Source organism: Nannobrachium achirus, assembly GCF_963921795.1.
Source record: "Nannobrachium achirus genome assembly, chromosome: 13".
In the NCBI taxonomy this organism is placed as follows: Eukaryota; Metazoa; Chordata; class Actinopteri; order Myctophiformes; family Myctophidae; genus Nannobrachium; species Nannobrachium achirus.
Genome location: NC_137833.1, coordinates 5,009,394 through 5,153,572, shown reverse-complemented (window position 1 = coordinate 5,153,572; position 144,179 = coordinate 5,009,394). Strand labels below are relative to the sequence as shown.

General features: G+C 42.7%; 4 protein-coding genes and 1 long non-coding RNA gene across 7 annotated transcripts; 4 read left to right on the top strand and 1 right to left on the bottom strand.

Moving 5' to 3' along the window:
- Positions 1–23,005: 23,005 nt before the first annotated feature.
- Positions 23,006–26,193, bottom strand: LOC308297019. Its single transcript, XR_013962653.1, has 4 exons — positions 25,998–26,193; positions 24,223–24,353; positions 23,988–24,050; positions 23,006–23,850 (listed from the first exon to the last, which is right to left on the bottom strand). It is a non-coding gene; the product is annotated as an uncharacterized lncRNA (long non-coding RNA).
- Positions 26,194–41,704: 15,511 nt separating this feature from the next.
- On the top strand, positions 41,705–72,154 carry ncoa4 (nuclear receptor coactivator 4). 3 transcript variants are annotated; one of them, XM_080739702.1, is made up of 12 exons: positions 41,705–41,842; positions 50,614–50,737; positions 54,839–54,979; positions 55,897–55,985; positions 56,224–56,332; positions 59,409–59,501; positions 60,375–60,497; positions 61,745–62,122; positions 63,691–64,173; positions 66,967–67,314; positions 68,735–68,827; positions 69,315–72,154. In XM_080739702.1, the coding sequence occupies exons 1-12, from the start codon at positions 41,805–41,807 to the stop codon at positions 69,318–69,320; spliced, it is 2,025 nt and encodes a 674-aa protein (XP_080595828.1). In that variant the 5' UTR covers positions 41,705–41,804; the 3' UTR covers positions 69,321–72,154. The 3 variants fall into 3 exon arrangements, with proteins under 3 accessions (XP_080595828.1, XP_080595827.1, XP_080595829.1); XM_080739701.1 differs by having other exon boundaries at positions 61,742–62,122; XM_080739703.1 differs by lacking the exon at positions 41,705–41,842 and adding an exon at positions 42,474–42,610 and having other exon boundaries at positions 61,742–62,122.
- Positions 72,155–79,062: 6,908 nt separating this feature from the next.
- Positions 79,063–91,473, top strand: yipf3 (Yip1 domain family, member 3). Its single transcript, XM_080740386.1, has 10 exons — positions 79,063–79,331; positions 80,532–80,624; positions 80,809–80,934; positions 81,800–81,906; positions 82,180–82,225; positions 82,499–82,591; positions 84,266–84,397; positions 86,460–86,573; positions 86,855–86,978; positions 89,072–91,473. The coding sequence occupies exons 1-10, from the start codon at positions 79,260–79,262 to the stop codon at positions 89,203–89,205; spliced, it is 1,041 nt and encodes a 346-aa protein (XP_080596512.1). The 5' UTR covers positions 79,063–79,259; the 3' UTR covers positions 89,206–91,473.
- Positions 91,474–92,529: 1,056 nt separating this feature from the next.
- On the top strand, positions 92,530–110,743 carry LOC308296758 (uncharacterized protein; the record flags this gene model as incomplete). The annotated part of the gene is made up of 13 exons (XM_080740085.1): positions 92,530–92,628; positions 95,053–95,212; positions 96,606–96,772; positions 97,556–97,753; positions 98,265–99,519; positions 100,479–100,618; positions 102,168–102,369; positions 102,828–102,932; positions 104,549–104,733; positions 105,298–105,442; positions 106,887–107,447; positions 110,425–110,537; positions 110,627–110,743. The coding sequence occupies exons 1-13, from the start codon at positions 92,623–92,625 to the stop codon at positions 110,741–110,743; spliced, it is 3,354 nt and encodes a 1,117-aa protein (XP_080596211.1). The 5' UTR covers positions 92,530–92,622.
- Positions 110,744–111,440: 697 nt separating this feature from the next.
- On the top strand, positions 111,441–125,265 carry lrrc73 (leucine rich repeat containing 73; the record flags this gene model as incomplete). Its single annotated transcript, XM_080740084.1, has 7 exons — positions 111,441–111,532; positions 112,928–113,107; positions 113,937–114,097; positions 114,685–114,807; positions 115,317–115,417; positions 122,695–123,046; positions 125,195–125,265. 7 exons carry the CDS (start codon positions 111,441–111,443, stop codon positions 125,263–125,265), a joined length of 1,080 nt encoding a protein of 359 aa, XP_080596210.1.
- Between the last annotated feature and the right edge of the window lie 18,914 nt (positions 125,266–144,179).

Sequence of the window (144,179 nt, the reverse complement as noted above, 5' to 3'; positions counted from 1 at the left end):
GATCACATTTGTGCCGATGATAAGATCATCTCGCTGGCCTGGCACCACAAGGACTGGAACGATGCAGCTCTCCCCATACACCTTCATCTCAACCTCGTACATGCATTTAGGTTTAGTGAGCTTTCCTCCACACCCCACTAAAACCACTTCCTGAGTCATCGGTCTCGGTTCCGACAATACTTTCTGACTCAGCATCCTTTCCTCTGCTTCTTCGCTGAAGGTACAGGCCATAGAACCTGAATCAAGCATTCCCTTCATCTGGAACACATTATTCACAATTACTGGAGCGTAGAATAGCTCATCATATGGCTCAACTCTTTGTGTATTCTGCGCTATTATCTTCACACCGGCTGGTGCTGCACTGCACAGTTTCACATAACTTTGTTCAAATTCACTGTCACTTCTGAGGGTTTGTTTATCCTCACCCACACGTCCCCTCTCCAAATGCGGGCCAGTCAGTTTAAAGGCTGCCGCTCTTGAGGTGGATGTGCGGCCTGGTCCTCCCGTCCGGGAGTGTAACTAGGACAGTCCTTCTTGATATGGCCAGGCTTAAAGCAAGACAAACACAGACGGTCCCGTCTGCAATGTGCCAGAGTGGAGTGCTCCACAGACTTGCATACCTTGCAGGGTCTATTCTGTGACTGGTCAGATGGGCGTTGTCTGTACATCGGCTGGTTATTCTGAGCCATAGCCTGGCTGTTCTGAGCAAGTGTGCGGTCGAGTAAGGCAATCAAAGTCCTTAGACAATTATCATCAAACTGAGGAGCAGATGTGACACTTGCTTCGGCCTGAACCGGGGGCAACACCGGATGACTGGCAACAGGCACCTCCTCAGACACAGGTGTTTGAACATGAGCCGCCACAGGCCTTGCTGGGCCGGGACGGTTTGGTCTAGTGTTCAACCGTTCCCTCATGTCGATCTGATAACGGTCAACATGCTCCTGTATTTCACCAGCTGTCCATTTATCAGGGGCTTTTAACCGCAACACTGCAGCAAGGGAGGGATCTGGACAATATTTGACAAACATCATGGTCACCTCTCGACTGGGATCATCAATGTGTCGCCCCTGCCTGCTCAAGCCCTCCTCTGCTGCATCAACAGCCTTGTTAAGGCGGATCCAGTATTCAACTGGGTTCTCTCCTGCTACAGGCACAGTGTTATAGAAGTCTGCAAGGGGCATGCTCGAACATGTCACACCACTGAAATGTTGTTTCAATATGTCAGTTATAACTTTCGGGTTCTCATGAGGCTTCAGTGATGGGTTGCTACGAAGCGTTATCTTCACAATGTCTCTAGCTTTGCCCATTAACCTAGTCAACATCTCCTGATGCTGCTCTCTCAGCTGTATGTTCCTCTTCCTCAAGTAGGTTTCCATAAGCTCCTCCCACTCATGTACTGAGAGCTTGTCGGACCCATCACCCCTGTACACAGGAGGCTCCCTCACATCGGACTGCATGACTAACTTTACACCAGTCAGGTTAAGTGTGGTGTCAACGAGTGCCTGGCCTGCACCTGAGTTCTGAACTCGTGCTTGACTGCCATCATCCGCTGGACGCTCCGCCTTTAACTGAGCTGATATAGACTGTCCCACTTGCTGTGCGATGTGCGTGATGAGATCACTTAAAGCTGGGTCACTCCTGTCTGGAATGGTCGAAAGTGAAAATGTGGGACCGGGGGTAAGGGGTGAGCGGCTAGGTAGACGGGTGGAGGTGAGCACTGGGGAACCCACATTGCCTGGAACATTAACTGGGTGGGTGGAGCTAGGCACCGGTGACCTCACGTCGCCTGGACTTGTAACTGGAGTATCAAACAGCCGTACCCCCCTCCCAAGAGAGCGAATTAGCTGTGTATCCCTCCCCGAACCAGCAACTGGAGAGTTAAAAAATCGTGCCCCCCTCCCAAAACCAGAAAGTGGAGAGGCAATAGGCTGTGCCCCCTCACAGAACCAAAATCAACAGTATGAACAGGTTTCACATTTACATTAGAATCCATCTTTTCTTTCCAAATGACTTGAAGTGTACAAAAAAAATATCAGAAAACACTGTGTCAAAATAAGTAACAGTGGAAAGTACTTTTTTTTTTGTCTTTCCCTTTTTTTTCTTGACACTTTACAAAGTTTTTTTTTCTCAAACCTTGACCCTTCCTTTTCAAGGAAAAATAAAAGAAATAAAACAACCAATTCCCCAATGTCCTTGTAACTGTGACAAAGTCACTCCAACACAACCTCTTAAAAGGGAACCTTGTTTAGTTGTTGTGACGCTCGACAACCTCCGGTGACCAAGCTGGCGCTGATCCACGATGTCGGACGGGTCACACGGCACCAATGTAGCCGGTCTGGGCCTACATGCTAGCAGACCCTCGCTACTGCTCTGCGTTGTGTTAACTTGTGTAGATGATGAGGAGACTGTAGTCACGTTAGCCGAAACTGTGGCATGATTTATTTCTGGACAGAAATAAATAAGAGAATGCAGCAGCATTAGCATCACATCACAAAACGTCTGCAGCACACACTGTCTGAAATGGAGGGAAAACAACAATGAAGCAGGCTGCTACGCTATGTGTGTGAGTCCTCATAAACACTGCTAAACACTGCTAAACAGTTTACCATCAAAAAGTTCGCTAAAACACTCAAACTGTTGCCCAGCAAACACCCAGTAACACATAAGTACAGTATACACTCGTTTTTGACAGATTACATTGGTTATATCATCTTAAATGAACTTTAGAACCGAAATCATAAGAGAGACAAAAACACAGAAGCTCACCTCCTCACTGACAGGTTAGAAGTGAGGAAGGAGAGGGAACACACACACAGGTAAGGTGACGCTGGACAGGAAGTGAGGACTTCAAAATAAAAGAAAAGCTCCCAAAACGGTCTATTGTAGAAACTATTTACAGAATAAGAGTGGAAATAAATAATAAAGGAAAAATACAATAAAACGTGAGGGATTCTTGGTGGAATGCATTAACACTGTATATCTTATATACCTGCTACATATGGATGTTGTCAGGCCATATTCAGATGTTGGTGGGGTTTTTTTTTTTCGTAAATGAATGCCTTCTTCATCATATTACAGCGTCGCTGTAATATGTAGTAGTACTTTTGGATTTGCTACTTTTGAATTTTAATCCTGAAATGTTGCATTGCGTTGCTGATTCAATGTTTGGGGGGACGCGATTTCCAAAGGTCTGTATAGTTAACGATAACTAACGAACAACTGAAATTGAAAACAACTTTTTCGCTTACTGAACTAAATGAAAACTGTAACAATAAATAAAATAAAAAAGATATAACTAACTGTATTAATAAAACTGTATTGTGTATTTACAAAACTAACTAAAACAAACTGAAATTATAAAAAAAAAACTCGATTCAACTTTTCTCGTTGATTGTCCAAGAATAAGTGAATATACTGTACATATTTTAAATGGTATAATTTGTTGAGTTTTTACTACACAATACTTTCACCTGACAAATAATCCAAAATACGAAAAAAGCTAAAACACTAACATTAAAACTAATACAAACTAAACTAACTGTATTTAAAAAAAGTCAAAACGAACTCAAACTGAACCAAAAAGATGCAATTCTGGGGAAACTGCGCGTGTGGCTGCGGTGACGTGAGTCAAGAGGAATCAGCAGGGAAGTTAATTCCATTTTACCATTTACCGTATAGGTATTAGATATTGTGATGTCAAGTGAAGCATGACCAAAAGATTCACTTTTCTGTTGTGCAGGGTTAGGCCCACGTCCAGCCCGAATAACTTTACTCAAACAGTCTACAAAACACATGGTTCACTTGGCTGGCAAAAGATTCTCTGACCGAATACAATAGTGTGACAATAATGACAAATCACAAACTATTATAACCTTGGCTCTGTCTCTTAGTGTGGGGCCTTAAGGGGAGCAAATGCTAATTTCGTGCAAATGTGTCTTAAAGCGCCGAATTTTGCACAGATGTAGCCCAGGGGAGGGCATGCTCTAATAATTTAGCTAGGGCGCCTGAGTTTGCGACCTTCGGGGTCGCCACAGCGGTCAAATCAAGTTGGGCTCCCATCGACTTTCTATACAGGAGGAAAATACCCAGGGGGGTTGTCATGATGCTGAATCCATTGCAAGCATTTGTTTTGCACAAAAAACATTCCTTGGGCTACAAATGGCCCCAGAAAACGCCCACAAAACTGTGATTAGTGATGAAAAGTGTAGAGTCATCACTTTTCATCACTAAACCATCGTTTTCTGATCATGACAATGGGCTACATCTGTGCAAAATTTGACGCTTTAAGACAAATTTGCACGAAATTTGCATTTGCTCCCCATAAGGCCCCACACTATCTCTATTTTCATCATCATCATCCATCATCAACCTCATCTTCACCTTTCACTGCTGGTGATGTCACTGATGATCCCACAGCCTCCTCCGGTCTTTGAAGAAGCCCCACCCCCTGTGATGTCACCGAGGTTTGGAGAGCGGTTTTCTGAGGTTCCTTCTCAGCTGTCTCCTCAAACTTCAGTCTCTCCAGGTCTCTCTCGAATTCCTCCTCGAGATTTATCTTCTGCATTTCCCTTTCCACGATGTCATCAAGCTCCTCCTGAAAGGTCTTCTGACATCAAATGTAACATTTATTTATTTATTTATAGGCATTTTTCATGTTTCCTAACGTCAAGTTTGCTGTTACTTTCCACTGTGTTTGTATCATTCCAATGCACCAAATCTTCCATTTACCACTTTGGTGGTTGCGTTCCAAAAGAGGCAACGATTAACAGGAAAGTTCCTGAATTACGACACCTACAGGAATCTATAGGTATATTAAAGCTATACTGTGTAAGTTGCTCAACTAGTGGTCAGTAGCTCTATAGCAAACCTTGGTCGCGTCCGCGTCTTTTGGCCGTTTTTCGCCGCGGACACCCCCGCGTCTGCCTCCACCTCGCCGAGATCTATCTTTAGAGGGGTCCCTGGTTCCTGTGCGTTCAGGCATTCCGGAGAAAAAGACTCCTTCACCCATGCTTCACCGTTCACCCGAGTATAGAGACACACGGGAGACTACAAATATGGCCGCCCTAGCGACCCCACTTCAAGATGCGCTGTGATTGGCCGGCAGTGTATAACCCTCGCTGTGATTGGCCGGTAGTGTATGATGACGTCATTTTGCCGCAAAATTCTCCCCCCCTCACGGCTCATAGAAAACATATAAAGAGAAGGCTTTTGAAGCTGAAAATAACAGAGTGGGTGTTCTAAAACCTTAGCGATTTAACAGTTAGGACAATTTTAAGATTTGTTTTATAAAAAAAGTTACATGGTATAACTTTAACTCTGCAAGTCAAAAGGCCACTGGAGTGGAGTTTTCAGTTAAAACATTTTAACCCATTTAGGCCTAGAATTATTACATGTTTTAACCAGTGAAAAATAGCAGATATACAAGCTCCGAGCTTGTAGATCTTTGTAGAACGTTTGTAACTCAAATTTTGCTTCTGGGTGGTCCCTGGAACTAAATATTTTGAGATGGGGGGTCCGTGGCCAAATAAATATAATTTTGGGGGTCCTTCACATGAAAAGGTTTGAGAGCCACTGACATAGTATAGTCTCTCAAGAACAGACTATCTGAGCTCCACTTAAGTGAAAAGGACCTTTTCTTTGACGATGGCTGGCCAGATTGCTGACATAGAAACACAGGGTTTTTCAAAAAACCTTAAAGGATTCAAAAGAAATCGGGTCAAAATTCAAATTTTCACGCTTAAAAAAAAAAAAAATAGCAGATCTACAAGCTCACAGCGCGGCACTCGGTGCCGCGCTGTGAGCTTGTATATCTGCTATTTTTCAATAGTTAAAGCATAAAATAATGATACACAATAATGTGTACCCGTTCTTAATGTACATTTTAAGGACCAGGACAAAGACTTCTATGTTTGGTAAAAACATTATTGCTTGAACCTTCACTCTCTGTGGTTCACCGTCAGTCTCCTCCCGAACCTCCAGTCTCTGTGATTCCTTCTCCTCCATCACGTCTTGAACTGCTGTAAGAAGGCTAAGCGCTTTTATTTGAAACCCCCCCAGGACCACGCTATCTCTGCGTGTTCTTTGAATGGTGAAGTTAAGAGAGCAGACAGGAATATTAGCTTTAGAATGTATTCATCAATCAATAATTAGTATAAGTTAACAAAGATGACAGTAATAATCCTGTCCCTGGCCAGCAACATCAGCAGCTGCGCGAGGGCATGAAGTCTCTTCACAATCTGTCCCTGGAGCCAGGGGTGTCACAAGGGGGGGAAAGTGGGACTGAGTTACCAGGGCCCAAGGTGGAGGGGTCTTAATTATTTTATACTTTAGCTATTGAGAAATAGCAGATATAAAAGCGCACTCGGTGCCGCGCTGCGAGCTTGTAGATCTGCTATTTTTGAAAAGTCTTGAAAATGTGTGCAAATTTTTTAATATATGTATTTTTGAAGCGAACATTTGTAACTAAAATCTTGCTTCTGGGGGGGTCCCTAGAACAAAATATTTTGAGATGGGGGTCCGTGGCCAAATACGTATCATTTTGGGGGTCCTTCACGTGAAAAGGTTTGAGCACCACTGACAAAGAAACATGGGTTTTTCAAAAAAACCTTAGAAGGATTTGAAATATTCAAAGACTTGCACAAATTTTCACGATTTATCAATAGTTAAAGCACAAAGTAACGCGTAATAATGCGTTCCCAGTCTAAATGGGTTAAACCCCCATCCCCCTATGAAGAACATTCATGGGGGGCCCGCAGTGAATCCTTGTACCCAGGCCAGGGCCCAGAATTTGGTGCGACACCCCTGCCTGGAGCCCTGAATATACTTCCTATACAATGCATGGTTATTTCCAAGAGATGACTAATGATGCCTCCGAGTCTGAGTGACTTCTCCATTCTTGGGGTCAAGTGACGGTCAGTCAGCAAATCCTTAAATCGAAGTGCTGGGTGACGCTGGAACCTATAGGAAATAGAGGAAGCTTAGGAACGCTTATAGTCATTGCATGAACTCAGGGCCGCCCCTACTATGACGCGCATGACGCAGTGAGCGTCAGGCATCACGTTGCCAAAAGGCACCAAAAAGGCACCAAGCTGATCCATTTGATCTGGGGGCGGGGCCGCAGCACAGTCCGCTACACTCTGAGTCTGCACTCACTCACAGACAGACAGACAGACACTCACCCAGTGGAGCAGTGGAGATCCAACGGTCATAGACTGATCTGATCTGATGCATTGCAAGTAAGAATCAAACATTTTTCCACCTCATGTGAATTAACTTATCCCTGCCCTGCTCAACAACTATGGAATATCAACTTGGCAGAGCAGTTAACCCCATAATTCGCGGACATTTTGCGCGCGCGCGCGCGCGGGGGGGGGGGGGGGGGGGGGGGACTGGGGTGCACCCAACAGCCAGTTGCGAGTCAGGCACCAAAAGGCCTTGTGGCGGCCCTGCATGAACTGTTGAAGTCTTTAACCATCTGTGTGTTTGCCACTCCACAGTTTCCTCAAAACATATTTATGTCTGACATTAAGTGCCGTCTGTCCCAACAAGAGGCTGTTTATCATGAGTAGGGAAAGCACGCAGATGCAGTAAGTTATACAATGAGCACAGTGTTTGCCGTATGGCCGTCTGGTATGTGTTGTATGTGACATCCTCGAAGACCGGCATACTCGGGAACGATGTAAATAGGGAATGAATGCCCCATACAAACCCCATTATACCTGTTTTCATAGGACCCGTTTTGACCATCTGGATGTGATATCCAAGGTGCTTTACAATGTGCATTACATTCACCCATTCACACGCACGCACGCACGCACGCACGCACGCACGCACGCACGCACACGCGCACACACACACACACACACACACACACACACACACACACACACACACACACACACACATTCATACACCGATGGCGGTGGAAACCATCCAAGGCACCAACCTGCTCACCGGGAGCAACTAGGGTTCAGTGTCTTGCCCAAGGACAATTCGACATGTAGACAGGAGGAGCTGGGATTTGAACTGCCGAAGCAGCAAAGAAGCATAATCATCATATCATATCATAATCATAATAAGAATCATAGTATACTCATAATATGCAAATGTAGCAGGACGGGCGTGAGTCCCCACGGCCCCTCCTCCACCTTGTCAGTGAACTAATCGGTATCAGTATTAAAGCAGTGCATTTCCGGCCCGCGTGAGATGTCTGTCTCCCCGTCTGCTGTGGGTGCCATGCCACGCTGGCCTCGGTGTTTGTACAAAAGTTTGGCTTTCCGTGTTCGATTCGCTTCAGCGCAGCTACTAACAGCTACAAACGCTCGTGTTGAGCTTCTGCTTTGGTGTGCGGGAACAACTCGCTACACACTCTAGTTATCCTTCCTACCTTCTCCGCCGAGGTGAGCTTGTAATCGTCACAACGTGGGCCAGCGACATATATCTGCTGCTTTGGAGGGAGTTATACTCCAGACCTGAACGCACACCTGATAGGCTACACTCCTCCTCCTCCTCTTTTCAACCACTGCCGCGGTGGAACTTAAAGTGGTCAAATACACGGCAACTGGTTATTATTGCTACTCGCTTACCGGAGTTGATGGACAATTCAATGTCACCAGCAAACCTTTGGTTTATTTAGTTCATTTTCATTTGTTTATTTGTATTTAGTTGTTATGATTTCCTTTGTTAGTTATTATTTACAACTTAAGGTACTGTACTGGCTGACACCTCCTATATTGGAGTGGAAAACATGCTGTACTGTACTGGACACTGTTTTATGACACCTCACTGAAGTACTTTACCTCCTTTTCTTACAGTACCGGTACTCAGTGGAGGAGTAACGCTGGGCTCTGGTGACGGTGATTAATTAAATTATACTTAAACTCATTTACTGCCTATGACTAGTATGACGAGTTATATTAATGGGTCCACTCTGCCTATGACGAGTTTGACGAGTTTGACCTAATTTGCATTAAAAAATATATATATATATATTTTTGGACCCCATTCTATCTAGTAAACATGATTTCAATCGCGATTTTGCATGTTTCACCCCCATAAAACCCCATCTTTCAAACAGGGCAGCCATCTTTGTTTACATAACATGTAAAACATAATGGCTGCTATCTCATGAATGCCTGAACGGATTTCCAATCAGATTTTTTTTTTATTTGAAAGCTGTGAACATCGTGCACACACGTGGTGCATGATCTGTGCATGGGCATGCATGATCCGTGCACTATAAATTACATGGAAGTCTATGGAGACTTCTGGCAGGGAAACCTGAAAGACGGCTTATTCAAATTGGCAGTGGGTGAGTGTTGTTAAGATCACGTTTCTGCCTAACTTTATATTTTGTGAAACGAACCTGGGTGTGGAGTAATCATTGTACAGGTGTTATCTCCATAGCCTATATAACTATTTCCTGGAGCGTAATTCCCCAGGTGGCGTTGTCCGGCAATTTATTAGATACCACCCTGTTACAAGTAAGTATATGTACTACACTGGGCTACAACTAAGATTAAAGGATATGACTTAGAGAGGAAAGAAGCAAAGAAGGATACATCTCATCACACTGCAGGAAGAAAATGCTACCCCGCAGTCATCAAGGCAGTTATACTGTACAAACATAATCGTTGAGAGAAATCTTGTAAATATATTTTCATAAATGAATGCCTATAGGCCTACTTGATTAATCATAGTACAGTGAGTGACACACAAAACACAAAAAATAGCCAAGCTCAGAACGGCTGTTTTTACGCATTATTATTATATTACATATGTAGTGCAGCTCGTTGCTTGGAGTGATAAATGTACAAATAATCCTTATTGTTGAATAACCAGTAGATTAGGATTAGGAACTACACACCAAACACAGGATTTATTCAATTTTTGTGATAAAACAAAAAAAGAAAATGCAATGTAGTCTATTACTTTAACTGCAGATTTATTGATGGAAATGTGCAATACGGCGAAATAGCAATACAATCGTGTAACAGAGATTAATGAAATGATGATGAGTAGTATGAAATAATAAACAATCACTTTGATGATAATAAAAATGTAATGTAATCATCATGAAAATAAAGTCCAAAAAATAAAGCAAATGTAACATCAAAACTATAATAATAATATATATAACTAGTAAGACACCTGAGGGTGGAATGCGACCTCAGGGTGACATGCGACCTCGCCCTAAAAGGGCGTCTAAATCATCTTAAATATTTATATAAGCTACCATGAGAGACAGAAAGACCCTATCGCCAACCCTGTTCGTCTAAATCATCTTAAATATTTATATAAGCTACCATGAGAGACAGAAAGACCCTATCGCCAACCCCACCTAGGGTGTGAGCGATAGGGCCTAAACATGGAGATGTGGAGAACACTATATATGGAGATAGTCCAGTCCATCATGTCATATGGGACTACCGTCATAGACAGTAGCATTGTTAGGCCGGAGTCAATGGCTGTCTGTCTGACTGTCTGTACAGGAAGTGATGTCACATGACATACTTTTTATGCCCATATATGAGTCATTCTGTACCACATCTCCATGTTTAGGCCAAACAGGTTCGCTCCATTTCTCCATGTATAGGTGCAAATGCTCAACGTCGAGCTTGACAAGGAGGATACCGCACATTGTACCTCATCCACCCTTTCTTCTCTCTCCTTTTGGTATCTTTATCCTCCTCCTCCTTTTTTTCTTTTTTATTCTTCTCTTTTTTTCACAGCCGCCCCCATATTTACTTTAGAAAATATATTAAATTCTAAGAACGTTTCGAGTACCAGTTTGATACAAGAGCGAATAAGCGCTACACTTCTGGAATCCTGTGCGTCGACTTAAAGTCGGATCCAGGCCTAATAACTTTATCTAGCCGCCCCGTTGCCACCTCCTTGTTACATTTTCTTTTCTGAGACACATTGTACCTCATCCACCCTTTCTTCTCTCTCCTTTTGGTATCTTTATCCTCCTCCTCCTTTTTTTGTCTTTCTTAGTCTTGTGTATCCTTCTCTTTTGGCTACTGTCTATGATGGTAGTCCGGCTAGTCCCATATGACATGATGGACTGGACTATCTCCATATATAGTGTTATCCACATTTCGTGTAGCCGCCCCGTACAGGAAGTGATGTCACAACTCGCTGACATCACACTGACATCACTCCCGTACAGAAGGAAGGTTACGGAAGGAAGGAAGGAAGGAAGGAAGGTCACTCAAGCGACACGGTTTTTCAGAGTATATGCGACCTTCGGTCGCAAAAAAAAGGGATTTGTCTACACATTATCTTATATGTTGGATTCATGTTCAGACATTTAACCTCTTAAAACACCAATCCTTAGTAAAAAAGGCAGGCTCTGTTATCTCAATGTTAAAAACAAACAAGAAATAATATTCAACACTAATCAGCCAAATCCAGCTTAGAAGAGGAAAGTTACATTAGATAGTGCTGCTTATTTCAAAGCCCTACTTGTTTGAATATTTACAAAAAGATAATATAAGAAAACCTATATCTATATTTTTTGTAGTAAAGGTAAAAAATAAACATATATTGTAACAACCTATAAACAGTGGTGTACTCACAGATGCTTTTGCTGAATGAAATAAGCTGTTACAATAACATGTAGGTCTATTAATTATATTAACCCACAATATAAGCCAGTCACGTTTCATTCTCTATATTCAGTAGGGCTAATAACACACAATTATTGTTATTAATATCATTATTAATATTAATATTAATATTAATATTAATATTATAACAATAGGCCTATAGTTGTGTATCACATTCAGCAGTCAAGAACTAGTCTGATGCACTCATTCATTATGAAATGCATTTATCCCACTCAGTGATGTTAATAGGTTTTCAAAGTAATGGGTCCCGGGACCCACAGGTGGTCATTCGAATGAGTCCCAGAAAAAAATTATGGGTCCCCAATTTGGGTCCCCATTTTATTTATTTTTTGCATTGTGAGCTTTTAGATCGGCTATTTATATTTGCCTCTATCTTATATTATTTTACAATTAGGCTAATGTTTGGACATTTTTGATAGTATAGTTTTAGCTTGTTGATTACTTTGGTGCAATAATGGTCTTTTTTTTTCTTTTCTTGGGGTAATAAAAAGGTAACTTATAAGTACAATTTAATGTACTTTTACTTTACTGGAGTATTTCCAATTTTCATTACTTTTACTTCTACTCCACTACATCTCAGAGGCAAATATTGTACTTATTCCACTACAATTATTTGAAAACTTTACTAGTTACTTTGAAAAGTATAGCCTACATAACCACTTCAGCCATGGCTATTTTCAAAGGATATTATTTGGTAACATGTGATACAGAATAATTGTGCATAATGAGTACTTTTACTTTTAGTCCTAAAGTGTAGCCTATACTTTTACTCAAGTACATTTTGAATTCCGGACTTTAACTTGCAGTAGAAGATACTTTTACTTAAGTAAAACATTTGAGTATACTTCTGTGTATGGAGAGACCCCTCGACGTAATACTATGAGAAAGTGGAGCGCTCCGGAGAACGGCTGTTGTAAATCACAGATAATTAGTTTCTCCGCTTTGAAAATCAGACGTCTTTTTATGACTTAATGAGTTTATGACCCTCTGCCAGCCTCACTGACTGTGCCTCAGAAGAGCAGCCACGGCAGTAGCTTTAGCATGTAGCTAAACGTAGCAGCATCACATCAGAGTGACAGAGAGAGCACGTTCATGCTGCTGCAGTGCAGAGTGCGGTGGCTCCGCTGCATGCAGAAAGAGACAGACAGACGGCAGGCAGTTTCTGGCGAGGATATTAATGAAACGAAATGCTGTTTGCGACACGTTCATTCCGCGGGGACCCTGACCGCGACGCTGTTGTTTTGCCAGTGTAGAGACGTCACGTTTCTGCGCCGTCAGTTGCACACGTTCTGTGGGGGAACCCCTTTTGGTGTATCACCTAACATGCTGTGCCACTATGGTCAGAGAGCGGCCCGGTGCTACGCTAAAACTCAGGCACCCATTGAATTCTGTGACCATCTACGGGCACACAGAATGGCGTCGGTGGACGATAGAACGCACTGTTGTTAGTTCTATCGTCTGTTTTAAGACTTTCTACGCGGATTTCATTTGTGTTAAAGTAGGGTTAAGTAGCATGCCTTCACCCATGAATAATGGTGGCGTCTGTGGACTTTTTAAAATATTTTTTTTTTCGCGACGTGGTAAATTATTTTAACGTGGACTCCAATGGAGGCGATGCGTCCGTGGGACCCCAGGGCAATGACGTGAATGCGTCTCTAGGCAACGTGAATGCGTCAGAGACGCGGGACGCGCACGTAATGACGTCACTGCCCACTAAAACAAAGTAAAAACTGCAGTTCACGTGGTTGAGAGATGAATTCGATTGTTCAAATAGCCGATCTACAAGCTCACAACATGTCGATGTAGACCGGCTGTTTGAACTATTTTAAAATCTGTTTCAAAATGGTTGCAAAAAAAGGCAAATAAATGTAGGGATAAGGGCAGAGGCATCAATTGGGTATGGCAAAGTATGGAAGCTGCCATACCTTGGCTCCAGGCCAGGGGGGGGGGGGGGGGGATACTTTAAACTAACTACAATGCAAATTAGAACAAAATAATTGCTTTCACAAGGTATTATATTCTCCACAAGACGTGTATCCCCCCTCATCTTGACAAATGGTTTATTCCCCGGTTCAGTAGGTCAGCACAGGTGCATGTATTATTGTTAATTAGCAAACAGCGGCACAGTGTTTCAAGTGTGGCTGTAAGTTGTTTACTTGTGCCTGTGGTAAGATAATACTATCCACTGATAGTCATCATCATCATCATGGCTGTTGCTAAGGTATGGCAACATGACTGGGTGGGGTGTCATGACACCAGTCATGTTGCCTGAGGAGGCTCTGCGGGTCTCTGAATCAGTTGATATTTTTGAAAGAAACCTTAGGACACACCTTTTTAGTACTGTTTCTGCATTGCTCTAATTTGTATTATTTGTAATGTTATTGTTTTTAGTTCTTACTCTCTGTATTAACAATGCAACAGTATTCTTTTTATAAGGCTCCCTCATTGTATCACGATATATACTATATCTCGGAAAAAGGTCTATCGGTGAGACCTTGTATCATCTCAATGATATCATGTATCACCATATCACCCACCCCTACTTCAACCCCATATGGTTGAGCGGAGTACCTCAGGGCTCTATACTGTAGTGTCTTTTCTGTTTTCTGTTGTTGTGAGGTTAAGCTTTTGCTGAAAACAACTATAACCGGAAAGTTAACAAAGCAACGTGTTGCACTGCTATGTGAGCTTGTCGATCGCCTATTTTCAGCAAAAGCGGATGCTGGGCTTTAAGTGGTTAATTCTCAGACTGTTTACAATGTTTTTCCCTTGGCATGGATAAGCTGGTGTGTCTTCAGCCTATCTAACCTGTTGAACTTCTTGTTACACTGATTACAGGTGTAAGGTTTTTCTCCAGTGTGGTGACGCAGGTGTGTCTTCAGGGTACTTGACTGACTGAAGCTTTTGCCACATGTACTACAGGTGTAAGGTTTTTCTCCAGTGTGGATATGCTGGTGTTTCTTCAGGGTACCTGAGTTACTGAAGCTTTTGCCACATGTATCACAAGTGTAAGGTTTTTCTCCACTGTGGATACGCTGGTGTGTCTTCAGGGTACTTAACTGACTGAAGCTTTTGCCACATGTATCACAGGTGTAAGGTTTTTCTCCAGTGTGGCGACGCTGGTGTGTCTTCAGGTCACCTGACCGACTGAAGCTTTTGCCACATGTATCACAGGTGTAAGGTTTTTCTCCAGTGTGGCGACGCTGGTGTGACTTCAGGTCACCTGACCGACTGAAGCTTTTGCCACATGTATCACAGGTGTAAGGTTTTTCTCCAGTGTGGCGACGCTGGTGTGTCTTCAGGTCACCTGACCGACTGAAGCTTTTGCCACATGTATCACAGGTGTAAGGTTTTTCTCCAGTGTGGCGACGCTGGTGTGACTTCAGGTTACATGAGAAATTGAAGCTCTTGCCACATGTACTGCAGGTGTAAGGTTTTTCTGCAGTGTGGATACGCTGGTGTGTCTTCAGGGTACCTGACTGACTGAAGCTTTTGCCACATGTATCACAGGTGTAAGGCTTTTCTCCAGTGTGGATACGCTGGTGTGTCTTCAGGTCACCTAACCCATTGAAACTCTTGCCACAGTCTTTACAGCTGTGACTTGTCTTCCCTGCGTAAGTTTGCTGACGTGTTTTTACTTCCCCTGGTTGAGTTCCAGTCTCGGTAAGCTGCTGCTCTGAGCTCTGAGATGTTGCTGGGTGTGCGTCTACTTGTGTCTGGCTGTTAGCTCCAGAGCTGGTGGTCTGCTGGCCGACTGCGAGAGAGAGAGAGAGAGAGAGAGAGAGAGAGAGAGAGAGAGATCTATAAGGTGTACACATACATTTGGTTCATGTATGTATCATTGCTGTCAGGCCATGTTCAGATGTTGGTGTTTCGTAAATTCATCATAAGCATCAAAAGTACTTCAAACTTTTGGATCTGTAATTTTTCATGCTTTTGAATTTGAATCCTGAAAAGTAACAGTTTTGGACACGAGGAAATAATGAGACAACCAATCAGTTTCTGTCGAATGTTTCGGCCATGTTGTCAGATTGTACAGTTAATATTGGATTGGATTCCATCATGGATTACAGTGAATGATAATAATACGTCTCGTATGAGATGTAGGGCCGCGACGGTGCCATGGCATTGGTCCGACATCTCATTGTTCTTACATCCCATTAGTCCGAATCTAGTGAATGTTAACCTGGTAAAAATACTATGCCTAAACCTAACCCAAACCCTAACCGCAGTAAAACTATGCCTAAACCTAACCCTAACCCTAACCGCAGTAAAACTATGCCTAAACCTAACCCTAGCCCTAACCGCAGTAAAACTATGCCTAAACCTAACCCTAACCAAAGTAGGACTTATGGGCAGATTGTTTTTACATCCCATTAGTCAGAATCTGGTGAATGTTAACTTGGTAAAAATACTATGCCTAAAACTAAGCCTAAACCTAACCCTAACCAACGTAGGACTTATGGGCAGTCCCCGGCTGCGACAACCACGGAAAAGCATGTCTTTGTTCAGAATAACTATTCGGTGAATGCACCTGTTGACAATTAAGAGTTGTACAAAAATGGAACCGACTCTCAGAGTTACAGACCTGTTTATGTGTTTCTGGTAATATTATTGTCCGCTCATTGTGTGTAAAAAAATGTAATTCTGACAAAGAATGTCCACCACAAGCCAACGATGACCCCTGCTTGTGTGATTTCAGTACGTTCACTAAGATGTCTCACCTTCGGTGGTCTCCTCTCGGTCATCGCTGTCTTCAGAGTGGGACTCAGAAGAGGGTAAAAACCAGTCATCACTGTCTTCAGAGTCGAACTCAGAAGAGGGTAAAGAGCTGTCATCGCTGTCGCTAGTGACCTCAGAGTCAGAGGAGTTTATTGGAGGGATGTCTCTCGTGGCTCCTGAAGCTCCGCCATCCTTTAGGACATGAGTTGAGGTGCTGGCTACTGGCTCTGTCCAAAGGTCTGTATAGTTAACGATAACCAAAGAAGTAACAAACAACTGAAATTGAAAACAACATTAACTGAACAAAATGAAAACTCTAACAATAAAAAGGCCCTTTTAGAAATGTCAGCCCCTGCCTCTCTAACATTCTCTGCACGTCCCTGGCTGACTGTGATAAGGCAAGGCACTTGTACACTTGTGCACAGCTAAGTATCTGTAATGGGCTATAACTAACTCTAAACTTAGTTTGTTACCTTTATTTAGACTCGGACATACAATTGAGAGCAAGCACTCATTTTCAACGCAACCGAGATTGTACAACAATGAACAACAACATATATACATGTATACATTTACAGACATCATTTGAAAAATCAAAAAGAGAATACTTGAAAACTGTAGAAAGTTCAAGAAACTAAAAGCTAAATTAATTAAACATATACAGTTTAGAACAAAGGTGTTAGAAACCAGCATCCTAAAATGGCCTAAGGCCGGCAGATATTTTATTTTTAATGATTTTTGGAGCACTGATAGAAAATGCTGCCTTGCCAAGCTCTGTATGAGCAAATGGAACCTTGAGCGTTCTCAAACTCCTGACCCCAGTTTATTTCCATTCATTCATCAAACATTAGTACCACTTTTTAGTACCAAGTTTACAAAACACATGGTTCACTTTGCTGGCAATAATGAAAATCAAACTATTATAACCTTATTTGGCTCTGTCTCTCTATTTTCATCATCATTGTCATCTTCACCTTTCACTGCTGGTGATGTCACCGATGATCCCGCAGCCTCCTCTGCTCTTTGAAGAAGCTCCTCCCCCTGTGATGTCACCGATGATCCTACAGCCTCCTCTGCTCTTTGAAGAAGCTCCTCCCCCTGTGATGTCACCGATGTTCCCGCAGCCTCCTCTGCTCTTTGAAGAAGCTCCTCCCCCTCCTGTGGAGGTATCAGTTTCACCTGGACATCTGGAGAGGAGGAGGAGGAGACATCAGCAGCAGTGGTGGAAAGAATTACATACAAGTAAATGTCCGGAATTCAAACTTTTCAAATAGCCTATATGTTAAAAAAAGTGCTAAAGTCGTTAATGTATGTTTTATGATATTAATAATGTATATGTGCAAAGTAACTAGCACTCTGAGGCAACGCAGACACTTTCTGTATGTAAATGGGCGGACCCGGAGAATCTCTGCGGGAGTCTCCGGCCAATACATGTGTTCTCCTCCCCCCACCCTCCTCTGCTCCTCTGCTCAGCGCAGAGAACGCTGCTGCGTCATGACGTCAACGAACTCGGTGCGACGCGCCTCTGCGTTCTGATTGGTTATCGCCCAGGCTTATTTTTCTTCCGATCGCCAAAATAAGCCTGGGTTTCCGAGGCTAAGTAACTAGTAAGTAACTAGTAACTAAAGTTTTCAAATAAAGTAGTAGAGTAAAGTGCCCTTCAAACGAGGCACGGTTGCCGTGCGGACTGCTGCTAGGATCAGCGGTGGCCGCGCTGCGGTGAGACACAAACACACTCGCTCAGCGAGTAAAGGCAGCACGGTATTTCACAAAGATGAACACAATCCATCTCTCACCACCCGCTTTGACTCTAGGCTCTTCTGCAGCTGTTGATAAACATGATTGACTGGTTGCGTGTGTGCATGCGTGCGTGCGACCGTGCGTGTGTGCGTGCGTACGTGCGTGCGCGTGCATTTGTGTGTGAGCTCTCATTCACTCCAATTGTAAACCTTTAAAACTGCATTCATTCAATTCTTCAAATCTCACTTTGCATGTGTGTGGGAATGTCAAAACCTGATTTTTTTCCTGATTTCATGGCATCCATGGGCATGTTGGAGACCATCAATCTAAATCTCTTTTTATTAATTTTTTCATGGTCAAATTTCAAGATCGACTCTGGCATTGTGGGCCTTTGGAGGTTAACAAACCTGGCTTCACCCCCAAAATGACTTTTGTTCTATTGATTGATATTGTCTTATAGGAATGCAACGAATACAAGAAAAATATTATTGAACTCAAGTCTCCATGGTGTGACTAATCAATAGAAAAAAAATCATTTTGGGGGTGAACTACTCCTTTAAGTACTGGAGCACTTCCAGTTTAAACTTGTACTTTTACTTCTACTCCACTACATCTCAGAGGCAAATATTGTATACTTTTACTCCACTACAATTATTTGGAAACTTTAATGACTAGTTACAGTACTTTGTCGTTTTGGACTATTATCACAAAACCTCAAAAGATCTTTCTGATAAGATAAGAATGTTCCTCCCAGAATACTGTTTCCGCCAGGGACATGCTGGGCCCCTGATTCAGCCCGGGAAAAAGAGTTGGAGAGGCCCTCATTGCACGCTATCTCTCTCTATAGCGCTGCTGCTACTCAAAGATTTGCCATTTCAGATCATGACAAGTGACAAGCCAGTGGGCCAATTACTGTACATGAGTTATATTTCGTTGTTGTCGGGTTGAAACCTTGTATGTCCCACTCGGGAGTTATCCCGCTTTTCCCAATGGCCAGCACGTCCCTGGTTTCCGTACTTCGATATCACACCAAGTAGCCTACCGATAACTGCACCTTGTTGTAATATCTGTGTCCTTGTTTCTCTTATAGATGAATTAAAGGAGTAGTTCACCCCCATCAATAATATTGTTTTTGTATTAATGGGTTGCATTTGTAGTCCTATACACCAGCCATGTTGAGGCCCAACACAGGTGTTCTGATTGGCGTAGAACATTAGTTCTGTGCCAATCAGACAAATAGAAACACCTGTGTTGGTCCTCAACATGGCCGTTTAGGACTACAAATGCAACCCATGAAAAACTAAGAAGGGAAGACAATCTTTTTGAGGTGAACTATACTCCTTTAAGTGTGCAAGCATGCATGCGTGTGACTGACATTCCACATCTGTGATGGGGCCGTTCAGTTGGAACATGGGAACTGTCCACCAGGGGGCATCAGAGCTCAGGTGTTGACTCAGGACTGCTGGGTCGCAGGGATGGGCGTGGAGGTGAGGAAATATGCTGTCAGCGCACAGACTGCAATCACTGCTGGATACCTGACACACACACACACACACACACACACACACGCACGCACACACACGCACGCACGCACGCACGCACGCACACACACACACACACACACACACACGCACACGCACACGCGCACGCACGCACGCACGCACACACACACACACACACTTGTGAAACAGTGCTCAACAGGCATGTGCACACACATAAGACATCAAAGGGGGCTTGAGCCCCTGCCCTTTTATCCGTCTGTGAAAAGTGCCCTTCTCCACACCATGAATGCAGTTTTTACTATGGTGAAAGAAATGCAAATGCCCCCACTTTCCATGCCATACCTGAAGGCAGCATTCAAGAGAATTGCCTTGTCCAAACTCTCCTGAACTTGAACGCAGCATCTTATGTTGGAAGAATTGCCCTGTGTAATCCATGCTCTATACCACATCTCCAGTATTGACTTGATTGCGCTTAGTTCAGTGTGGTAAATAGCTCGGAGGTCTGCTATTTTCAATATTTTCACCAAAATGCCCTTTTAGAAACGTCAGCCCCTGCCCCTCTAACATTCTCTGCATGTCCCTGGCTAACTGTGATAAGGCAAGGCACTTGTATTACACTTTCATAAACAAGGTGTCTTTCTCAAAATTTTTATCCCACGATTATTGTAACCCATGTTTTTTCACACAGTGCCAATTGTCGAATGCAACCCTGGGCGCTACACTCCCTCTGCCAACCTGGGGAGGCAACGGACTGACCTCATGCTTATCCTTCAATGCATGAGGAGTCCAAGCCACTTCTTAAAACCTGACAGGGGTGAGTTTCCCCTGTTGGACATAGCACGTGGAAGGAACACGCTATTCCAACCAGTTCCTTTCCCCTCCATCAGTCGCCCCGGCTGGCCAGGGGGAGGCAGTATAGAGACCAGGATTAATGCATGTTTTCTGTGTATACACAAGTGTAAAGGCCCTTTAGCCAACCCCACCTAGGATATGGGCACTGATGACGCGGAGGAGCACCCCCAGCGGGAATCGAACTCAGGACCTTCTGTTCTAGCTGTGTGGCGAAAGCACTACCGACTGTGCCACCGTGCCCCCTGGTTAGTGTCTTTCCCAGAACAACAATGGAAACTAGAAGCAGTGCTCTTCCGAGCATAGGTCTCCACCAGGTCAGGTAGGTCCTGGTGGCGCTAAATTTGAAAAGGGTGCCATGTCTTCTTTGGCCTTTAACGGCAATGTGACGCTGCATGCATGACTTGAGGCATTTTGTTCCAAAAATGAGTTTGGAAAAAGTTGACCTGCTGGTGGCGCTATAACAGGCCAATGTGAAAAGTGTGGCAATTGTTCCTTGACCTAGTGGACTGGTAATGTGCATGCTGAATTTCTCTGTAATCAAAGCTGCGTTCATGATTTAAGTGATTTTGTTCAAAATAGACCAATTCTGCAAACTTTGGAAGCCAATGTTTGCCAATTAGGATGGAATATGAAATATCGGACAGATCTGTCTTGATCACATGACTATAGACCAGAGAAGTCATGTCGTCATTTCCACTAGATGGCGCCATTTCACCTGAAAAAAATGGTTCGTTCCGTTTTCATTGCATTGACATCGCTATTGTGGAATCTTAGATCGCCTAATATAAGACCTGTGTTCAACATATAAACACAAAACTCTTGCTTTTCTGTCAAGGGGGTGGTTCTGCATAGTTTATGATATTCATTCATATTTGATATAGCCTGTTGTTAGAGAAAATCGAATCTACAGTGTCTTAAAAGTTGGAAACTACACAGGGTTTGAGACAGACTGTCAGACTGTCGCTGCTAAAATACGTCACGCAGCCCCGGCTCCTTCAAAACATTCCGGAGATTCTTTCACTACGCTGTCAGTGACACAACACAGTGAATCATCATTATTAATTATAGATTTCAAACGTTATTACAAAAGTATAAATAAAATTGCAGTTTCTGTTTTTGATATGTAATTTTTTTAAAGAATAGAAAAGCGTGAAGAGAGGGGAGAATCACTTCAAATCTGACTATGTAGAACAGTGTATGCAAATGGTCATTTTAACTTGGCTGGTCAGAGCCAGCATGCGTGATAGATTATATTGTTTCATTATCATGAAACTGTACTTTTTTTTTCTATTGCAAACTTCTAATAAATTCTTCAATAAATCAATCAATCAATCAGTATGAAAAACTAAAAAAGATAAAATAAAATAAACATTCATAGATCCCCAGTGGTAAATTTACCTGCAAAAGCATCTCTCCTCAAAAGCCAAGATGTTTAATTGATGTTATGCTATGCAAAGTAGGCCTACTCTGTTCTGTCAGTCTTTCAATGTTATATGAGACACAAAGAGGCAAAGTGTAAATAAGCTGTAATGCTTAATAGGGTCTCCTTTTAGTTGACCTTGTACCAGTGATTTGTGCTGTCATGAAACAGTACTTTTTCCTATTGCAAACTTCGAATTATATTAGTGGGACCAATAACTTAGCCTATCTATGGCAAACATGGCTGCATTTTAAGAATTATATAAAACATTAAGGGAAAGTCATAATTAAACCCTTCATCATGGCACAGACACTTCAAATATTCCCAAGCATCTTTAATAACAGATCAAACAAGTCAATTATACAAAATAAATTTTAATCAACAGTCTGAAAAGTTGGAAACTACAGACACTTCTGTGTCTGAAACAGATGCATTCCCCATGGAGACCTGCCAAGTGACAAGATGTTCAGTGAATCATACCAAAGCTGTTGTGTGTAGTTGGAAATAAAGGAAATAAATATTGCCAAGATTAAAAAATAGGCTAATATAAAATAAATTGCATCAGCTGTCAGTGATACCGGTAAAACAGCCTCAAGGTCGTATTCCCCACGTAGCCTTTTCAGTGATGCGTTTGGCTTTGAGTACACATCCAAAATTGCTGGCTGTAAGACGTCCTTGTCTGTGAGCATGCCACTCCTACTTGTCCCGCTGGCCAACAGTCATCGGCTGGATGATCTGCTGCTGTTCCTCTGGAGAGGATGGCAGCCGGTCCTAGATGTCCACACTGAGCCACATATAATATAAACTTTATACAACAGTATACAACTAGGTAAGACACCTCAGGGTACGTGACAATTCTTGGCCATCTGGCCAGTGATGTATATCGGACCAGTTACCCATACAGTAGTATATGGAGGCCACATCGGCCACGTACCACACTAACAGAATCCATATATGGCCAAGACAGCCCATATCTGTGTGGCTGGTTCTACAGAAAGGGATCTCCATAAGAGGTTATGATGTCAGATGTCATACAGGTCATAGGACTTTCACATAATGAATAACTGAGTAAGGATGTTTGAGTTCTCAAAGCATGTCTCCATATCCAGTAAATGGATCTCCCTATATGGGTACCAGGGGTCATCATAGGACATCATTCCCAAGTCCTGTTAGATGAGAATAGGGAACTCCATATATGAGCATAAAAAGGATTCTGTTAGTGTGACATCACAGTGAATTCAGAGTGTGATGTCAGAGCAGCAAACCCCTTCTGCTAGAGTGGTTCCCCTGAAATCACAGTGACATCAGAACATGATGTCAGAGCGACAAACCCATAGAACCAGTGTAAGGCGTGACAGAGATACATACAGTACACTACATACATACGGACAAGCTGTGGCCGTTTATAGACTAACAATATCAGTTTCTGTTTTTGACTTCATGTAATCTTTTTAAAAAGAGAAAATTGTGAAGAGAGGGGATAATCACTTCAAATCTGGCCATGTAGAACAGTGCATGTATGCAGATGGTCAATTAACTGGGCTGGGCTGGGCAGCACGCACGATCGCATTTCGGTAAACAAGTCAATTACATACCAGAGAATCCTTCATTTGATCTATCAAAGGATCCTGCATGTTCACCAAAACACAACAGACCTGAACTAACACATCAGCATAGCATCGAAGATGGTGTGGAATTAAGCTGAGGAGCTGTGGCTAACCCTTGAACTGTAGTCCCACATAAAAAACATCTAGGAATATTGCTCTGTCTGGCAGACCCGTCTCCATGCGCAGGACATCATCCGGAAGTTCAGAGGCAGAGTACCTAACCCTACAGTACTCTTTTTTCTTATCCCTTAAAGTTTGCAGCTCCCTCATGCACTCTTCATGATGAGCATCGTCAATGATGTTCTGGATTCTTGGCCAATCTGCAGAGGTGCATGCAACAGGAGGTGCCATGGCAGAGGCAGAGGTGCATGGACTTGCTGGTGGTTGCATGCAAGGACAGGGACAGGGACAGAAAAAGACAGAAATGGACGGTGTTAGCCATTAAAATATTATGGTGGGAGTATATTTACAGGCAGATGATGGTGGATGACGCTCAACATTAAAAACAACATACATGAAATGCATGGAACTGGTATTTCCAATGTGCCTGGATCGGTTGCAGAGGTGCTTGGATTTGCTGGGGGTGGAGAGAGAGAGAGAGAGAGAGAGAGAGAGAGAGAGAGAGAGAAACTTGGTCATGAAAAGATTGAGGTAGAAGCATATTTATGAGCAGATGTAGAAGTGGATAAGGGTGAACATTAAACACATAGATGTATGGAAGTGGAGGTGACTTGGTTGAGGTTGCATACCTGCAGAACAGGGCATAACCCTAACCCTAGGGCCTTTTCTACCCTCGAACCATATAGGCCCTTTGGAGATGCCGGCAGGAAAATGACAGCTGCAGACTCTCGAATCTTTACTGGGCCTCCGGTCTTTCCGTCTAAAAAAGAAAATGATAACAGAAGAGGTTAGACATTGTTATTTAGAGAGTAGGGCAGTCACACGCATGACATTTTAATTTACAATTAAGTGTCACATTACAATTAAATAAAATAATACCCAAGAATGTGTCTGCAATAATTGAGATGTTCAGACAAATCAGTAGGGAAAGAACATTTCTTGCAGGCAGGGCTGGCACTTTCACTCACTCACTCAGCCATTTTATCATGCCCTTACATGGGACACTTAAAGGCTGGCTGGCTATGAAAAAATCTCTCCCCTTGCTTTCACTGGGTGAGCCAATTAGATACACTTTATAACCTCCAACTGTAACAGGGGGAGGCCGTAGGATATGAGCCAGCTTGCCAACAGGTGCCCTGATAACCCAGCTAGAACAGACACATACGTAGACCTGCTTCACCCTAAAGCACACCCTACCACAGGACAGCATCCAGTGGTGGAAAAAGTACTCAAATGGTTTACTGAAGTAAAATCAACAAAACAGCAATATAACACTCTGTTACATGTAAAAGTCCAGAATTCCAATGTACTTAAATAAAAGTACAAAAGTAAAAGTACTTTTTATGCAGAATGTCCCATTTCAAGTTCTCAAAATTTTGACATTTTGAAAATAGATCTACAAGCTCGCAATGTGTCTGTTGCCCTTATGGGGTTTATTCTAGGAATTAGGAATAAAACACCAGACATACTGTAGAATCAGGGCTTGCCTTGTTTATAGTTCAGTAGCTTGGTACTGTACATTGTAATAACAATGTTTGCTGTAATTAAATAACTCAGCATTTATAACAACACACAGATTTCAAATCCCAAATGCACTTCTGCTGTAATAAAATAAATCGGCCTACTGTATATTTCAAGTGTACAGATGTAAGTGCACAGATCTACCAAACCTCTACTTTAGTTAGCATTAAATCCAAACAGTATCCTATAACACCAGATGCCTGCTGAGCTAACCACTAACTAAACTGGATGTCAGCAATTTCGCTAGCATCATGCTAACGTTAGCATTCTTTGTTTGAGTTTAACAAATGATTCATTAAATGAAATGCACAAGCAAGCAAAATAAGTTTCCTCAGTAACAAAACGGACAGCATTGTTCAGCACTCATTAACCAGTGTTCTATGTGTGTGTTTTACCTACCTAGGAATTGGGAATAAAACACCAGACATAGAACCAGGGCTTGTTTATAGTTCAGTAGCTTGGTAGCCTACTGTATGAACTAGTCAAGACCCCAGCATGCAGTAACAACACAACCATGCTGCCCCTAGCAGATGTCACAAATGAAATAAACAAATGGGGCTAAATGGGGGGTATAAAATGTACCCATATTATTACGATAACATGCTCTAGTGTACCACATGTCTCAAGCGTGTAGATAGACTATTTTCAAATGACCAAAATGTCGAGGCATTTAATGTATGTTTTGTAATAATAATAAATCCACAAAGTAACTAGTAACTTATGTTTTCAAATACATTTAGTGGAGTAAAAGTACAATGTTAGGGCTTGAGATGTAGTGGAGTAGAAGTAAAATAAATAGGACATACTCAAGTAAAGTACAGATTTGTACAAAGGTATAGTACTTTTAACATTTTAGCTCAAAGTTTCCATGAATAGAACTTACCGTATCCTTTCAATCCAAGAGCGTCTTGTCCTCTCATGGGTTGGAAAACGGTGAAAAGAACAGCCATGGCCACTTACTTGGTCCGCTATAATGATTGCAATCTGGCACAAAACACAGTACCATTTCTGCAATTTTGTAAAGGTTTTCTTTTGAGTTTGTTGAAACGTTCAACCTCCAACAACTGTATCGCGGTCCAGAAACAATATTAGTCTTCTCTATGGTACTAGTCTAGAGCTGTGTTGTTTTGGCTCCAGCCGCTCCACGTTGCTGAAAACAGCTGAAAACACACTGCGCGTGACGTATGTTGTGTGCGCCAGGCAGCAGCGGCGTTCATGGGAAATGTAGTTGTTGTGTTTTGTTAAAATCGTTTCTAGCGGTTTATTGTGTTAATCGGTGGGTAGATATGTACATTTCCACCTCAGTCAATGCTTTATATCCATTTGAGTCAAAAAGCAAGAGTTTTGTGTTTATATTTTGAACACAGGTCTTATATTAGGCGATCTAAGATTCCACAATAGCGATGTCAATGCAATGAAAACGGAACGAACCATTTTTTTCAGGCGAAATAGCGCCATCTAGTGGAAATGACGTCACACTTCACTGGACTATAGAGATACTGTGTAGTGATTTGCATGATGTTTGGATAAAATCTCAAGGAATAATAGGAAAAAAATAGTTTTACGTCGGCCTCCTGGTGGCGCTATAAACGGCAGATACGAAAAATGCAGGGCAAAGGTTTTTCCTTGGCCTCTAGGGAGTGCACATACAAAGTTGTACACTGATCAGTGGAGCGATAGGTAAAAACATGAATCGGCCTGTTATAGCGCCACCATGAGACTGATTTGAAAATATTTAAGTGGCATTTATTCCTCTGCGTTTTGGGAATGTGCATGCACAATTTCACCAAAATCGCACACTGCGATCATGATTTCAGGCATTTTAGCCAATCAGGATGGAATATGGAAAATCGGACAGATCCATGTCGATCACATGACTGTAGAGACACTGTCTACCGATTTTCATGATTTTGGGACAAAATCTGTAGGAGTACTGGCAATAGTTAGTTTAGCAAAAAACGGCCTCCTGGTGGCGCTAGAACAGGCCCATGTGAAAAATGTGGGGCAGAGGTTCTGAATTGGTATCCAGGGAGTGTGTGTGCACAGTTTGGCAGCGACCGGGCCAACGGCGCCGGAGTTTAGCTGGTAACGGACGCATGGACGGACAGACGGACGCACGCACGGACGCACGCACGGACGGACGGACAGGGGCGAAAACATACTCTCCCCCATGCCTTCGGCTGGTGGAGACAATGCAATCAGATCCACTGACCTCTGTTGTGCAGTGCTCTGCCGGGCCAGTGGGGGGCGATGTGACATTGTCTCCTCCTCCTCCTCTGCTGCTGCCACTGCAGTGAGCCTCTGCGTTGCTCTCCACCTCACTATAATGGAATGGAGGAATAATAATTATTATTAACCCATTTAGACCTGAATGCAAATCTGTGTCACTTTAGAATTTGAACCACTTTAACCATTATTTTATGCTTTAACTATTAAAAAATAGCAGCTATACAAGCTCACAGCGCTGCACCGAGCTTGTAGTAGATCTGCTATTTTTGAAAAAATCACACCCGTGTGAACTGAGCGGTGGTCGTGGAGGCTGCGCAACAGCAAAACAAATATATATATATTGTGTGTGTGTGTGTGTGTGTGTGTGTGTGTGTGTGTGTGTGTGTGTGGGTGGGTGGGTGTCTGGCCTGGCCTGGCCTGGCCTGAACAACAGCGCCCCTCCCTTAACATGTGTGGTCACAAAAGGTACTACATACAGGCTACATACAGACAGACACGCATACAGACAGACAGACAGACAGACAGACAGACAGACCCACACACACGGCCACGTATAGGAGCGTTGTGACCACCGCTCAAAAACGTGAACATTTGTGCAAGTCTTTGAATATTTTTGACCTGATTCTATAAAATGTCTTCTAAATTCTTCTTCTAAATCAGTGGTTCTGAAACTTTTTCATGTCAAGGACCCCCAAAATTACATTTGGCCACGGACCAGCGGACCCCCATCTCAAAATATGTGGTTCCAGGGACCCCCCAAGAAGCAAATATTTGTTTCGCTTTTAAAAAAAGATATATTCAAAGACTATTCAAAAATTTTCGAAAATAGCAGATCTACAAGCTCGCAGTGCAGCACTCGGTGCCACGCTGTGAGCTTGTATATCTGCTGTTTTTCAATAGTTCCAGCACTTCTCTCTGCACCTCGCCATCAGCTTCGGTTCCTGAGGTTCCTTCTCAGCCTCCTCCTCAAACTTCAGTCTCTCCAGGTCTCTCTCGAATTCCTCGTCGAGATTTATCTTCTGCAGTTCCCTTTCCACGATGTCATCAAGCTCCCCCTGAAAGGTCTTATGACATAACATTTAAATTGCAGTGATTAATTGTAATTATTTGTATGTTTCCTGACCTCAATTACACACAAAAAATAATGAATAATTGAATAATTAGGCTCAGAAAAGTGAGTTCATTGGCCTCCCGACGTAAAAAACTGGTCACTGGAGTGGAGTTTTCAGTTAAAACATTTTAAGACACGTTTCAAGGACCAGGACAAAGTCTTCTATGTTTGGTAAAAACATAATTGCATGAACCTTCACTCTCTGTGGTTCACTGCCAGTCTCCTCCCGAACCTCCAGTCTCCGCGGTTCCTTCTTCTCCATCACGTCTTCTGCCGACTGTAAGAACTAGGAAGGCAAAGCGCTTTTATTTGTACAGCACAAGTCAACAACAGGCAAATAGAAACAATTAAAGGAAACACAACTAGAACTGCACTCTGTCGAGGTGCCAACTTGCAAGTTGTGCCTTGTAATAATAATAATAATAATAATAAAACTTTATTTTGTATAGCACCTTTCTTGACATGAAATGCAGCTCAAAGCGCTTTACAGAGCAGAAAATGAAACACAAGTGCTTAACAGAAAAAAACAATACACATGATTACAATAAAGCAGAGAAAAATAAAAACATAAAACATTGAAAAACATTTAAAACATTTTAAGAACAGTGCAGACTTCAAAAGCAACACAGGAATTTAATAATTCAGCTAAAAGCAAGAGTATAGAAATAGGACTTGAGCTGTGCTTTAAAGCTATCCACAGAGGCTGCCTGTCTTAGGTGTAGTGGGAGTTTATTCCAAGCTGTCGGTCCGTAGAAGCAGAAAGCTGCTTCACCATATTTTGTATGTGTCATATTAGGCACATCAAGCAGGTCTGCACTACAAGACCTGAGGGGGCGGTTTGGAACGTTTCTATGTATCTATGTATGTATGGCCTCTCATGCGCCAGCAGAGCGTGCCATGAGGTGCACTCGCTCGCACTGGCAATGCCAGCGACATCACCACTGGTGATGCCAGGAATGCTTGTCCCTCATTGGCTGTTAATGATGATGTTGCCAGAAATGCTTGTCCCTGCTTGGGCTACGAGCTTGAACAGACACAGACACCAACATACCTACATACTACTATTACATTTGAATCCTGAAAATGTGCATTTTTATTTAATTTCAAATGCATTTATATGTTCTTAACTTTATTAATACAAATACATTGGACAATGGACATAAACAAGTACTGGTCAATACTAGTATAGACTGAAGTAATTAAAGCGGGTCATGTTTGCATGTTTAGAATAGTAACAGCTGAAATCAATAATATATTAGTGTTCCGATATTAACCTGCGGGCCACATTAAGTGAAGGTGGGGGCCGCAATGTGGCCCCCGGAACGCCAGTTGCCCCTTGTATGATCTACAACGGTCCATGATATCAGTAGTACACAATCATGGGTCTTTAAGCAAAACCCCCCCATAGGGATACAATAGTAGTACAATAGCAATACATTGACATAGCTTGAGTCTATTTCAGACTCAGACTTCCCATTTCACAAGTTTTCAAATGTATAAAATGTATTTAAAAAAACATCCTTTGAAAATGTGATCCAACACAAGCAAACTGCTGCTTAAAAGTTTATTACTGTTTTCAACCTTCCACACATTCTCTATGTCATTCGATGTTAAAAAATGCAAACAAGCCACAGCTTTCCTGAGCTTATCCTTTTAGCTGACCTTGTACCAGTGAACTGTACTGTCACGAAACTGTACCTTTTCCGCACACTTCTAATACTTCAATCAATCAATCAATCAATCAATCAATACTTGTGTTTTGCACTGTTGAGGCCTATTGCACAGAGATGAAGGGTGTCAATCCCTCACCTCACCGATAATGTGTTCACCTGTCATCATTGTTTTCAGATAATACACAGTACACTATAGCAGTGTTTCTCAACCACTGCCTGGGCCGGGGACCTTTGGTGTGCCCCTGAGAAGGGTCAAGTGTGCCCCTTGAAACTGCTTAGAAGCCAGTATTGTATTTATAATTTTAAAAATGACTTAAACTAGTGAAAACAGCCGATCTACAAGCACACAACGCCTCGCACCGCAGATCTGCTGTTTTCACTACTGTTGTGCGACAGCCTTGTATGATGAAGCAAGGCTTTACTTTGCGAAGAAACGTACAAATTTGAAACTTGGAGATACAAGGTTTCTTCCCGACTGTGACGATATTTACACCCCCGTATTATGTTGGTGTGCCCATGGATTCTTGGGACATGAAAAGTGTGCCCATGCAGAAGAAAGGTTGAGAAACACTGCACCATAGCATAATATCAACTCCAGAGTCCAGACTTACCTGTGCCATCATGGATGTGTCGCTGTGAAATCTCTTTAGTCTTCTCTCTTCAAAGTCTTTGTGGTGGTATGAGTCTCAGACAGGAAACACAGGCGAAGTATTGTCGCCTGGCTATAATCTACGTTTCGGTGCGTGGGGGGGGGGGGGGGGGGGGGGGGGGGTCTGTTCTGCCCAGAGCGAGGCCCACGACCAGATACATTGTAACATTAACAGTTTCGATGGCACTGCTGCAAGTTCCTTCTCAGCCTCCTCCTCAAACTTCAGTCTCTCCAGGTCTCTCTCGAATTCCTCGTCGAGGGAGCACATCAGAAACACAAAGTTCTAATCCAGTTCTTCTCAACCTTACCAGACCATCACCCCACAAAATTATGACATTTAAAATGGGAACCCCCAAAATGACATTTAAACTGGGGACCCCCACAATTATCATATATTTAAACTGGGGCCCACAAAATGATATTTAAACTGGGGACCATCCCAATATGATCATATTTAAACAGGGGGACCCCCCCGGACCCCCACCACCTTGACGAGCACTTGGAATTGTAGGAGTTGAGGCGTTACATTTAGTTTCACAATTCTTGCATCTTTCTTATTTTATTTCTCTGTCATCCCACATGTTGAGACCCTCCGGTCTAAGATACCGAGGCCTCCCCACAGGGTCATGAGAGGACAAGGTCAGAGAGAGATGCACTGTGTGTGTGTGTGCGTGCGTGTGTGTGTGTGCGTGCGTGCGTGCGTGCGGAAGCACCAATACTGCAGAGCTCTGGACCCTGACACCAGTGGTGGAAAAGAAAAAGTACTTGCATGTTTTACTTAAGTATCAACACTGGCATGTAGAAATGCTCTGTTACAAGTAAAAAGTCAGAAATTCTAAATTTACTTGTGTAGAAGTACAAAAGTATTGGTATCAAAATGTACTCAAATGTAGAAAGTACTCATTGTGTAGAATGTCCTGTTTCAAGTTTTCAAATGTATACACATTTTTAAAATAGCAGATATACAAGCTCACAATGTGTAGCTTGTGGATCAGCTATATTCAAATGACCGAAATGTATATAAGGCTGAAGTGGTTAATAAGTTAAGTGGTTATGTTTTGTAATAATAATCCATCTACAAAGTAACTAACTATAGAGTTTTCAAATAAATGTAGTGGTGTAAAAGTACAATATGTGTAGATGTAGTGCATGTTTCTGATTTGGTCCCATCAGGTGACATCAAAACTGTTAATATGGTCAATTAAACGTGAAACATCTATTGAGAAAACAAGAAGATATGTTGACAAAGACAGTCCATACATTTGGAAACATATTTTTTTTTATTTAAATCAACATGGTCTTCAGTTCATGTTCAGGATTATTTTAAAAGTAGGCTAACTACAGTTGAATTGCAGTGACTTCTATATGGGCAGGCCTAAAGTATGCCTGTTCATTTTCCCGTAGCTTCATTTGATTGACTCATGGCAGCGATTGGAAACACATTTGAAGTGTGTTTCCAGCATAAAACCATAGAAATGTATGGACAGCGTAAAGGCCCATTCCCACTGGGCCCGATAAATGCATTCAAGTGGATGGTGAGATTCAGATAAAAAAATATCCGTGACAGATATTTCAACTGGGCCTTTTGACCCAGAGGCTTTCAACTTTCGGGAAGTAACCACAAGTACACATGGAAGACATAGATATTCGCATAACCACGCCTGGGGGGTCTATTAGAGTAACGTTAACTCCACAGACAATCAAGTGAATTCTGGAGATGGCGTAACAGCGTGGATTTCTACACAGAGAGGGTGATACTTTCAACATAACTTACATAGGCCTAAGATGCTGCATTCGAGTTACAGGAGAGCTTGGACAAGGCAATTCTCTTGAATGCTGCCTTCAGTTATGATGGAAAGGGGGCATTAGCATTTCTTTCACCATAGTAAAAACTGCATTCATGGACTGGAGCAGGGCACCTTGCAGTGGCCTCAGTTCAGAAAAAGCTAGGGTATGGCAAAGATGGGAGTCCGGTCGGGTTTTGTCCATTTTTCCCCCTGGGTTTCTACGGTTTCTTATATGGCAGCCTGGAACGGTTGTTCAAGTGCAGCTAAACTTGGCATGTTAGTAAACATGGCACAATTAACAATAATGCATTGCACCTGTGTAGCTGACCTGCGGAACCTGGGAATATACCATTTTGTCAAGCTGGGGAGAATACAAGTGTGGAGAATACAATTATACCTTGTTAAAGTGACCATTTTGTTAAATTTTGCATTTGTAGTTATTTTTTATTTATTTTTTATATTTTTTTATCCCACAGTTTTTGCAACCCATTTTTCTCACCCGGTGACTACCTAACCTGTAGTCCTGGTTTCCGCTCTCCCCCTGGCCAGCCAGGGGACATTGGGGAGCACCCGGCTGGCTAGGGGGAGGTAGTATAGAAACCAGGACTACTGCATGTTTTTGTGTCAGGGCCTATGCCCAAGGAGACACGGGGAGAACATGCAAATGCACCACAGAAAGGCCCTATCGCCAACCCCACCTAGGGTGTGGGTGCTGATGACGCGGGTGGAGGAACACGCCCCCAGCGCCCACAGCTTCCCCCGGCGGGAATCGAACCCAGGACCTTCGAGCTGTGAGGCGAAGTGCTAACCACTGCACCACCGTGCCCCCCCTTGTAGTTATTTTACTGTAATTTAACAACATAATAACCAGCACAGACAGACAAAGAGACATTCATGGATTTATATTTAAAAGTAACTTTTATTTTCCCCCCTGGACCCAGGGTATGGCAGCTGTATACCCCTGCCATACCCAATTGATGCCCCTGCCCCTTTGATGTCCATGTGCCTTCTAGATGGCGTAGACCAGGAAGGCGTTGAACACGGTGTGGTTGTAGGAGTTGTCGTAGAGCTTGCAGCCGGCCGGCAGGCGCATGTAGACCTTGTCTCCGATCTTCAGCTCCGTCATGACGCCGTTGGAGACGGGCTCGGCCCAGCCGTTGTTCTTGTAGCCGCAGTTCCCCAGCAGCCGCCGCCGGTTCTTGTACATGTAGATGCACACGTGCTCCGACGCCCACATGGCGGCCGTGGTGAACTTGAACTGATAGACTCCTTTCACGGGCGCCGTAAAGATACCTGCAGGGACATGAAGAGAGTGTTAGAGGGACAGGGGCTGACAATTCTAAAAGGGCCTTGGCCCTTTTTGATATAGCAGACCTCCAAGCTCACAACGCGTCGCAGCGCAATGCATCGTGAGCTTGGAGGTCGGCTATTTTAGGTGCTTGATACCACACTGAACTAAGCATAATCGAGTGCATACATGGAGATGTGGTTTATTTCTACACAGAGAGGGCAATGTATTCAACATACAGTAAGATGCTGCATTCAAGTTCAGGAGAGTTTGGACAAGGCACGTCTCTTGAATGCTGCCTTCAGGTATGGCATGGAAAGAAGGCATTTGCATTTCTTTCTCCCTAGGCCTAGACTGTATATGCATGGTCTGGAGAGGGAACCTTTTAGAGACGGGTAAAAGGGCAGAGGCTCAAGCCCCCTTTGATGTCTATGTGTGCACGTGCCTGGATACCTGGGAGAGAACCAGAGGTGTAATTTCAGAAAGAAAGGGGTGTCCGGCCGTACTTGCCCGTACTTGTCCGGTCCGCTCAGCTCAATTAGCCGCCCGTCTTTTCCCGTACTAGGTCATTAAAAATGAAATTAATGATAATTTAAAAAAAAAAACAGTCGCCGGTCGTCCTCTGTCTCTTTAAGAAACCATCTGAAGGGTTAAAGCGTCAGCGACGTCATGACGTCATCTGCAACTGAGCCAGGAGAAATGTACAGGCGCCATTACGTGCCTTTCTATTGTGGCTGCAGCCGTTAGCCCTGCGTGTCTCTGAGTCTTTTTGGATCAGACGAAAGACGAAATCAAGGCTTCACAATGAGTGGATTACATGTGTTTAGATCGCTGTGCGTGCAACGAGGACGTAATGTACTTTCGTGCGCTGTTTTTTATCGCGGTTTACCCCGTCTGGCTCCACGCAAATGAACGGAGGAAATCAGCCTACAGCTGCATCAATGTAAGTCGCGCGGCCCCAAAACGTGCTTCATACACCTTTTGCTCGCTTGCACCGAGCGATCCGAGCTTGCTGTTATCATTTGGTGCATTGCTTTTTTAAAACATGTTTATAAATAAATAGAAGATTGAGCGGCAGTACCTCTGTTCGGGGTTTTTTAAGGGGCTCCCTGGGGCTTGCAAAGGGTTAAAAATGACTTATTTCCTATCAATTACTCACCCCATGGATACTTGGATAGTTTATTATTATTTGTTTCTTTGCCTCATTCCTAAGCCAATAATATGTGGTGAACATGTCTCTAATGAATACCAGAAAACTCGCCCTAAAACAAATTCGACCCAAACTCATTTCCCAACGGGTCTGTGGCCTTAAGCTAGATGCAGATTAGACTAAAATCAAATCTGTGCTTCTGGGGGTCCCTGGAACAAAGATTTTTGCGATAGGGGTTCATCCGTGGAACAAAATATTTTGAGATGGGGGTCCATGGCCAAAAACACATTTTGGGGGTCCTTAAATAACCACTGATAGGCACATTCTACAAATGTCTTCTAAATCATAACAATTTTCTGGAAAAAAAAAATAATTATGTTGCCATCAGTGTTTCTCAAACTTTGTCATGTGAAGGGCCCCCAGAATGATATGTATTTGGCCACGGACCCCCATCACAAAATATTTTGTTCCAGGGACCCCCAGAAGCACAGATTTGATTTTAGTCTATTCTGCATCTAGCTTAAGGCCACAGACCCGTTGGGAAACGAGTTTGGGTCGAGTTTGTTTTAGGGCGTGTTTTCCGGTTACCGTCTCTAATGACCACCTACCTGTAGATGCATTGTATGTAGAAGTAAAGGAACATGTCTTTAATGACCACCTACCTGTAGATGCATTGTATGTAGAAGTAAATTAACATGTCTTTAATGACCACCTACCTGTAGATGAATTGTATATAGAAGTAAATGAACATGGCTTTAATGACCACCTACCTGTAGATGAATTGTATATAGAAGTAAATGAACATGGCTTTAATGACCACCTACCTGTAGATGCATTGTATGTAGAAATAAATGAACATGTCTCTAATGACCACCTACCTGTAGATGCATTGTATGCTTTGCCCAAGTTAGTGAAGACCTTCTTGTAGACCAGAGTGGTGTCCTCGTCAAATGGTCCAAATTGTCCGTCATTGCTCAAGCCAGCAGAGAAGGCCACCTTCGGTCTCTCTGTCAACACAGGAGCATTGTCAAATAGTTTATTAGTGTGGTCGCCTATAGGCCAGGGCAACTATATTGTTCTGTTCCAACTAAGAATTACTCCAACAAAGTCGGTGACGTCACCTTTACGCAGCCCCATTGACTTGAATGAGTAAATGAAAAAAACCCTTGCGTACCTACCCTAGGGGACACATGGAGAACTTGCAAACTCCACACAGAAAGGCTCTGTCTCTCTCTAACTACACCTAGGGTGTGGGCACTGATGACGCGGAGGAGAGAACATGCCCCCCAGTGCCCACAGTGTCCCTGGCGAGCTGGGAATTGAACCCGCGCTATACAGACTACGCCACTGTGCCCCAAAATTGTTTATTATCTATTATGCATGGATCCTCAACCTGTCTTGTCTTGTCTTTGTTTATGTCAAGGATAATATAGTAGATAAATATAAAACTTCATTATAAACCATAAAATAGTAGTTGTATTAGTTTTAGATATCTACTCTCTCAAGTTCACGTTGTGAGCTTGTAGATCTGCTATTTTCAGCATGCTCCCGAGTGTGAAGTCAGCCATTACAACACCATCAAAGCCCGCCAAAATATTTTTTTGTTGTCAAAATCAACTGTAGATTTAGTCAAATCTCAAACTCAAATCTTGAGATAACTATACTGAAACTAAATTAAGTTTTATTCAAAGGACTACGACAGTTTGAGGACCTTGCATACTTGAAATTCACTTCTTATACAAGTATGAGTTGTGACTATAATACACCACCTTCTTGATTCTTGAAGAAGGTGCCGGTGGTGCATTTGTATTTGTATTTGCAGAGGTGCTATAAACCACGATGAACCAGTGTTGATTTGGAAAGCAACTTTTGATTTAGTTTTAGCAGTAAAAAACTATGAAACGACTAAAAAGGAATAAGAAGAGGCATTCAACAAGTGTCCACATCAGCCTAACATGATAATGGCAAGAGAGAAATTGTAGCCTATTTAAGTCAGTAGGTGTCACTGTTGTGAAGGCTATCTATGTAAGGTATGTACAGTATTGTGTGTAGGACAGTGGTTCTCAAGTGGATTCCAGTGACTCTGTAGGTTCTAAATTGACCCATACAAGTCTGTAACTCTGACATGGTACAAATGGAACCAAATGGACCCGTTAGTACACTGTCAGAGTTATGGAGAGACCTTGACATTTGAATGTTTGAGAAACACTGGTGTAGAAGATACTGTAGGTGATTATATAGTCATTAATCATGTATGTATGTATGTATGCACATCTCTTGACAGCACAGTTGGTATTTCTAAACATTATGTGTACACATTTATATATTTTTATTTTGTGATTGAAAATTATTGAGGGAAATTCTCTACAAACCTTTGGGCTTCTAAACGTCTCCTGCACAATACGTTTTAATTCGTTATGTTTTTTATTCTGTGCATGTGCTAATTTTAATAAAATAAAAATAAACTCAAATTACCTTCACTTTCTCTCTTCAACTTTAACACATGGTTCTCAGTGATACTGAGTCTGGCCTGAAGGTCTATAATGGAGCTCAGCTGGCTCAGTGCGGACTCTGTCTCCCTGGTCTCCATCTCCCTGGCCTCCATCTCCCTGGCTTCCAAGCGAAGCTCGGCGGCCCCCAGCCTCTCTCTCAGGTCCCTCAGCTCGGCCCAGATGTCAGGCGGTGAGGAGGTGGTACCTGTGGTACCTGTGGTACCCGTGGCACCCGGGCTCCCCTCGGCCGGTCCGCTCTCTCCCTGAGCCGCAGCGAGTCCAGGCAGACAAAACAGTAACACAAACAACACCTTGCAACCCTTCATCCTGAAAACGGAGTAAATACTGTATCATTGATATGGTGCAGCCGCCTTTTATACTCTCCTAGCTACTGTACCTCTATTCACAAATATTCTAAAGTCAGCGTACACGCTGGATACTGAATATAGGACTATATGAGGGCTCCAACATGTACTGTACGTGATATGAGGAGCTGACAACGTTGAAATGCTCTGACTCAAGAGTGTGGGCGTGAATAATATATCTAATCTAATCAGCTGTAATTTTTATTTGATTTAAAAAACAAAACAACGTAGTATGGTTTATTGCTGTGGTGTGAGGAGGATTTGCCTCCCCAAAGTATAGATAGAGTGTGCCTTGAAGTTGTTCCGATATGTTCAGATAAAGGAAACGATTGCTTAAAAAAGTAGACACAATTCTTTTCTTCAACAGTCATTAAACCACAAACGTTTTCTGATCATGCACTTTTTATTTTCTTCTTGTGTTTCTTGTGATGCATTGGGCTTGTTTGACTGGTACTGTTCTGGAACTGATTCTTCTCTGTCATCTGTGTGTACGGCGTACGCATACGTACAGATTATACTTGTGCGACACCGCGGTCACTGCTTTATCCGGACACTGTACTGCATGTCCAGTGATACAGCAAGCAACTGAAGTACAACTCATCTTCATTGTAACATCATGACATCAATGTTTTATTGTGCAATTCATGCAGAATTCCTCAGAATACTTTGATAATATTTGAAATGTATCATTGTCACTTCAGTTTAACCACTTACTGTATACTTAGCAAAACAGACCTGAGTTGCACTGTACTTGGTGCTTTCTTTTTCAGCCTACAGTACACCGAGTCTCTTCACCAGTAGTTTTATTTTAAAAGTAAACTGAAGTTTTGACAAGAAATGTCTTCCTCAGGGTCAGACACGTGCACACATAGACATCAAAGGGGGCGGTCAAATAAAGATCATTTCGGGGGGTCCTTCACATGAAACACTGTTTTAACAACACACATTTTTCAGTTAGCATTTTAGAAGATATTTTAAGAATCAACTGTTGGGATTTAGAAGACATTTTTAGAATCAGCTCCAGATTAAAGGGGATGCATGGGACACATTGTCTTTAGTGATACACTAACAACACTAACAGTGACTCACAATAAAAGTTTACAAAACATGAGTTGTACTTGCAACAGTTGCATGAGGTATCATTGGACATACAGTATCTGATAATGAAGGACTGATCATGACATCACTGGTATTATCTGTATGCTTACGAGGATGAGAGTGCACCAGTACATGTACAGTAGGCCTACTGGACAGATGACAGGGCACCAGTACATGTAGGCCTACTGGACAAACAGACGAAAGATATGATATCATAACAGTGGAATCATGTTACCAACAACAAGAACCTGTATGCTGGAATATTAAGGGTGAGTGATAAAATAGCACACAGAAGAATGAAACTTGCAGGACACTGCCAAACTTAAAGACACCAGGAGCTGCCAGCCAGCAAACTGGTGCTGTGAGAACCAACACATGGGCACCGGTCACAAGGACGCCCCACACTAACATATGTGGATGTGCACGCCGTGGGTTCCGATCCCCACGGCCTTTGCTGCATGTCACTGTGTGTCTCTCCTCTCTCTCAATTCAATTACATTCAAAGGGCTTTATTGGCATGAGAAAACATACATTTACATTGCCAAAGCAGAAGTGTACACAATACAATACAATACAATACAATACAATACAATACAATACAATCAGAACAAAATATGTACAGGTGAAAAGAGTGTAACAGTTTCCTTGCATCAAGGTTACACGCAGGCAGAGCAGGGATATATACAATGGTTATTAAGGTGGTTGGGTTCCATTTGATATCCTTCTCCTATCACAGCAGCTCACGAATCTTGCTGATGTGTTTGCACATTGTTTTACTTCACCCAGCAGGTATGGGAGTTTTTCATCATTGGTCAAGTTTTCAAACTCTCCTTGGGTGGTTATGATCTGTGGGAACTGGGAAGTATGTGTCTCTGGTGTCTTGGTACAGTGGGCAGGCGGTTAGGAAGTGTAGCTCAGTTTCCACTTCATTTTGTGTGCAGTGGGTGCAAATTAAGTCTGTTTTCTCTAGGGAGCCAGGTATGCCTATGACTACTTTCTTGATTGCAAGACTGTGCTCACTGAGTCTGTACGTAGTCAAGATCTTTCTTTGTTTTGGGTCGGTCACCTTGCTCAAGTATTCTGCCACTGTGTATTCTCTGTTTAGGGCCAAATAGCATTCTAGTTTGCTCTGCTTTTGGGTTGCTTCTCTCCAATGTGTCAGGTAGCTTTCTTTCTGCTGTTTTATAATTTGATTTAGTCCAGTGAATTGTCTGTTTGGTGGCTCTGCTTGTGTTTGTGTACAGAGTTCCCGGACCAGTTGGCTGAGGGGGCATCGATCTCTCTAGAGTTTCTCTGTGTGTGAGTGTGCCTTGTTATGAAGTGCATCTGGGTCACTTTCTTCAAGCGGTTATAAAATTTGAATGCTCTCTTTTTTATTTTGATTATGAGAGGGTATCGTCCTAATTCTGCCCTGCATGCATTATTTGGTGTTTTCCTCTCTCTCTCTCTCTCTCTCTCTCTCTCTCTCTCTCTCTCTCTCTCTCTCTCACACACATACACGTACACACACGTACAGAAAACACCTGTGTTGACTATATGGAGTTCATCGACATTAAAGGTTAATGATCGATAAACAGTTTTTACTTCTCAGGAACGATTTTACAAGCACTTTCTTTACACACACAAACACACCCACACACGTGTGCACGTGTGCATGATCAGCATGATGACCAAAGTCTGCTGAGGACACCTCATCTACACAATCTGTTTTTACATCGTTACTATTTTTACTGCCTTGTGCCTAATTTTGTTATTTTATTTAGAGTAGCCAATAGTGCATGTGTGCATGTGTGTGTGTGTGTGTGTGTGTGTGTGTGTGTGCGTGCGTGCGTGCGTGCGTGCGTGCGTGCATGCGTCCGTGCGTGTGTGTGTGTGTGTGTGTGTTGTTTTATTACCTTTACATGCAGGTCAGGGTCATAGTGTCCATCATATCACACGTACTGCACGTGTTGACTGTGCGTGCGTGCGTGCGTGCGTGCGTGCGTGTGTGTGTGTGTGTGTAAATAAAATATGTAATATTTGGAATGGACACAGATCTGGTACGGGCTTCCTGGCACAAATCATTTTCAGACGGGGTCATGGGAGGGTCAAACACATTTTTGCTTTTTCACCAAACATTCTTCTCTTACAATAGTAGATCTACTCTATATGTGCTGCAAGCTTGTAGATCTACTATTGTTGCTGAATGTTTTCCTATGATGACATGTCCAGAATAGGGACACTTAAAGGTTCAAATGGTTAAGAAGAATTTAAGTCGACAAGAACAGTCTGAGCTAGTAGATCTTCAATGGGGGGTCCTCAGAGTTACTACAGAGGGACCGCAAAAATCTTTGTGTGATAGGATTTGTTTGTACATGAGCCACCTGAATGCCAAAAATGCATTCTGATAGGGCTTTTCTGTTTGGATATATGGGCTGTCAAGGCCAGAAAGTAGTTGTTTGCCACTCAGTAGGCGTTCCCGCATAACTTCCTGATATGATGATGATGTCACGCGCATACCCTTTTCTCTATTTAACAACTAAAAATAAATCTGCAAAATCTGTTAATTTGTGTTCTCTTTATTTTCGTTGTTTATTTGTATTTTTTGTCAATAAAAAGATAAGGGGGAAATGGGAAAATAATACCTGCTACCGTCACTACGTCAGAGCTTGGGTTGACGTCATGGAAGCCGAGAAGCTTGGAGGAGGTCTCGCGAGAACTCGTTTCTCCTCCTCCTCTCTGTCGGAGGTGTGTTAAGTTTCCTTTCATGTTTTCTCCTCAAACGTGACATTGAGGAGGAGAGACGCTCCGCTGTTTTCTTTATTTACTTTGCTTTTAATTCCCTCTGGCTGGACAAACTACAGCCTTTATGACGTCCAAGTCCAGAGCGCAACACAAGGGACCGCGGTGAGTGACGTTACAACACCTTTATATGGGCTTAGTTTTAAAATGTCCGAACGTTAGCTAAAGACCTAGCCCCGGTGGCTAGGCTAACTATCGTCAGAAGGAAGGATGCTAGCAAAGATAGCTGCTATAGCCTAATAAATAGCACAAACAAACACATCATAATAACAATAATAATGGCAATAATATTATTCTACTTTAACGCCTGGATATTGTTTACTGTAAAAGTGCTCACTGGTTAATTTTTAGTGATAATAATTAGCGTTTTTAGGTTGACACGTAGAACAGTGGTTCTCAAAGTGGATTCCAAATCCAGGGACTGTGGGTTCCTTTATGGAGGGTTTAAATTGACCCAAACAAGTCTGTAACTCTGACAGTGTACAAATGGAGCCGTTATGGTCCATTTGGTTCCATTTGTACACTGTCAGAGTTAAGAGGAGACCTTGAAATGTAAAAGTTTGAGAACCACTGATGTAGAATAGATAGATCAGCTGCAGACAGTGTGTCGTGTCGTGTCGTGTCGTTGGTCGGAGACCTCCCTCAGGGGACCCCCTCCCTGTGTGTGTGTGTGTGTGTGTGTGTGTGTGTGTGTGTGTGTGTGTACGTGCAGATAAAGGCCGTGCTAGTGGTGGATCATCAGTAGAACAGATAGCATAGCAGTCACATTCTCTTCCTGCTTGTCCTCGGCTCGTCTTATTATTATCATAGTTGTATTGTTTATCTTGCAGCAGCGTTGTTTTGTTCTTCTGCAAAAGGAATACAATCATTCAGGTATGAAGATGATGATGATGACAGTGTCTTGTTCGTCATGTATTGCTGCTTTATTATCATCACGGATCAATCATGGCTACATTTTTTATTTTATTTTCTTAAAGCAACCCTCATGCTTCTTCCAGTAGTTGTGACTTGGTGATGTCAGTATTGTAGTGTAGATCCAGATGTTATTTAGTAGATTGTTCTTGCTTTTATTTTTGTATTGCATAGGGAAAAAGAGAAACACATTACATTAGTTCTGATCGCATTCACAGAGCCAATTTAATTCAAAGGAGCTTTATTGGCATGAGAAGAAAAAAAAGAGCCAAGCTTTTATTTGTTATTGTTGCATAGGGAGTACACAAGAGAAACAAATATGTGGTTTTGGTTCCTGTAGAAATTAAAATAAATGTAAGCATATCAGCAGTTGTGATTGAATACTTTATTAGCAGTTTGCAAAGACACGCACAGGAAAGTACAGTTCAGTACAGGCTTGCTAATATGATTTTAAACCCAAGAAAGCACTATGTGAAGGTTGAAGGAAAATAGCAAGAAGTATACATTAGCTACATTAGATGTTAAGATGTTGTTATGCTGTTTGTGTTCACTTCAGATGTCGTTTTAGATCTGTCTCGTGTTGTCTTGGTGGGTGATTGATTGATTCAGCCCATAAACGATCCATTAAGTTAATTAGGGATTATTAGTTACTGGATTTTATACTAATGCTTACAAAGAGTTTGTTGTTTATCTAAACCACGAAGAAGCATAAACCTCAGAGGGACGCTGAGGAATTTCTGCAAACGGCAAGATAAATATAACCTGTTGGCAACATTATAATTTACAAGTTCTGTTCTCTTTTTGTTTTTGTTTTTAGTTTTTTTGACCACTTAAACCAGTTATTACTAGGCTATAGTTACTAGATCTGTACTTGGGCCCCCGCCTTCTCCCCTCTACATAAAATATCTCTGCAGGAAAAATAGCATTTTTGTGGGTCTGTAAAATCAAATAATTAAACATATAAAGTTGCTTTGAGGGAGAATTCTATATTATTCTTTTGCATGAGATAAAGTTAAGGTTGAACTTTGTTTAGAATGAAGGGGAGAAAAGAAGCCAAGGCTAAACGGATAACTCTGTTAACCAACCCTGCAGGATTTTATCATCAAGACTGCACAACTTCACACGTTTATTGCAAAACAGTGTTTCTGATCTTTGTTCCTCTTTCAGCACGTTTCCACAACTTCACTTTTTCCCTCTTAAAACGTGCCTCCAGTTAAATGTTAACTACTTGAGCCATGGTGTACTCAGTCTACTCACTCATGCTGTGGCTGAAAATAGCTGATCTACATGCTCACACTGTGGCATGTTGCGACAGGTTGTGAGCTTGTGGATCAGCTGTTTTGGCCAGGGATATTATTCGGTGTGGAAAGATGAAGGGGGGCCCAACCAAGGGAATTAGTGAGAGTGAATGTTATGGTTCTTATCTCTTGTGCGTTTACACTTTACAGTATCTGCAAAGTGACAGCAGGCCGCCCCATGAAAAGAGGAGATAGTTTAGACTAGAGAGAGAGAGGCTAAACTTCAGTCACCGTCCTAAACAGCTGTGTTTGCATGCATGATCAGTAAGGAGATGTGTTTGTTTGCGGTTGAATTACACAATCACTTTGATCAATATTTGTCCATCAGAAAGATTAGAAACGGCATGATGTGTCGTGTGGCCCGGCAATAATATTACAGCAATGTCGACACGAACCTGACCCTTGTTTGGTTTATTTACTTTGTATAGTTTTGTTTGCATACGATACCAACATAAAATTGTGTATGAGAAGAAATTCTTAATCGGTTGCATGTATGGTTTTAATACTTAATACTTTTTTGACTCGGGTCGCCCCTGTAAATCACCTTTTCATCCACGGCACCCCTGAATTACACTATTTATTTGTTATTCTTTTAGAATCTTATATTATGCTACTTAATATTAAAATCTTTCTCCCTAAGCTACAGTAGGCTATGTCACTGTGAAATATCAGTTTCCATCAGAATTGACGTTTAACCACTTGAACCCCAGCAGCATCCTTATTCTAGGGAGAAGGTTCACTAAAAATAGCCAATCTACAAGCTCACAACGTGAAGCGTTGTGAGCTTGTAGATCTGCCATTTTTGGTGAAGAGAATTGGGATAGATGGAAAAAGAACTTAACAAGCGCATACAGTGCAAATCAGGTCTGTTTTACTAAGCATATGTGGGTCTAAGTGGTTAAACTTACTTTCAAATATTATCAAAGTATTCTGAGGCACCCCTGGCTGGACTGGCATCATGGCACCCCAGGGTGCTGAGGCACCCAGTTTGGGAAACCCTGCTGTAGTGTGATCAAGTAGGGTGTTAATTTATGGGGAAACACAAAAGGTTAGAATATGGACATAAGAGGTTTCTCCCAGACACTATTGATATGTACCGCAATAATAATGTGTGGTGGTCTGGTCGTCACACCTGGTCTCAGGACACTCCAGTGTGACTCGAGACACCGCTTGGGAACCACCGGTTCTATAGCAGGTTGGTTCTCAAACTCCCCCAGGTGTCCTTGGGGGAGTTCCAGGGGGTCCCCAGCTAAATGTGTTAATGCAGCATAACAATAATTTTAACCACTTTATCCATTTGTTGGCTAATCAGGAATGTCAGACATACAAGCTCACAGCTTTTCACTTCGTGCCACGCTGCGAGTTTATATTGCTTTGCTATATATATTTTTTTATGTTTTGGGGCTTTTTTTATGCCTTTATTGATAGGACAGTAGACTGACAGGATACGGGGAGAGAGATGGGGAGTGACACGCAGCAAAGGTAGTCGGGATCGGGAATCGAACCAGTGACACACTGTCAGGCTACACTGAGCCTATGTGGTATGAGCCTGGACCAGTAGGCACACGCTATTGTGAATCTTTTAACAGAAATCTCCTCTTCTGGGAGTACTGGCAGTCTGGCACTAAACTATTTCAGATGGGGGTCCTTGGCACAGACTACTGCTACAGCACACAGGTGGGAACACAGTGGAGTAAATGAAACCCATCTACTTTAAAACAGGGAAAATGAAGAAACTGTTCCTCATTTAGCTGGGCGACCACGCACACCTGGAACCCCGTCACGTCATAATGGACCCCTGGGGGTCCCTGGCCCACACTTTGAGGGGTGTCGCTCTCCATTCCGACATGTCGCCACTCCGAAATTGACTTCTTATTGTCGGAGTGGCGACACTTCCATAGAGGTTAAGTTTAGGGTAAGGGTTAGAGATAGGGTTAGTGTCGGAATGGAGACATGTCGGAAAGGAGACATGTCGGAGTGGCAGGGTGTAACCCACTTTGAGAACCAGTGCACTAAACCAGTGTTTTCTTCGCATTTTATCACCATCGGGGTTGTTTTGTTTTCCATTTTCTAGACTTTACTCGCTTGATGCACTTAAATCTTTACAACCTACTGTAATAACCTACTTTTACTATTTCTATATCGCCTCTGTCGGGTGGAAACCTCCTATGACCAAAGCTGAACGATTAAAATTCAAAAGTAGCAGATCCACAAGCTCGAAACGGGTCGCTTCGCCCCCGCGCTTCGAGCTTGTAGATCTGCTTCTTTTGATGCTTTTGTGTGACGGTGTTGTATGATCATCAAATAGGGCATTGAACCCATTAATACCAGGAATCTGTGTCACGTAACCACTTTAACCTTTATTTTGTTATACTTTGGCTATTCAAAAACAGCAGCTATACATATGTACATAGATCTTCTATTTTTCTTTTACCGTGAAAATGTGTGCAAATCTTTGAATATATATTCTTTTAAAGCGAACATTTTTTAACTCAAATATTTGCTTCGAGGGGAGTGGGGACCCTGGAACAAAATATTTTGAGATGGGGGTCTGTGATCAAATACATATAATACTATAGGGCCCTTGACATTAAAAAATGTGAGTACCACAAGATATTTTTAGGTATTTTTTGGATCATAATGGGTTAATTTAGGAAAAGAAAAACACAAAAAGCAAGATTATGGAGATAGGAGGCTTTTGCCTGACTGCATGGACGTGTTGGACCTTGCTTGCTCTGGTAGATAATAGACAGTCTGCCATCATGTGCCGTGCCAACATTTCACAACACACACTTGTTGTTTGAACATGAGACCCAATAAAGCCTCTTGAATCTTGAACTGTCAGTAACGCCCGCTTTATTTTCAGTTGGTTTGCCCGCCGTGGCAGACGGGCACCGTTGTGTGGCCTTGTAGGAATGCTATTTTCGGTGCGTGACACACCTAAGCATATAACCTTAGTATTTAACTAAGTATTTGGCTTGTTTGTTTGAACCGTGGAGTGAATACAATCTTTTGAATGTTTATTTATTCATTTTCCTAAATATTTGATTGTGTACCGCTAGGGCTGTCACAATTATTACATAATCGTCTAATCGTGATTATTTGACCTTATCGCAATTATTTTGTCATAATCGTCATAATCGTGAATGTTGAAAAATTTCAGAAATAGTGGAAATGGCAGATCTACAAGCTCACAACGTGTCGCATCGCGACGCGTTGTGAGCTTGTAGATCGGCTATTTCCACTATCAAAGTTATTTTTTAAGTACTAAGTTGTCAAATATGTCAGTACTTTCTTTGTATATTTAAGTTATGTGTCATATCTACCATGTACAACTTCAAAGTCTAAAAGCCAAACAGAAATGTAATTATCAACGACAAAAACACAATTAAATCGTTAATCGCCAATTATTTGAGTGACAATTAATCGTCATGTAAAATGTCATATCGTGACAGCCCTATGTACCGCATCGGGCACCAAAGATGGCCAAATCCACAAGCTTGTAGATTGGCTATTTTCAGTGCGCGACACCCGCATGCAACCTAGCGTAACCCTGGCTTAAGGAGCAGACATTTTGACAGCATTCGACTGCTTATCTGTTAAACCCAGCTTGTGGCCTGGCCTCTCTGTCTGAACACTGCTGAACCCGTCACCCAGCTATGATGTAAACTTCTCTTAACACCTCAGCAGTTTGTGATGTGAGGTGTGTAGGATGGAGCAGGCTAGATGAAGCAGTGGTTCTCATTCTTTTTAAGACCGCGACCCCCCCAAAATATATAAACTGGGGACCCCACATGACAAGCACTTGAAATTGTAGGAGTTTAGGCATTACATTTTGTTTGTCTCGTTTCCATAGGTAAATATAGTGAAAATAGCAGATCTACAAGCTCTGCTATTTTGAACATTTTTGTTTTAGACAGAGGTAAGGTGGGTAAGTAAAATATTGTTACGGTAAAATGAAATGGCAGTGAAAAGTAGATACTCCAAATAATTACTTGAGTAAGGATCTGTACTATAACTATAATGATTATAACTAGAAAGATATTGTTTGTAAAATCATTATAGCTCGAGTGGATGGCAAAGTCCACACCACAACATAGTTATAGTTATTGTACTTTGTGTGAACAGCCCTGTTACACCTATTTACCTTTCAAGCTGGGAACGCCTTTTAATTGTTGCCTTTTTATTGTTGCTATACACTGCATATCATTCCTGTCGGGCAGAAACCTTAGTCGGCGTATTTGAACTTTCTGTGTTTTTCGTAGATTAACGGTGTCCTACTTGATCATTATACAGTGTCAAGTATCAAAAAATAGCTGATCCACAGGCTTGAAACGCAGCTCATATGACACTTAATGCATTTAATTGAAATTGTAAGATAAAAGTAAGACGTAATTGAAGATGCTTCCATAAAGTATAGTTTATGTTGCTATAGTTCAAATTCTATAGCACTTCAAATGCTCTAATCTTAAAATAATAACCGCAAACAGCCTATTTAATCCATGAGAGCAGAGCAACATGTCTCAGTGCGACGCGTTGTGAGCTTGTAGATCGGCTATTTTCAACCAAATGTAAAATCAGCCATTACGACGCCATCAAGGCCCACCAAATGCATTTTAGTCGACTAAATCAACTGTAGGTTTAATCGACTGAAATAAAACACAAAAATATTATGGTAATTACCGTAGCCAACTAAAAGTAAATCAAAATTTGCTGTCTCAATATCAACACCGCTGCTGTGGCCCCTTTGTAACTGAGAACGTCTAGTGAGTCAGGGTGAAACTATTATCCAAGCGGAACAGAGACCGGTTTAGAGACGGGCCCGGTGTCTCATAGCGACCGATTAGACTCGCCTTTCATGCCAGCTCTGAGCTCACATGAGGGCTTGAGAATACGGCAGCGCATTGTTGAGCGCAGTCTAAAGATAGACGGAGGGATTTAAGAACAGTGAAACTGATGTCAGATCAGCTTCCATTCCATCCATGTGCCATGGACTTCTTCTGGGTGTAGATATTGTTATTGGATATGGTCTGTGTGTTCTGCCATCGTCACAATACATTCTGATTGTCCTTGAGTGTTTGGTTGATTGCAATGTGTCTAATGCAGGACATGAAGGTCATTGTTGTGTATTGTCGAACGTGACACACAAGACGGCTCCGTCTCCGGATAAGAGGATTACGCTACGTTCACAATGTAATTAATGAGTGTATTGTGTAACCACACAAAAGCAGATTATTTTGAACTCTTATTCTGTTTTTAAACACAGTACTTGTAGCTGAAGACCACCTCTGTTGACTTGAAGACTTGAAGAGGCCATACATTAGAATAGACAAGGGGTCTTCAACAGAGGGTCCTCCAAATCTTCCAATCCTTTTTATATAATCAACTTGAACACTAGTGTCCATATTCTGAGAACTGTTAGCCAAAAATAGCAGATCTACAAGCTTGTAGATCGGCTATTTTCGGCAAAGAGGTTTGGTGTAGAGGGGAAAAAGAAAAAACTAAGTACAGAGTGAAAGGTCAAGTTTAACCATTTAGGCCTAACCTATAGAATAGGGCTAAATCAGAAATTAGCCTACAAAACAAATATGTTGCTACATACTGTACATGTACTGTAAGCCCCTCCCAAACAGCAAAATGTGTTCCCGGCCTGAATGGGTTAAGTGTTGACGGTTCAAAATATTAAATATCTGAAAACACAAATTGACATGAATCCAAAATACACTGATGATTGTGCTGTCAAAGGATTAAACTATATGGAATCTATGAACAGGTTGTGGGGGGTCCCTGCTTCATCTCTCTCTCAACTAAGGGGTCCTCGGCCTGAAAACGTTGAAGACCCCTGCATTAGAATAGACAGTAAATAGCCTATACCAGGTGGTTATAATAGCATAGCAGTCTCCAGTTCATATAACAGTTTCCTGTACATATTCCAGTTCTTATTAACATCATAACAGTTATCAGTACATATTTCAGGTCATATCATAACAGTTTCCTGTACATATTCCAGTCAGTGTAACCTCAGATCATGTGTATCGTATCGTGTGTCCCTGTCGGTGCCCCTAAAAGGCAGAATAGAAAGTGCTGATCGGACAGGAAAGCAGAACTGATCCCAATTCAGCAGGAGAACAGCACAGCTCATGTCTCTGACCTCGTGGAGCTGGCTGCACTGTTGTGCAACCTGTGTGTGTGTGTGTGTGTGTGTGTGTGTGTGTGTGTGTGTGTGTGCGTGTGCGTGTGCGTGCGTGCTTCTTGCAAATTGTCACATATTAGCGGCGGAAATTGTGAAAATAGACAATCTGCTGTTTTCGCAATGGAACCAACCGTGTTATGCAAAATGTAATGCCCAACTAAGGTGGTGGGGGGGGGGGGGGGGTCCCTAGTTAAAATATGATTACTTTGGGAGTCGCGGCCTGAAAAGGTTGAGAACCACTGACCTAGGGAGTTCCAGGACCCCACGTTGAGGTGTCGTCATGTAATGTAATGTAATGTAATGTCTATCCGTGGCTGATCTCACAAACTCACTCCACCATCTGATCATCATCGGTGACACATTTCTTGAGCATGCTTGCTACTAGGCCAAGGAAGAAGTAAGTCCATGCCTTTTATACCCCCATGTGTTTTACTTGCATATTATTAACTAGAATTGTGTGTGTGTTTGTGCAGGATGTCGGCATTGGAGCAGCAGGGCTCCTGTCTGAAGCAGTGCCAGGCTGCCAGGGACCAGCTGGATGAGGCCATCAGCGAGGTGCAGAGAGCTGAGGGACAGCTCAGGGACAACACCAGAGAGGTGAGGGACCCCTGATCCACTCCTCCTGTCTCCCAGACCCCTGATCCACTCCTCCTGACTCCCACACCCCTGATCCACTAGTCTGGGATCACTTCACTTTTCGGGGTTGTATCCGGTCGGGAGCTGAAACCACAACACGTCATGTTGTAGTCAAAGGACTACAACTTGCCGGAAAGATCAAACCGGATTCACCCAAAATTATTCCCCTGCGCTCAATGGGGATTGATTGGGGAAACGAAAAGGGGGGAACCAAAACAAAGTGACGTCGCTTTCTCTAGTACTAAACGGCCTGCCTGGTGAGGCGAGGTTACTGATCCACAAACCCCCACACTCCCGACAGAACTCCCAACCCCCTCGACACCCACAACCCACACACCCTTGACTCCCCAGGATATCAGTCACACTAGGACTGTGTTTCCCAAACATTGGCTCGGGACTAATTTGTGGGTCGTGGACACATTTTCATGGGTCGCCACTGAGTAAAAACTAAAATGCCTTTATAGAGGGTAATGCGCATGCATAAAGTGAATGGCAAATCGAGTGGCAAAGTGAGTTTAACGTTGTTTAATGCAATCAGATAAAAGCTTTCTGTTTGGATGTATGGGCTGTCAAGGCCAGAAAGTAGTTTTTTCCCACATAACCTAAGGGTTTGATTATGTCACGCGCAAACCCTCTATATTTAATTTCCCGCTTTTTGTTTTAATTATTTGTATTTTTATTTCAAAAGATTAAATAAAAAGAAATCCCCTCCCCAAAAAGTTATTAAAAAAACATGTATTCAAACATTTTTCAAAAGAATTGAAATAAAATAAATTAAATTAGATTAAATCAATGAATTAGAGAAAAGGTTTGGGTCGAATTTCTTCTTGGGTCTCGAGCAAAAAAAACTTTAACTAGGATGTCACCAGGCTTGTGTCCAGGGTACAGAGGGAAACAATCTAAATCAAACAGAAGTGGGACATTTTGTTAACGGCCCCTAAGCCCTGTAAACGTTGTCCCAAGTCAAATAGCAAAAACAGGCGATCTAACTGTGGTGTCTGTTGTTTGTTATGTACTGTACTGGGAATGTCCAGCTGATCTAACATGTGAACCACAAAGATAGTGTCTTTAGCTCCCTGGCCCCTCACCCCTGGTTAGTGGAATCCTGGAGAGCTAGGTTACACTATGTGTACCTGTGGACTGCGACATTTGGGTCCAGTGACAATTTACTGCTTACTGATATTTTGTCAACAAAAGTCCAAGATTAAGAAATCAATTTGGAAGATGTCAAGATAATAACAACACATATTGGCCATGTATACACTTTATTAATGTTACACACTCAGTGTCAGGGACCTTAGTAGAGTGTGGAATATCCATACGCAGCCACAACAGCTTGGCACCTCCTCCTCATGCTGGCCACCAACCTGGCCACATTTTGCTGTGGGATGGCATCCCATTCCTCAACCAGGATTTGTCGCAGGTCAGCCAACGTGGTTCTGTTGGTCACTCTAGCAAGTCTAGCATGTACAGCTCGGCCCAGGCTGATCCCACAAGTGTTCAATTGGGTTGTTGAGGTCTGGACTCACGGCAGGCCATTCCATCCTCTTCACTCCCACATTCTGGAGGTACTCTGACTCTGATGATCCTGGCTCTGTAGGGGCGAGCATTGTCATCATGGAGGATAGCATTAGGTCCCACATTCTGTCAGCACCCATGCTCAGGTGCTATTTAGCATTAGCATTATCATCCGGGACATTTCCATGACGTGCATGAACGTGAGCACGTGAGGTCCTGGAAGGTGAGGTCCTGGAAGCTAAAGCGCTCGCCTATGAGAGATACCCTGGCATTCTATGGCCCCTAGAGGGCGCTGGCACTAAATGAGTTAAAGGGGAGAAGTCAAGTTTCCTTACTTTTTGTTTTATATCTTCGTGAACGTAAATTACAAACAGATGACGGCTTCTGTTCTCTGGTTTTCGAGGGCTGTTGTTCCAGACATTCAGATATTGTGGAATAGTTGTCTGGCTACGTGAGACCGGTTTGGTCATGGTCATGACCAGTATGGTTTTAAAAGACAGGAGCGTGAGGTCGAGTGTCCGTTTATAGAACATCTGATGCACCATGAGGTCACTTATTACACAGGATGAAGCTCCTAATATAACTGACACAACGATCAATACCAATATGCTTTGATCCGATCCGGGCTTAGGATATCCTGAACACATCCTGTTTCTGTCCATTTTTTATGTCCAACCTCTCTCAAAACTGTCCACACACACATGCATGCACAATAGCACAGGCACGCACACTAAGACTTGCAGGGAATGAGCATAATTGCAAGCTTTGCGCAAAGGATTTGGTGTGTTTCGCTTGCCTTTGAGTTCATTCTTGTGAGAACAAGTTTGCAAAATCCTGGAGGGATTGTGTGCTTAAGTCCAGAACACAAAGGTCCCTGAAAGTCACTGAAAAATACAATGGAGTGTGTGTTTGTGTGGAAGAATCGGAGGGTTTCATCTGTCACTATTCAACACAGCTTCAAGCAGCAAAATGCAAGTGCGGTTAAGGTCCACGTTGTCCTGCGTTGTTAGCGGCAAAGATATGATGATAATAAAGATAAAAGATAATAAAAGATTCCATGTGGAATTTCTATAGCAGCAACAGGGAGGGAGATTAGGATTTAGTGTCTAGTTTGTATATGTGTATATACTATGTGTGTGTGTGTGTGTGTGTGTGTGTGTGTGTGTGTGTGTGTGTGTTAGTAGTGCTGTCTTTATGTTGCCTGTGTGTGTGTGTGTGTGTGTGTGTGTGTGTGTGTGTGTTAGTAGTGCTGTCTTTATGTTGCCTGTGTGTGTATGTGTGTGTGTGTGTGTGTGTGTGTGTGTGTGTGTTAGTAGTGCTGTTAGTAGTGCTGTCCGCGCACGTGCACAGCTGTGTGTGACACACGCATACACACGCTATGAGTGTTCATCCTCCGCCACAACAGACTATAGGCTGAGGTTTACTGTCCCTAAACCCCGGATCACCACAGCGCTCTGACTCACTCGCAGCCTAGGACCTGTATTAAAGCGTGTTGTTATGAGCAGTGTGACCTAAGGAGTGGCGAGTGTCTTGTCGTCCATATAAAGACTGCAGATGAGACGGGCCGGTCAGTCATTGAGAACAGCATTGTGTGGACTTATTGTACTGTAGTGTGTGGGTGTGTGTGGACCGGACCATAGTGGTGATGTGATGCTACAGTGTGGGATTAGCTGACACCAACGCCCCGACTAAATATAAACTCAATGGGACTGTCGTTGTACTGTAAGTTAGTCTAGCAGTGGACCGTGCTGTAGTCGAGTCGGACGTAGCTCTATTCCGTCGTGAACTCGGTTGCCTTGCTTTTGCGTCTCTCTCTCTGTCTCCACCCTGATCCAGCTAGCGTCAGGTAAATGTGTCTGTGTGTGTGTGTTTGTGTGGTCCTAAATGTAATGTTTCTAGACGATTACAAACATCATCCTATAATTATACTCCACAACTCGCTCTGTCTCTGTTGTCTCTCAACAATGTGCAAATAACACGGCAGCAAGATTTGCCAACTGTTAAAAGACGGCTAGCCGTTAGCCGATGGAATATGACCACCCTAAGGACTTGCAAACCTCTTTTGAGTGCCCCGCGCTATCTGTACTGTGAAGACCTCTAGACCTACTGCACGTAGAAATGGAACTGCTACCCATAACGCATTTTTAATCCAAGGCTTTTTTTCTTTGTATACTATTTAAATTGTTTTGAGAAAGAAACTTTTGAAAAAAACTATGCTGATATTTGTCCCAAAGTGACTGCAAAGGTTTGCTGCTATTTTCTTCAAAAATCCGTATACCCTGTGTGTGTATATATATATATATATATATATATATACGGTATATATATATATATATATATACACAACATGTTATAACAACACAATGTGACATAGCTCACACAATGCTCTACCCCCTCCCAACCGTATACGTGTTCCCCATTTTCAACTGTCTTTATTATGTTTTGACACTTGCTTTGGCAATGTAAATGTATTGTTTTCTCATGCCAATAAAGCCCCATTGAATTGAATTTAATTAAATTCTCTCTCTCTCTCTGTGTGTCCAGGTGAGGGGTCAGCTCCAGACGTGTGTGTCTCGTCAGTTGGAGACCCTTCGCTCCAGAGAGGTGTGGCTGTTGGAGCAGATCAACCTGCACGAGACCCTGAAGCAGGAGACCCTACAGCAGCAACTAGCACAGTTACACTGGGTAGGAAGGAACCACTGTTTACTGACTGTTACTGAAACGACTAACACAGTTACACTGGGTAGGAATGACTGTTTACTGACTGATACTCTACAGCAGCAGCTCTCACAGTTACACTGGGTAGGAACGACTGTTTACTGACTGATACTCTACAGCAGCAGCTCACACAGTTACACTGGGTAGGAATTACTATTTACTGACTGTTTACTGACTGATATTCTACAGCAGCAACTAGCACAGTTACACTGGGTAGGAGCTACTGTTTACTGACTGTTTACTGACTGATATTCTACAGCAGCAGCTAGCACAGTTACACTGGGTAGGAACTGCTGTTTACTGACTGATACTCTACAGCAGCAACTAGCACAGTTACACTGGGTAGGAACGACTGTTTACTGACTGATACTCTACAGCAGCAACTAGCACAGTTACACTGGGTAGGAACGACTGTTTACTGACTGATACTCTACAGCAGCAACTAACACAGTTACACTGGGTAGGAACGACTGTTTACTGAAACAAGACTTTTTACTGACTGTTTACTGAAACTGATAACTACACCTATGTCGTTCATCATTGTATATAGTTGGTGTGAACACTGTCATGTCCACGTGACTTAATATGATTTTTTTAAGACTATACTTTTATAGTTCTAGTGCTCAGTGTGAATGACCCTTAACACTGCGTTACTGACTGGCTGTCTTACTGACTGTTTATTCATTGACTGACTGGTTTACTGAAGGACTGCTCACTGCCTGTGTAATAAATAATCAACAGTATAGCAGAGTTGTTATGTGAAATCTAAGTTGAACCTTTGTAACGGCTGCTGTATTTGTTATGGACTGACCAACAGGCTAGCCTCACTGACCTGTCTGTCTGTCTGTCTGTCTGTCTGTCTGTCTGTCTGTCTGTCTCTCTAGTTACGAGGACAATTTGACGTTATTGCTCATCAGTTGGAGTACAATAGCACCAACCACCTGACCAATCAGCTCAAAGCCTGCATGGAGAGGTACATACTGTGTGCGTGTGCGTGTGTGTGTGTGTGTGTGCGGTTAATTGTGTTGTATCAGCAGGATCTCAGTAAACACTCATTACTGTTTTTAAGGTGAAGTTTTTGTTTCATAATGTCTGAGAGTCTATCCCTGTGCTTAACTGTCATCTTACTGTGCACACACACACACACACACACACACACACACACACACACACACACACACACACACACACACACACACACACACACACAGGCTGTCCTCTCTCAACCTGAGCCCAGAGGAGAGTCCAGAGATGAGCTTCAGCGCCGACACACGATCGCTCCGCCACGCCATCACCACCTTTGGATGTATCAACACACAGGTATATATATGTATTACACAACTTGGTTGAATGCTTGCACCCACCACACACGCACGCCTGACACCCTCTTATGATGAAAATAATAATAATAATAAAACTCGATTTGTATAGCAACTTTCATAGAGTAAAGAAATAGGTCTTGAGCTGAGCTTTAAAGCTATCCACAGAGGCTGCCTGTCTTAGGTGTAGTGGGAGTTTATTCCAAGCTGTCGGTCCATAGAAGCAGGAAGCTGCTTCACCATATTTCTTATGTCATATTAGGCACATCAAGCAGGTCTGCACTAGAAGACCTCAGGTCTTCTAGGGGCGGTTTGGAGAATAGACGAAAATAGACGATCTGCAAGCTCAAGCTTGCGATCTTGTAGATCAGTGGTTCTCAACCTTTTCAGGCTGTGACCGCCCAAAGTAATAATATTTGAACCTGGAACCCCCCAAAGTAATCATATTTGAACTGGGGACCCCCCCACCCTGACAAGCACTTTGACATTTTGTTTGACTCGATCTAAAAGCTCACAACGCCACGCACTGTGGGGTGTTGAGCCTGTAGATAGCCTGTAGATGGGTCCCCAACCCACAGGTTGAGAACAACTATTGTAGATCAGCATTTTCTTCATTACACAGTACTTCTGGCCACATTTCATGACCTTTACTATCCACTGGTTCAGCGGCCAGTCCATTGTTATCATTGCCAGAGTGCTTCCTCTGTGGGAGTTTAATATCCTATCATGTGCACTTTCTCTTCTCTCACTTCTGCCTCTAATAATTCTTCCCCGTCTGTCTGTCTGTCTGTCTGTCTGTCTGTTTCCTCTCAGAGGCTTCTTATCCTTCCTGTTTGTCTTGTTTTTCTTGGCTTGTTTTGGATTAAAAACTCAAAACACATGCGGTTGTCTTTTTAGATGGCACCATGCTGAGATCAGCTGATTAAGCAAACACTGTTCACTTTTTTCCAAGATGGCAGTCGGGCATAAACCTTGTATCTTTTTTTTTTTTTTCAACTGATGTTATATTTTGTCATACGACAGTGATGTGCGGAAGTAAAGAAAATGGCAGATCTACAAAGCTGTGTTGTATCATAGGCATTTTGTGACACATTTTTGAAAATGTTTGTTTGCATGGCAAAACATAGGGATGCTGGGTTGAAAAGTGGCTCTGTTTTAAAACTATTGAAACTAATGTAAAATATTAACAAGATCTTGTGACTAAATACTAACCACACTGGAACTCTTGGTTCTTTTTTCCCTCCCATTTCCTGAAAGTCATGGTTTTGAACAAGGTTTCCACCTGACAGTGACAGTGACTATATTTGGGTCCTCGCTAATCGCTCACAATGGAACGGCGTCATTTCTGTCTGCAGGAACAATGGCTTCTATGTCAGCATGCTGGTTTTCCAGGAAGAGACGGGTTGAGTTTCTGTTAGCTCAGAATCCCCAGGCAGGTTTCTGAACCGTCCACAGCTGAGTGGAGCTGACAGACAGAAATAGTGCCGTCTCATAATGAGCATTAGTGACGACCAATGACGTGCTCTTAACCCATATTAAGACCTGAAAAATACCTAAAAATCTCTTCTAAATCCTAATGGTTTTCTGAAAATCGTATTTGACCGCAGACCCCCATCTCAAAATATTTTGTTCCAGGATACCCCCCAGAAGCAGCGATTTGAATTAAATATGTAAAATAAGATTTGCACAAGTTTGCATGTTCTTTTTATTTTTTATTTTTTAATAGCAGATCTACAAGCTCGCAGCGCAGCACTCGGTATATGATTTTTCTTGCGTGCTTGAAAAAACGTCCATTGATAATGTTATGAATTATCCTTATTCCTCCAAAGCAGTTGTTCTCATCCTTTGGGGGAAGTTCCAGGGGGTCCCCAGTTTGGTCAATTTGAAGGTCCTTGACATGAAAAGGTTTGAACCGCTGATCTAAATGTCATTGTCACATTTGGAGGAAGTGGTTGTTGGTGGAATATTTAACGGAACTGGTTTCACCTGGGGTTTTTATACCTGGGTTTTACCAAAGACGGTGGGATGAAACCGACACACCGAAACTTTGATTGGTTTCCTGTATCTGTGTCACAGATAGATTTAGCTCAGTATTTCTACAGTATTTGGGAAGCATAGTCATATAGGGCTGTCACAATGATGACATTTTACATGACGATTAATTGTCACTCATTGCGATTAACGATTTAATTGTGTATTTATTGTTGACAATTACATTTCTGTTTGGCTTTTAGGCTCTGAAGTTGCACATGGCAATCATGACACTTAACTTAAATATACAAAGACATTACTGACATATTTGACAATTCTATACTTAAAAAAGAACTTTGATAGTGGAAATAGCCGATCTACAAGCTCAGAACATGTCGCATCACGACGCGTTGTGAGCTTGTAGATCTGCTATTTCCACTACTTTTTGAAAGTGAAACTATATTAACATTTCTCAACATGGAAACGATTATGACGATTATGCAAAATAATTGCGATTACCTCTAATAATAATAATTATGTGATAATTGTGACAGCCCTATAGTCATGTAAAGCCCTAGCAGGCGTGGGTGTTGTCACATTCTTCTACTTCCCTTATGCACCATTCCAGCACCAGCCTCAGTGGCTTGGCCACAGATCACGTTCAACCCAAAGTCAACTCAAACAAAGGGTCAAACTCGTTCTTCTGCTATACAACCAAAATGTGGAACGCCCTACCGAAGGCCTTAAAGGAGTGTGGTTCCCTAGCATCCTTTAAAATCGCCCTGAAAAACCACTTAGACACATGACTCAGCGCCGTTAGAAGTTGTAAACCAGGGGCTCCTGAATAGTAAATATTGTGGTGGGGACTGCTTTTGCGACCGACTGCCACTCAAAGGGACTGACAGCTCAGTGCTGGCCAATCACAGCGCTTCTATTCTGGGATTTCCCAACCTGTTTCCCAACCTCTGTGCACTCCTGTAGCACGCTTGGTCCTCAAGACCTTTTAATGTATGTTTTGTGTCTTCCTGTCACATGGTCCAAACCTCTCCTCTCCTCTTCCTGTCACATGGTCCAAACCTCTCCTCTCCTCTTCCTGTGTCTCGTAGGCCACGGAGGTAAGCCCCGCCCACTCCCTGAGCTCCGCCCCCTCCCAGAGAACCTGGCTCCAGCAGAGCTGCCCTGTGGTCGCTAAGAAACAGGTGGGTGGGCACACTCATGCGCACACGCACGCACGCACGCACACACACACACACACACACCGTGCACATGGGAACAACAGTTGTGTGTGTGTTTTTGAGCGGTGGTCACACTTTCTCCTATATGTGACCTTGTGTAGCTATGCGTGTCTGTCTGTATGTAGACTGAGCCTGGCCTGCAATACCGCTGGGTGACCAGAGAGGTGCTGTTGAGCAGCCTTGAAATGTACATGCATGCGCGCACACACACACACACACGGTGGCACAGTGGTTAGCGCTTCGCCTCACAGCTCGAAGGTCCTGGGTTCAATTCCCGCCAGGGGACGCTGTGGGCACTGGGGGCGTGTTCCTCCCTCCGCGTCATCAGCGCCCACACCCTAGGTGGGGTTGGCGATAGGGCCTTTCTGTGTGGAGTTTGCATGTTCTCCCCGTGTCTCCTAGGGTTGATACCCTCACAAAAACATGCAGTAAGCCTGGTCTCTATACTACCTCCCCCTGGCCAGCCGGGGCGCCTGATGGAGGGGAAAGGAACTGGTTGGAATAACGTGTTCCTTCCACGCGCTATGTCCAAACCAGGGAAATCCACACTGTCAGGTGAAAAGAAGCAACTTGGCTCCTCATGCATAGAAGGAAGCATGAGGTCAGTCCGTTGTCTCCCCAGGCGTGGCAGAGGGAGAGCAGAGCCCAGGATTACATAGGCAATTGGCACTGGGTGAAAAATGGGTTACAAAATTGTGGGATAAAAAAAATTAGAGAGAAAAAAAAATAATAATAATAACCCCCACACACACACACACACACACACACAGACACAGCCTTGAAATTAATGGACACCACCGCTCAGTTCACACTGGTGTGATTTGTTCTGTTTTCTAGAAGATGGAGACAGGTCCTCTGGCTGATTGGCTCGCTGGAAGCCGTACAGTAACAGCTGCTCCCATTGGTTTCCAGTCCAGCAAGGACCCACAGGATTGGCTGATCGCCTACAGGGAGGACAAGGTCTGTCTGTTGTATTATTGAGCTGTCTGTGTGTCTGTCTGCCTGTCTGAAGGTCAACTTTATTTTCATATAACCGATTTACCTATTTGTATTCATTTATTTACAGAAACGCACACGTTTCTGTGCAGAAAATGGCAGAAAACTGTTTCATGACATCTCATTTTGGGGTCATCAGGGGATGTCAAACGCTGCCCCCTAGTGTTAACATTTAACCTCAAATTCAGTTATTTTATGCATATTTGTCCACAATCCATCTACATGTGACACGTGTTATCATTTCACTGCCAAAAACACAATTAAATAGTTAATCGCAATTATTTGTGTGACAATTAACCCATTTAGGCCTGAACACATTATGACGCAATATTTTATACTTTAAATATAAAAAAAATAGCAGATATACAAGCTCACAGCGCGGCACCGAGTGCCGCGCTGCGAGCTTGTAGATGGTGTCAGACCGCCATTCCGAAACACCGCCATTCCGAACATTGACTAGGGTTAGGGTTAGGGTTAGGATTAGGGTTAGGGGTAGGGTTAGGGGTAGGGTTAGGGTTAGTTAGGGTTAGGGTAAGGGTAAGGGTTAGGGTTAGGGTTAGGGGTAGGGTTAGGGTTAGAAGTCAATGTTCGGAATGGCGGGGTTTCGGAATGGCGGGGTGTAACCCTTGTAGATCTGCTGTTTTTAAAAAATCGTGAAAATTTGAGTTTTGACCCGATTCTATAAGTGTCTTTTGAATCCTTCTAAGATTTTTGGCAAAAAAAAACTGTTTCTATGTCAGCGATCTGGCCAGCCATCGTCAAAGAAAAGGTCCCTTTCACTTCACTGGAGCTCAGTTAGTCTGTTCTTGAGAGACTACTATGTCAGTGGTGCTCAAACCTTCATGTGAAGGACCCCCAAAATGATATGTATTTGGCCACGGACCCCCATTTCAAAATATCTAGTTCCAGGGACCACCCAGAAGCAAAATTTGAGTTACAAACGTTCGCTTTGAAAATACATATATTCAAAGATTTGCACACATTTTCACGACTTTTTCAAAAATAGCAGATCTACAAGCTCGCAGCGCGGCACTCGGTGCCGTGCTGTGAGCTTGTATATCTGCTATTTTTCACTGGTTAAAGCATTCAATAATCATAGGCCTAAATGGGTTAATCGTCAACTCAAAACTGTAATCGTGACAGCCCTAATTCTGTACTGATATATCATACCTGTCTGTCTGTCTGTCTGTCTGTCTGTCTGTCTGCAGCAGCAGCCCGTCTGTCCTCTGTGGGACTTTTACGCGTCGTGGGGCCAACTCAAGGACCTGGAGGCGTGGCTTCTGAAGGAGACGGCCCCGCCCCCGACTCCTCCCCCTCCCGCCAGAGAGCGCGCCGCCAGCAGCGCCTCCACCGCTAGCTCCTCCTCCTTCTCCATCGAGAAGATCGACGAATCAGAGTTCACCATGACCCCCGATGACCAGGAGGGGGAGGAGGAGGAGGGGGACTGGCTGGTCACCCCGGCAACCACCGCCGGCGTAACCACGGAGACCACGGCGCTCTCGGACGCCGAGCGCTGGAAGCTGGTGATCAAACCCTTCCAGGAGAGCTGGGCCTCCTCCGATTGGCTGCAGAGGAACCCTTCCAACAAGGTCATTTTGAATTATTTAAATAACACAGAATTATTTGACAAAATAACTAAATTTTTGTATAATATCTCCAGGGACCCCCCTGAGTTTATACATTTATGGAACCATGATTTGTATTGCTTAAACACAACTTTGTAATTGTGTGGGCCATAATATTGCGATGTAGTTGTTAAAAAGTTACATGGTGCTGCTATAACTAAAATGATAAGTTTTATTTCTATTGTCATTTATTGTTTAGTTTTACTAGTATACTAATAGTCAGGGAATATTATCAGAGTAATGTAAAATCTGCCAAGAAATGTCTTCACCCATGTGTTTGTAAAGGTGTCTGACTCATCGAACAAGTTTGAAATTCAATATCCCTTTTCGTGCAAAACAAATGCTTAAAATGGATTCAGAATCATGAAATCCCCCTGGTTTGAGGGGGATTTGTTGTCCTGTTCTGTATAGTACTTTTTTGGCTCAGGGCACCCTTATAGATATTATTTTCATCCGAGGCACCCCTACATTATGTTCATAATTTTCACTCCCAACACCTTATATTTATGCCATATCTTAGCGATTAAGTTGTGAGGAAAACGATAATAGCCATTTTGATTAGAACTGACTGAAAATAACTTTGTACTTCAAGTTTAAAATGATACAAAATATATTTTTTTAAGTGTCCAAATGACTTCCAAATATTATCAAACGATCTCGCGGCACCCCTGGACTGCCATCACGGCACCCCAGGGTGCCCCGTCACCCACTTTGAAAAACCCCTGGTATAGTGTATAGTAAAATGATTGGGAACCCAACTTTCAGCAGCTGTCAAAATTTCCCCTAGGGATTTTGAATTTCAAACTTTGTTAGATGTGTTACTAGACTAGCCTGGTGGGGCCATACGTCATACTGTGTTCACTCACTCATTCCTACTGTGGAAGGAATGAGTGGGTGAACACAGTATGACGTCGGGCCCCACCAGGCTATTACTAGACACCTTTACAAACACATTGATGAAGACATTTCTTGGTAAGGAATTTATTCCCAGATTGTATTAACCCATTTAGGCCTATAATTATTGAATGCTTTAACCAGTGAAAAAAGTTGTGAAAATGTGTGCAAATCGTTGAATATATGTATTTTCAAAGTGAACGTTTGTAACTCAAATGTTGCTTCTGCGGTGGTCCCTGGAACTAAATATTTTGAGATGGGGGTCCGTGGCCAAATATATATCATGTTGGGGGTCTTTCACATGAAAAGGTTTGAGAACCACTGACATAGTAGTCTCTCAAGAACAGATTAACTGAGCTCCAGTTAAGTGAAAAGGACCTTTTCTTTGACGATGGCTGGCCAGAATGCTGACATAGAAACATAGGGTTTTCAAAAAATCTTAGAATGATTCAAAAGACACTTATAGAAAAAAATCAAATTTTCACGATTTTTCAAAAATAGATCTACACGCTCGCTGTGAGCTTGTATATCTGCTATTTTTCAATAGTTAAAGCATAAAATAATGATACACAATATGTGTACCCCGTTCTAAATGGGTTAGTATCCCCTGACTATAACCCTGCCCTCCTCCTCCCCAGGCTGACTGCTCGTCGTGCTGTCAGACCCTCAGCTCCAGCAGCTCCGTGGAGATCGAGAACCTGGGCAAGCTCAAGTGCCTGAAGACCCCGCCCCCGGGCTCTAGCCCCGCCTCCTCCACCCCTCAGACCCCCACCTCCTCCTCCCCTCCCTCTCCTCCTCTTAGCTCCTCCCCCTCCTCCACTCCCTCCGCCTCGGCGCTGGAGGCGTGGCTCCAGAAGACCATTCCCATTGGCCAGAGCTGCCGGGCCAACGAGTGCTGCTCCAGCTACTCGCAGTGCGTGTGCGAGGAGAACTGCGGCCGCGCGGCGCTCTCCGCCTGGCTGCTGAGGCACGACGGCCGCGACAAGAACGGAGTGCCCGTGGTCGAGGGCAACAACAGCGCCACCACCGGCCCTGTGGTCAGCAGCAGCAACAACACCACCAAAAACCCTGCGGTCCACAGCAAGCCTCCCAGCATGCATCACAAGCAGCAGGAACAGAAGGTAGTGGGCTGCGAGGCGTTTGAGTCGCTGATTAATTATCGTACAACTAGTGATTGATTTCATTGTCTGGGGGCATGTGTACAAGTGGCTAAATATGTATTAAAGAAGCCCATTACCAAGACACACAGCACTCTTTTATGGGCAGATATGACTTATGGGGGCTAGTAGTGTTACTGTAAATAGTAATAAAGAAATCTCTGGCTTATTGTGTCTAAAAATACATATTTAGACACTTGTATGCATGCCCCCAACCACCAGTTTACTGATACGCTATGCTGTCTCTCTGCATTTGATGTACGTGTTCACCTCGCTTGTCAATGGCTCTGGATTAAAGGACAACTTTAGTTTTTTACAACAAGGGTTCATATTTTAGATTGTAATTAAAGATTATAAAGATGAGTGTTAAAATAATTATTTTTCTATTATTTTAGAGATTATTATTTCAGTGGTTGGGGGCATGCATACAAGTGGCTAAATATGTCATTTTACACAGAATAAGCACATTCCCAAGATACAACGCAGCCTTCCATGGTTGGATGTGACTTATGGGGGCTAGAAGTGTTACTGTAAATAGCAATAAAGAAACAGCTGGCTTATTGTGTCTAAAAATACATATTTAGCCACTTGTACGCATGCCTCACATTTTAGCACAGTAAACGCGATAAAACAATAGAACGAAGCAAATGAAAACATTTTAACACTCACTTTTTCTTTTCTCTAATTACAATCTAAAATATGAAACCTTGTTGTAAAAAAACTAAGTTGTCCTTTAACTCATTCCCCGCCTCCCCCGATAGTCCCGAGAAATTTTAAATGTCGTTCCCCGCCAGGCCCGATAGTCCCGAGAATTTGCTTTTATATAATGTAATGTTTAATTACACTTTTCTCCAGCCCGTGACAAAATTTGAGCCTTCTGTCTCACACATATCACACATCAAAGTAAGTGTGTTTGAAAAAAAGACTGTAATAATGTATAAATTGCAATACAAATGTATAAATCTCCCCAACCACAGTTAATTGGCAAAAGACGCATTTGAGCTCAAAAGGCTGGCTGCCGGAAAAAAAAAGAGAAGAAAAAAAAAGTGTGAGAACAGCTGTGTGTGTGTGTGTGTGTGTGTGTGTGTGTGTGTGTGTGTGTGTGTGTGTGTGTGTGTGTGTGTGTGTGTGTGTGTGTGTGTGTGTGTGTGTGTGTGTGTGTGTGTGTGTGTGTGTGTGTGTGTGTGTGTGTGTGTGTGTGTGTGTGTGTGTGTGTGTGTGTGTGTGTGTGTGTGTGTGTGTGTGTGTGTGTGTGTGTGTGCTTCCCTCCACTGTATCTCTGTTTCAGTGGTCCCTGTTGGACCCCCTGATGGTGTTCAGTCCCATAAAAAACAGTGCTATAGTGAGATCTGCCTCTGCCTCTCTCTCTCTCTCTCTCAAGACACAAAACACACAATTATCGCCAATTTGCCATATAAATGCTTCTAAAACGTACCTGATAATGATGATGGTTGATTTGAATCCACACCCATATATCCAGGCTATAATATTAGTTTTATAATGGTATTTAGTCCACAAACTTCAGTCCACAAACAAGCCATGATCGCCTTTGCAAAGGTGGGGGTCCCTGGTCGCCTTTCTAACAACCAATAAGGGGTCCGCGGGTCCAACGCTTCGCCGACCTCCGCAGAGCAGTGCAGAGTTACATAACATTGTAAAATCAATCAATAAGCCGATCATTTGTTACATAAAGTTCATATGATCCAGTTGCAGGGACAAGTGGTCCCTGTCGATGGGGTCTCACAAAGGGGTCCCTGGTCTCCAGCCAACACTTAGGGAACCAGGTGGGGGACTGGGGGTCCCTGGCCCACGCTCCACCAAAACAAGCGATCAACTACAGCCAACAAGCGATCGATCAACGTCAACAGCCTCGCCTCGTTAGCAAAATGCGTCTGCCCTGCTCTTGCAGGGCAGTGCAGAGGATTTTTTTGGGGCAGGGGGAGACATTTTTCTAACATGTCCCAGAATGTGAAAATAGCAGATCTACAAGCTCTACAAGCTCTCAATGTGTCACAGAGCGATGTGTTGAGCTTGTAGAGCTTGTAGATCTGCTATTTTCACATTCTAGCACATGTTAGAAAAAAGACTCATGCCCCCTTTGATGTCTATTTGTGTGTGTGCACCTGTACAGACCCAAAAACAGCTGAGACCAAAGCAGACATACAGAGACAGAGAGAACGCGCCCCCAAGTGGGGGCTCACACAAATACTCACACAAATACTGCAAAACAGTATGTGAAATTGCTGAGTTTTATGGTCAGACATAGCCAATAAAAATATTTTTCTCTGCATTTTTCTAAACAGAAAATTCAAAAAAAAAATCCTATTACATAATTACATTAGTACACTTATCTGATAATGCCTGAAGCCATAAAGACAAATATCAAGTGAGTTATTCGCTTGAAAATAGATTTTTCACAAAAAGGTCAATAACTCCAGTTTTTTCAATTATAGCTGGATTTTGGTCAAAAATGGCTATTTTGAGATGGCTGCAACTATAGAAAAAAAAGCTTTTTATTTTATTTTTTTATTTTTTGGTGAGACTAGAGGTGGTCTTGTTTCATTTCAGGTACTGTATGACACAAAATACAGAATACAGAATTTAGGAAAAATGTCAATATAAAAAAAATATATAAATTTTTTCATTAAACAAAATGGCAGGGGAGCCAAACAGTCAATGTTAAAATGGCGGCCAATGTGTTAAGAGCGTCTGCTAAATGCCTGCATTGTAAATTGAATGTCGTCGTTGTTTCTTCAGGTTCAGGCCATCCTTGAGGCCTGGCTTCACCCCAACAAGACCTCCTCCTCCACCTCCTCCTGCTCCACTCCCATCCTGCGTCTCCTGCCCGCCTCCTCCCTCTCCACCTGGGTGGCTGCTCCTTCTCCTGCCCCCGCTCCTTCTCCCCTCCCCGAGGAGGAGAAGGCCAGCAGGGAGGAGCAGCACGACGCCACCTCCCCCAAGGAGAACCCCTTCCACAGCTCCCTGGAGGTGGAGCGCTGGGTCCTACCGGCACCTCCTGCTGCTCCTCTTCCCCAGGAGGAGGCGCGGGAGGAGAAGGAGGAAGAGGAGGACAAGTGGCTCCTGAAGAAGAGGAGCGATGCTCAGGTTAGAGGAGGTTCTTCTGCTCTTTTACACCAATCAATCTTGTGTCAAGAACCCCCGAAATGCTACATTTGGGCACGGTGGTGCAGTTGGTAGCGCTGTCGCCTCAACGCTAGAACATCCTGGGTTTGATTCCCGCCGGTGACGCTGTGGGCACTGGGGGTGTGTTCTCTCCTCTGCGTCATCACTGCCCATACCCTAGGTCAGGGGTTTTCAAAGTGGGTGACGTGGCACCCTGGGGTGCCGTGACGGCAGTTCAGGGGTACCGCGAGATAATTTGGTAATATTTGGAATTTATTTGGACACTTGAAAAAAATATTTAGTATCATTTTAAACTTGAAGTACAAAGTTATTTTCTGTCAGTTCTAACCAAAAAATCTCAACGTTTTCCTCACAACATAATCACTAAAATATCGTCACTGTCGGGCAGAAACCTCGTATCTCCAAGTTTCAAATGTGTACGTCTTTTGGTAAAGCAAAGCCCTGCTTCATCATACAAGACTGTCGCACAAAACTAGTGTAAACAGCCGATCTACAAGCACACAACTGTGCTTGTAGATCTGCTGTTTTCACTAGGGGTGCCTCGGATTAAAAGAATATTTATGGGGTGCCCTGAGACAAAACAGTTTGGGAACCCCTGCCCTAGGTGGGGTTGGCAAAAGGGCCTTTCTGCCCGTCCATCTACACGCGACACGTGTTATCATGTTGATAAGCCTTTTATTGTTTAACGCAACCATTAATTCATGAACCACTATCAACGTGGAATCCCTATTTTGGGAATGTCACTATAGGAAAACATTTTCTCTTTGTTTGAAAATTGTAAGTAGTCGATCTACAAGCTCGTCGCTTGGTATTTTAGAAATGGGGCTACAGTATGGTAACTTATTTTTTTAGCCACCCCCTATTTCTTTCTGAATTTACACCTCTGGGTGATGGACAGGCTGATGCCGGCAGGCTCGCAGATCTAAATATGGACATGTGCAACGGAATTGTCACCTGGGCGATAGTCTCGCGTAGCCATACAACTATTCCACAGTCTCTTAATGCTGTATAGAGTCTGGAACTACACTTCCAGAGTAACGGAAGTCACCATTTCCGTTCACTGCTAAGCAGCAAGCTAAATATGCTTGGATGATTTATATTTATATTAGGATAAATGTGCGCGACTGTAAACATGAAACTGAAGCGGGCAGGAGGCTTCACATCCGCTCTATTGATTCTCATGCTGGTTAGTCATGATTAGAACTTCCGTCTCCCAGACTCTGCCTGGGCGATAACCAGGCTTAGGTACCTGAACATGAACAACGCTCAACGGCGTGTCGCAGAGCGTTGCATTTTCTGCTTGTATATTATATGTTCCTGTCAAAGCTGTGTTATTAATGCATTAACAATCTTGTGTGTGTTTATTTGTGTTTCTGTGCAGGAGCGTCTTGCTGTGCCAACAGTGTGTGATTTATTTTCCTGCATGAAGATTGGAGGCGACAAGGACAAATGGCTCCACCAGGCTCCTATACAGGTACCACACTTTCACTACAACTCTACCTGTTATAGAAAACATTAGGGTGAAGTGTGTAGACAATTTATTGACGAAGATTGGAGCATGAAAACAGCATTCCAGAGAACCTCTGGGTACCTCTGATTCTGTCCTTGAATGGTCATATTGTATGTACAGGCATGTTAAACTTATAGACGTCATCAATGGTATAAACATGTCCTGTAAGTCCATATGGGCTGGGCTTCTTTGGAAGCACTTTAATGAAGAAAAATCGATCAATCAATCAGTATTGCTGAATCAGCCAAAAGGAGAACAGTGAAGTGGGAAAAGATACCTTGGAACAGTTGTTGACTAGATCCTAAAGACAGCAACAGGGGCTGCTGTGAAGTTAAAACACTCTATGGCCCCCAAATGCAATCAGATGATGATCAGAAATGATTTTTGAACAGATTGTCATTCTGTAAATTCTATAAAACAAACCTTTGCTGTGCTTATGTTGTGTCCACAGATGTGAATGGTGTGGAAGCCTGGGAGATGATTCCCTGCTGATCAACGCACACACCCGACACTAGAAGACCTTTTTACTCTGGTGATCTGCTGGGATCTGGTCCTCTCGTCCAATCACAATCGAGGAGGAGGATGCCTTTATAGAGTTAAAGAGTTTTCCACTGCATGGTAGAGACTCGGCTCACTTTGCTTAGGTTCTTCTAAGTCCATACAGTAGGAGAGTGCTAAGCGGTGCTAAAGCTAACCAGATGAACCCTAACATCCCTGTTCTGACCATGTCGTAATAGGCGAAAACAGACGATCTACAAGGTCACAATGGGTCGCCTCGCTGCCCATGGTGAGCTTGTAGATCGGCTATTTTCCCAATTTGCTGCATAACTATACCGCAACGTAGTACATTGTCAATGCTAATGTAAACGCTAATGCTGCCTAGTAAACGATCTCTATGCTTAACCTATGCAGTCCAGGGTCTGTTGACATTTTAGGTCAGAGATAGGCTCAATATTGCTTCTTTTTTCCCACATCTATGACGTCCATTTTAAACATTTGTTGAGAGAATGTGTGACCTGCCATGCAGTAATGGGGATGTCCGTTGAGACGCGATGACACCACACTAGTGACCATTCTCTCTGACCAGTCGGCGTCCTGGCATTGTATTCACATCAACCTTTACGTAGGTATCACCTCGGTTTGCTTGGAACGGAACAACTAAAAACTAAATGGACAATTTAGAGTCCAGTCGAGTCGAGTCTTTAGCATGCAGTGGGAAAAAAAAGATCCATTATAGAGATATTATTTATTTTAATCATATTAAACATATTTTTTAACTATCGCACGTTTCTGAAGAGGAGCTAGAGCTGCTTCTCCTGGTAGAGGATCCAAGCTTTTTTTTTCTCTTTTGCTAATCAGTTGTTATTTCTCTCGTTATGAAATAATCGCTTTGGCTTCTATAACGTTTGTACTCAGCCGTACGACGGTCTCTCTCGCTCATGATAATACGAGTATGAAACAAGCTTAACCTTTACCATGAGTTGTAGGGTTTGTGCCTCTCATCTTCTGCTTTGTGTTTTAGCTGATGTCTGATGGTCTGTTGGCTGGAATGTGTGATAGGGTTGGGTATCGTTTGCGTTGGAGCCGATACCGGTGCTAATTAACCAGTACTTTGAAAACGCTGCCTAAACTGATACTTGGATACTAATATAAGGCACTAAAAGATGGCAAGGTTTTGCATTCAATATGACATTGATGCTGACAAATGAATTCCCCCAGCTGTGAATATTGGTAGGAATACATATAAAAGGAACCTTTTTGGCACAATGTCGTACAAATGGGAGGCAGCATTTTGCGACTCCTTTACTTTTATTATAGACTCCTCATAGCAGCCAACATAAAGCAGAACTACAAGCTCACAACGAAATTCAAGTGAGTGCAAATAGCATGGAGTTCTATGAACTATAAATTCTATTTAAAATGTTTTGAATCTACAGATGCAACACCAACCCTGGACAGCCCAAGTCCTATCTGATTGTATTAAACTATGTTAAACTCACCAACATTGCAGCTCTATGTAGAGTTTGAATTATCCTCTTTCTGTCTGCAAAGTGTTTCTCATAAAAGTAACTCAACAGTCCTTCCTGGTGCACTGCATACCACCTGTTTTGAAATTGCACATAATGCAGGAGGCAGCAGGTCATTGAGTGATTTCCAACGCTGAGAAATACCTGCACGGAATGTATTGATCTATTGAATCTATCAGACTACTTTGCAGATAGAAAGAGGGTAATTCAAGCTTTCCGTAACGGCTGCAATCTTGGTGAGTTTCACGTCGTTTAATACGATCAGATCTGACTTTTCTGTTTGGATGTAAGGGCTGTCAGTGGTTGGTGTTGCAACTCTAGATTCAACATATTAATAATAGAATTTAGAGATGCTTGCGGCTAGGAGTCGATACCTTATGTCAGTCACCACATGCTTCATAACATTTGATGCGTACCTCCCTTTTAATGTCCGCTGTTAGAGTCCTTTGGAGGGAAATGCAGCCACACACTTTTAGAGCTTATTATTAGAGTTTATTGGCGCGCTCCTGTTACCTGTAATGTTCGTTTTGGAACACCAGGGGGCAGAACTACAGCTCACATGTATCAGCGTTGTGTTCGGTACCCAGCCCTAAATGTTTGATAGGAAATGTCCGCTGGTATGTTGGATGGTATATTATTGTCCCATCATTTTTAATTTCTTTTGTTTTATGTTTCTTTTATCGCTCATCTCTCGTTGAACTGAAATAACAAAAAAAAAAAAGAAAAGAAAAAAATATTTTAACTTCTTCAAAATATGTATCCTGTCAGTGATTGGTCTGGTGGAAACCTCGCACTTCCAAAACCGTTAACTTGTCCAGGAAATAGTGAAAAATAACTGATCTGCAAGCTCACAATGCGTCACTACTTTGTATTATGAAGTAGAGCAATTAAATAATGACGAAAAGAATTGAAAAAAAAGGTCGAAATTTGGAGATGCAAGGTTTTTGCCAGACAGTGACGATAAATAGTTCAAACATTTAGTACTTAATGAATTACCGAGCAGATAAAACCACTCACCTCTCAAGCCAAAGACACTTACTTGGTTCTGTCACACAAGGTGCTCTGCTCTGCCGTCATTGGTGGAGGGAAGGTCGTTCAATGTTTCAAACTGGTGCTACCTGCAGCGTGTGATTGGTGGGTTGATGAGAAGTGGGCGTGATCCGTGTGTGAGGTGTCTCAGTCTGTTGACATGACCTGTGGATAAGATGCTCTAAGGCCTGTTGTATCTTATGTAACTCAATAAAAAAACACAAGGTAAAACGCATCTCTCTGGCTGCCGTTTCTTTACTTGATTTGGTGAAATGAGGGAGGAGCAGATTTAATCCTTTAGTTTACAAGTTGTTCCAAAAAAGTATTTTCATTCTTTCTGTATATCTTTAAACAGCCATGGTTCCAGGTGGTTCCCAGCTAAACGACGGAGAGTTGGTAACCTAATGGACCCTTACAGTTCTTGAACTCTCTCAAGAGTTAAATTATTGTTAAGCGTCTGCATTACTTAATTTACATGAGAGAATTTAGAACCTGTTTTGGGGGGTCAACGTTTGCCTGTTATCTCTCCTATGGTTGACAATATCTTATCCAACGATAACACAATGTTGTATAAAATCTATACGTTTTGGTTTTGAGAGGCTAAATGTCATTAAATGGGGGTCCGTGGCTCAAATGCTGAATAAATAATGGACCTTGATAAATGAAAGGGGTTGAAAAACAGTTTTAGATGGTGACCATGGAACACTTATGGAACATCAGGTGGGACCTTAATATTCCACACATTTTTATAAAGTTCTGTGGATGTATTTTCTTTTTATTCATATCTCTACTGTCGGGCAGAAGCCTATGTCCAAAATATTAACTTACAGGAAACAAAAACAAAACGATGTTTTTAGAACAACGCAAGCCTCGTTAAGGTTGGTTGTTGTGACTTTATACATTGTCAGATACTTGAACGTGTCCTTATAATATCATCACTTTACCAAAACACAGCTCTAGTGGACTTAGGAGGTTTTGTGTGGAGATGGGGTTTGGTGAAGGCATTCTATGGGACAAGTGAGTTTAGCTTCCCTTGGGCCTCCTGAAAGATGGGTTTCAGGCCTGTTTTGAAGCAAGCCACACATTTTAAGGGTTGAGCAATAGCTGGTGGGGCACTGCACGTGCTTCTGTATTGTGTGTGTGAGAGAGAGAGTGAGAGAGTTGATGCATACTCCACTTTAGAGACACATTTATTTCAGTCCGGTTAAGGAATACCTGTCCCCCCGAACCTCTGAATGATGTCATACTGTAGGTCATACTTTTTATATTAACCACTTGAACCCTAGCGTCCATATTTTAAGAACTTTAGCCGAAAATAGCCGATCTACAAGCTCACAACGCCTTGCAAGAAAGAGCTTTAGTGTAGAGGGGAAAAAGAACTAAGTATTGACGGTTGAATATCTGAAAACACAAATTGAGATGAATCCAGAATACTCTGATTGTGCTGTCAAAAAATGAAACTATATGGAATCTATTAACAGGTTGTGGGGGGGTCCCTGCTTCATCTCTCTCTCAACTAAGGGGTCCTTGGCCTGAAAACGTTGAAGACCCCTGCTGTATTTTAAACAGAGCCGAACCGGAATAGATTTGTCTCTAGAAGTGCATCGGCCCTGAGAGAGAGCTGTCAGTGTTGTGTGTTGCAAAACCCCTTTGATTATCTGCCTCCCCATTCCTCCCCATCCCTCCCTCCCTCCCTCTCTCTCTCTCTCTCTCTCTCTCTGTCTCTCTGTCTCTCTGTCCCCGCCCCTTTACTGAGGCTCTGAGGCCTGCTTTCTAAGAACCTCCCAGACAAGGTGACAATGACGTCTTCTGACAGCTGCCTGTGTGTGTGTGTGTGTGTGTGTGTGTGTGTGTGTGTGTGTGTGTGTGTGTGTGTGTGTGTGTGTGTGTGTGTGTGTGTGTGTGTGTGTGTGTGTGTGTGTGTGTGTGTGTGTGTGTGTGTGTGTGTGTGTGTGTGTGTGTGTGTGTGTGTGTGTGTGTGTGTGTGTGTGTGTGTGTGAGAGAGAGATAAGAGTTGCCTGCAGCACACACAGTCCCTCCCTACAGACTCGCTCAACCCACAAACGTGATCAGAGTCCGTCCTTGTTTGACCTCACATGTCAGCGTTCAGACTTTTATTGTTAGTTTATGGTTGATAATAATAACAGCACAGCAACATGCATTACTGTTGTTTTTATTGATTGATTGAAAACAACTTTATTTAGAAGTTTGCATAGGAAAAGGTACAGTTTCATGACAGTACTACAGTTCACCGGTACAAGGTCAAATAAAAAGCATAAACCCAAAAAAGCCTATGACTTGTTTCAATTGAGGTCCTTTTTTAAACTCATATAACATTGAATCACAGACAGATAGAACACAGTACTATGCAGAAGATATCATCAAAAAAGTAACACAATGCAAAATGAATGGTATTTACAATAGAAAGGTCGGGGAGGTAAGGATAGGCTTTGTGAGCTTGGCTAAGGCATTTACACTCCATGCTACCATATATTGTATTAACATACTCTGTCAGATTGTATAAGTTATATTAACATACTCTACTATACAGATTGTATAATTTATATTCTATTAACATACTCTACCATACAGATTGTATAAGTTATATTGTATTAACATACTCTACCATACAGATTGTATCAGTTATATTGTATTAACATACTCTACCATACAGATTGTATAAGTTATATTGTATTAACATACTCTACCATACAGGTTGTATAAGTTATATTGTATTAACATACTCTACCATACAGGTTTTACAAGTTATATTGTATTAACATACTCTACCAATACCATACAGATTGTATGAGTTATATTGCATTGTAGGCCTATTATGTAACACCTAAATGGTAAGTGGTAAATGGTATTTATATAGTGCCTTTATCCAAGGCGCTTTACATACAGTATATTGTGCATTACATTCACCCATTCACACACACACATTCATACACTGATGGTGGCAGGCCCGGCGGCACGGCTTTGTATAGTGGTCGCAACCTTAAGCTCACGGACGGCCCCATTAGCCATTGAGTCCTGCCGCCGGCACTTGATGGCGGAGGAAACCATGCAAGGCACCAACCTGCTCACCGGGAGCAACTATAGCCGGGGAGCCACAGGCCCAAAAGCTCAAAGAATAGGGTTTTACCTGTGACGTCATGACATACTTTTAATTTTAGTTTTTTCTATTCATTTGGTCATTAAGGTACACAGAATGAGAGGCCTGCTTTGCCGGAAACTCTGCGAAAAAAAGTTATGGCCATTTGTATATTCACTCCATTGACTTCAATATACAGGAAAGAAACACACCAAATAGAATATGCTTTAAGTAGCATGTGAGGGGTCAAACTAGGGGTTCTTGATGATTCTGAATCCATTGCAAGCATTTGTTTTGCATTAAAAATATTCCTTGGGCTAGAAAACGGACCAAAATAACGGTGAAAAGTGATGACTCATCACTTTTCACAGGTTTGAGAGGCTGAAATCTAGCCCAAGGAATGTTTTTCATGCAAAACAAATGCTTGCAATGGATTCAGAATCATGAAGAACCCTTAGTTTGACCCCTCACATGCTACTTTTTTTGGTGTGTTTTTTTTCCAGTATAGTGAAGTCAATGGGAAACTTTTTTTCGCAGTGTTTCCGGCAGAGCAGGCCTCTCATTCTGTGTACCTTATTGACCAAATTAATAGGAAAAACTAAAATTTGGAGTATGTCATGACATCACAGGTCTTCTCTCATTTTGGCACAGTGGCTCCCCGGCTACTAGGGGTTCAGAGTCTTGCTCAAGGACTCTTCCACACTAACTCTGGGGGAGCCCAGGATCGAACTGGGAACCCTCCGTGTTTTAATGACGGTTTCTCTACCCCTGAGCCACTGCCACCCCTAACTCTCATCTGAAAATGTTTTGTGTCAGAAGGAGCCCGACCCGGTGTCTATACCAGATTTGTGTTGTCGGAATGTTTCTAAAATCTTCCAAATATTTACACATTTCATTTCAAGATTATTATTTGTTAAATAGCAGATCGACAAGCTCACAACACGTTGCACAGCGACCCTGATGACGTGTTGTTAGACGATTCTTTTGGACTTGTTGTTTTCATTAATCTCTCAAAACCTGGCCTGGGATCGCTGGGGTTATCCGGTCGGGAGCAGAAACCACCTACGTCATGTTGTAGTCCTCAAAAGACTATTCTTTGGCCAGAAAGATCAAACCGGAATCAGTTTTAACTAGTGCTGTTCAACGATTAAATATTTTAATCGCGATTAATCGCATGATTTAGCTAGTTAATCGCACGATTAATCGCAAATAAGTCATCAGCTTTTATCAGTTTACAATGTAAATTAGAGGGATATCTTTCAAGTGTTTCGTGGCCCTATTAACTTGGGAGTGGAAAAATAAGCTGGCTTTATGCGAAAGTATGTTAATCTTTTATTCAAATTGAAAACCCAAATAAATCATAATGGTATTGCATTAAACAGACTGCAGCTGATGGGTACAAGGATATGCTTAATTTACTTAATCTTATTACTGTTCACCATCTTTAATTATATTTTATATCAACAGGGATGGACCTTGAAGCCAAAATAGCCAATATTGTAGCCAATGTTTGACCTTAATTACTTGTGAGTAAATTAGAGATATTATAGAGATATAATAGCGGTATTAATAAAATAATTAAATTGTCACTTTATAAATGTGCAGATACCCTGTATATGTATGTTGGATTGTTTACTGTTGAGTGAGAAAACAATATTGCACATTAAGCTGATCATCTGGAGACCTCCCCAAATTATAGTTGAGATAATAATGTTGAGAAACAGTGTCCAAAGGCCAAATGGCTATAATATATAAAATTATGCGATTAATTGCGTTTAAAATAATTAATCGCGATTAACATAATGGTGAGTTAATTGCGATTAATTTAGTTAACTCGAACAGCACTAGTTTTAACCCATAATAATTCCCCTGCGTTCAATGGCATCGTTTTAGAGCCTAGTACCCAATAAAACCCATGATGCAGCGTAGTTTCGCTTTTGGAAAATTTGTTTGGTGTAAGCATCTTTTAGTCCAACTCGTAGCGACTGGCAAGACTACACTAGGCAGGCTACTCGAACATTTAAATAGGGATTGGAGAAACAAACGGGGGGAACCAAAACAAAGCCGAGGCCGCTTCTTCTGCTTATGGTTTCCGCCTAGACCGGATCAAGCGGCCCGTTGTAAACGATCACTAGGCTTTCCCCCGAGAAAGAATGGTGACGCGAGCCAAGGTTACTCAAGACCCAATCTGGCTAGCCATCGTCAAAGAAAAGGTCCTTTTCACTTGTCTGCGGAGTGCGGAGCATAGAAGTCTGTTCTTGAGAGATTACGCAAGAGCATTTATAGGACTCAAGATAGACAAATCCTTTTTAAGCTGTTTTTTTTTTTTAAATCAAACCTCGGTTGGAAGTGAAGTGGTGAATTTTTATTCTATGTGTTCTAGAGCTACAGTATGAAATCTGTGTTCTAGATCTATACATTCTGTGTTCTAGATCTATACTTTCTATGTGCTTTAGTTCTATATTTTTATGAATTCTGAATGAATGAATGATTTTGTCTGGAGGGCCAAATTGTCCTCAATTCTGCATGCACGGGACATGATGTACGGGACACACAAAGCCACTCCTTGGAAGCGGCTTTCACCGCTTCAAAAATACATATACCTGCTTATTTCTCTTGCAAAACTTACCAATGTGTTTTTATTTATTTTGTTTATATTTTTAAAGAGCCAGGCTCGTTAGCGGGCGGCAACGTAGCATCTTTGTGGGCACCTACAGTTTGTAGCGCCCATGCACGAGGACTGGGCGGGATGCGGCCGGGAGGCGAACCCGGACCGCGGGTTTACAAGGCGCTGACGTTACCAGTCTACTAAAGAGCCTGGCTCGACGTCAATGTGGCCACGTCGGTGCCCTGACGTGTCTGCCGTCTGCGTCGTCACCACGTTCCTTCCGCGCACAGTCAGTCACACACGTTTCCCAACGTGTCTGAGGCTTAAAGGGGCACTCCACCACTTTTCAACCTATCTTCAGGGTGGGGCGGGCCAAATGTAGTTCTAAGAGCGGCCATTTCTTGGGTAAACACAGCCTTACACAGGTGTTCTGATTAGACTATAACATTAGTTCTATGCAATCAAACAATTGAAACACCTGTGTTTTGACCCAAGAAATGGCCGCTAAGGACTACAATGACGTAGCCGCTGGCACACACTATAGGTCCTCACTAATGTTCATGATAAAATATCAAAAGAAATTTCAACTCAGTTTGGGTCTCATAGGAGAGCTGTGGGTGGGTCAAATCCTTCTACCGGTGACATCATCAATTGGAAATGCAAGCTAATAGAAACTGCAGGCTTTCTATTCCTGAAAAAGTTGCAATGTTAAAGTGGAAGCCATTGTTCTCGTGATAATAAAAATCTAAATATTTTTTTTCAAAAATATTATTATTATTTTTTTTGGTCAAACGATGATGTCACCGGTAGAAGGATTTGACAGCTCTCCTATGAGACCCAGACAGAATAGTAAAACAATGTGCTATTTTATTATGAACATTAGTGAGGACCCCGACCTATTATATGAAGACAGGTTGAAAAGTGGTGAACTACTCCTTTAAGCTAGATGCAGAATAGACCCACATTTAGAGTGAACATTTTTAACTCAAATCTTTGCTTCTGGGGGTCCCTGGAACAAAACATTTTGAGATGGAGGTCTGTGGACCAAATACTAAAAAAATCTCATTTTAGAGGTTCATGACGTGGCAAAATTCATATCATTTTGGGGGTCCAGGAGGGTCCTTTAATACCACCGATTCTACAAACGTCTGCTAAATCCTACAGTTTTCGAAAATAATAATAATAATAAATACATAAGTTGCTTGTGTGGTTCTCAAACGTTGTCGCGTCAAGGACCCCCAAAATGATATTTGGCCTCGGACCCCCATCTCAAAATATTTTGTTCCAATCCAGGCGGACCCCCAGAAGCAAGATGCAGCCTATCCATTCTTCAGAATATCTATTCTGCATCTAGCTTAGGGCCTCAGACCCGTTGGCAAAAACGAGCATGCGGCACGGCGACGTCGCAGGTCGCACACTGACGCACACTGACGCAGACCGCAGACAGAAAGACAGACAGCAATACAGAACAGATTCAGAACACTAGCAGGACAACATTCCTGTTTATAATAATGTAAACGTATTTATGTATATTAATATACAAACGTCACACTCTGCCGTTTTCTTAAGCACGTCCGTCCTGTAGGTATTTAACGGTTAGCTTGTTGTTGTTGTTGTCGTCGTGTAAAAAGCAACATGTCTGCTGCTGGGGGAGACAAACACTCCAACACGGAACCATGGGGAGGCTTCGATGACAACCTCATCCAGGTAAACAAATACACTCAATGGAGGACAGTCAGTGGTTCTCAAACTTTCACGTTTCAAGGTCTTCACTTAACTCTGACAGTGTACAAATGGATGTACACTGTCAGAGTTACAGACTTGTATGGGTCCATTCAGACCCCCATAAAAGGAACCCACAGTCAGAGTCCCTGGAATCCACTTTGAGAACCACTGATGTAGGCTACAGTTTTTGCATTGTACAATATTGTTGTATTCTTTTGCATAGTATTGTTTATTATGTGTATGTCATTTAATACAGTACAAAGGACCCTAAAGTAAACAACCATAGTGCTTTCTTGGGTTTAAATCTTATTAGTAGACCTTGTATGTGAACTGTACTGTCCTGTGCTTTTCCTAAGCGAACAAATTGCTACTAAAGCATTCAATCAATCAAATCAATCAATCAGTACTAGTCAGTCATAATGCATATAGTGGTACTGATCGTGCTGGTAGTTCTGCAGTAGTGGTAATTAAGTATTAATTGAGTGGTAAAAGAGTATTATTATTGTCTATATCTGTCATTTAATGTCTCAATGTAAACAAGCCATGGTGCTTTCTTGGGTTTAAATCCTAGTAGTAGACCTTGTATCTGAACTTTACTGTCCTGCCTTGTATTGTGCTTTTCCTATGTGAACTGCTAATAAAGTATTCAATCAATACATCAATCAATCAGTTAGCAGGGCCGGCGGCAGCCCACACTGGCAGAGGGTGCTATGCTTTAAGTGAAGGATACCCAACTCAAATCGGCCAGGTGAAAACAAAAGGCTAAATTTTGCATACCAATGGGAGTGTGTGCCAAACCGGTTGTGGCCAGCCAATGCTGATCTACTGTATTATAATGTAAATTTCGGGAATTACTGAGAGGTGGGGGTGCTCCCTGGCCAAAATGAGGGTGCAAAGCAGGCCTCAGCAGTCAGCACCCTCGTAGAACCGGCCCTGTCAGTCAGTAGTAGTCAGTCATAATACATGGTGGTAGTAATAGTGGTGCCACTATGGTGATAGGTATAGTTCTACAGTAGTGATAGTATTATAGTGGCACTCGTACTTGAGTATTTAATGGTATTATTATCTAATGGTAAATACTGGGGTTACACTGGCAACAGGATCAGTGAACACCAAGTGCAGTTGAAATAGCAGCAGATAATCGGTTGTAAATGACACGTTGTTGTGGCTCCGCCCCCACAGGGGAGTGGCTCGGCTGTGATTGACATGGAGAACATGGACGACACGTCGGGCTCCAGCTTCGAGGACATGGGTGACGTCCACCAGAGGATGAAGGTACAGAGAACTACACCTCCCACAATGCACTTGTTGTTTCTTCCCCTGTGAAGGAGGAAGAGGAGGTGATTCAATTGTTCTCGTGTGTGTGTGTGTGTGTGTGTGCGCGTGTGCGCGTGTGCGTGTGTGTGTGTGTGTGTGTGTGTGTGTGCGTGTGCGTGCACGTGCGTGCGCGTGCGTGCAGGAGGAAGAGGAGGTGGCTGCGGAGGCTGCTGCCACCGAGGAGGAAGAGGAGGGCATCCCAGAGGACGGAGAGTTCCTGGGGATGAAGGGCATCAAGGGCCAGCTGGGGAGACAGGTGGCTGACGAGGTAAGGAAGGACACCACCCGTTAAAGGCATAGTATGGAACGTTTCACTGTGTTTACATAACAAAACGATTAAAACATTCAAGTGTGAACAGCGCTTAAGGCGAGGCTTGTGGTGTGAAATCGACGATTTAACTTTATTTCGTGGGCAACCATGTTTCGTATTAAACAATTGGACATGTGAAGTTGCCATTTTGGCAACTTGATACATTCCTTCTCTCGCGCGCACTCTCTGCTATGATGTGAGCTACTGCCGATCTTTTTTCCCCCTAAGATTATGGTAATTGTTCGGGCTGAGCCTTAAAAACACTTTCTATGCCTTAAATGGAGATCTCCGTTTTAGCACTTTTATTTGCTTCTATGCTAGTGTTTTTAGTGTTCTTGGAAGATGATCGCACGCGTGCACACTGCCGTGCATGTGCTCCGATTTGTTGCGGTGCTTTCTACACCCTTACTGTGTGTGAGCGACCGGTGGTTTGGCCTCCTTGTTGTTTTCACTCCGCCCGAGCAGCTCACACATTCATGCGGGCGGGGCCATGTGGAAGCCTAGAACCAGAGGAAAGCGTGCTTCTTCTTCTGCAGTTAAATGGGAACGGATGTTTTGTTTAAGCGTTATTTCATCTCCTAGCAACTATTAGCAACTGAGGCTCGATCAAACGGTAGACAACGGCTATCTTAATACTCTGATTAAAAAATAATAATAAATGCTAAGACGGAGGTCTCCATTTTAGGCAAGGCTTAGTTACCAAAATCATAAAGTTGTCCAGGCAAGAAATGTGTTAATTCTCCGGCCTGTTGAGAACCCTAATGCAGTGGTTCCCACTGGTGCTTTGGAAACCGTGCCCTAATGTGTGTCATCATTGCTGCAGGTGTGGCAGGCAGGGAAGCGGCAGGCGTCCAAAGCCTTCAACCTGTACGGCAACATCGACATCCTGAGACCCTACTTCGACGTGGAGCCGGTGCAGGTCAGGAACCGGTGAGTCAGTTTACTGGTTGACCCTTACCCTGGGTTAGGATGGTGAGTCAGTTTACTGGTTGACCCAAACCCCAGGCTAGGAAAGCAAAATTTTAATTTATTTGTAGTCCTTTGATTAAAATGTAATTTAGTTTGTCACGTTTAAGTCATCTGAAATGCTCACAATGCATCGCTAATCTAAATTTAAAAAGTGAACAGAAAACAAATTGATCCATGTGTGTGCGTGTTTTTTTCTTTTTTTTACGAGACTCAATGTGTGTGTGTTTATTTCAGGTTGATAGAGTCTATGATTCCTGTACGAATGATCAACTTCCCACAGGTACGTAACATTGGCCTGACACTGGCCTGAATGCATGTAAGAAATGTTAATTGAACGGTTGCAGGCACATCCAGATAGAGCTAGTGGGTTAGCATAGTTAAAGATTGATTCAATACCAGTAGTCTACATAATGTTCTCATCTCGTGTGTGTGTGTGTGTGTGTGTGTGTGTGTGTGTGTGTGTGTGTGTGTGTGTGTGTGTGTGTGTGTGTGTGTGTGTGTGTGTGTGTGTGTGTGTGTGTGTGTGTGTGTGTGTGTGTGTGTGTGTGTGTAGAAGGTAGCAGGGGAGCTGTATGGACCCATGATGCTGGTGTTCACCCTGGTGGCCATCCTGCTGCACGGCATGAAGACGTCGGGGACGGTCATTGTAAGACATCAAGGGCTCTATTATGATCCAGGTCTTATGCCTTATGCCTTAACTTCTTTACCTTTTTTTCACTATTTTGAAAAACATTTTTAAATACTTCAAATGCTGATCTACATCTGCACGTTGTGAACTTGCAGATCAGCTATTTGAAATATTTAAAAAACAAAAACAAAATAGTCAAAAAAGGCAAAGAGGTTAAGGCATAAGGCATAAGACCTGGTTCATAATAGGGCCCTAAGACTCTCTGTCCTTCTGTCCTACTGAGAACACTGCACACTGCATTAGTCCCTGTTTAGATGGCTAAATAAACTATCAGTGCCTTCTGTTCAAGACGGCAACAGCACTTTCAGGGGTTGAAAATTCAAACAAAATAAGTGAAACCACCTTCCAGAGTGGGAATCTTTGAAAACACTCCGTCTCGCGTCTCTGTGTACACCGGCAATACAGGGGAAACCACAACACGTGTGCCGTCATCATGGCTCATGTCAGCAAACAAACAACAAACAGCTGTGATAGGAGGCAGAAGTGGTTCTGCGCATTCGTGACTGGATATTTTCATTTTTGTTCGAACATTACTACGCATTTCATACCTTGCCATGATGTGACTCCAAATATTGGTTAGATGTCTGACTTGCCTGATATCATACCTGCCACAACCCAAACCTTTGACAAAATATAATTTTGCTTTAAAACATAGTCCCTATTCTGGGCGTGTCGTAATAGGCAAAAAAGACAGTCTGTAAAAATTATAAAGTAAAACGTTCTGAGCTTGTAAATTCTGTCATATCGCCCCTGTCGGGTGGAAACCTCATATGTCTAAAACTGTATCTTTTCAGGATTCAAATAAAAAAAAACTGCAAATTAGCAGATCTACAAGCTCAAAACACTTCGCTTCGCGCCACGTTTTGAGTGACGCTGTAGTATGATCAAGTAGGGGAGTTAATTGATGAAAAAACACAAAAAAGTTAAATTACAGAGATTAGAGGTTTCTGCACCACAGCAACGACATAGGATTTAAATGGTTAACTGTCTGCTATTGTAGCCTCGCCCGGGAGGCGAACCCGGGACCCTGATATCCGATGGCATATACAGTATGTTACAGTCAGCCAAAGAGCCAGGCTCGCTAGCGAGCAGCAACACACACCGTATAGCCTACAGTCGTCCCCTCTACCTGGAAGCGCGACCACGCGCGCTGGCCGACTAAAACGGGTGTCCAAGCGCGACTCATGGAGGGACTGTCGTCGACTACCAGACTTGACGGAGCACCCGACAGAGTACCTATTTGTACCGCGGCCACCAATGTAGCCTCGGCTAGGAGGCGAACCCGGGACCCTGATATCCGATGGCATGTGCGTTACCAGTCAGCCAAAGAGCCAGGCTCGTAAGCCGAGCTGCAACGCACACACCGTATAGCCTACACTATTAGCAGTATGGTGTTGTGACTGTTTGACCTCTGATAGAGTGTGTGTGTGTGTGTGTGTGTGTGTGTGTGTGTGTGTGTGTGTGTGTGTGTGTGTGTGTGTGTGTGTGTGTGTGTGTGTGTGTGTGTGTGTGTGTGTGTGTGTGTGTGTGTGTGTGTGTGTGTGTGTCACAGAGAGAGGGGACCCTCATGGGGACGGCCATAGGGACATGTTTCATTGTGTGTGTGTGTGTGTGTGTGTGTGTGATTCACAGAGAGAGGGGACCCTCATGGGGACCGCCATAGGGACATGTTTCGGGTACTGGCTGGGTGTCTCGTCCCTCATCTACTTCCTGGCGTACTTGGTCAACTCCCAGATCACCATGCTACAGATGATGTCCCTACTGGTCAGTTCTAAAAAAGAAAATACACCTTTTATCACTTGTGTATTACCGCTATGTCATATCATACATAATTTAACCACTTTCAAATTGGCTTCCCTATTTTAGGCATGAATGGTTGAATATTTTTTACGTAACTTTTTAAAGTAAACTTCAGGTTTTCTCCAGAATATGTATGACACTGATTTACTTACTATCATATTAGGAGTCCACTAGTACTAGTGGTTGGTTACAGTTTACAGTTTACAATTTAGGCATTTAGCAGACGCTTTTAATCCAAAGCAACTTACAGCAGATACAACATCACAATAATAAACAAGATAATAGGTCAGTACATTAACAGCAATATAACAATGTAAATGGATATCTATCTAGAGAAAACACAATATAATCAAAAAAAAAAAAAAAAAATGCTGACTAGCTTCATGTATGGTCATTGAGTTTACTGTAGTGCTAAGGCTTTAGGTGGAGTCTGAAAAGGTGAGTCTTCAGTCCACGGCGAAAGGTAGCGAGTGAGTCCGTTGTTCTAAGTGCGACAGGGAGTTTATTCCACAACTTGGGAGCCAAGAGGGCAAACTGTCTCGGACAAGTGGATTTTTGCCCTGGAGTTTTTAGCGAGGGTTCGGTCAGCATTAGGGTTGGGATCCGTTTGGTTTGAACCGATTCCGAGTCTTTTTCGGGTACCCCTTTTCGGTTCCGGGTAGAACCGGTTCCTAAAACGGTTCCGGAAGTTCTCATATACTGTATATAAATAGGCATATGTGTATAAATATTTTTATATGAGATACTTAAAGTGTGGTTCCAGTGGAAATAAGCCTCGGCTTTCCAGGATCTCCTTTTAGTTGACCTTGTACCAGTGATTTGTCATGAAACTGTACTTTTTTTCTATTGCAAACTTCTAATAAATTATTCATCAATTAATATAGGCATATGTGTATATGCCTATATAGATATAGATCTATCTTTCATAATTATTATAATAAAGTGATTCCCTGTTTACTACAGCAACTTATATAACTACTATTTCAACTTAACCACAATAAAAATGCATGGTTAAGCCAAGGGTGGACTTTCAAATAGTGGAGAATACATAATATTTAACAATGAATAGCTGATCTGGTATCTACAAGCTCACAACGCGTCGCACACAACGTGCTGTGAGCTTGTAGATCGGCTAGTCTTTCGTTGTCATCATCATCCCAGCTGCTACCAGTGTGAAAGCTGAACCTCAGACAAACGTCGCGTCCGTCATATGCAACACCATGAATGAAGTACCAGCCGAGTGAATTGTACATTGCGCTACGTGGTTAGCAGCTAGCTGCTAGGCTACTGAAGAAAGTGAAACGGCAGGCGTCAGCTGCAGTCACTGGTACAGAGTTTAGGAGACTGCACATTTGCAGGAAAGGATTGCACTGCATTTCGTTCACTTTGCATTCGTTTTTTCCTCTCTTGTAAAGTGCAACCACAATCGTGAGTAGTTTTGCTGCTGCGCTAACGTTAGCTCCGTCTGTCTCGAAGGATACTAGCATTCTGATCCTGGATCAGCTGTTGTAGACTCTGCTTTGAGTGGGCGTATCCACCTCGCTCACACATGTAGCGAGACGTCACCACAGTCGCTTGAAATGCACACAGCTGGTCCAAATGAACGCAAATGAAAATTCCAGGAACCGTTATAGGAACCGGTCATGAAAATATGATGGAACCGGCTCCGGTTCCTCAATTTCGGAACCGGGTACGCGAAGAACCGGTTCCGGATCCCAACCCTAGTCAGCATCCCTGTGTTGGCTGATCTAAGTGAACGAGTGGGGGTGTAGGGGTTGATCAGGTTTTGGAGGTATGGAGGAGCCATACCTTTGGCTGCCTTGAAGGTCAGCATCAGTGTTCTGTATTCCATGCGGGCCGCAACCGGGAGCCAGTGGAGGCTGCGGAGAAGGGGAGAGACATGTGAGGTTCTGGGGTTTTGTTTGCAAGGGCCTCCATAACATGGACCTCCAAAGGGGAAGATTCTTTCTTTTAGCCACTGCGCGCCGTGCTCTTCATCATAATGATAATGTTTGTGTATTTCCAGGGTTACGGCCTGTTTGGCCACTGTGCGGTGCTCTTCATCACCTACAACGTTCACTTCCACTCTCTGTTCTACCTGCTGTGGCTGGTGGTGGGAGGGCTGTCCACGCTACGCATGGTAAGAGAACTACGTTACCCAGCAGCACCTTGGATAACAACACACTATGATGCAATGGTTTTACATTGTAGTTCAAAGACTTGGATAACACACTACTACCTATGTATACGGAAATTTAAACTCAGAATTGTGAGAACAAAATAATCGGGTCTGAGCTAAGTATAAATCAGGCATTACGATGCCATCACGGCCCGCCAAAAAGGCATCGACTAAATAAACTATAGATTTAGTTGATGTTGAATAAAAGAATGTCTCCTTTTTACAATCCACCCGGCCTGCAGGTGGCGGTGATGCTGTCTCGTACCGTTGGCCAGACGCCCCGTCTGGTCATCTGCGGCTCGTTGGCAGCTCTCCACATGCTGTTCCTGCTCTACCTGCACTTTGCCTACCACAAGATAGTAGAAGGTAATGTCTTATTATACCTACCACAAGATAGTAGAAGGGTACTGTCTTATTATACCTACCACAAGATAGTAGAAGGGTACTGTCTTATTATACCTACCACAAGATAGTAGAAGGTAATGTCTTATTATACCTACCACAAGATAGTAGAAGGTACTGTCTTATTATACCTACCACAAGATAGTAGAAGGTAATGTCTTATTATACCTACCACAAGATAGTAGAAGGTACTGTCTTATTATACCTACCACAAGATAGTAAGGTACTGTCTTATTATACCTACCTCAAGATAGTAGAAGGTACTGTCTTATTATACCTACCACAAGATAGTAGAAGGTACTGTCTTATTATACCTACCACAAGATAGTAGAAGGTATGTATGCACAGTAGGGGAGGCACGGTGGCACAGTTAATATCGCTTTCGCCTCACAGCTAGAAGGTCACACCTTTGATTCCCGCTGTGGGCGCTGGGGGCGTGTTTTCTCCTCGTCGTGCCCATACCCTAAGTGGAGTTGGTAAAAGGGCCTTTCTGTGTGGAGTTTGCATGTTCTTCGTAGGTACCCTCACAAACAAACATGCAGGAATCCTGGTCTTTGTAATGCCTCCCCCTGGACAGCCTGATTGAGGGGAAAGGATCTGGTTGGAATAACGTGTTCCTTCCATGCGTTACGTCCTACCGGGTAAGCTCCCCCCTGTCAGGTGATAAGAAGCAGCCTGCTCACTCCTCAAGCCCTGAAGGAAGCATGAGCTCATAGGCCAGTCAATCTAAGCCAAAAAAAAGGCCCAACCCAAAAGAAATTGCAATAGTAATCATTCAGGGTTTTTTATGATGCTTTGGGTCATCCAAATAAAATGTTACAAGTTGTGAATTATATTATTGGATCAAGGTAAATTCAGGGGGTTCGAGTTTGGGTCCATTCACTTACTATCCACAACTTTCCCACGTCCCGTCGTGCATTGCGCAGAAGTTGTGCGGCAGTTTCCGGCGTCGCAGCGGTTGCATCTGCGACGCGACGTGAGCTTGCATGTCTGCTGTTAACCGGAAGTGTCCCACAGATAATACTACAGTAAATTCTCACGGAAACAGGTGGATACAGAAAAAAAGACCCCCCAAACAAATCTTCTTTAAGTAGCATGTGAGGGGTCTAACCAGGGGTTTTTCATGATTCCGAATCCATTGCAAGCATTTGTTTTGCACGAAAAACATTCCCTGGGCTAAAAATGGACCACAAAACTATGGTTTATTGATGATTCACTTTTTTACTAAACCCCTAGTTAGACCCCTTACATGGTACTGAAAGAAGATTTTTTGGGGGGTCTTTTTTTCCTGTATAGTAAGTTAACTCATACCCTGCCAAAAAAGACGTTTTCTATAATAAAAACGTCTTTTTAACTATGGACCCCCCTGCCAGGCGTCTTCTGGACGTCTTTTAAAAAAAAAATAATAATAAAAAAAAAAAAAAAAAAAATCAAAATGTTTTTTTGAAAAAAATGTTTTTGAAAAAAAAAAAAAAATTGGACCTCCAACAGTGTACTAGCCATGATCGCGATCGCGAAATTGCATGTTTAACCCCCATACCAACCCCATCTTTCAAACATGGCAGCCATGTTTGTTTACATTTGAAGAAAACATAAGGGCTGCCTTCTCCTGAATGCCTGAACGGATTTCCAAGCGGATTTTTTTGTTTGAAAGCTGTGAAAAGCATGCACATGCATAGTGCATGATCTGTGCATGAATGTGTGCACCAGTGTGCACACTATTTTTTTAACCCTTTGTTGGCGAACCGGCAATATAAGAGGTCCCACTTTAAATATGGCACTGAAGAAGTTAATGGACCCAAACTCGAACACCCTGATTTTACCTTGATCAACTGAATATAATTCACAACTTTTAATATGTTATTTGGATGACCCAAAGGATCATAAAAAAACTCTGAATGACTACTATTGCAATTTATTTTGCTTATCAGTTCGGGGCTCTCCCCAGGTTGGCAGAGGGAGAACAGCGCCCAGGATTACAGTTTTGGCAATTGGCACTGGGTGAAAAATTGGGTTACAAAACCGTGAATTAAAAGTGTTTGTGTTTTGTTCCTCAGGTCTGCTGGACACTCTGGAAGGACCCAACGTCCCGCCCTTCCAGCGGGTGGCCAGAGATGTGCCTGAGGTGGCCGTCACCATCGTCAACGCCACCGTCAGGACCCTGGGGGTGGCTCTGCTGCAGTCCCACTGAGCGTGACAGGATGTGACAGACATACTCCCATTCATTCACACGACGGCGCGCACATTGCCCAAAAGAACTTCTGTCTTCTGTTAGCCTGGGAGATCAGAGATTTAAACCCATTAGTTCTACAAATGTCTTCTAAATTTGTAGAATTCTCTGAAAAATGTATGTTATCAGTGGTTCTCAAAACTTGTCAAGGACCCCCAACATTATATGTATTTGGCTGCCAATGCCCATCTCAAAATAAGTTGTTCCAGAGACCCCCAGAAGCAGATTTGAGTTAAAAATGGTTAAAGTGGATACACACCTGTAAGGGTCCATTTGGTTCCATTTGTACTCTAAGACTTACAGTAAGAGTCAATTTAGACCAATATGGACTTTCCAAGGCTGATATCAACTGATTAATGCAATTATTACATCATAATTATACTGCAGTCCATACATAATGTTTAGTAACCGACCCCCAAGTGCTGAAATCTCTACTGCTGAGCTGATAACAAGATGGCAACTTGAATTGAGCTAGAACTAGTTTATGAGCTTAATGCAGTACCACTTTCAACCAGTAGGTGTCACACCAGACCGCAGGATCTAAAAGTCTCAATAGATGAGCAAGGAGACTGCTCTGCTGTGATGTATCTTGTAAATGTACAAATTAATATCATTTCATACATACATCATTTTCATTAACTTTCTTCATCAGTAGCCTATATTTCCGTAATAATGTGTCTTGAAATTAAACGAAAACTTAACAAACTTTGAAAACAACAAGGTAATGTGCCGTATCGGCATCTTTAAGCCACCGAAATAATGGCACAAAGTGCAAATATTGTCCTCATGTATCGGAACACCTTTACTGTTTTGTCTTGACATCTCAACCCAATAAGACCTGCACGATTCTACACATGTCTTCTAAATCCTTCTAAGGTTTTTTCAAACGTTCTCATGTCAAGGACCCCACAAGGCCGCCAACCCCCATCTGAAAAGATTTTGTTCCAGGGACCACCCAGAAGCAAAGATTTTTAGTTACAAATGTTCGCTTTAAAAATATATATTCAAAGATTTGCACACATTTTCATGATTTAAGACAAATAGCAGATCCACAAGCTCATAGCGCGGCACTCAGTGCCACGCTTTGAGCTTGTATATCTGCAATTTTTGAATAGCAAAGTATAAAATAATGGTTAAAGTGGTTAAAATTTAAAGTGACACAGATGCGTTCCAGGTGGGAGGCTCTCTCCATTCCGACATTTCGCCACTCCGAAATTGACTTCTTATTGTCGGAGTGGCGACACTCCCATGGGGGTTCGGTTTAGGGTTAGGGTTAGAGATAGGGTTAGTGTCGGAATGGAGACATGTCGGACAGGAGACATGTCGGAGTGGAGAGATGCACTCGTTCCAGGTCTTGTCGTCTTAAACTGCAGGTATGAGGCCGATTGTACAATGCCTTCTAAATCAGCCGTTCTCACACTAGATTTTTTTTAAATGCTCAAAAACAGCAGATGTACAAGCTCGCAGCGCGGCACAAAGTGACCCGCTGTGAGCTTGTAGATCATCCTTTTTTATTTTATTTTTATTGCCAATGCTAAAATCTACAATGACACTGGTGCTTTCCTGGGTTTTCATGGTGTTGCTGGAGAGAATAGTTTTCATAGATAGTTACATTTAATTCTGTGGTTCTCAAATGTTTTCACGTCAAGGACCCCCAAATTGATATGTATTTGGCTGTGGACCCCCATCTCAAAAATATGTTTTGCCAGGGACCCCCCAGAAGCAAAGATTTGGAATAAACAATGTTCACTTTAAAAATATATATATATATTGTATAAGTATAATATATTCAGAGATTTTCACAAATGTTCATGATTTTTCAAAAAATAGCAGATGTACAACAAGCTTAGTACAAAGTGACGTGCTGTGAGCTTGTATATCTGCTATTTGTTTAATGGCCAACCGCGTGGAAGATATGGATAAAGTGGTTAAAATGATTGTTATCAACTTTAGCTGAGGACCCCTGGGGGTCCCCGGACCCCACTTTGAGAACCAATAGCTTTCAGTGAAGTCTATCCATAGATTGATTAATTAACAGGTGGGGTGAATACAATCCTTTCGTTTTTTTGTTTGTATGTTTTTTTGTTGTTGGTTACACACAAGATGTTTGTACATTTATTCGTTTTTATCTGTCTATAATGTTATTTGTTTGGGGGTTTTGTTTCATTTGTATTTATAGGGTTATTGTACAGAAAGGTACAACAGAAAATAAAACTTTATGGACCATTATTTGTCGTTGTGGTCATAACTCATAATGAAATAACCTGTTCTGGGAGATTGTAAACTGAATAGCGGCTACATGTGTGACCAAAACGCCACAGGTTTGATGTGCAGTGGTTCTCTAACTTTTTCATGACAAGGACTCCAAATTAATATGTATTTAACCGGCGACCGCCATCTGAAAATATTCGGTTCCTTTTTTTACATTTTTTTTATAGCAAATCACCATGCTCATGTGAGCTCATAGATGGGCTATCAAATTATTAAAGTGGTTTTGCTGATTTTGGATGATAACCTATTTTGCTGGGGGAACCCCTGGAAGTCATGTTGGGGTGAACTACTCTTTTTTTATGTATTAATTATTAATATGTAGGTTAGGCTATTATAAGTTGAAGCAAATAATTATTACTTTTCGGGTGGAAACCTCTTATGTCCAAAATATCATAGCTCAAAACGCATCACTGCAGATGCAGAATAGAGGTGGGATGTTCGCGAACGAATCGAGTCTTTTGAACGGCTCTTTGAAATGAACGATAGGTTCGCAGTAGGGAGCTGTTCCTTTTTTTTTTTAGGAATAAAAAAATACTTTGGTAAAAGTATATGCAATAGAGAAGTTAAAATATACTTGAGCAAAAGTACAAACGTATTGGTATAAACATGTAGACCTACTTAAAATACCAATAGTAGAAAGTACTCATTTGAAAATAGCAGATCAACAAGCTCACAAACAATGCGTCGCAAGTCTCGCAACACGACACATTGTGAGCTTGTAGATACTAGATCCGCTATTTTCAAATGGCAGAAATGTATATAGCCTAGGGTTGAATTGATTTATAATTCTTTTTTTCTTTTTTTTTTAAACAATATGTTTATTCTTTTCTTTTTTTTTACAGACATACAAAACAACATAATACAAGATTTGTAATTCTAACCAAAATCTCCTATTAAAGCAACTAGTAACTAAAATGAGTCTTTTGAACGGATCTTTGAAAGGAACGGATCCCAGAGATCCAGCTCACTTCGAAGAGCCATAAATCCCATCTCTACTGCAGAACGTAGATGGGGGCGGAGCTGATTGTGAGCGGAGTTAAACTACCAACTACACGTTGGTTGGTTTGTTCACATCGACCCAAGCAACAGAAGAACAGTTATTAAACCATGGAAGTAAGTGAGACTGTTATCATGCATCATGTACTGTGGAACTGTCATGTTGAATCATGAAATGCGCGCAGGGAACTTGTTATGGACGTCAGCAGCTAAATAACTAGCTGTAGCATTAGCAACCGCCAGCGGCGTCAGTTCAGAAAAAAGCTAAGGTATGGCAACATGACTGGTGTCGACACCAGTAGCCAAGGTATGGCAGCTGCCCGAAGGGCGCGTTCGGAAATGCGCACTCAACGCACTGGTGTGCCATGTTGTCGTTCGTTTATTCGGTGCACTTGGTGCGTTGTCGTTCTGAAATCCAGTGCGCGGCGCACTGGTGTGTTGAGTGCACGCACTCACCAACCCTACTCAGAAGATGGGGTTAGGCGGTGTGGTGCGGTGGTTCGGTGTTCTGATTGGTTGGTTTTCATAGCCATGTCTCGAACGCTTCTCAGCTGTGAAGAATGGAGGAAATTACCGCAAAATGCAGCATTTGCAGCTTAATTGGTCGTTTGGCCTTGATAGTTTCACACACATTAACGTGTAAACTAACAGCAGGTATGCCAATGCTATGAATTACATCTATTTTCAATGTCAATGTTACGTTAGCATACTTAGCAACTGCTGCTTTTCAGAAAGTTTGCCTTCAGAGTTCAGAGTGAAAAAGCACACATGCAGCTCCCTGTTAAAACTGGTGTGGTCGTTCGTAAATAAGCCACACTGAACGCACTCTCCAACGTCACGCCCACTGCACTCACTACACCGAGCACACACTCGGTGCGCGTTTCCGAACGCACCCAAGTGTCCGGGCAAAAGAAGCGGCGTCGCTTTGTTTTGGTTCCCCCTGTTTGTTTAATGTTTCCCCTGTTTAAATGCTAGAGACGTGTCTTGCCAGTCGCCGCGAGTTGGACTAAAAGATGGATATACCAAACGAACTAAAAAAATAAATAATATATATTATATTATATGTTTTTTGGGTTAAAAACGGACTCCGGTTTGATAGTTCCGGGGGCTTCCGACCAAAGTGTAATGTATGGGTGCGTTCGGAAACCCGCACCGAGTGTGTGCTCGGTGTAGTGAGTGCAGTGGGCGTGACGTTGGAGAGTGCGTTCAGTGTGGCTTATTTACGAACGACCAGTTTTAACAGGGAGCTGTGTGCTTTTTCACTCTGAACTCTGAAGGCAAACTTTCTGAAAAGCAGCAGTTGCTAAGTATGCTAACGTAACATTGATAGGTATTTTGTTATGGTTCATATCATCTTTTTATCAATACATATTGTTGACCACTTAACCCTAAAGACACAGTGACTGTGTCCCGTTATACTCATGTAATGTACAGTACACACACAAGGTCTCCGTCTGGTAGAAATCAGACCTTATCAACTGCCTGTAGCCAGTACCTAAACAATGAGAATTGTTTTGGTATTCTAAGGCTCAGCTTGTGTCATCCAGACACCAGCAAGGACATCTTCCCCCAGGAACCCTGTATATGGACTCTTAGTCTTGTGATTCGTGGACAAGAAACATCTCCTATTAACTGTTGAAACGTCATCCATTGACTGATGAAATGACCATACTTATACTCATGTCAAAACATAATTTGTCAGAGAGAGCACGAACCATTATTTATGTACTGTATACCTGTCTTGAATACTCTCTCTCCATAGTAAATATTCCACTCTCACTCTGATCACTCTCCTGTCTTATTTCTGTGTGATGGATTATTGTATCTCATATGGGAATAAGAAGGTGTTGTTGTTTACAAATAATAAATCAATCAAACATTGACATTGAAAGGAGATGTAATTCATAGCATTGGCATACCTGCTGTTAGTTTACACGTTAATGTGTGTGAAACTATCAAGGCCAAACGACCAATTAAGCTGCAAATGCTGCATTTTGCGGTAATTTCCTCCATTCTTCACAGCTGAGAAGCGTTCGAGACATGGCTATGAAAACCAACCAATCAGAACACCGAACCACCGCACCACACCGCCTAACCCCATCTTCTGAGTAGGGTTGGTGAGTGCGTGCACTCAACACACCAGTGCGCCGCGCACTGGATTTCCGAACGACAACGCACCAAGTGCACCGAATAAACGAACGACAACATGGCACACCAGTGCGTTGAGTGCGCATTTCCGAACGCGCCCTATGTCTAGCTCAATACACTACACAAAGTGTAGTCCGTCTGATGATGACTACAGAATGACGTAGCCTTTGTTTCCGCTCCTGACCGGATCAGAAACCCGAAATAGGCTCTATGCATATACGCCATTTTGTTCTACTTCTGGGTGTCTTTCAACTTCCTTCACAGGTGTTACCGATGATACTAATGAAGGGTCTGTTCACACAATAACTTTACAATAATGAAATGAGTTGCTTATTTTATCCTATACTAATTATGGTGCCTAATATGTCTATGTTTCTCTTTTTTTCCATGTAGAGGCACATAACTGTGTTAAAAGAGGGCGATGGGAGTCCTAAATCACACTATTGTAAAAACACGACTCTCTATCACTGTCCTTTCTGCCCTCACACTGGAGCCCAGCAGTACATGATTGACACCTACCACATGAAAAACCATGCTTCAGTGAAACACAGAGGTACTGTATTTATGTAATACCATGTGTTCAACATCATTTGTCTTGATTAGGGATGGGATGATAATCATTTATCGTTTATCGTGATAAAAAACACGACAAACGATAACACAACAATGGAACACGTGGAGATGTAATTTATCGTGAAATCGTCCCCTGTCATGCATTGGGATGAATTCACCTTTTATTTGCCGAGCTGAATATGTGGTACCACTTAAATCCTCACCGCGTTTTGAGCTTGTAGATTGGCTATTTTTTGCAAATGTTCCTGCCCCAGGATAATGGATAAATAGTAATTTCTTTGGGCACAATAATTGTGATATGAAATGTTCATATCGTCCCATCCCTTATCTTGATATGTAAGGGATAATGAATGGCTCTGCGGCGAATGACGATATATAACAGACCGACGGCCTATCAGGCTGAAGGATGTTATATATCGTCAATCACCAAGGAGCCATTCATTATCCTGCGTATTACCCGGCTACTAAATAAAATTAATAATTTGACTAAAAACTAAAAACAAAACAAAGTATTTCCTTGTTTACAGACGGCTGGACGTGTTCCACAAGTGTTGCACTGAGCGTCCCCCTAGCGAGACACGGTCGCCTTGGAAAACAAGGAAGTGCTGCAGCTGATTAGATAGAATCCATTTTCCGATACTACGTCGTCTATTTCTCGCTTAGAATATTTTTAAAAACATTCTTGAGAGCAACGTTTAGTTCTACATGTCGCTGTGTGTTTGTTTACATGGCTGACATGTTGGATACAGCACAAGATTCACGCAGTGCAGCTGGACTGCAGCAGGTGCTCTGAGTCTTTGATTAGCAGCGGTCTGTTATAGAGCGGAGCGGTCTGTTATCCAGAAATATCAGACCTCTGATTTCAGCGCTTGACCAATCAGAATCAAGCATTCAAAATGATACTTTAGATTTTTTCAAGTGTCCGAATAAATTCCAAATATTATCAAATTATTTCGCGGCACCACTGGACTGCCGTCACGGCACCCCAGGGTGCCTCGTCACCCACTTTGAAAACCCCTGGTTTATGGATCCAGGCATCATTGCGTGAAACCATTTAGCATCTCTATTGTTAGACTCTGGAGGGCCACCCACCATGCAACCAAATGTTGTATTGGACCAGTCGGTCCAAATACACATTCGTATTATAATTGCTTTTGATTGGAATATTCCAATTGACATGTTTACATAAGGCATTCCAATTCAGATAGAGTTGTCATTCTGATTGTCAGTGTAATATTAGAGTCCATGTAAACGTTGTTACATGTAACCAGTGGTGCTTTGGGATTTTCTTTTCAGGGCAAATAAAGTAAAAACGTTACTTTCATAACTGTTACCTAATTCTCTCCTTACGTTACTGTTGTTCCCTCTCTCAGAGTTCACAATCATAAAGTGTGGCTTGAAATGCAGAAGCATGTCACACTTCCATTGTTGCTACTGCACAGCCACCATACTCGACAGGAAACAGTTTCTGGTGCACCTCAAACAGCACAAGGAGGAGTCGAGGGCCCTTAAAGTGGAGGGTCTTGGACAGCCCACTGAGGTAAGCCTGCCATCACAATTATTACATCATGTGCCCAGGCTGTGCAGTTTTGTCTGAAATGGCAAACATTCATGCAATTTTTACCTATAGGTTTGAGGAAGACATTTAATGGCTGCTTATATCCTTTCTTTTTGACCATCACTTATAATACTTGTACAATTCCGTCACATACAGTACTGTACTATTTAGTAGCTTGTAAGAGCCTAGATGTCTCCACTAGGCCTGATTTCTATTGTTTTGGTACAGCCCATCTTGTTTTTGTTCAGCCTGCCCTTGAAGCAGCTACAGCCGGGGTCTTCAACATTTTCAGGCTAAGGACCCCTTAGTTGAGAGAGAGATGATGCAGGGACCCCCACAACCTGTTAAATATATTCCTTATAGTTTAATCTTTTGACAACACAATCATCAGTGTATTTTGTATTCATGTAAATTTTTGTCTCCACCAGCCGAAGGCATGGGGGAGAGTACCGGTATGTTTTCACCTCCGTCCGTCCATGCGTCCGTCCGTCCGTGCGTCCATCCAGTTTGTTACCAGCTAATCTCCGGCGCCGTTGGCCCGGTTGCTGCCTCCCTCTTAGGGGTCCTGGACCCCCTGTTGAAGACCCCTGAGCTACAGTATAATTATGACCTCTGCCCTGTTCTCTTAACTAACAGAACTACCGTACCCTGAGTGCTATTGTACCTCTCACCATGATTATCATCTTACATAACTAACATAACCAACACCACCTCTAGAATCTTGTCTCGACTCTTATTTGCCTAACCGATTACTGATTGACCCAGAATTCCGCGACAAGCTCCAGTGTTAAATGTGAAAAACATTCAACAACACTGGAGGCCCCAGGACCGCAGCCCGATGTCGAGGCCCCAGGACCGCAGCCCGATGTGGAGGCCCCTGGACAGCCTACAGAGGTCCCTGGATGCCCAGAGGTCCCCCACAAGCACCCAGAGGTCAGTGGCGTCAGTTCAGAAAAAGCTAAGGTATGGCAACATGACTGGTGTCTTGCACGCGCGCCTTCGCGCGTGTTCAAGACACCAGTCATGTTGCCATACCTTAGCAACAGGCATGATACATTTATTTTAAGAAGTACATTTTATTTTTTCCCCCCGTTTCTACGGTTTCTTGGGCTGGATATGGCAGCCTGGAACGGTTGTTCAAGTGCAGCTAAACATGTTAATAAACGTGTCACAATTAACAATAATGAATTGCACCGGTGCAGCTGACCTGCGGAACCTGGGAATGTACCATCTTGTCAAGATGGGGAGAATACAAGTGTGGAGAATATAATTATAATACCTTGTTAAAGTGATTATTTTGTTAAATTTAGTATTTATAGTTATTTTACTGTAATTTAACAACATAATAACCAGCACAGATAGACAAAGAGACACTCATGGATTTATATTTAAAAGTAACTTTTATTTTCCCCCCTGGACCCAGGCTATGGCAGCTGCATACCCCTGCCATACCCAATTGACGCCCCTACCGGAGGTCCCTCACAAGCACCCAGATGTCCCCCACAAGCACCCAGATGTCCAGGCCCCTGCACAGCCAACAGAGATCCTTGGACGCCCAGATGTCCCCCCCAAAGAGCACCCAGTAGTCGAGGCCCCTGAACAGCACCCAAAGGCCCTGATACCGGATCCAGGAGTCCCTCGCCAGCACCCAGAAGCCCAGGCCGTTGAAAGGCCCTCAGAGGCCAGAACACGCCACGTGGCTCCGCCTACTCCCAGACACCCGTTAGCTACAGAGCTCCCCAAGCAGCCTGACGTCACTGTGAAGGGCAAACCAACAAAAGTCATGGTGACGTGTCCGTACTGTAAGCGGGAGTTGAATCGGAACAATTACAAAGTACATTTGAAAAGAAGGCACGCGGAGGGCTCTGAGCCGGTGTCCAAGGACCGATTTCTGGCCAGCGAGTGCATAGATGTGACGAACGGCGTGTTTGCCGTCGAAAAGTTCTTCTCTGGTCCGGCGACACCCGTACACGTCGTCAAAAACATCCAGGGATCCAGGTGTGAGGTCGACCTGTGTCGGATCAATTATGACTCGGCGCTAAAGAGTGGGACGCCGTCCTTTGAGTGTGAGCATGTGCGTTCCTTGTCGTACGGCCCACTCGCAGATAACGCCACAGATAACGCCGCAATCACGTTAACAGAGGAGGCCTTGGTGACGATGGTGCAGCGCAAGTGGTTCGCTGAGGAGCGCAAGGCCAGTCTCCTACGGCTTCAACGCCAGGCAGATGATGAGGGTGCGCCTCTATCAGTCAGGCTCGCTCTCGGCGAACCGTCCAAGACTTACATCTCTGTGTACGAGCCAAAGGTGAACTACTATAGTCGCCTAGGAAGGGTTATCGTAGCGTTTGACAGTAAGTGGGAGAGTTGGCGTTGCCCGTGTTCGAAATACAGGCGTTCTTGCACGCACGAGGCCGTCGCTAAGTGGCACCTGTTCGTGACGGACGGGGAACTATTCGGGAGGGTAGACCAGGAGGATTATCCGCTACATTACCCGCCCTGTGACAAAGACGTGGAGAAGATGGTGAAGTACCTCCTGGAATATAAGAAGCTACCGGCCCAGCTTCCTGACGAGGTGGTTCTGCAGTGCAGAGGCAGACAGCCTGAAGATGTCTTTCCCACGCACCTGATTCCAAAGGAGGCCCGATGCCAGGAGTGTGGCGACGTGCTCGGTGAACCCATACGCATCACTGCAGCCGGGAGGATTCTCACCCTCACAGGGGTAGTTGAAGGTCAGTAATATCATTGTTGTTATTATTCTTATTATTTTATTTTCCTAACATCTTAATTGTAGGCCACTGGTTCCCAAACACTGGGTCAGGACTAGTCTGGGATCACTTCACTTTACAAGGTTTGATCCGGTCGGGAGCGGAAACCACTTTACGTCATGTTGTACACTTTGGCCGGAACTATCAACCGGATTCAGTTTTAACCCAAAATATTCCCCTGCACCCAAGGACATAGTTTTAGGGCCTACCTAATAAACACCTTGATGCGGCGTAGTTTTGCTTTCGAAAAATTCGTTTGGTATGTGCATCTTTATGTCCAACTCATAGCGACTGGCAAGACTACACTAGGCTTCTCGAGCATTTTAATAGTGATTGGGGAAACAAACGAGGGGAACTAAATCAAAGCGACGCCGCTTCTTCTAGTGGTTTCCGCACTTTAGGCGGAAACCAAACGGTCTGTTGTGAACGAACACCAGGCTTTCCCCCAGAAAGACTGGTAGGCGAGGTTAGTCAGGACCCATTTGTGGGTCGGTAACATGGCATTGGTTTGACCTCCCGTTGGTCCTAAACCTTAACCCAAACCATAACCAAAGTAAAACTATGCCTAACCTTAACCCTAAACACAGTAAAACTATGCCTAACCTTAACCCAACCCTAAACCTAATCCTAACCGTGGTCGGACCAACAGGAGGTTGAACCAATGAACAGTCCCCGTGTTGGGTCACAGACCTGTTTTTTTTATGGGTCACGACTAGAGTAGAAATCCCATTTATTTTCCTACATTTAAAACAATGTAAAATTTGAAAGGTTTTTATATATTTAAAAATGTTTTATACATTTTAAATCAGAGAAACAGACAACTCCAAGAACCACTGCTGTAGGCTACATGACACAACATGCTTTGCACAATAGGGGGGACATGTGATCTTTGGTTTAAAAAGGTTTGTATTTTTATTTTTTAGGTATATCAACCTACAGAAAGTCCTGCCTGAACTGCAGCATGGTCTACAGGTACCAGGAGTGGGAGGATGGGCTCCATAACTTCGATGACCACATCATAATGTCTCTGCTCTTATGCACGTTCATAAGGAACTCATTACGGGTGAGGACAAACAAGCTAACACAATCAGAAAAGAAATGTGTGCTTATGATTTTCCATTACTATGCTTAAAGCGCAGGGGTCTTCAACGTTTTCAGCCCAAGGACCCCTTAGTTGAGAGAGAGATGAAGCAGGGACCCCCATAACCTTTTCATAGATTCCATATAGTTTTATCGTTTGACAGCACAATCATCAGTGTATTTTGGATTCATATGAATTTGTGTTTTCAGATATTTAACCACTTGAACCATCAATACTTAATACACTTGACCTTTCACTCTGTACTTGGTCTGCTCTGTTTCTCCTCTACACCAAACCTCTTTGCCGAAAATAGCCGATCTACAAGCTCACAACGTTGTGAGCTATCTCACAAAGATTTGGAGGACCCCCTGTAGTAACTCTGAGGACCCCCTAGGGGTCCCGGACCCCCTGTTGAAGACCCCTGGCTTAAAGACCCAGTAAATTGGATTTGTTGATTTGTTTCTAAACACATCAATGCATTATGTTAAAATGTCATGGCTGAAGACATTGTAAAATGTCTCTGAACTATGAGTTGTGGAATTAGACAAATGTTTCTCATCTTGTCTTATTTAAAAACATTTTTGGTGTGGTTGAAATCATCATTTTACCGTACTTGTCTTGCCTTTGTATACTGTACTGTAGCTGTAGGACACAGACATCCTGTATACTGTACTGTACTGTACATCCTGTATACTGTACTGTAGCTGTAGGACACAGACATCCTGACAGTTATTCAAGAATCCTCCAAGACTCAGGTGTTATCGGAGGGTTTAATGAATAGTGTTATACACACAGGGTTCCCACGGTCATGAAATTCCTGGAAATACTTTGAAATTAGAAAAATATTTTTCCAGTACTGGAAAAGTTTTGGAATTGATCAAGGGTCCTTGAAGGTCCTGGTAAAAAATAGCCATTTATTGTCTTTTGGTTTATTGCATTTGGTTATTATTTTGTTAATACCTCTGAAATGACGAATTAAACATTGGACAAATTGTCAAATATTAATAGAGGCTTTGCGAGGCGTTGTGAGCATGTAGATCTGCTATTTTCACGATAAAACCGTGTTATACAAAATTCCTCAACTCTTAGTGCTCGTCAGGGTGCCGGTGTCCCCAGTTCAAATATGATTATTTTGGGGGGCACGGCCTTTCAGCTCAAATTAAATAAACCAGGGGTCTTCAACAGGGGGTCCGGGACTTTAGAGAACTTTAGCCGAAAATAGCAGATCTACAAGCTCGAGGCGTTGAGAGCTTGTAGATCGGCTATTTTCGGCGAATAGGTTTGGTTTAGAGGTTAAAAAAAGAATAAGGTGAAATGTGAAGTTTAGTAAGTAACGATGATTTAAGTGGTAAAAAAAAAAGAAAAAAAAGTTTATGAATCTATCTATGAAATCAATGAAAATCTGTATCACACATTTATACAGGGGGTCCCTGCTTCATCTCTCTCTCAACTAAGGGGTCCTTGGCCTGAAAACGTTGAAGACCTCTGAAATAAACTAACACATTGTGCCTGTTTCTCATACTCTTTCCAGACTCATACTTCTGTGAGCAGAGTGATCAGGGTCATCGAGGCAATGGCGCGAGTGTCTTTCCCAGATCCGGAGAAGGTTCTCCGAGCTTACCTCCACTTTGAGGCCCTTTCGGAACATGATTACATGTTTGCTTGTGTGACGTGTGGCGACAGTCCAGCTGTTGTCGTCATGAACCGTCACAAAGAAATATTCAATATGCCAGGTGCGAATTTTTTTTTCACATTTCTATATAGACAGCCGATCTACAAGCACACAATGCCTCGCACCGTGAGGCGTTGTGTGCTTGTAGATCGGCTGTTTTCACTAGTTTTGTGCGACAGTACACATTTGAAACCTGGAGATACAAGGTTTCTGCCTGACAATGACGATATTTTAGTGATTATGTTACAAGGAAAACGTTAAGATAATAGCCATTTTGGTTAGAACTGACTGAAAATAACTTTGTACTTCAAGTTTAAAATGATACTAAATATTTTTCAAGTGTCCAAATGAATTCCAAATATTATCAAATGATCTCGCGGCACCCCTGGACTGCCGTCACGGCACCCCAGGGTGCCCCGTCACCCACTTTGAAAACCCCTGATCTAGAGTGACACGGATGCGTTCCAGGTCTCAATGGGTAAATGTAGGTTTCAACCACTGTGTTTTTTGTTTCAACAGTCAGTGAAATCCCGTGCCCACCTGACGACTACGACGGTCACGTAGACATACAGACCTTCTGGGATGCTGTTACCACCGAGATGATCAGTCATGGATTGATTCCATGTGAGTCACACTGAACCATAGACTGTAGAAAAATATGGACGAAGCGAAGCCATTGGTTTCTATGCAGCGCAAATGGCCCTTTCTACCCCTTGGAATGGGTGTCGCCATCATAGAATTGTAAAGGCATCAGAGATGCTATTGGCTGCCGACAGTCACGTGCAACGCAGGGATACATGGGAGAATGTGGTCAGAGCCTCCCGAAATACAGCACACGAAGTAGAACACAGCCGGCTGGTATTAGTTTAGTTGGCCACGCCCCCCCCCCCCCCCCCCCCCCCCCTGCAACTTTATCATTTATTTTAAAATACATTGGACCACATTTCGACAAAACGAATATGATGGTGATTGAAAGGCAATTTTTAACTAGCGATAGGAACCATACAGTATTCATGAAAATGTTAATTAAGGTTAGAAAACGAAAGGGGAAAATGAATGGGATCCAATGGAGGGCAATTCTTTTTGCGATCAGCCGGGGGGGGGGGGGGGGGGACGGGACAGCGCAACTAGCGGCCAATCCAATCATAGGAAGTTTTAGTTCCGTATTGGAGTCATTTTAAATCGGCAGAACTATGCCCCTGCACTGAACAGAAGTTTGTTGCGACCGTCAGGTCGCAGTTACTGTCAAAACCTCGACCAGCTGTCCATCACACACGTCACACTTTTGCCCTGCTCATATCTCCGCAACCGTTGCCCCGATCCATGCCAAATTTTGCACACACACTCCTTGCCTGCCAAAACCATCAATTCTCACATGGCCCACTTCTTGCGCCACCATGAGGCCGATTCTTGCAAAACGCATTTTTGGACACTGCTCCTACAATTTTTGCCCTAAAATCACGCAAATCGGTACACATTATGTCTACACTCATCTCATCAACATGGATCTGTCCCATTTAGCGCCACCTCCAGGCCGATTTTTTTAAACACATTTTTGGACACTACTCCTACAGATTTGGCCCTAAAATCACGCAAATCGCTACACAGTATGTCTACATTCATCTCATCAACATGGATCTGTCCCATATAGCGCCACCGTCAGGCCGAGTTTTTCAAACACATTTTTGGACACTGCTTCTACACGTTTTGGTCTAAAATCACGCTGCAACCTGACGGTCGCTTATCTCCCGATTAGGGAGTCTTACTGGTTTATTATGTAAACATGAATTTATGTGTCAAAGCAGGCTCTAAATCAGTGGTTCTCAACCTTTTCAGGCCGCGACCCCCAAAATAATCTTATTCTAACTGGGGACCCCGCACCCTGACGAGCACTAAGAGTTGAGGCATTACACGGTTCTATTGCGATGTGTTGTGAGCATGTAGATCGGCTATTTTCACAATTTATGCCTCTAATATTTGGCCATTTAATTTGTCATTTTAGAGGTATTAAAAAGTCCTTAAATTGTCACTTTAGAAATGTGCAGATACCCTCTATACACTTCAACTTTATGTTGGTTTGTTTACTGTTAAGTGAGAAAACAACGTTGCACATTAAGTTAAGCATCTGGGGACCGGGACCCCCTAAAATAATTTGGGGACCCCCCTGGGGGTCCCGACCCACAGGTTGAGAACCACTGCTCTAAACCACAAATAACAACAAACAATTATTATTTCCAAAGGTGGTCGGGAGAACCCTTTGGTTGTGCCCCCGAGCTACCACCACTGGGCACCGTGGATCGGCCCACAGACCAGGCGGTCAGACGTGGTCCTGAACACTGAGTTTGAGAAGATGAAAGAACCTGGAGCCTCAGACCACCAGGAGATCACTGAGGTGCAGCTTGTTGATGAGCTTATGGACCTGGAGGTGAATTCTGTTCTGATAGTGAAATATCGTGGATCAGGGGTCTTCAACGTTTTCAGGCCAAGGACCCCTTAGTTGAGAGAGAGATGAAGCAGGGAGGGACCCCCAAAACCTGTTCATAGATTCCATATAGTTTCATCGTTTGACAGCACAATCATCAGTGGTTTTTGGATTCATGTCAATTTGTGTTTTCAGATGTTTAACCACTTGAACCTTCAATACTTAATAAACTGACCTTTCACTCTGTACATAGCATGCTCTTTTTCCCCTCTACTCCAAACCTCTTTGCTGAAAATAGCCGATCTACAAGCTCACAACGCCTCGCGCTGCGAGGCATTGAGAGCTTGTAGATCGGCTATTTTTGGCTAAAGTTTTCATAATAAGGATGCCAGGGTTCAAATCGTTAATATGAAAAAGGAGAAAAAAAGTTTCTATCACACAAAGATTTGGAGGACCCCCCTGTAGTAACTCTGAGGACCCCCTGTTGAAGACCCCTGACGTGGATAAACAAATCTCAAGCATGCTTAACAGCAACAACATTGACTTAAAAATGCGTTTGCATCACAGGGAGATGCATTAACGGAGCTGTGCGAGCAGTGTGGGTTGGATGGCACAGCCAGATGCAAGCTGGATCTGTGCATAAGACTGCGGGACGACATGTCAAACAGAATGACATACAACAAGGTGTTCCAGAAGGTGCGGGATGGCTCTGGTAAGAGAGAGAGAAACAAAACAACACTTATTCTATGTGCACTCCTGCTTACTTAACAGTGTTGTTTTTGACAGCAAATTTTGATTTAGTTTTAGTCATAGTCTTTTGTATAAAATGTCATTTAGTTGTAGTCATAATTTAGTCACCTGAATGTTTTAGTCTAGTTTTAGTCGACTGAATATCATAAGATTTTAGGTGACTAAATCTACAGTTGGCAGGCCTTGATGGCATCGTAATGACTGATTTTACTCTTGGTTGCGTGCTGAAAATAGCGTCGCTATTATGGCTGCGACGCGTTGTGAGCTTGTCTATTTTCAGCATGCAACACCGGAGAGCAACCAAACATAAAATGACTCTCTTCTCCACTAGACAAGTCCCTCCCCAACATTTTTGTCTAGTTTTTATTTTGTTGACCAAATTGTCAATATATTTAGTCTTAGTTTTAGTCATCACAGCTTAGTTTTTATTTAGTTTTCGTCAGTGAAAAAAAAAAACGCAGTCGACCATCATTTTTCGTCATAGTTTTAGTCGTTTATTTTGGGGATCACAACCTAAAAAGGTTTGAGAACCTCTGCCTTAACTGTTCTGCTGCTGTTGACGGCGCTCACCGTCATTGAAAGGGTTAATACCATGGCGCCGTTGACGGCGAGGACTGTGAATCTTACTGTATATACAGTAAAGGTATTATTACTTACTGTACGTCGCTCCGGTCCCGCCCGCATCGGTAATGTCCGCGATTTGTTTACAACGCACGTCGGGCGTGCACGCGAAGTGAACGCCCTCCATAGTAAATCCATTGAGAGGCCCATAAAGAAACTTCATTTTCTCCAAAAGAGTCATTCACTCTTCCATACTATACACAAAAGATGGGCGCAGCCATGTTCTCTTCTGGACCCACACTGTCATGTGACTAGATGACGTAATCGTTGCCGTCAAGTGATAATCCAAAAAAACAAAAACAACCCCCTTCCAGCCCTTCAAAATAATAGCGGCGGCCTATGGAGGAAACGGCGTGGCACCGAGGCACCAAGCAACCTTCAGATTAAGAGGCACTATTAGTGTTAAGGGCTTTGCACACAGGACCGTTGCGTTTCTTTCCGTTTGCTGCATGATTAAAACACATTGGATTTGGTGTGCAAGGCTGTGTGGAATCCACACTGCGGATCCGAAGAGGAGTCATAAAAGGTGTTGATGTGTTTACCGCATGCGACAAGACGCACACATCGAACTGGGTTCGATCAGGAATTTGCCATGCGGCAGCCACCTGCCGCATGGCAAATTCGGAGCCGGTGTGAATGAGGTTACAGAGAATCATTGTTTTCTTTAAAAAAAATGGAATCGTCTGTTTTTTTCCGTGCGAGAAAAGCGCGTCTGTGTGCAAAGGGCTTTACACGCACAGGATTTCAAAGTAAAATAATGCACACTTTTTGTTTTCACGCTGTAGGTGGCTGGGCTGTCGTCACCTGTCCATGTGGTGTGGTGTGTTCGGTGAAACGCCTCCTCAGAGCCAGGAGTCCCCGTGACTACGTGGATCTTCTGCTCTCCTGGAAACACTTTCCCAACATAGCCGTGTACGACGACCCCCAGGGACTGGTGTCGCACGCCAGCCAGAGACGGCCGGAGATTTACCACCCTTTCCAAGGACGGTTATTGGAGCCTACACCGGACAACATAACTCAAGCTTCGGGGGGAAAGCTTTGTGTGTCTTTGCCTTGGCTGAAGTGCTCCAAGGTGCCAGGAGATAGAGAAGGCCACCCGGTCACCGGATCGTCACAGCATTTTGCTTTGAATGGCGAATACGAAGAGGACGTCCTCCGAAATATAGAGCTCGTTCCGGAGCTGGCCGGTCGCATCGACAGCCAGTGTGCGGAGCAGCTGCTTTCCAGGATGGAGGAAAACGACTATTTTCTGAACAGGACAACGCCCTCGACGCACGTATTTCTGCAGAGGAACATACTGCACCACTACAACGTAGCGAGGAACGACACGGTTAAAAGACAACACCGTAAGAATCCTCCAGCAGATGTTCCAATGCAGTAGGATCAGGAGTTTTGACAAATGTCCGCCACAAGCCAACGTAGGTGATGAGCAGGGGTGCACATGTTGCAGACTGTGATTTATCAATAAAGATTCTTCTACGGAAAATGCACTAAAGACTTGCTTTATTTATATGTTCTATATACTGTTAGTCTCTTTTGCTGTCTTGAGCAGGGTTCTTTCAAAGTTTTCAGGCCAAGGACCCCTTAGTTGAGAGAGAGATGAAGCAGGGATGTTGATGTGTTTTCAGATATTTAACCACTTGAGCAAGTTGATACATCAAATAGAATAGAAATAGAAATACAGACAAAATGACTTAGGAGGTAGACTGAGTACCTAATCAGTAAAAAGCTTTATATAAAACTTAAATGCCAAAAGTCCAGTAAGAAATGCCAAAAGTATGTGTCAGCATTGAGACTTTAATATAGTGGGTTAATATCAGAATACTAATATTGATTATTATTCTAAATCAAACATGCAAACGTGACCTGCTTTAATGACTTCAGTCTATATTCATAGCTTAATGACTAGTATAGTAGTAGTAGGCCTATTAAAATATTCTTTATGTCCAACATTTTTGTATTTAGGTTTATGACATGAGTATAGCTAATCTACAAACTCAAAACGCGTCTTGAGCTTGTAGATATGTTTTGCTTCTTTTGTATGACATACTAGACTGACAGTCTAGGACATAGCAATACGCAATGTGGTCCTCTGGAGTGAGTGTGGAAATATAGTGGCCCTCTTCATCATCAAAGCTTCCCACCCCTGCTCTAGAGCATTGGTTCTCAACCTTTTTCAGGCCGCGACACCCAAAATAATCATATTTGAACCGGGGACCCCCCCCCACCCTGACGAGCACTAAGAGTTGAGGCATTACATTTTGTATAACACTGTTCTATTGTGAAAATAGCAGATCTACATGCTCACAACGCCTCGCGCTGCAAGGTGTTGTGAGCATGTAGATCTGCTATTTTCACAATTTCTGCCTCTAATATTTGACAATTTGGCCAATGTTTAATTTGTCATTTTAATGGTAGGCCTATTAAAAAGTCCTTAAATTGTCACTTTATAGATGTGCATATACCCTCTAGGCTATACTTGTCAACTTTATGGTGGTTTGTTTACTGTTAAGTGAGAAAACAATGTAACAAATTAAGTTGCTGATCTGGGGACCCCACAAAATAATTTGGGGACCCCTGCTCTAGAGAAGAGGAGGCAGAGGACCTGGTGAGATGGAGGCAGAGTATTTGCTGTGGTGACTCCTGAAGGGAAAAGAAGACTGTATAAGGTAATCGCAGTTTTATAAGCACTCAATCATAACACATTATAATGTATAAACCATCTTATAATGACCCATAATGGTGCATTTGGTTTAATTTTACAATCTCAAGATCTCCAGGGTCCATTTGGTTACCAACTCTCCATCATTTAGCTGGGTACCACCTGGAACCCCCCCAAGGACCGCTGTTGATTTAAAGAAGAAAAATAATAAGATAAAACGTAAAAAGTTAATATATTTATCATTATGATTGATTCAGTCTAAAATGAAAAGGTTTTCTTTTCCTCAGGTGTGAACGTGGATAAAAGACACGTGACCACTGAGGGCTCAAGTAACCTGCTTTAAGCAACCGGTCAACCGGAAAAGATGCAGATTTTCTTTCACAATAAAAGCAACTCGTTTATTTTTTAATTTTATTTTTTTGCTTTTATTTTTAATGTAGGCCAATATTATTTCTGCTGCTTTCCACCAGGCCATGTCAGCTTGTGTGTTAGACATTTAAATTAAATTAAAAGTCACGTGTTCATAATAACTGAAGTCCTACATTTTCGTCCTTAAATCACCGATTGAACTGCAAGCATTAATTCACCGTTTGTCAGCCTTCTGATTGGTCCCTGAGACTCCCTGACTGGCCAACCAGAAAAAAACCATTCACTTTTTGCTATCGGGGGTGGAGTTTGTGCAGTGGAGAATGTTGTTTCAGCCTTTCAAAAACTGTCCGCGATCTCGCTCATCATAATGAATAAGCTTCAACAAACTAGTTCACATGGACCTTATCAATGGTCTAAGAGTCACGATTGGGTACATATATTTTAAATGGGCAGAATTACGAAAAGCCAGCCTATTATGTGAGGAGAAACATTATAGTTCTGTCCTCTTCCTACCCAAGATGCAATGCGCTTCTCTTTCTATTTCTATTCTATCTCTGATCCAGAGGATTAAACTAATTAAAACATTTATTTTCGGGGGAAAACTACTGTTTTGCTATGTAATTACTGTACCTTTTTCTTCCCTTTTTATTAATATCACGTAGATGTGTTTTTTTTTTGGTACTTTATATAGCTGTAATGAGGCTATGAAGAAAAAAAAATCCCATCCACTACCACTATAAAATAATCTGCAAAGAGGATTCTGTCCCACTGGGATTAAACAATTATTAATATCACCTAGATGTTTTTCCTTTGGTACTTTATATAGCTGTAATGAGGCTATAAAAAAATAAAAAAATACCATTCACTGCCACTATAAAAACAATCTGCCCAGGGTCAAATGTCCCATCATAGTAACAGGGCAGAATGGGGCGGGATTTGCAAAAGGGAGAATTTTCATAAAAATAAAGGCATAAAATAATAAAGGATAATAATTATATATTGATAATATAACCTACAAAAAATAAATGTATTTATTATGAGAAAGAATCTTTATTTTCCCCTTTTCTTTTTTTCTTTTTCCTTCATGAAAATCAACCAAAAATGAAGGCACTCATAATAAAAAAAAATGTGTCTGCGATCAATAAATGGGCCCCAACCCCCGGCAACCCGAGAGCAGAAGAATTCGAGCCTGTGCCCAAAGCAAATTGCTTTTATTTTGAAGCCAGTGACCGGAACCCACAGGGTAATGTGTGTTGAGTGTGTGACTCGACGGCTCTCTCGACCAACATAAGGGAACATCAACTCCACAGCCTCTTCCACACCGACACACCGCGTGTCTGCGCCGGGGATCGAACCCAACCAGGCCTGGGACATGATGATGATCACCATGCATGGACCCGTGGTGGTCCCCGGACCCCTCTAAATGAACGAGCACCTTTAAAACGTCCCGTCCGGACATGCATGATGGCTGGTGTGACACCGGCTCGTTGACAGCTCGGTGACAGACAGCCAGGACAGGAGGAGCGTGTCCATAGCAACCGACACCTGCCGACCAACAACAACCGACAGACTGATAAGGACCAGGACGAGACGACCGATCAACCGACCTGACGATACATCGATATAATTCCCTCTTAAACCGACAAACGGATCGATATTGATTCTCATTCATTCATTTGAACCAAGAAGAAAAGAACCGCGATGATCAATTGAAAGTGACCGCCGCGCCGCGCGTGCACGCATCATGGCTACTTTGTATCCTTATTATAGGAGGCGCGTGGCCGTGGCCTGCTGCTAAACTGAACGGAGGATTAACGTTAAATAAATAAATAAAAACGACCGGACGTCATTCAGTGCGTGCGCCGAGGACCCTTCCTCGATCTTAATCGATAACTCGATATGGAATGAACTGATCAATTAACATGCACTATTTACAGCCTGATGCATCTAATTACAATATGACGGTTTAAATGTGTCATTTAGCCCTATCGATTAGCAGGAATGTAACATGTTAGACTACCTCAATATGGACTATTGACTATTTATTAATTATTAGGATAATATAATCAATCTATCTATTGTAGCCTATTTACGTATAGTGCCAATAACAGGTTATTGCAGGAGACACTTTACAATTGTACATCAGATCGAGAGTTTGTTGTTAGTTATGAATGTACAGACGTGCTGTCCAGAGTCATGTAGCTCCAGATAATAATGGCAGGTATTTATTGATCATTAGTTGTAGTGGTCATATATAAGGTTGTTTATTGATCGTTGATCGGCTGGGTGTATCGGGGGTCCTTGCACCATGCTGCCTGGCTCCATCCAGATCACTGGGGAGACCCTGTCTGGGGCGGAGATCAAGGACATCTGTGACAGCCTGAGGGATCACAGTGTCAGGTAAAACTATAGGTTCATTTACTCAAGTAATGTATTTAATGAATACCAAAGTATTCAATCCATCAATCAAGTACTTGCATTGGTATTTTACTTTATACTTCTCCACTACATCTTAGAGCAAACCTTGCTCTTTTTTACTTCACTGCTATACATTCAACATGATGATGATGATGATGATGATGATGATGATTTTTGGTATTCTATGTTTTTGATGCCAGTGATTTTGTACTGATTTTGTACTACTACATGTTTACTTAAAGCAGTGGTTCTCAACCTGTGGGTCGGTTATTGTGGGGGGTCCCCAGATGATTAACTTAATGTGCAACATTGTTTTCTCACTCAACAGTAAACAAACCAACTCAAAGTTTAAGTGTATAGATAGAGACTATCTGCACATTTCTAAAGTGACAATTTAAGGACTTTTTAATACCTCTAAACTGACAAATTAAACATTGGCCAAATTGTCAAATATTCAGAAATTGTGAATGGTACTTTGGAACAATGACACGATTTAATTTAACTAATTTCACAATAGAACCGTGTTATACAAAATGTAATGCCTCAACTCTTAGTGCTCATCAGGGGGGGGGGGGGGGGGGGGGTCCCCAGTAAAAATATGATTATTTTCGGGGTCGCGGCCTGAAAAGGTTGAGAACCACTGACTTAAAGCCAAGGACGGGTCTGTAATGCATTATAATCATATTTATAAGGCATTATAACACTTGTTATTATAAACTAGTCCTGTGCGGGTGTGCGATGAGGGATTGAATGTAGGAATCTCCAAATTTGGGCACTGTAGTGATGTCAGTCAGTGATGTCAGTTGGGCTTTGTTACCATGTCATGGTGGCGACACTGTTTAGTATCAGTGATGTCAGAATGCAGACAGACGGGTGGACGGCAGACAGACATTCAGTAAATTAATAGTTAGAAGATGTTGATAATTATGATATATGACAACTTATAACAAATAACGTTTATAGGTGCTGGTCATAATGTATTATAGGCTAAGCACAGTGGAACAACATTATAAGCCTAACTTATAGCATAGTGTCTTTGTTTTAAATTATGTATCATTATAAACATTTATGAAAAGTGTTAAAATGTCTTATGAGTGAATTAGAAACATTATAGACACGACTTTAATATAAAGTCTTACCAAAGTTTGTACCAAAGTCAAAACATAAGTTACCACAACCCCATTGCTAAAATAGTGGATCTACAAGCAATTTAACGCCCCTCTCTGACAGACCGTTTCCACATTGCTGCTTGTACTGAAGTAAACCATGATGTTCTGTGCTTGCTGGTCAGGTTGTACCAAAGTAAACCATGATGTTCTGTGCTTGCTGGTCAGGTTGTACCAAAGTAAACCATGATGTTCTGTGCTTGCTGGTCAGGCTGCTGTCGGTGCGCGGCTGCCAGCTGTCGGACCGGGACTTCGGCAGGGTGTGTCGGGGCGTGGCAGAGTGCCACACCCTGGTGCAGCTCAACCTCAACCTGGGCGTGGTCTCCAACATCAGCAGAACCAAGCACCTGGCGGACGCCCTGCACGCCAACAGATCTCTGCAGACACTGTTGTAAGTAGGGCTGGACGATTAATCCATTTTTAATCTAAATCAGATTTTTTAGTTTGATAAAAAAATAAATCGTCAATTTGATTTTCACTTTATTTAGGTTAATTCCGGTACGGATCTCGCTCATTATAGAGCCCTGCACGGTGCAAAAAGTCCACAGCCAGGTCCTCCTAAAACACAACAAGGTTCTGCAATATAATAAGCCCGAAATTTCTTTCTGACGTTGTCACTTTATTAATCTCCAAATTGGTCTTTCTTTGTCTAAGGTTTGGGCGTTATTCCCTATAGAAAAAAAAATCACATTAGTTTGCATTTTTTAAAATGAAAACAACATTTTTGAAACAATGTATGGACTTTTCTGAGAAATAAATCGGATTTTATTTTTAGGCAAACAGCCCTAACTGTAAGTACTGTTATCCCTGCACCCCTACAGGCCAACAGGTCCCTGCAGACCCTGTTGTAAGTACTGTTGCTACTGTGTAAACACAGTACCAGCCTCATATCCACGCAGTGATAATAGTCTGGCTACGCAATGCTACATCAATAAGTCCGTACACGGACATAATAGTGTCCGTCCGTGGAAAAGACTTGTCCTTGCCTGTGGCAAATGTTATGTTTTCTGTTTTACACACAATTATGATGTTCTTATTTTGATAAGACCCAATTACTGAATGTCAAGCCTCCAGGTTTTCTTCAGATGTATGACACTTATTTACTACATTATGAGTCCACTAGTATTTTTGGTTCTCAAACTCTTATGAGAGTACAAATGAAACCAAATGGACCCCCTCTCTCTGTCTCTCTGTCTGTCCCTCTCTCTGTGTCTCTGCAGTCTGCATGGCAGTCCTCTGCTGGACGCGGGTCTGGTCAGTCTCAACGTGTCGCTGTCCTCCCACCCGTCCCTGGTCAGCCTGGACCTGGGAGACTGCATGCTGGGAGACCAGGCTCTGAGCCTCATCTGTGGGATGCTGCCTCCTGACGGAGCCAAGTCTGGTACGGAGCGGACCACTGTTGATTTGGTCTACTAAAAACTATGATGAAAAATGTCCCTCGACTACCTTTTTTCACGGATGAAAACTAAACAAAGACTACGCTCGGTTGGTAGCGCTGTCGCCTCACAGCTAGACCGGTCCTGGGTTTGATTCCCGCCAGGTTTGCTCTTGGTGCTGGGGGAGTGTACAGCTTAAGCAATTGACAATGGTTGAAAAATGGGTTAAATGTCAAGTTAAATAAAGATGAGCAGCTGAGCAAGAGCAGAGTGCGGGATTTTTTGTTCATGAAATATCTTTTCATGATTGCCTCAGTATTCACTATCCAACGCACCTGCACCCATCCAGTGGATGTGCGAATATTACCCTTACATATGAAAAATAGCTGACTCCTAGTGTTAACCTCTGTGGATGCCGTGTCATTGTTCCAAAGTCCCATTAGTCCGACGGTACCCAATAACCTAATAACCCTAACCCTAACCTCAGTAAAACTATACCTATACCTAACCCTAACCACCGTCGGAGTAATGAGATATCGGAACAACTCTACCTGTGTGCTAACCTCAGTGCTAACTGTGTGCTAACCTCCAGGGCTCAGGGAGCTGACCCTCAGTGCTAACCCAGGGATCAGCACCAAGGCCTGGGCTCGCCTGGCCATCGCTGTGGCCCACAGCTCCCAACTCCGAGTCCTCAACCTGGACTACAACCCCCTGGGTAACACTGCCTCTCTCTCTGGAATGTCTTGTGAAGTACAGTAAAAATATGTGAAGTACAGTAAAAATATGAGAAATAGACCTGAAATAGACCATGTGAATGTTCCTCATGAGGTTGTTTAATGGTTAAATAATAATTATAATTATAATATATATTATATATATTTTTTCTCCCCGTAACAATACAGAATGTGGCTATGGCACAACATAAAATAATAAGGTATTTTTATTTAGGTTTACAATATTAGAAAAATATTCAGGTTAGGATCAGGATTACACATTTAGTGGTTAAGTTTAGGAGTTATCCCTGATTTATATTTAGTTGTGTGCCAAAATACCCGACCTACAAGCTTGTAGATATGCTATTCATGGGGGTATTTTTCTGGCTATTTCCGATGCCTTCCTAATATTGGCATATTGATATGTTGGTATATTAGTATGTCCTCACACCACTATGTGGGGCTTGGTATAAAGTTGTAACGTTGTGTTCATTCATTCTGTGCTTGCTAGGAGACCAGATAGCAGGGATGCTAGCGGTTGCCGTGGCGTCCAGCAGAACCCTGGAGGTGTTGGACCTGGAGGGAACCGGACTCAGCAACCAGTCAGCACAGGTAGGCCCTAGCAACCACCTAGTAACCAATGCCTAGAACTACGGATGAGATGATAAGCGATATTATCGTTTATCATGATAAAAAACACTCACGATAATCGTAGTGTGGAGATTACATTTATCGTGATATCATTCTTCGTCATACACTGGGATCAATTCACCTTTTATTTGCCGAGCTGCATATCCGGTACCACTCTTTAATTGGTATAAGGTACTTATAATATACATACTTGATACAGTCTTTTTTTTACTCTTTATCAAATGTCTTTGCTAAAAAATAGACAATCTACAAGCTCACAACACGTTAATTTGCGAGGCGTTGTGAGCTTGTAGATTCGCAATTTTTTGGCATACCGTATGTTCCGTCCCAGGATAATTGATTTTGATTAGCTTGATAATATTGTAAATCTATTTTGTCACAATCATCGTGATATGAAGTATTAATATCGTCCCATCCCTGCCTAGAACCCAGCGCATCACCACCACCTAGAATCCAGGTGAATGTTCCCACCAGTGGTGCTTTGGAATTTTCTTTTCCGGGCGGACGGTCATTTATTGACGTCACGTGCACGCGCATGCACGCGCCTCTAGAGGCTATTTAGATAGAAAGGATGTCAGCAGATCTAATGGTGGGAAAACAATAGTTTTCTAGTCTTAATTACATTTGCATTGTTACTTAAGATTTTATGTTCTACTTTATTTTGATTCATTTAGAAAATACGGCGCTGCAGTAGGCTAGAGAAACAAAGTTTGCCTTGAACGAATCTCAAACACTAAATACCACAGTAATGGAGCCATGTATGAGGACACACACACATCGACACATGCAGTCACAGCTGGAAACCTAGGTGTTAAAGTAGGCTATATATCCATATGAATAGAGGGGGCTTGAGGACGCTCACACATTCACCACTAGAAACCTCTTATGCAGTAGCCATTGATTAAAGTACAGCTTGTAGTTTTCGCGCGGGGTGGGGGGTTGTCGTGGCTATCGCGGGGGGTATGCACGCATTTACACGCTCGTGCACCGTTCGGTGCCGTCCGTGCGTCCGTGTGGGAATTTATTCGACCCGGTCGCGTCCGGCCTCCAAATCGCTACTGGTTCCCACCAGTATGGGGATGCTGGGGTTCAAGTGGTTAAGACAAAGTCTAAAACAGCAAAGTCAGTATTTTTAATCTGCCTAATGCCTAACTAGGTACTTCTATAACAATGTACTTATTCCGGTGAATCTGGAGATTACGATATTTCACTCCATTTCAGTCAGTATTGTTTGTCTCAGTAGAACGAACAGACATAAACAGAACGGACCACGCGCAGGAAATGATTATCGTATACCCTCTTCCTGTAAAATGTTGAAATAGAAGCCGTTGTTCTTGTATCAGTGAAAAATACAAACACAAAGGAGAAAAAGAAAAAACAGCGGCAGTGAATGACACCTCCTTTTGATGGGAATTCAAATCTACCTCCCCTATGTGGTCTCCTGATACAGTATGTTTTTTTTTAGTTTTTATTTATTTTTATTTTTTTCAGGACAGTTTTTTTTTTAAGATTCGTTTTTTTGGCTTTTTATGCCTTTATTTGATAGGACAGTAGACTGCCAGGAAATGGGGAATGACATGTGGCTAAGGTCGTCCGGATCAGGAATCGAACCGGCGACGCCAGCAGGCATCATAGCCTCGTATGTGGTATGCGCCTTGACCACTAGGCCAGCGGGCGCCCCCTCTTCAGGGGTGTTACACAACCTTTATTACATGGCTTGGTTGAATCCAGCGGTGTGTTATTTTTGGATAATGACAGACTCCTGTCTAATCAAAGGCTCAGAGCACCTTGCTGCACTGCACAGCCATGTAAACAAACATACAGTGTCATTTACAACTAAACGTTGCTCTCAAGAATGTTTTTGAAAACATTTGAAGCGAGAAATATATAATGCAGTAACCGAAAATCTATTCTGTTTTGAACACTTCCTTGTTTTCCGAGGGCCAAACATGTTTGAGAACCACTACTGTAAGGGTCCATTTATAATGCCTTAAAAGGAACCCTGAGGCTCCCTGGACCACACTTTGAGCACTGAGTTGTCAGCTGTCGTACAAACCCCGGGGGGCAGATATGGCTTTAGCTCGTGTCGAGTGTTGGGGTTATACGACAGCAGACCAATCAGCTCCCCTCCCCTCCCTGTCCCTTTCTCACTCCTCTGTCTTCCCCAGGTCAAATAGAGGCTGAGCAGCAGTATGTCAGTCTGGCCACTAGATGGCACCGTGGCTCCTAATATAGGCCTATGTACTTGATCGATTGAATATGCCTACTTTATTGGTCAGAAATGTCAACAGAAGGAGGTACAGTACAGTAGTGGTTCTCAACCTGTGGGTCGGGACCCCCAGGGGGGTCCCCAGATGATTAACTTAATGTGCAACATTGTTTTCTCACTCAACAGTAAACAAGCCAACATAAAATTTAAGTATATGTACATTTCTAAAGTGACGATTTAAGGACTTTTCAATACCTCTAAAATGACAAATTAAACATTGTCCAAATTTCCAAATATTAGAGGCAGAAATTGGGAAAATAGCCGATGTTGTGAGGTGTTGTGAGTATGTAGATCTGCTATTTTCACAATAGAACCGTGTTATACAAAATGTAATGCCTCAACTCTTAGTGCTCGTCAGGGTGGGGGGGGGGGGGGGGGGGGGACCAGTGCCTTACGGGTCCAGTTGGTTTCATTTCATGCTCTCAAGAGTTGAATTATTGTTAAACACATGCATTACTTTAAAGTCTACACAATTACAGAATGTAGAAGAAACTTTATTTTGATAAATGTTTGCCCGTTATCTCTCTATTATGACACCACATCAATACAGCATTAATCCTAGCCAAAATCCTAGCCAAAGATAACAAAATATTTCAGGTTTTGGGTCTGAGAGGCTAAATGTCATCAAATGGTGGTCTGTGGCTCAAATGGTGAATAAATATTGGACCTTGATATGATTGAGGGTTAAACACAACTGAACTAGGCTACTACTACTTCTAATCCTACCACTAATACTTCTAATACTTCCATTACCACTAATACTTCTAAAATAACTACTATTACCCCAGACAAGGAAAAAGAAAGAAACAGGTTTCATTTTACACTCTCAGAGTAAAATTATTGCTGAGAATCCGCATTACTTACAAGAAGTCTACGCAATTAGAGAATATAAGAATTTGTCTTTTGATCAACGATCTCTTCTATGGTACCACATATGGACCATGAAAAAGGTTGAAAACCAGAGTGCATCCTCCAGTGTGAGGACGTCTTGATGTGATAACCAGAGTGCATCCTCCAGTGTGAGGACGTCTTGATGTGATAACCAGAGTGCATCCTCCAGTGTGAGGACGTCTTGATGTGATAACCAGAGTGCATCCTCCAGTGTGAGGACGTCTTGATGTGATAACCAGAGTGCATCCTCCAGTGTGAGGACGTCTTGATGTGAAAACCAGAGTGCATCCTCCAGTGTGAGGACGTCTTGATGTGATAACCAGAGTGCATCCTCCAGTGTGAGGACGTCTTGATGTGAAAACCAGAGTGCATCCTCCAGTGTGAGGACGTCTTGATGTGAAAACCAGAGTGCATCCTCCAGTGTGGGGACGTCTTGATGTGATAACCAGAGTGCATCCTCCAGTGTGAGGACGTCTTGATGTGATAACCAGAGTGCATCCTCCAGTGTGAGGACGTCTTGATGTGATAACCAGAGTGCATCCTCCAGTGTGAGGACGTCTTGATGTGAAAACCAGAGTGCCTCTTCCAGTGTGAGGACGTCTTGATGTGATAACCAGAGTGCATCCTCCAGTGTGAGGACGTCTTGATGTGATAACCAGAGTGCCTCCTCCAGTGTGAGGATGTCTTGATGTGAAAACCAGAGTGCATCCTCCAGTGTGAGGACGTCTTGATGTGAAAACCAGAGTGCCTCTTCCAGTGTGAGGACGTCTTGATGTGAAAACCAGAGTGCCTCCTCCAGTGTGAGGACGTCTTGATGTGATAACCAGAGTGCATCCTCCAGTGTGAGGACGTCTTGATGTGAAAACCAGAGTGCATCCTCCAGTGTGAGGACGTCTTGATGTGATAACCAGAGTGCATCCTCCAGTGTGAGGACGTCTTGATGTGATAACCAGAGTGCATCCTCCAGTGTGAGGACGTCTTGATGTGATAACCAGAGTGCATCCTCCAGTGTGAGGACGTCTTGATGTGATAACCAGAGTGCCTCCTCCAGTGTGAGGATGTCTTGATGTGAAAACCAGAGTGCATCCTCCAGTGTGAGGACGTCTTGATGTGAAAACCAGAGTGCCTCTTCCAGTGTGAGGACGTCTTGATGTGATAACCAGAGTGCATCCTCCAGTGTGAGGACGTCTTGATGTGAAAACCAGAGTGCCTCCTCCAGTGTGAGGACGTCTTGATGTGATAACCAGAGTGCATCCTCCAGTGTGAGGACGTCTTGATGTGATAACCAGAGTGCCTCCTCCAGTGTGAGGATGTCTTGATGTGAAAACCAGAGTGCATCCTCCAGTGTGAGGACGTCTTGATGTGAAAACCAGAGTGCCTCCTCCAGTGTGAGGACGTCTTGATGTGATAACCAGAGTGCCTCCTCCAGTGTGAGGACGTCTTGATGTGATAACCAGAGTGCATCCTCCAGTGTGAGGACGTCTTGATGTGATAACCAGAGTGCCTCCTCCAGTGTGAGGATGTCTTGATGTGATAACCAGAGTGCATCCTCCAGTGTGAGGACGTCTTGATGTTGATAACCAGAGTGCATCCTCCAGTGTGAGGACGTCTTGATGTGAAAACCAGAGTGCATCCTCCAGTGTGGGGACGTCTTGATGTGATAACCAGAGTGCATCCTCCAGTGTGCGGACGTCTTGATGTGAAAACCAGAGTGCATCCTCCAGTGTGAGGACATCCTCCAGTGTGAGGACATCCTCCAGTGTGAGGACATCCTCCAGTGTGAGGACGTCTTGATGTGCGTTGATTCAGAAGAGAAAGAGTTCTCTCTACATTCTAAATGGGTTTTCCCAGCAGGGCCGGGATGTTGAAACCAGAGCCCTTTTTTCTCATCAAATGTAGGAAGAGAAAAAAATACAAAACCCCTTTTCTATTGAACCTTTAAGTACTTTAAACCTTTCATCTCTGCCATCCTCGCTGCTATAGTGCAGAGACAACCCCGGCTCCAAGGTGAACGTGTTAAACCCACTTTACAAAGCCTTTCTCTCCTCTAATCCAATCCCAGGAGAAAGCCGCGTTATGATGATAATTTGTGATTGCAGTCTGGACGGCTGAGGAGGTTTCACTGACATCTGTGCAGCATCAGTGGTGCTCAAATTGGGGTCCGGGGACCTCCGCAGGAGTCCTTGAAGTGAAGAGGGTGGGTTTCCAGGGCATCCACCAGTAAAATGAGTTGATGGCATAAACAATCCTTTTAACCACTTTAACTCTTATACATATTGGATTAGAACAGGGGTTCCCAAACTTTTTTGTCTCAGGGCACCCCATAAATATTTGTTTAATCCGAGGCACCCCTACATTATAATTTTCACTCCCTGCACCTTATATTTATAGCATATCGTCGTTGTCGGGTGGAAACCCTGTATGTCCAAAACCGTTCGTTTTGCATTTATCATCTATAAAATGTACTAAACTAGTGAAAACGGCCGATCTACAAGCACACAACGCCTCGCATCGCGAGGTGTTGCTTGTAGTGTTTTCACTAGTTTTGTGCAACAGTCTTGTATGATGAAGCAGGACTTTGCTTTACCAAAAGATGTACACATTTGAAACTTGGAGATACGAGGTTTCTGCCCGACAGTGACGATATTTTAGTGATTATGTTACGAGGAAAACATTGAGATAATAGCCATTTTTGTTAGAACTGACTGGAAATTACTTTACTTCAAGTTTAAAATTATACTAAATAATATTTTTTCAAGTGTCCAAATAAATTCCAAATATTATCAAATTATCTCGCGGCACCCCTGGACTGCTGTCACGGCACCCCAGGGTGTCCCCGTCACCCACTTTGAAAAACCCTGGATTAGAGCATGTCGATCGGCTAATTAAAGCGAAAGCTTTCCCCCGCAATAAAACAGAAAATACACAAGCCTGGAAACCAGACAACTCTGTCAGGGTAGATTAGTCTGGCCCAGCTCGGTTATGTCAGGGTAGATTAGTCTGGCCCTGCTCGGTTATGTCATACAGTCTGGGGCAACGGAATCTGATGATGAGTGCGAGATAAAGCGGGTGTGACGCACCCGCTCCCTTGGTGCAGTAGCGATAAAAAGTCCTACTGGAAGCCTTATGTCTTCTTTCAATATTCTTTGGGGCGTTATTTTGTCTTTCTCTGGTGTTGTTGGTGTTACTTCCATGATGTTTTCTTAAACTATACACACGCATAACAAGAATATTCTGCTCCAATGACTCTGTCTGTGCTAATGTTTCCAATGGGACTACAGTTCATTAGAATGACTCTGTCTGTGCTAGTGTGCTTCTGTTATGTTTCCAATGGGACTAGCAGTTCATTATAATGACTCTGTCTGTGCTAGTGTGTTTCTGTTATGTTTCCAATGGGACTAGCAGTTCATTATAATGACTCTGTCTGTGCTAGTGTGCTTCCGTTATGTTTCCAATGGGACTGCACTGCAGTTCATTATAATGACTCTGTCTGTGATAGTGTGTTTCTGTTATGTTTCCAATGGGACTACAGTTCCGTGCAGCAGTGACTACTTCCGATACTCGCCATTCGGGAGCTGTCGTTCCAGACTCTATATAACCTATATAGCCTGTTCCTAGACATGGTAGAGAACTACCCTACGTGTCTTCATGTTAACACATTGATAGCCTAAATAGCTAAATAGTCTTTATATCAAAATTGGCACTCCTGGCGTTTCTACCAATAAATAATAATCAATATTACTTACTATATTATCGCCAGATTAGCAAAAACACTACATTACCCATAAGCCTCAGCAGCGCTCGCTGATGATGCGCGCTGGTGACGCGCATGCCGTGCGCAAAGCTCTGGGGAACAGAGTGTCATTCTGGCTCCATGTTATGTAGACGGGGGATGCTAGCGCTGTTAGCTGCTAGCGCTGTTAGCTGCTAGCGCCGAGACATTGAAATGGATTACACAAGATGACGTTAACGTTATGATGCCGGGACATCACCGTGGCCGATCTATGCACGCGCGACACGCGCACACGCGCCCCGGTGAGTTCTATTAACCCTATGATGGCACACATTGTGTTAACAGGTGTTCTTAGACATGGTAGAGAACTACCCCACGTCTCTCCGCGTCCTGGTGTTGGCGGAGAACGCCATCAGTCCGGAGCTGCAGCAACAGATCTCAGACCTGCTGTCATCCGAGGGCGAGGAGGACGACCAATCACACGACAACAACAAGGAGGAGGAGGCTCCGCCCCTGCAGCCTAGCAGCCACGCCCCCCACCACGACCCACAGCCAATCAGAGACAAGCACCACCACCACCACCACCTCCTCCACCAACAGCAGCATCCAATCAGAGACAAGCACCACCACCACCACCTCCTCCACCAACAGCAGCAGGGCCCGCTGCTAGGCCCCGCCTCCTGGCTCCCACACAGCAGTAAGGGCTGACTCCTCCCACCCCCCTCCCCCCAATCCCTCCCCCCGTCTCTCCACCCACCCAGTGACCCAGTTTCCAAAAAAACTATTTATACCGCACAACTTTATCAATTAGACAAAAGTCACTTTTTCATTGGTGTAATTTTCACATTAACCATTACATATAGATGCTATTTATTTATTTATCTATATATCTATCTATTTATCTATTTGACAACTTCCCTAAACAGTATTTTCAGTGGCGAGTGTCTTCCTCTGGCGCACGCTCCCAAACGACGCAGACACCGGAAAACATATTTATTCATGTAATCTTTATGTTGATAAATACCGTTTCTGAACACCTTTCAACACTTGCAGTTCTAACTAGACCATTAGACAAACACTGTAATAACAACGGAGCTACCAGAGGTTGTCGCCGAAAACGCTACTGAAATTAATCTTACGTGGTATGGACTTTTAAATCATTCTTAATCTAAAGAGTCATAAACAGACACAGGTTTAATGTTTTTGTTTAATTTGTTTTTGGGAAACTTGGGCCTAGTTTTAGACCGTCTTTACTGGAACGATGGATAAGCCCATCACGTCCCCACGTCTCTTCAGCACAGCTGTAGCCTGAGTGTTTTCCAGCCCGGGCCCCGGTTTGGCCCTGCTGTGTGTGTGTGTGTGTGTGTGTGTGTGTGTGTGTGTGTGTGTGTGTGTGTGTGTGTGTGTGTGTGTGTGTGTGTGTGTGTGTGTGTGTGTGTGTGTGTGTGTGTGTGTGCGTGCGTGTGGTGTTGTACTGTAGTTGTGTAGATGGGAGTGGAGGTGTTTGTATTCATTTACCTAACAGAGTCCTAGTAAAGTGACAATTTAAGGACTTTTAAGAATATTTTGAAAAATGAAAGAAAGAAAGTAAAGCTGCATCAAAAGTAAAAGACAAACTACACCATAAAAACTGGTCAAACATTGGCCAAAATTGTCAACTAATAGAGGGTTAACAGTGATGTCATTACGTGCGCATCCCGCATCAAAAACTCATTCAAGTCACCCAGGGACTCATTCATGTCATGGTCCTGGGGTCCCGGGGATGCGCCTCCATTGGAGTCCATGTTAAAATAATTTACCGCATCGCGGTAAAAGAAAAAAAAAAGAAATTCCACAGACACCACCATTGTTCATGGGTGAAAGCATCCTACTTTACCCTATGTTAACACAAATAAAATCCACGTAGAAAGTCTTAAACAGGCGATAGAAACGTCAATGTTTTGATTCCACCGACGTCCGACGCCATTTTGCGCGCGTAAACTTTATATTGAGGACTCATAAAACTTTTCTGGGACCCATTTGAATGACCACCTGTGACCCATTACATTGAAAACCTAGTAACATCACTGGGTTAAGTAAATGGCAAATCGAGTGACAAAGTGAGTTTAATGTTGTTTAATGCAATCAGATAAGACTTTTCTGTCAAGGCCAGAAAGTAGTGTTTTACAGGTAGTGTTTTACAAGTCGAGTTTTACAAGTCTGTAACTCTCACAGTGTACAAATGGTACACTGTCAGAGTTAAGGGGAGACCTTGAAATGCGAAAGTTTGAGAAACACCTCCATATATCAGGGGTCTTCAACAGGGGGTCCAGGACCCCTAGGGGGTCCTCAGAGTTACTACAGGGGGTCCTCCAAATCTTTGTGTGATAGAAACTTTTCTATATTAACCACTTGAACCATAGCGTCCATATTCTGAGAATTATTTTGACAAAAATTGCCTGCGAGGCATTGTAGCTTGTAGATCGGCTATTTTTGGCAAAGAGGTTGGTGTAGAGGGGGAAAAAAGAGAAGACTAAGTACAGACTGAAAGGTCAAGTTTAGTATTGACGGTTCAAGTGGTTAAATATCTGAAAACACAAATTGACATGAATCCGAAATACACTGATGATTGTGCTGTCAAACAATAAAGCTAGGCCTATATGGAAGCTATGAACAGGTTCTGGGGGGTCCTTGCTTCATCTCTATCTCAACTAAGGGGTCCTTGGCCTGAAAACGTTGAAGACCCCTGGCACAGTGGATAAATAACTGATGCACTCTGGTTTCCCATGCAGTGAGTTCCCTCCCTCAGGAGACCTGTTGGATTTGACCTCTGACCCTTAACGTCTCGTTCTCCAACCCCTTACAGACTCCTCCCACCACGTGGTCCTGCTGACATCAGGTCTAGGTGAGAGCTTATTGGCCGAGACTGAGATGTGACCCCTCCCTCCCACACAAACCCGCACGCATACCAACTAACTAAAAGAAAGAAAGAAAAGAGAGAGAGAGAAAAAAAAAACACATTTGACTGGTTTTGAATGAAGTTTGATTTTATTTATTTGTTTGCTCTTTGTTTGTTTGTTTGTTTGCACTGCACTTATAGTTGAACTGCAAGATCACATGATGAATGTGTAGACTATAGAGCCCGGCCGATAGATGATTCTAGGGTCCGATGCCCATAGCCAATTTTGCATTCTTGGAACACCAAATATTTAGTAAAAAAGTGCAACATTTTCTAATCAATTTGAAAAATGCTGATGTCGATTAAAGTTCATCATATGATGACGTGCCCCGAAATAGGGACGACCAGTAAAACGTATTAAAAAAGCAGGAAAAAAGAAAGAAAACCGTGAAAAAAAGACTAGATAACAGCCGAAAAGGATAATAACGGCAAACGGCAAACAACATATCGGTCGGGCTCTAAAACAGACGGACAGGTGTCGCAGCCAATCACTACCCTGCGCTTGCATGATGTAATGTAGCACTCCTCCTATCACAGGCCACGGTTTGGGAGCAACTGGACAGACACCCTTAACTCACAAAGTGAACTTGTAGGCAATAGACACAGGTCAGGGGCGTCATTTTGGCTCTCAGGGGGATGGCAATTGCTATCGTTAATTAGTCACCTTTGCAATGAGGCATAACGTGTAAGGATCGCGCAATCGCAGAAAGAGCAACACAATAACACAGCTAAACGTAAAGGTAGCGCCCTCCAAGAACGTGCCAAACTCCCCCAATAATATTGCTTCTGTTATTCGCTCTCGCTTTGAACAACCTGCCGGCACACACCTGCTGAGAAGTGTGTGCCAGTCACAGGTGTGTGTGACTGGCACCTTAGCATGGGTCCTGCGACTCTGTTGAGTTTGTGTATGCTATGCTATGCTCCAAGCAGCAGAGTTTGTGGATGCTATACTATGCTCCAAGCAGCAGAGTTTGTGTATGCTATACTATGCTCCAAGCAGCAGAGTTTGTGTATGCTATACTATGCTCCAAGCAGCAGGCCTGTGCAAGTGTGTTCCGTTACGCAGATTGGCAGCATCATTTGGTGTCAGCCCTGGCGCCATTTCCAAACTTAGGACCAAAGTTCAGATCTGTCAAAGTAACGGAACGCTCAGGTACGCAAAACAAGAGCGAATACCAACAGAAGCATTTTGGGGGATTTTGGCTAAAAAACAACAACCATAGGCCTATATTTATATTGGAAATTGGGCTTAAGTGGTAACTTAATTTTTGCCGTCCCCCCTATTTGATCTGGAATGACGCCTCTGCAGTAGTAGATCTGTACAGTGTTCTTTCTATAGGATCATATAATAATAACCAATGAATGTATGTTCTGCTCTGTAGACGATATTTGGACAATAACGATGTACTGTATACTGTTAGGTCTGCTGTGATGATGTCACAATAAACCTGTTTACACCTTCTTAACACAACGCTCCGTGGTCAGTCCTGTCACTCTGATGTCACTCTGATGCTGTCATTGTCTGCATGCCTCTCTGTGTGTCTGTCTGACACACACACACACACACACACACACACACACACACACACACACACACTAGGGCATTCACCGAATATTCGAATATCAAAGTCACTATTCAACATTGTTCACCGAAGTCGAATATTCGCTTATTTTTATTTTTTTATTGTTTTCTCTTTAAAAAATATATAGTTTATATAGCTTGGCGAGATAGGAAGTCATAAGAATGAGTTGTCAATGGCCCTGGTGAATGAATTTGTTAATGCTCTATACCAGGGGTTCTCAAACCTTTTTTAGGCTGTGACACCCAAAATAAACATATTTGAACTGGGGACCCCCACCCTGACAAGCACTTGGAATTGTAGGTATTACATTTAATGTAGCCACGGAAACCCAGACTTTTATTTTATGTGACTCGGTTCCGCAGATAAATATTGTGAAAATAGCAGATCTACATGCTCACAACGCCTCGCAACGCGAGGCGTTGTGAGCATGTAGATCGGCTATTTTCACAATGTTCGCCTCTTGCTTACTTAATATTTGACAGTTTGGCCCGTCCTGTCAACTATTCGAATACTTTGAGGTCGAATAATTTGAATACTAAAAATCACTATTCCTGAATGCCCTACTCTGTTCCTAATATGCCTGTCTCTCTCTGTGTCTGTCTGTCACACACACGCACACACACACACACACACACACACACACACACAGATGTAGACAGTGTTTCACTGACCTGCTCGGTTCGTTTAACAAGTGTCAGTGGACACTCATTGTTGCCGACGGAAACAGCGATTTATAATTGATGGAGCATCATGGAGGCCTCGGATCGGTCGCCATGGTTACCAGGTACAAACAGCGAGGATCAGTATTACCCACCACAGCAAAAGACAGACAACAACACACAAGCGCACTCACACACGCGAGCACACACACACACACACACACACACACACACACACACACACACACACACACCATAGTCCCACATACTGTAGGGTTCCCCCAGGAGTTTTCTCCACCAACTACCAGACATTATGTCTATTTTCTACTGTATGTTCCCTGCTTAAAACTCTGACTCTGACTCTAACCCAGGGGTCAGCAACCTTTTAGAAATGAAGTGCCAGGTTTTAATTTTCTAGATCAGGGGTTCTCAACCTGTGGGTCGGGACCCCCAGAGGGGTCCCCAAATTATTTTGGGGGGTCCTCAGATGTTTAGCTAAATGTTAACATTGTTTTCTCACTCAACAGTAAACAGACCAACATACAGTATAAGTGTATACAGGGTATCTAAAGTGACAATTTAAGGACTTTAAAGACCTTTTTAGTACCTCTGGTCAAACATGAGACAAATTGTCAAATATTAGAGGCAGAAATTGTGAAAATAGCAGATCTACATGCTCACAACGCTTCACGTTGCGAGGCGTTGTGAGCATGTAGATCTGCTATTTTCACAATGGTATAGATCGAGTCAAACTAAATGTAATGCCAACTCCTACAATTCCAAGTGCTTGTGCAAGTGCTTGTCCAGTTCAAATATGATTATTTTGGGGGTCGCGGCCTAAAAAGGTTGAGGACCACTGTTCTAGATAGTCAGTGTGCCATGTCAACATGTAATGACACGGTGTACACCCCATCAACATTCAGACTTATTTTGATTGTCAGGACATCATTAGACTCAATAACCCACGAATGTCCCCGACTCCCTCCCCAGTCAAAGTTCAGAATTTTAATGAATGTACTGTAGAAGTGTGTGCAGGATGTAATTTGTTGCAAATTAGGTGACTTAATTTAATTGACCACGTTTAAAACAATATTCGATTTTAAAATATAAATCCTCTCTCTCACACTTCTGCCAGTGTGCCAGTGATCACCCTCCCCTGTGCCAATGTTGGCACCCTGCCTAAGGTTGCCTACTAGCTGCGTCATTTATGGCACACTGACCACGAGAGCGAAGGTCCGTTTCTCAATGGATTTGTCATCTAGGTGGGTTATTAAAAAAATGTGGCCGGGGTGTATTTTTCAAAATGTTGGGGAAAATGTTTGACACCTAGGGTAATTTCATCTAGGGTAGTCTCATTCACTTACTATACACTACACTATAAAGGAAAAAAATGACTCCCAAAAAAATCTGCTTTAAGTGGGATGTGAGGGGTCAAACTAGGGTTTTTTAATCCATTGCAAGCATTTGTTTTGCACAAAAAACATTCCTTGGGCAAGAAATGGCCGCACAAAACGATGGTTTAGTGATGAGTCATCAATTGTCACAGTCTTTTGGGGTCCGTTTTTAGCCCAAGGAATGTTTTTCATGCAAAACAAATGCTTGCAATGGATTTAGAATAATTAAAAAACCCTAGTTTGACCCCTCACATCCCACTTAAAGCAGATTTATTGGGAGTCATTTTTTCCTTTATAGTGTAGTGTATAGTAAGTGAATGAGACTGAAAATGACCCTAGCTGTCAAACATTTCCCCGCCATTAAAAAAAATACACCCCGGCCAAATGTGTTTAATAACCCTCCTATAAGAAATCCATTGAGAAACGGACCTTCACTCTTGTGGTCACGGAAGTATCGGATTTGCCCCAACTATACCCCTAGCCTAACCATAGGGCTCTTAACCCCTTTGGTAACATATAGATCTGGGGAACATAGAACCAGTGTTTATTTTGTCTACTTAAATGTCTCATATTCTACTATATTTGTGGGGACGTTTAGTCCTCAGAAGAATGGTAAAACAAACACAAACACAAAGACACATGCACACACGCACACACGCACACGCGCGCACACACACACACACACACACACACACACACACACACACACACACACACACACACACACACACACACACACACACACACACACACACACACACACACGCTGGAGTCAATCATTGACCTGCTGGTGGTTTGACACCTCTGGCACAGAGACTGCTGGAACAGTGATATAATGATAATACTGTAAATGGAACTTAAGAAGTTTGAAATGATCTGGAATGCCTTGAGATGTTTTCAATGAATTGAGTACAAAGGATCCCAATGGAAACAAGCCATAGTCGTTTCCTCTCAATATACCTTGTATTGAACTGTACTTCCCTTTGCTTTTTTCTGCAAAACTGCTAAAAAGAAGTATGCAATCAATCAATGAATCATTGAATCAAAAAGACACCCTGAGTAACATACAGTGAATAAGGTTTTAACAAAGATACACATTTTACATCATCTGACATTATTTGATTGCGTGTCAGTGGAGAGGATAAATGCTGTACCTGACATCACCACCACCTTTAGACAGAGGAGATGCGCATGAACAAAACATTTGTGTTTCGTATCCGTTTGAACAAAATAATCTCATTTTAAATTGATCATTTCTGAACATCTCCAGCCAAACTCAGTGAGGCACGTCACACCAGTAAAACAACCCAAAAATATATAATCATCACAGCTGATTACATTGAATATATTGGGATCTATTTTCGTCCATGTCTTACCCCTTAAGCCCAAACCCTTTTGCCATGTTTTACTATTTTGAAAAAACATTTTTTAATATTTCAAATAGCTGATCTACAAGCTCACAACGTATTGATGTAGATGGGCTGTATCTTCAAATATCCTAAAATGTTTTTCAAAATAGTTAAGAGGTTTAGGGATAAGAGATAAGGCACGGAGGAAAATATTGTCGAGTGGAAACCTTGTATGTCCAAAACTGTTACTTTTACAGGAAAACAGGATAGTCAAAAACATAAAAAGTATCAGAGATCTACAAGCTACAAGCTCAAAACGTGTGGCTTTGCACAGTGTATTTTGAGCTTGCTTGACTCTGTATTAGGCCTATGATCAAGTAGGGCGTTCATTTAAGTTAAGAATATGAAGAGGTTTCGATGTTCACAGCCAGTCAGCCACTCTGTTCAGAGCATAGAGTTATAATAAGGGGTTCAGAGTCAGGCCAGCTTATCATATCACCATATGTTGGAGCTCTCAGGCGGTCCTTGACTTTATTCCGTGCCCAGCGTACATGTAGCCTACTGTACAGAACAGCGTACATATACTGCACATTACAGAACACCACGTTTCCATTGGGTACAAATGACGTGTCCCAACAGTCATTTTCTGAACTGGGAGAGTATAAAAGGTGGCTGCACCGCAGCTTCAGTGACTCTGTTTCAGGATGAAGGGCTGCAGGGTTTTGCTGGTGTTGCTGTTCTGTCTATCCGGGGCTGCCGGGGCCCACGGAGAGAGCGGAGGGGTCGGCGAGAGCCAGCACCACATCCAACCACCAGGTACCAGTGGTGGAAAAAGACCAATTATATGAAGATGGGTTGAAAAGTGGTGAAGTCCTCCTTTAAGTAAAAGTATCAATAGGCCTACTGCATTGTAGAAATACTCTGTTACAAGTATAAGTAGCCTACGGAATTCAAAACATACGTAAAAGTATAAAAGTATTGGCATCAATAAGTACTTAAATTACCAAAAGTAAATGTACAAAATGTTTGAAAATAGCAGATTTACAAGCACACAAGGCGTCGCGATGCGACTCATTGTGAGCTTGTAGATCGGCTATTTTCAACTAGTCACGGCATAAAATAAAATGGTTAATGTAGCCTACTTTTTTTTTATACAGTATTATAATTTATATCTGCAAAGTAACTATAGTGACTAAGGTGTTCAAATAGTGGAGTAAAAGTACAATATTTGGATCCGAGATGTAGTGGAGTAGAAGCAAACGTATTGGAAATTGGAAATACTCAAGTAAAGTACAAACACCTCAAAATTGTACTTAAGTACATTACTTAAGTAAATGTACTTAGTTACTTTACAACAGGAGTTCCCAAACCTTTTTGTCTCAGGGCACCCCATGAATATTTTTTTAATCCGAGGCACCCCTACATTATAATTTTCAGTCCCAGCACCTTATATTTATAGCATATCGTTGTCGGGTGGAAACCTTGTATGTCCAAAACCGTTTGTTTTCTATTTATGATCTAGATTAGAAAATGTACTAAACTAGTGAAAACAGCAGATCTACAAGCACACAACGCCTCGCATGCTTGTAGATCGGCTGTTTTCACTGTTTTGTGCGACAGTCTTGTATGATGAAGCAGGGCTTTGCTTTACCAAAAGATGTACACATTTGAAACTTGGAGATACGAGGTTTTTGCCCGACAGTGACGATATTTTAGTGATTATGTTGTGAGGAAAATGTTGAGATAATAGCCATTTTGGTTAACTTTGTACTTGTTGAAAATTATACTAAATATTTTTGCGTCCAAATAAATTCCAAATATAATCTAATTATCTCGCGGCACCCCTGGACTGCCTTCGCGGCACCCCAGGGTGCCCCGTCACCCCAGGGTGCCCTGTCACCCACTTTGAAAACCCCTGTTTTACACCACTGCCAGGTACCCTCTTTAAAGCAGACGTGGCAGCGGAGCTGATGGAGCTGAGGGACATGGTGCACAGCCTGGGCGCCTCCATGGTGCTGCAGAGTGGGAAGCTGAGGAACACGGAGGCCAGGCTGGACACCAGCGAGGAAAGACTGGCAACCAGCGAGGAAGAAGCCAAGACACAGAGCATCCTACTGAAAGGTTAGAATGGGTCTAAAACTCTAGATCTGGGGTGGGCAACTTTGATGATAGAGAGAGAGGGCCACCACACTCACTCCAGAGGGCCACATTGTACATGGCAAAAACTGGTCATTCTATGTCACACAAAAATATAGCAAAAATAGCTGATCTGCAAGCTCAAAACAGAACCATATTTTGCAATTTTTGAATTTGAATGCTGAAAAGTTAATTAATTTCAAATGCATTTAGTTATGTTAACTTTATGAACTTATATACATTGGACAAAATAAGAACATTTGGATACTAGTCATTAAGACCAAAAGAGGCATAATTGGTAGTATCTGCAATACTTTTCCTTTCTTCTTTTTTTTAAGCTATCATTGAATTCACATCCGACCATCATTTGTGAACCACATTCATTTTGGTTTATAGATAATTACCATCATGGTTGAATTATTTTTAGCTTCATATTCAGGTCTTGCACTCAGTTTTTCTGCAGTCACGTCAAACCGACCATACATATCCCACGATCCGGATCCACGGATAGCATGGCCGGGTTTTGTGTCTGTTATCACTATGACAGTCCAGCTGCCTGGGAGGGCCTCATTCAAGTCCTGAAGAAGGAACAACAGAAACAACATGCATAATATCAGACACTAGAGGACACTATACAAGTGCATATGTACTGTAAACCAACACAACACTGTTTTTCAGTCATATTTCCATGTCTCTAAAGAGTAAAACACATTCTGTTAAAGAGGTGGTGCCATAGTTTTGTACTTTTTCTGTTTTTCATGTGTCTAGGAGGTTGAAAGTACTTCATTAGACCCCCTGGTGTGTTTTTTTTTGTTTTCTCTTGGAGGCTGCCACCTTGTGGTCAAAAGTGTCAGTTAAAAAACACCGATACTAAGTATGTCACAGTATCAACTCCTCCCCTATTTACCATTCACCCAACACTGTGGGGTGTGGCTATATCAGCTGGGTCGCCACCCGCCATGACATCCATGCATACTTAATGAACTGGGGGTGTGGCCACATAAAAACCCAATTTTAACTCTTTCTGTATACTTTTTTGGAAAAAATCTTCCTCCTAGTATAATCATAATACCTGATAATCATGTTTTAGAGGGGGGAAAATCATGGCACCACCTCTTTAAGTCAGTCAACACTGTCTGCAAAGTTTCGCGGAAGCAGCCATTCAAAGACACATTTCCTATCCTGTACAGCAGGGTTCCCCAATTAGTTTTCCCCAAGGGCCGAATTATGTCTAGGGTACCAAGCCCAGGGCCACAGCTACTGCAGTTCAGACATCAGATATACTAGTGTTGTTGCTGCTCTTATACCACCATTATTATAATTATTATGAGAAATTCACTCCTTAAAGTTGAAACAAAAATAAGTTAAGAATCCACAAATTCTGTATCCACAAGTTTCCAACATCCCATATCGTGCATTGCGCAGAAGGCGTGCAGCATTTCCGGCGCTGCAGCCGAGTGTGATCTACAAGCTCCCATTGGTTGCATCTGCGAAGTGACGTGAGCTTGTATGTCTGCTGTTAACCGGATGTGTCCCACAAATAATTCTATAGTAAATTCTGGCGGAAACAGGTGGATAACAGCATTCATCCACACACCCCTTCCCTCTGCAGGGCTCTGTGTCTGTCTCATTTCTCTCCAAAAGCCCTTGAATATGATTGAAAATGATTAAAGATTACTGTGATTATGGTAAGCTTACGTTTCATATCGCACTCACCATACCTGTACATTTTACTGGTTCCCCAAAATATTTTTTGGGGAACCATGCTGTACAGTGTCCTATAGTCACGATCATGATACGATCATGATACGATCAGGCGATCAGATACTGTAGCAAAGCAACATGTTCAAGGGACATGAAAGATTACATTGTTGCAGCCTGTGGTGCATGTAATTAAAATGTTTATGACTTGACCACAGTTACTACTAATAATAAAGTATCCATAATATTTGTGGAACATTCCTTTATTATTGTTGGTTGTCCCACTTACCTTCTTGATCTTATCAACCATTCCATCTATTCCTGCTACTGATCCTTTATCTACTTGGTTGGTTGTCATGTTGACTGCCATTCCGTCAGCGATGATGTTCCTGATACGGGCATCCTCGCTATCCATGTTAATGGTGTTTCGCTTCACCACTTTAATATTATACCCTGGTAAAAAGGAAAGTTGATATAATCAGAACATTGTTTAACTTCTATCGATATTATTCTTTTTTTTTTTTTTTTTTTACTTATTACTTACTCATATTCACAAGAAGTCTTCAAAATAACTACCAGAATCTCATCCACCAACTAGAAATACTGTTCCTTCGAAACAGTGTGGGCTCGCTTCCACCCAAAAAATAAAAGTAAAAGGTGTCAAGGTCCCAGGCAATGCTCTCTTTCATTTTACTGACGGGCCCAGGCAATGCTCTCTTTCATTTTACTGACGGGCCCAGTCCGGCCTGTTCGAAGTGGAGCGGTGAATCTGAGCAGCTACACCCTGTGTATGTATGTACAGTACTGTACCTTACTGTACCTTACTGTACTCTACTGTACCTTACTGTACTGTATCTTACTGTACTGTACTCTACTGCACTTTACTGTACTTTACTGTACACTACTGTACCTTACTGTACTGTACTGTACTTTACTGTACCTTACTGTACTGTACTTTACTGTACCTTACTGTACTGTACTTTACTGTCTTACTGTACTGTACTTTACTGTACTATGCTGTACCTTACTGTACTGTACTCTGCTGTACCATACTGTACTGTATTGTACTTTACTGTACCTTACTGTACCTTACTGTACTGTACTTTAATGTACTCTACTGTACCTTACTCGACTGTACTTTAATGTACCTGTACTCTACTGTACCTTACTGTACTGTACTTTAATGTACTCTACTGTACCTTACTGTACTTACTTGGGGGCGGCATAGCTCAGGGGTAGAGAAACTGGTATTAGAGCACGAAGGGTATAAATCCCGAAGGGTTCCCAGTTCGAATCCGGGCTCCCCCTGAGTTAATGTCGAAGGGTCCTTGGGCAAGACTCTGAACCCCTAATTGCCTCCGGTGAGTAGGTTGGTGCCTTGCATGGCTTCCTCCGCCACCGGTGTATGAATGTGTGTGTGAATGGGTGAATGTAATGCACAATCTATGTAAAGCGCTTTGGATTAAAAGCGCTATATAAATGCACCATTTACCATTTATTTACCATTTACTGTACTGTACTCTACTGTACCTGACTACCTTACTGTACCTTACTGTACTGTACTTTTATGTACTCTACTGTACTCGACTGTACCTTATTGAAAAGCCTGTCAACTGATCTCCCTAACAACCAACAACAACCAACACAATGGCTGACTGTCCCCTCAGGCCACTGGGACCTACAGTAAAATCCTTAAATTCTATAGCCTGAAGGGACAGTCCGCCATTCCAGTGGTTGCCGCCGGTTGCCAGGGACATATCACAACCAATCAGGATCCTAAAACTTTCTTCTTTTCTAGGTTAAATTTCTCTAAAACTACAAAACATTTCAAAAAGAAAAGTACAAGCACACGTGTCCACATTAAGCTGAACAGATAACTTTTTGAATGGTGTTGAAAGGTGTAAGTATGTAGGAGTAGATAGGTGCCAAAGTTTTGAGGAGTGTGAATTAAGTGTGAGGAATCGGATCCAACAAGACATGTCCCTATGCTGTGCATATGTAGCGCTGTGACCAACTCCCAAAAATGAATTAAAAAAATACAATAAATGTTTTTTGGTCATGCCTTAAAGTTAAAGGCCTGCCCCACTTGTTCATGATTGGAGGCAGGGGTTGACACTAAAGTCTCAGAGGCACTTGCCCGTCGGGCAAGTACAGGTCATGTTCTACTTGCCCGAGGGTCATGCCCACTTGCCCCGAAAAGTAAATCGTCCATTATGAAATGAAAGGTAGGATTTTAATTACCACTCAATTTAACACTTATTTCCTTTTTTTCTGGGGCTGTGCGATACAATATTTCATACCTCAATACCTCCAAATACTTACATAGCTATGATTGAATATGTCTATGGTTTCACACTTGATACATTCCACAGACCAGAAGACAAAGCACGTTGGCCATGTTCAGGTGTTTAGACAGATTATCTGGTGTTGTGTTTATAGACGGTTGCGTCCCCTCTCAAATGAGCACTTGCCCGGTCAGGCAACTTGAAAGCAAACTCCACCTGCCCTAAAGTATTATTTACCTGCCGGGGGCAGATGGGTAAGCCTTAGTGTCAATGCCTGGGAGGAATTATGACCCCCTTCTGTCACCTACAAACTGAAACTGAAACTTAAGTGAAACCACTGACTCTATACCTTTAACTCTCCTGCAGTGTTTCTGTTCATATCTGTCTGGTTTTGTGGGTTGATTTTCTTTTCACATTATATAAAATAAGAATTTGGACGATCATATTTAAACAAAATATATAATATAAAATACAGCAAAAATGCTTACCTGATTTTTCGAAGATCACAGCCATTGTGTATGTGATCTACGTGTGTGCAGACCTGTGAAGACAAAGATAAACACATATTGTAAGATCTTAAGGCAGTAGCCGCAGTACTACCTGTCAACCAGTAGGCTAGGTGTCATCATGCCAGGGTCTAAAAAATATCTCAATAAAAGCTAAATGACATTTAGGAACCAAATGGATGGTCTGTAACTGTGTAAATGGCTTTGCAATGTACAAATGGAACCAAACTGACCCGTTGGAGTCCCATGGTCCTTTTGGTTCCATTTGTCCATTTGGTTCCATTTTTACACTATCTGAACATTGATTAACACAATATAAATTGGGTTCCCTAAAATAGAAATGCCATTAAATGGGAGTCCGTAGCTTACTGAATGTCAAACTGGAGGTCCCCTTGAAGGAATTCCAGGGGGTCCCCAGCTAAATTATATTTTGGAACTAAATGGACCCTTATGGGTCTGTAACTCAGAGTGTACAAATATAACCAAATGGACCCTAACAGGTCCTCTGGGTTAAATTAACATTGATTTTATAATATAAATTGGGGTCTCAGATAGAAATGCCATTAAAAGGGTGTCTGTAGCCTAATGCATGTCAAGGACCCTTGAAATGAATAGTTGGGAATCACTGCTAGAGCCGTACAAATCTTGGGTCTGCGGACTAATAAGTATCAATATGGCCTGATGGGGTCCTTGCCTTGTAAAGGTTTGAGAACCACTGCTGTTTTAGTAACATACTGGATGCCAACAAATTAAAACTATAATATTTGTTTGTATTCTCAAATCAAAAAGTCCCTAAAAGGCTCCACCAGGTGTCCGTGCGTCAGTCAGTCAGTCAGTCCGTCCGTCCGTCCGTCCGTCCGTCCGTCACACGTCAGACGTCACACTTTTGCCCTGCTCATATCTCCGCAACCGTTGCCCCGATCCATGCCAGATTTTGCACACACACTCCTTACCTGCCAAACTACAACCTCCAAGGACCCCCGGAGTTCCAGGGACCCCCAGGTCCCTGGGGGACCCCCAGGTGTAAAAAAAATACCAAATGTGCAAAAATGACCAAATGACCACCCCCACGGGGCTGCTCACGGGGAATTCCCGGGGACCACCCACTCCTGCTACTCCAGAACGGATGCAAAAGTGGTGGCGCCCCCAGTGGAGGACCCCCTCCACTGCAGCTCACATAAAATGCCCTAACTCGGCCTAGGAGCGTCCGGGAGAGCCGGGGCCGGTACCTATTCGTCCGCCAAGGCAACGCGGAGACCCCACCCCTCATTTCTCACATGGCCCTCTTCTAGCGAGACCTACGGTCGCTTATCTCCCGATTAGGGAGTCTTACTGGTGGTATACTGTGTGATGACATAATGTAAGCAGGCACATGAATCAATATGAACCTTGATTTCATTCAGCTGTGTGACTCCCAAAAGCTGCATGTTCCTCCAGACTCATTTGATTGCGACCGTCAGGTCGCAGTTACTACCAAAACCTCGACAGGCTGTCTGTCCGTCAGTCTGTCAGTCTTTCAGTCCGTCAGTCTGCCCGTCACGTCACACTTTTCCCCAACTCATATCTCCGCCACCGTTGCCCCAATCCATGCCAAACTTTGCACACACACTCCTTGCCTGCCAATCCACAACCTCCACCCCTCCCGGGACCCCCGGAGCTCCAAGGACCCCCAGGGACCCCCTGTCGCCGCCGCCAAAAAGTGCTAAAATGACAAATGACCACCCCAACGGGGCTGTTCACGGGGAATTCCCAGGGACCACCGACTCCTGGTGCTCCAGAATGGATGCAAAAGTGGTCGCACCCCTAGTGGAGGACCCCCGCCACTGCAGCGCACATAAAATGCCGTAACTCGGGCTAGGAGCGACCGGGAGAGCCGGGGCCGGTACCCACGCACCCGCCTCGGCGGCGCCAAGAGAGCCGTAAACATGAATTTGTCCCATATAGCGCCACCGTCAGGCCCATTTTTTCAAACACATTTTTGGACACTGCTCCTACAGATTTTGCCCTAAAATCACGCAAATCGGTACACAGTATGTCTACACTCATGTCATCAACATGGATCTGTCCCATATAGCGCCACCATCAGGCCCATTTTTTCAAACACATTTTTTGGACACTGCTCCTACAGATTTTGCCCTAAAATCACGCAAATCGGTACACAGTATGTCTACACTCATGCCATCAATATTGCTCTGTCCCATATAGCGCCACCATCAGGCCAACTTTTTCAAACACATTTTTGGACACTGCCCCTACAGATTTTGCCCTAAAATTACGCAAATCGGTACACAGTATGTCTACATTCATGTCATCAACATGGATCTGTCCCATATATTTTTTCAAACACATTTTTTGGACACTGCTCCTACACATTTTGCCCTAAAATCACGCTGCGACCTGACGGTCGCTTATCTCCCGATTAGGGAGTCTTACTGGTTTTAATTACAGGGCGAACCTGTCATTAATCTCTCATCCTAGATGAATTAACGTCCAGACGTTGTATTTACTTTATTTGGCTAAACCGCCTCACTCTCAGAGTGTGGGAGTCTATTCCAATTACACTTTTTTCCAATGTATTCATATCGTATTTTGTATGTCAACTTACATTCAAAGTTAACTTACATTTTTCTGTTCTAATATTTATGCTTTTAAAGCTGTATGGCTATTTACATAGTAATTCATGATTTTTGTTCTGTTTGTACATATATATATATATAATATTTCTCTCAAATGTTACTTCTACTAAACATATTTTTATGTTTACAGCAGCGAGCCCACACAGTTTCTACAGGAATTGCCTTTTCTTTCAAAAGGTCTTGAAAAGTTTGAATAAAGTTTGAATAACGTTGAATATGTTTTACACATTTTAGAAGTGCAAGAGATCGAGCAGGCAGCAAAATGAAAATAAGTATTTACCTGGTAAAACAAAATGTAACCAATCAGAATGGAATACAATCTAACAGATACAACTTGATCCTCGACTACAGAGATAACCGTTGCGTGTTGGGGTTTGAACAAAAAAGAAAGAAAGTTGTGCATGGGGGTCCCTGGTACAAAACATGTTCTGATTTAGGTCCGTGACCGAATATGTATAAATGTGGGTCCTTGATATGAAAATGTCTGAGAATCACTGCACCAACCTGTCGATAGTAGCCTACGACTTCAGAGTGAGAATGCGTAGCAATGACTTTTCTTGAGTTGGTTGATGATCAACCAACACAAGCATATTATCAACATGGCCTTATCAGTCCGGTTTCCGGGTCAACAGTATCTGCAACCTCATCATTATGTAAAACATATTTTTTGAATATAACTCCTTCAGATTTTATTAAAAAACTACACAAATCTGTACACAGCATCTCTATAGTCATGTGATCAAGACGGACCTGTCCGATATTTCATATTCCATCCTGATAGGCTAATTGGCTTCCAAAGTTTGCAGGATTGGTCCGTTTTGAACAAGATGCCTCAAATCACAAACGCAGCTTGCGATTTCCGTGAGATTTTACTCGCACATTCCCACTAGGTCAAGGAACCAATGAAACCAAATGAAATAAAATAAAATAATAAAAGTTACAGTCCCTAATCACACTACACTAAACTCATACTGTACTCTTTTTCGTGACTCTTCAACTAGGAATTCCGCTCAACCTTTAAAATGTTCAGCTATTAGTAGTGTTGTGGGGGTGCACAACACTATGAAATATAAAGTATCTAAATAATAATGGAAAATGGATGTAATCAATTTAAGTATTTTAGCAAATTAACATTGTTGCTTTCCCCCACTGCCACAACCGTTTATTCTTCTCAAATAATAAAAGTATAGGTAATAGGTCGTAGAGGCATATTTGACGCTATATCAGCCAGATCAGTCCCGTTTCACAAATGTTTCAATGTATTAATTCTTACAAAACAACATGTTTGAAGAAGATTTGCGTTTGAGTATAACTTTGCAAGTCAACTTACTGTACATTCAAATGCTTTTTCTGATTAAATATGAATGACTTGTTATTTTAGTACAGGATTATATGAAGGAATATTTCTCTCATATGTTAGTTCTATTAAACATATCTTATCTTTAGACCGAGTCCACACAGTTTATACAGGAAATGCCTTTTCTTTCTAAAGATTTGAACAATGTTGAATAGTGAAAATAAAAACAGTAAACATTTACCTGGTAAAAAGAAAGTTCAGCACTGAGCAGCTGGAGTAGATCAGTCAGTCAAGGGTTTAGCACAGAGAGTGTGAGTGTCAGATCAGAAAGCGCATATAAGGGCCTGGTAGAAGGAATAAGAAAGCAGTTTCGCTTTTGCTTTCCGTAAACCACTCAGATTAAATATTTAGTGGAGGCTCTAAGCCCGAAAAATAAGCTGTTAACTTCAAGTCATGATGCAAAGGTCCCCTTTGGTATGGAAGTACCTTAGGGCCATAGGAAAGAATTTATCCAAAGAGACAAGTTAGATCACCCTTCATTTTCTATTTATAGCCATTTTAAAAATGGCCGCCGACAATAATCCCCAATACACCAGACCCCATATCTTTGCTTCTGTTAGAGCTATAATAATAATATTGGTGTCAAAGTGTAAATTTTTGGGGTCTAGGAACTCAACTAAACAGGTGTCAATGCAAAAAACCCAATACTTCACTAATTAACATTTCAGCGGGGGGTAAAATATGCAAATCTCATGAAAAATAACACGTTTTAACAGGGTAACTTACCCCCTCACCCCTCCCCCTAAACTTTGATTCACTTTTCCTTTGGTATGGAAGTACCTTAGGGCCATAGGAAACAATTTATCCAAAGAGACAATTTAGATCACTCTTCATTTTCTATCTATAGCCATTTAAAAAATGGCCGCCGACAATAAACCACTATTACACCAGACCCCAACTTTGCTTCTGTTAGAGCTATAATAATAATATTGGTGTCAAAGTGTACATTTTTGGGGTCTAGGAATTCAACTAAACAGGTTTCAATGCAAAAAAACCAATACTTCTCTAATTAACATGACAGCGGGGGGTAAAATATGCAAATTTCATGAAAAAGAATACGTTTTAACAGGGTAACTTACCCCCCCACCCCTCCCCCTAAACTTTGATTCAATTTTCCTTTGGTTTGGAAGTACCTTGTGGCCATAAGAAACAATTTATCCAAAGAGACAATTTAGATCACCCTTCATTTTCCATCTATAGCCATTTTAAAAATGGCCGCCAACAATAAACCACTATTACACCAGACCCCAACTTTGCTTCTGTTAGAGCTATAATAATAATATTGGTGTCAAAGTGTACATTTTTGGGGTCTAGGAATTCAACTAAACAGGTTTCAATGCAAAAAAAACAATACTTCATTAATGAACATGACAGCGGGGGGTAAAATATGCAAATTTCATGAAAAAAAATACGTTTTAACAGGGTAACTTACCCCCCCACCCCTCCCCCTAAACTTTGATTCAATTTTCCTTTGGTATGGAAGTACCTTGTGGCCATAGGAAACAATTTATCCAAAGAGACAATTTAGATCACCCTTCATTTTATAGCCATTTTAAAAATGGCCGCCAACAATAAACCACTATTACACCACACCCCAACTTTGCTTCTGTTAGAGCTATAATAATAATATTGGTGTCAAAGTGTACATTTTTGGGGTCTAGGAATTCAACTAAACAGGTTTCAACAGGAGTAAAATATGTAAAGAAAAATGAGTTTTAACAGGGTAATGTTCCTTTTTCTCCCCCTTTGGCAATGAAGTAGGCTACCTTAGGGTAATGGGAAAGAAATTATCCAAAGAGATTAGATCACCCTTCATTTCTGAAATATACACGTTTTTTTTAAATGGCAGCCATCATTTACACTTACAGCAATACAACACAGCCTATATCTTTGCTTCTGATAGAGATATCATTTCTGGGGTAATCTGGTTAAATTGGTTTCAAGACAACAAAAAAACAATAGTTTTCTCATTACCTTCAAAATGGAGGTGAAATAATTAATCACATTTCATTAACAGTTAACAAATCATTTACTGATGCAAACTTGGACACATCATCAGTGTTGTTTCCTGGAGTCACTGGGTGTTTTGGGTCCTGCAAGAGTCAGCCTCCTCAGGCGACCCGACTGAAGCTGATCAGACCTCGTTATGTATCCAAGTGGCATGCTTCTGTCCCCACTGCTCTCCCCTCTTAATCTGGAGGCTTTTTCTGCTGCATCCCCAATGTTGCCTATGGCTCTTCTTTGTTGGCAACTGTTATGCACAGTGGCGTAGCTGTGCTTAGGGAGTGACTGGCAAATTCCAGACTGCTAGATGTCAGGTCTCAATCTGGACAGGGAGATGTGTGGTGGAATTTTCAGCTGCCTCTCCAGGTCAACTGTCATCACTCAGTCTCGGGCTGTGGAGAGCAAACCAGCAGAGCAGTTCTTTGGTGTTTTCTCTGACCTTTTCCCTTCCTTGACACAGTGAATGGCCTTAGCTGTGGCTTGGGAGTATTGGATGCCCTTGCCGATTGCTTAAAGGACCAGGTCACCTCTGAGACAACCAGATTTATTTTATTGTTGTGTGGGACACGATCAACACAATCCTGAATTATTTTTTGTGTTCAATCTGTGTTTTTAGATATGTTAGTATTTCAGCATGCTACAACTGGTCATATGATGCATTTTGCATCATATGACCAGTTGTAGCATGCTGAAATCGGCTGAAATACTAAAATATCTAAAAACACAGATTGAACACAAAAAATAACTCAGGATTGTGTTGATCGTGTCCCACACAACAATAAAATAAGATCTGGTTGTCCCAGAGGTGACCTGGTCCTTTAAGCGATGGATTTCAGGACCTGGTCGTTCCTCAATAGAAACCGGCCCTCAGGCCTCACCCAGCGCCTTGGAGCAGCTGCTCAGGATATGTTCAGGATATGTACGGTACCTGGGTGCTCAGGATGTGTACTGCAGATATTCCTGTGCCCGTGCCACAAACTCCTCCCTGACTGAGCTGAAACAGAGCCTGAGTTTATTGGTCTTCCTGTACAGCCTGATTTTGCTCAGGCTGCGGCCACAGCCATCTTCATTCAGCCATCATAGATGAGTAGAGGCCAGAGGACTTTTGGGTGCATTTCATGCTGGTAAACACAGGCCTTGAATCTTCCAGGGAGCCCCCTCCAGGTCAGCACTGGTTGCCTTGATGGAATCTCTGTCATTCAGAGTGCGGTTGAAGACATTTCCAAGGCTCATCACCTGCTTCTCAATGACTGATGGGATCTGGTGTTCTCCCAGACTGAAG

What these genes read in the sequence shown, in the direction of transcription:
- ncoa4 (XM_080739701.1), top strand. Translation starts at nt 41,805, where the DNA reads ATGACGTCCAAGTCCAGAGCGCAACACAAGGGACCGCG. An exon ending in CTCAAAGCCTGCATGGAGAG is followed by an intron (nt 55,986 to 56,223) that starts GTACATACTGTG and finishes ACACACACACAG; the next exon opens with GCTGTCCTCTCTCAACCTGA. An exon ending in TTGGATGTATCAACACACAG is followed by an intron (nt 56,333 to 59,408) that starts GTATATATATGT and finishes TGTGTCTCGTAG; the next exon opens with GCCACGGAGGTAAGCCCCGC.
- yipf3 (XM_080740386.1), top strand. Translation starts at nt 79,260, where the DNA reads ATGTCTGCTGCTGGGGGAGACAAACACTCCAACACGGAACCATGGGGA. An exon ending in GGAGACAGGTGGCTGACGAG is followed by an intron (nt 80,935 to 81,799) that starts GTAAGGAAGGAC and finishes TCATTGCTGCAG; the next exon opens with GTGTGGCAGGCAGGGAAGCG. An exon ending in GGCTGTCCACGCTACGCATG is followed by an intron (nt 86,574 to 86,854) that starts GTAAGAGAACTA and finishes CCCGGCCTGCAG; the next exon opens with GTGGCGGTGATGCTGTCTCG.